The sequence below is a fragment of the Panthera onca genome, chromosome B3 (genome assembly GCF_046562875.1).
Source record: "Panthera onca isolate mPanOnc1 chromosome B3, mPanOnc1 haplotype 2, whole genome shotgun sequence".
Lineage (NCBI taxonomy): Eukaryota > Metazoa > Chordata > Mammalia > Carnivora > Felidae > Panthera > Panthera onca.
The window spans coordinates 36,281,444-36,425,267 of NC_138344.1; the positions used below are offsets into that span (position 1 = coordinate 36,281,444).

Below are 143,824 nucleotides of genomic sequence, written 5' to 3' on the forward strand. Positions count from 1 at the left end.
TCCGTTTCTGCAGCTTTCAACCGCCGTTGCCATTTGCTGAAAGACGAGAAAACAAAGATATTGGCAGGTTGTCATGAAATATTTCCTCCCGAAATCCAGTATACTGTATGTGATTCAAATCTGTTTATGCTCTTAAAAGATTAAAATCAATGCTTCTGTTTGTAGCATGGCTGTTTGTTCTAATCAAGTTTACCTTCACCATGAAGGGACTACACAGTCGGCTGAGAGCTTTCTCCGCTCATGAACCTTGGGTGTTTCTGCAGGTGGTTGATGATACCAAGGTTTTGGAATAGACAGGGGTGATCGGTGTGAACAAAACCGAGGTCAAGAGGGTCATCTTTTTTTTTTTTTTTTTTTTTTTACATTTTATTTATTTTTGATAGACAGTGAGAGACAGAGCACAAGTGGGTGAGGGGCAGAGAGAGAGGGAGACACAGAATATGAAGCAGGCTCCAGGCTCCAAGCTGTCAGCACAGAGCCCGACGCCGGGCTCGAACTCGTGGACTGTGAGATCGTGACCTGCGCTGAAGTCGGACGCTTAAACGACTGAGCCACCCAGGCGCCCCTAGCCTCCGACTCTTGATTTCGGCTCGGGTCACGATCTCATGGTTCTTGAGTTAGAACCCCACATTGGGCTCTGTGCTGACAGCACGGAGCCTGCTTGGGATTCTCTCTCGTCCTGTCTCTCACCCCGTCCCCCTCTCAAAATAAACAAATAAACTTAAAAAATATATATAAAAATAATGTGTGGGGGAGGGGCAATGTAGGAAAACATCAGCAAGGACACAAACCAGTCAGCAGTGGCTCTCTCTGGAGAGTAGGCTAGGAGCGCAGAGAACTCCAACTTTCTATTTTATAAATCCCTATATTGTTTGTTTGAATTTTTTTTTTTTTTTTTACAACAACCAAGCAATACATTTGTAATTTAATTTTTGCAAATCTGGCAGGATAAAGATTTGCAAATCTGGCAAGAGGCTGCTCTTGCCCCCTGGGAAGATCCGATGACCTTCATGCTCTTGCCCCCTGGGAAGATCCGATGACCTTCAGTGTCTTCATCAATGTCACCATATCCAGGGCCTTCCATGTGCCAAGCATTTTACTCTAAGTCTCACCTGATCCCCCACCATCGTGCCATAAGCTCAGTACCAGCATCCTCATTTTACAGACGGGGAACTTGCGCTCCGAGAGGGCAGATGGTTGGGCCCAAAGTTACCCAACAAGCAATGGGCAGAGGCTGGAGTCAGGCCTGGGTCTTCCAGAGGCCAAATCTTCCCCTTTACTGGAAAAATGACAGAGCCCCTGCTGCCGAGCTCATTGATGGTAGGGGAGTAGTGGCACTTCCTTGGAGAAGGAGCGTCCCCTCTTTGGCTACTGGGAACCAGCCAAGGAGGTGCCCACAATGAGTTCTCCAATTGTTACTCCTTCGAGCTAACGTCACGTGAGTGCCCACTGCCTGCCTAGCTCTGCTATGAACGCTTAACATCTGTTAACAGATCTGTCGCGACAACCCCATTTTGTAGAGGAGAACAGCGAGGCACAAAAAAGCTCCCCCAAAGAGAGAGAATCTGATAAGCCGCTCACTGCTGGCTTTGTACAAGCTGCTGAGCAGCTCAGCGCCTTGCTCGCAATTACTCCCAACGCAGCAGGAACAACACGATACAAATTCCTCGGTGATCAAACAGGATCGATTGGAAAACGTGGGCCAGATGGCAGTGGAAGTAAGTAGATTCGCCACCATTAAGCGAGATAGTGGGTGCTGTGGTGCCAAGGAGAGTGCCTGGCACAGTGAGTGTCCTCCTGGACAAACAATTGTTCGGTCTCAGACCACAAGCAAGGGGCCAGGTGCCTAGGATGGGCAGTAGGCGGGGACCACACTGATCCTTGAGTTGCAGGATGTAGGCATATATCCAGAGGTGAAACAGGGATTTAGAGCCAAATACACCGTCCGATCTGGAATCGATTTAGGAATTCCAATCCAGAGCTGAGAATTCAGATGTAGTGATGGGGGTGAAGCCTGGGGTGTCTCCTCGGTCACTGGGCAGAGCTGCAGGAGGGGTCTCTGCAGTGGGTAGGACTTGGGGATGAGCGAGTTAACAGGCTTGATTTCACAGTACGTGCCCAACGCAGGGCATCCTTCCATCCTGAAGGATGTCGCCTTCCATCCTGAAGCCAAGGAGTGTTATTAGTGCACTGGTGAGATTTGGGGGTGCCTTAGAATTCCATATTTCCAGCCAACGTTAAAGCCCTCTGAGCTGGTCAGAGTTCATCGGGGTATTGGGCCCAACAGGTGATTTCACGGAAGCGGCATTGTTCAAAGCTGTGCACAAAAGTGGGTTAGGAAGAAACAGACAAAACTCTCCAAGACAGAATGGGGACCAACAGGGATGGGTGCAAAGGCATGCAGAGAGGTTCAAAATATCATGGCACAAGATGGCTGGAGAGGCCGGGCTGGACAGCACTTTACATGAAGGCTTGAAGTTACTTGGCCACAAATTCCATAGGAACTTAAAACAGAAAAGGACACAGCTGCGAGGAAAGCTATTGCAAACGAAGCTGCATTCCTAGAAGTGTAGTGTGGAGGGGAAGGGAGGGGAGGGGTGGGGAAGTCCCTCCCCCAATTCCTCAGGACTGGCCAGACCTCACTGGGGTTTGGGGTCTGGCGGGTGAACGACAATGGCAGCAGTTGTAAACCCGCAGCCCAGGGGCTGGATCCAGCCCGTAGGCACATTTTGTTTGGCTTACACGATGCTGTAAAAAACGAAACCCATAAAAAGGGATCTGATAAAAATCAAAAAATTTCAAATAGAAACCCAGATTTCCAGCAGCGTTGGAAAGCTTCGGAGATCTGGCAGCCTCCCTCAGAGACGACTCCAGGCTGGATCCGAACAGCAACGGCTTCCTTCAGACCAAGCATTTGCTTGCCCGTTTGCACAGTGCCCACCACACACGGTCGTCTCTGACGGTGAGCCTGAGGGATGGTTGCCTTTTATCACTGAATTTGCAGAGAAAAACTTCTTTGTATCCCTGTCTCTATGAAAAGCGGGTCAATGGCGGAGTGAGGCGGCCGCGAGATTTTACTGGAGTTGGCCTGCTCTTTTTGCGTCCGTGACTAGCCCGGCATCTGCAGAAGCCTGAAATCATGGTCTGACAACAGTCCACACAGAGGAAGAGGCACAGCATCTTGGAAGGGTCACACTGTAGATAATCAGCCTGGCGAAGAATAAGGCTCAGAGAACACACAATTGTGGAGAGCGGATATTGGAAGGACAGTCATAGGTAGAGGGATTGGCCTGTGTGCTGCTTTGGTGGGCAGACCAGATGATACAGACGTTAAAACCACGTTTCCTTGGGGCGCCTGGATGTCTCAGTCGGTTAAGCATCTGAGTCTTGATTTCGGCTCAGGTCATAACCTCACCGTCGTGAGATCGAGCCCTGCCTTGGGCTCTGTACTGACAGTGTGGAGCTTGCTTGGGATTCTCTCTCTCCCTCTGCCCCTCCACCACTTGTGCTCTCTTTCTCTCTCTCTCAAAATAAATAAATATTAAAAAAATAAAATAAAATCATGCTGACTTTTAGAGATACGGTAAAAGTAAAATTAAAGAGAATAAACGATTTTCTAGAACATTAGGCATGTAGCAAACCCTCAATAAATGTTAGCTATTATTATTTGCAACTGGGTGAAAGGTTGGATAATTTATTTCTACGAGCGTGGCCAAATCCTAGCTCTGTGATTTTATGTCTCATTCATCTCCATTTCCTCCCTCCAAGAAGTTGCTAAAAAGAAAGAAAATGAGTTAATTTCAATCTCATTTTCTTTTATCGCTCCTCTCCCACCTCCCATCAAGACACTTCTAACTTCTGAAACGGCCACAGGCTAACTCTGTGAACTACAGGCTTTATCTTTAGCTCCTTCTATGGCCTCTTCCTTTGTGCCAAATACCCTGGAAGTCAGCGAAGGTTTGCAGAAGGTACGCTCATTTGAAAATGTTTGCTCATCTCTTTTGCTTCAGATTTCAAGTTGATTGCCCGGAGACCTTTTCTCAGTAGTGATGATACCAATGGGCTGAATCAAGTTCAAGATCAATCGGCTTCTTATGAAATGAATATGGAAGCAGCAGACAGACGAACATGAAATGTCGAGCCTTTAAACTGAGACAAGAGACTTCTTCCTCTGAGCGCGGGGTAAGTATGTGCTGGGTGTAGGCAATGCGGGGCCTGCGGTTTTATGGCTAAATCTGGCAGGGAAGGAAAAAATTGTGAGAAGAAACACAAATTTCTTTTCCTAGCAGAAGCTGGCTGTGGCAGACACAGCAAAATATAAACCCATTCCTCCTTCGTCCTTACTAGTTAAAACCCCAGGTTGGGTCAGGATGTGAATGTGCCCAGTCACACTTCCCTACTCCCCGGGGCAGATTGTCCTTATCGGGGACACAAAGGTTGACTTTTGTTACAGGAGTTGATAAACCTCCTACGAGTCACTGTTTATCAGATGTTCTGTTACCTCCAGCCAATCGGGGTCTCTGCAATACTCAGATCCTCAACTGGGTGTCCAACAATTCAGTTCTGACACGGTCTACCCAGAGTTAGCATCAGACCCCACAGGTTAAAGACTCAGCCTCAAAAACCTGCCCCCTACTTCCGATGCCAGTCATGAGTCCTGGGCCGTCCATACTGCTAATCAACCAGCTATATACATTGGGGGCGGCACTGTCCCCTCGTCAGTTTTGCTAATTTGCTAGAACCGCTCACAGAATTTTACTTGTGTTTACTGGTTTATTATAAAAGCTCTAGAACTCAGGAACAGCCGAATGGAAGAGGTGCCCAGGGCAAGGTCTGGGGGGTGCCTATGGAGCTACCAAACTCTCTCAGCACTTCTAGGAGTTTACCAACCCGGAAGCACCTGCAACGGTTCAGGGGCTTTTTGATTGAAATCACTGGCCATTCATGATGGAACTCAATCTCCAGCCCCTCTCCCCTACCTGGAGGTGAGATGGGGCTCAAAGTTCCACTCCTCTAATCAAGCCTTGGTCTTCCTGGTTCCGGCCTGAAGCTAGCTGGGGTGGGGAGCAGTCACGAGTCACTGCATTAGCAAATAAAAGACGATATCATTCAAGAGATTCCAAGGGTTTTAGGAGCTCCTGGGCTAGGAACCAGAGACAAAGACCAAGTGAATTCTATCGGATTCATAGGCCAGCTACTTACTAGGTGTTTCCCTTCACTGTCTAACACAGTACTCCAAAACTTAGTGACTTAAAACAACCACCTTTTAAAAATGTTTATTTTTGAGAGAGAAACAGAGGGAGACACAGAATCCAAAGCAGGCTCCAGGCTCTGAGCTGTCAGCACAGAGCCTAACATGGGGCTTGAACCCACGAACTGCGAGATCATGACCTGAGCTGAAGTCAGACGCTTAACCTACTGAGCCACCCAGACGTTCCCTAACAACCACCATTTTATTTTTTCTTGTGAAATAATGAGGCTCCGCTGGATGATCCTTCTGCTGGTTTCTCTAGGGGTCTCATGTGGTTGTGCTTGGCTGGCATCTTGGCAGTCACAGGTGAAAACCGGGGGCTCCTTTCTCTATGGTCTTTCCACATGTCTTTTTACATGGCAGCTGGATCCCAAGGATAACATTCCAATCTACAAGGACTTGTCAAGCCTTTGCTTGCATTATGCTTGTTAATGACCTACTAGCCAAACCCAGAGTCGCTGTGCGACCAGGTTAATAGTCTACCACACCAGGAACGTTGTGGAAAGAATATATTCTTTACATAGAGGATAGGACGACATTAACCCCCGGGTCCCTTCTAGATAGTAGATTCCTTCTTCTCACAGTGTCTTCCACGATTCCATCCTTCTTTCCTTTCTTCCTCTTTTCTTCTTACAACTAACCCTCACCCCCCAAAAAGGCAAAAAATGTGCCACGTTTCCACAAAAGCAGCTCAGTGACTTAGAATCTAGGGATTAGGACCTGAACTCTTTAGGGTTATAAACTGATAGGCTACAGACATGTTTTTTTTTTAATTGTTTAACTGAATTTTTTTTATTAAGTATTTTTTAATGTTTATTCATTCCTGAGAGAGAGAGAGCGCACAAGGGGGGGTGGGCAGAGACAGAGAGAAGGAGACACAGAATCCGAAGCAGGCTCCGGGTTCTGAGCTGTCAGCATAGAGCCCCACGAGAGGCTCAAACTCACGAACCATGAGATTGTGACCTGAGCCGAAGTCAGAAACCTAACCGGCTGAGCCACCCAGGTGCCCCACCTACAGACACGTTTCGATTGGAGCTCATTTTTTTTCAAGTAGGGAAATTTCAAACAAACAAACACAAACAGACTCAAAGACTGCGAACACACCAGTGGTTGGCGGGTGGGGGGCAACACAGGTGAGGGGGATTAAGATGTACAGCCTTCCGGTTAGAAAAGAAACTTGTCCCGGGGACGAAAAGGACAGCATAGGGAACACAGACAATAATGTAATAACATCATATGGTGACAGATGGTAAGTACACTTACTGTGGTGAGCATTCTGTAACGTATCCAAGTGTTGAATCGCTAGGTATTAAACTTGAAACTAATATACTATTGTTTGTCAACTCTACTTCGATTTTTTAAAAAACTGGGAACTTTCGCGTGGGAATTCAGATTCGCAGCTTCCCTTGGAAATGGGAAAGAGCAAGGAGTTTCTGGCCTCCCCTTCCTCCATGGCAACAACCGGCAAGGGCTGTTGGGGCTTCCCTTTTCAGGAGGGCCACGGCTCCCCAGCCCACCAGGCTCCCCACAACGGATTCCAATTCGACTTACCTGCCTCACTCCTTCCTTTTATGTGGCAGGCCTCCGAAAGTTTTTGAGTCGCAACCCCTGCTTGAAACTAATTCTGAATTTTCTCTCTTTCACCATACCTCCTCCCCCCGCCCCCACAATCTATCTCCTCCCTGTAAAATGTGCTCATTGTTATTTTCCACTCACTCACTCACCGTAATTCCGTTATTGTGCTGGGCCCGAAGTCTTGCCCCGCTTGAGGACAGCTCAACAAAAACAACGCCTGGCCTTTTTGTTTAAGCAGTGCCCCAAATCCCACCTCCCCTTAAAAGCCCTTGCTTGACTTAATAATGGTAGTGGATTCATCTGGATTCAACCACGTTTGCATTCAGGACCCAGGATCCAACGCCTTCGTAATGTCTCCGGGCAGAGCCCGATTACAAAACCCTCCAGAAGTTGGTTGCTTAACTGAGCCACCCAGGTGCCCCTCTGCTGCCTTTTTTAGATTTTCCAGAGTCCCTCGTGGCAGCAGGTTAGCGAGTCCCAAAGTGGCTCAGCATCGGTACCACCTGAGGACTGGTTCCCGGCTCGCCCCCATCCCCACGTGAATCAGCCGGTCTGGGCTGGAGCCTGGAAGTGTGCACCTCTAACAAGCTCCCCAGGGGACGCTAGTGATCGCTTACGTGATCACTTGTAGAAAGTACCTGCTAATGGGCTCATCTCTTTCTACCCACCACTAAGCACGGGGTTGGGAGGGCAATCTGGCACTCCAGTTCTTAGAAAACCACTTTCGAATGCCACTGGTTTTGGAGGGGTACTGAGTGCTGTGGGGCTTCTGCGAGTCATACACAGAACCACTTCTGCGGGCAAACTGCAGCTCTCCGGCCCAAATGCCCTCGCTGCCAAACTGTTTGGTAGGCCTGCCCTTTGGGGTTTTTTTGTAATGGCATTTGACCCATAATATGCTTTCTGCCTGGCCACAGGGGATTGTTTGCAGACCTTCTGGAGGGTTAATAAATAAATGATGGGCTTCTTTCTGGCCGCGGGAAACCGTCTCAAGGTCAATGCTATTGCAGAGCAGGGCTTTACAGAGCTTGCTGAGATTAAAAAATCATCGGCTCCCACTAACCACATCCCCTCTTTTCTGAAACTTTGAAGCTTTGCTGCTGCAAAAAGAAGCACAATTAAGCCTCGATAAAATTTTAATAGCGGGAATTATGCACTCTGCAACCAGCCTACAATTAGCCGTTGCTATGCTACGGGCAGAACCTAATCACGATAATGAGGCAAACAAAGGGAGGGAATTAATCAGGGCTATAAGGTTAGAGCACAGCCGGTTCCATCTCGGGAGCACTGATTTCTGAAACACAGCAGTGGGGCCCCTGGGAAATCTCGGTCCTCCGCAAGGTTAGATTAGCTGGTGTGGGGTGTGTGTGTGTGTAATCTTCTGAGTAAGGAAGGCACCGAGAGTGCAATATCATTCCTACACCACCACGAGGATGCATTCATTTTAAAACATGACGATGCCCCTACTCTGTGCAGGAAACCATGCTAGGTTCCGCGGAAGAGATATTGCTACGCAACACACGAGCCCGGCCCTCTAGGACTTTGCTACTCCAAGTGTGCCCCTTGGACCAGCAGCATGGGCACCCCTGGGGGCTTATTGGAAATGCAGAATCTCGGGTCTCACCCAGACCTCCTGAATCACAGTTGGATTTTAGCAAGATCCCCGGGTGACCTGGGTGCACACCAGAGAGGAGACACTCTGCTCTAGAATTCTGCCAGGTTCTGTGTGAGGCATTCGACATGTATGGCTATCTCATTTAATCTTTGCCATAACCCTACGAGCTTCCCCCCCATTATGCTTGTGAAGAAGCTGAGGCTCGGGAAAGTTAAGAAACTTGCCCAAGGTCACCGAACTAGCAGCAGGAGATAGTCACATTGTAATTCCGGGGTCTCCTGATGGCAAAGCCCGGGGCCTCACCCTCTGGTCCGAAGTGCCTCCTATCACGGATGGACGCAGGGTGAATAAAAATAATCACAGTTCAGATCTGGGTTTGACAGAGGGTCAAGAGTGAGTCCAAAAGGGAAGATGGTTTTAAGAGATCATAAAGGGGGTAGTAGTCCCTTTTGGTTGGGGTGAGCAAGGATGGAGGAAGTAGCCTGTGAGCTGGGATTTGAATGATACGTGGGAATGACACAGACATAAGGGTGGGCAGGGTGTTGCAAGCAGCATGGTCTAAGCAAAGCACAGTGACTAGAAGGCATGGAGAGTGTCCGTGGGGCTAATGAGCAGAACACTTGGGTGTGATCCAGGTGTGAGGTAGGGCGGGCTTATGGTAGGCCTTGAATGTCAAGATAACTCCATTAGGAGGTGATGAGGATCCATGGTTGGTGTCTGAGCTGGGGGGGTGTCACGGTCAGGCCAAGCCCTGGAAAGAGCTCTCCTGGATATTATAAACGGCATAGAGAGGAAGACCAGAGGGCAGACTGAGAGCACAAGCCACCGTGGGTGGGGTCCTTGGGGTCTGAACTGGGGGTGTCAGTGAGATAGGAAAAGAAGGGGTGCCAAGAGATCCTACGTGGAGTGGGGGGACAGGGCACTGGGACGAGTCAGAGCCTCTGACTCCAGACTCCGCCCCTGGTGACTGGGAGGGCACCGAGTCAGAGGGAAAGATGATTTCGGGAGAAAAATGGCATTGCGATCCGAGATGTATTGTGGCGGATGTGATTCGCAACCTCCCATCCGTGACATCAATGCTCATCCAACAGATGTTTACTGGGAGGGACAGCAAAGTGAATGAGGCGTAGAAGCGAACCAGTGACAGTTTACAGTAACGAGCACCACGTGACCCGAGCTCAGTGCTTTACAGGCATCGCCCTACTGGCCCCTCCACAGCCTCCCAAAGTCCCTCAGAACCCAGGATGTATATTCTAATCACCTAGGGAGCCTTAACAAAAACACCAGGACCCAGTGCCCACGCCCTAAAAGATGTATGCACAGTCACTGAGTTGAGGGAGGGTCCTGGGCCAAGGTGGTGAGAGCATCAGCTGAGTCTCAGTGAAACCTCCAATTCTGTCCATGTTCTTCAGCCAAAGAGCACCAGGAGCACATCCGTAGTTAAGCAAGTGAATGCACTTGGCTTTGATGGGCGACTTGGACGGGGGGGGGGGGGGGGGGGGGGGTGCATCTCAGGAAGTGGGGGTTGCTCTAGATTGGATGGGGGGGCAATGACAGCAAGTGGGGCAACGCTATGAATATCTCAATAGAGCTCCTCTAGGGGGAGGGGAGACTGGAATGAAGACAAAGTTGAAATCGTCAAGAGGTAGTCACTCGTCATGGCCAAGAGGGTGACTGACTGCTGGGTGGCAGAGTGATCTTGTTTTGTCTGTGCTTAAACAAAATGATGACGTGGCCTTGCTTCGTCTCATTTCATCTTGGTCTCAGTGCAAACTTGTCCGAGGTTGGCGTTCTGTGAAACCGTGTTGATCTAATAGGAGCTTAGCCTGGCTTGGCTCCGCGTGTCAGGCTGGCTTCCGAATGTCAGGTCGCCACTGTTTTCTCTCCCCGGACCAAACCCTCCCATCCATCCTCCTTCCCAGCCAGCGGCAAAGGAAAGAAGAGGGGAAGTTAAGAGTGAGGAAGGTGTGCGGCTCAGGAAGTGAAAAGAAGAGGCAGAGAAGGAAACGGTGCTGGTGGGCGCGGGGACAGTAACCCGTTGAACGAGTTCCGCTGCCCAGCTCCAAACCCAGCCGCACCTCAGCTGAACACGGGTGGCTGGGCCGGAAAGGGCCCCGACTGAGCATCAGCACGAGGCGAAGCCATTCGTTAATGTTTCACTGCCCTGCAGCCCAGCCCTCGCGTGTCAGCGGTGACCTTGCAGCCCACCAACCCCCCCCCCCCCCCCCCCCCCCCACAAAGCAAGCACTCTTTCCCGCCATCTGTTTGGCATCGAGCGGCTGGTGATGCTCAGCTTGGTGTGAAGGGGGACCTGCTCACGGAAGGGGAGGCGAGCAGGCGGCTCCGAGAGGATCCAGGGAGCCAGGCCCGCAGCCCTGTGCGGGAGGGGGCGGGGAGAGGGGCGTGTGCGCATGCGTGTGTTCTCTCCGGCTTAGGGAAGTCTTGGCCAGACTAGGCCCGTTGACGCACAAGGTGTGTGGGCTGAGGGCTCTCCCCGAATCTGGAGTCCGGCCCCCTGAGCAGGTGTCTGCAGCCTCCTTGTCCCTACTCCAATGTACCTAGAGCAGGAGGAGAAGGCACCGGAGCCCTCTGATGCTCCTACTGGCTCAGGGGCTGCCATCTGGGAGGCCTGTGTCATTCCTCCACTTTGGGGCTGGCTCTGGGGAACTCTGATGATTCAAGGGCTGTGGAGGCCACAGGGTCCAGGTGGCCCCAAACCTGCCACGTCTGTTATGTCTTTTGTGCCTTGGCTCAGGCTTTCCCTCTTCCTGGAAAGCTGGCGCCAACCGGGCCCCAGCTACCCTTAGGACTGAGTGTAAATGCCTGCTTCCTCCTCCAGAGTCAATTATCCCCTCCTCCGTGCTCCCAGAGGGAGGCCATTGCCCCTGCTTCTACGGAGAAACTCCTTGCGTTGTGTTTGTTGTTATGTGTTCCTCACTTGAGTGTCTCTCCTACCTACAGGGAACGGGCTTATTTATCACTTGGTCCCCAGCCCCTGGAACTTGGCCAGACTCACAGCGGACATTTGGTAACTGTTTGGGGGAGGCGAGGAGAGAGAACTCGACCGCCATTCTCAACTCCCAGCAGAGTCCTGGGGGGGGGGGGGGCGGTGAGGGAACTGTAGAAGTCAGCCCTGGTTGCTGTTGAAGGCAGGCAGCGGGCTTCCCATCTGGGCCAAGCCACAGCCGGTCACCCCTGCTCCCTTCTCTTCCCATCTCACTGGGGCTTTTACAGAGTCGAGAGTAGATAAGGCAGACGTGGGAGAGTTCCAAACTCAGGAAGAATCTAGGCCACAGGAAGCAGCAGGTGTTCTGCTGTTAGTTCAGGAGAGCCTCAAAGGAAGGGGTGACTGGCAGGTGGCTCCCCTGTTAATACAATTTTAATCCACAACTTGGCTCTCCAGAGCCAACTCCTCAGCAAAGCCCCAGAGACAAACAGAACCAAACCATAAACCTAAAGCAAGATTCTCAGGGCAATAAGATGGGGGGACGTGGGGGCTAGGAAACATTACTCACCCCCTGGGCTCCCTCGGGGGGAAGCAGAGTTAGATTCAGTGCTCGCCTGGGGTGGCCGCATCCCTGGGCAGGTGCAGTATGAGGCCGTGTCTCCCGGCCCCTGTCAGGGCCTCTGCAGGGGGACCTGCGCTCTGTGATGTTTAGGTGGAGCTGGTCTCCTCTTTGCAAACAAATGGTGCGTCCCTCCAATTATGCACTTCAGCACCCGAGCCTTTGAGCCTTTGGTGGGGACGCTAAGTGAAAGTGACAATCAGCACACGCATAATGATTCACAGCATTTGTAATGGGTGAGACACATCAAGAGACTAGGGAGAGGCAGGGAAGGTAGGAGGGATTTCTGTTCTCAGCCGGAGATGAGCGTGGTGGTCGGCACCTCAGTACTCAGCAGCCTGTCAAGTCCTACCTCAGGCCGTGTCAGGAACCACAGAGGCTCCTTTCAGAAGTTCTGGGATCCAGCCAGGGGCAGGGAGGAGGTGGGAGAGAGTGGGAATAGCATTTGAAATGTCTGCCGCAGCCCATCCCCATGGCGCACAGGGGCAAGATCTTGGCAGCCGTGATCTCAAAGAGGAGAGGGAAGAGCTGGATGTCAGACAGGCCAGGGTTCAAATCCCGGCTCTACCCCAGCTAGGTCTGTGATCTTAGACAAAGCATTTGAATTCCCCAAGCTTCTGTTCCATCATCTGTAACAGAGCTCATGTCCCTCCTCTGAAGCTGTTGGGATTTGGATTAAAAGAAAGGAGGAGTGCCTGGGTGCCTGTGACTTCGGCTCAGGTCATGATCTCATGGTTCATGCGTTTGAGCCCCGCGGCAGGCTCTGTGCTGACAGTTCGGAGCCTGGAGCCTGCTTCAGATCCTGTGGCTCCCTCTCTCTCTGCCCCTCCCCCCCACATGCTCTATGTCTCTCAAAAATGAATAAATGTTTGGAAAAAAAAGTGAAAAATAATTTAAAAAGAAAGAAAGGAGATGGCCTGGGCCACCTGGGTGGCCCAGTGGGTTAAGCGTCCAACTCTTGACTTTGGCTCAGGTCATGATCGCGCCGTTCGTGAGATCGATCCCCGGGTCTGGGGCCTGCTTGGGATTCTCTCTCTCTCCCTTTCTCGCTGCCCCTCCCCCGCTCTCAAAATAATTAAATAAATATTTTAAAAAAGAAAAAGAAAGAAAGAACATGGCCCATAGGGAAGGAGGGAGCACAGCTTGGCCTACTGGAGCTGCCCAAGGAAGTTCCCTTCCCTCCACCCCCCTTCTTCATAGGCTAGGAGCATGCCCCACCCCCACCCCCCATGCCCTCCCTCCCCATACACTAGACAGCCTAGTTTCTCACAGCATGAATTACCTAGGAATTCTCTTGCATCTAGACACTCTGTGAGTGTGTGCTTGGCAGAGAGGAAGCGGCTGGTTTGAGGCGCTGGTTGGTGGGTTCCAAATATTGGCTGTCCTCTGTGTAAAGCAGAACTTCTAATTTGCCCTAAAGAATGGCCATCCAACTGCCCGGAGGGCCTCAAGCTGGAGCAGGCTGGGAGTAGATAAGAGTCTCTCCTTTCCCATCACAATTTTATCGACTGTAATCGCCTCTCTGTCCAGACTTCCAGCCTCCAAGTTTTCAGCTTCAAGTGATTCATCTCAAAGGCCACCCCCATGGGCCCCTCATCTGCTGTTTAATTGGAGAAGGGGGTGCTGGAGGCCCCAGAGCCTTAATTGCATTTGTTAATGGGTAGGTGCAATTATCCCTGCCACACTCCTGCACACTGCCAGGCAGACAGAAGATGATTAAGGGGATCTTTAAAACTCCAGCTCCCTACAGCCCTCTCCGCTAATTGAGCAGTGGAGGAAGCGATCTTGAGCTCCCCCACTCCTTTCTTTAAATTAACTCCTGGCTCCCAAGTCCTCCTCAGAGCAGTGCATTGGCCACATGGCTCAGAGCATTCTGTTCCAACCCCATCTGTCACCCGTCACTTAGGCACAGGGCCCAGCCAGATCATCAGTGGGTCCATCCATCACCCATGGACTGGGAGTAGCAGACTGGGGCTGGGGGGTACCTTTACGGCCCCCAGAGGGTGATATCATCCAAGCTGATTTAACTGAGAGGTGACCTGAGAGTGGCCCGCTGTCCCCTGCCTTGGACCACCTGTGCTCAATCTGGACTGCCACAAGTGTCTAGTGACCGGTCCACCGTGCCCTGATTTAGTGTATTCTCCACCTGGCAGCCAGAACAGAGTGATCAGCTTGCATCATAAACAGGGTCAAGCACTCATGCGAAAAATGCCTTAACAGCTTCCCACCTTTCCCGCAATGCAATCCAAGCACCATGGCTGACGAGGCCCCCGGGGGCCTGGTGCCTGGCTCGCTCTCCATTCTCAACCTGTATCCTCTGGCCCTTGGCTACTAAACTCTAGCCACACTGGTCTCGTCATTCCATTTCCCAAACACACTGAGTTCCTTCCAGCCTCAGGGCCTTCGCACATGCTCTTTACACTTCTGGGAAGAATTGCCTTCACACCTCTCGTGGTCAGCCCCTTCCTATCCTTTAGCTCTCCCTTTAAATAGATGTTGCTGAAGAGAGGACTTCTGTCCTATGACTGCCATATCTTGATTTCCCGCTTCCTTATTCCTTTTTTTAAAAATACTTGTTTCCTTCAAAGCATATATTACAACTTTCAGTATTTTCATTCTGTTCTTTTGCTATCTATTTTCGCTGTGGTTTGGGTCTCACTAGACTATAGCTCCATGAGGTCAGGACCTTCCTTTAGTTCACTATTGTATCCCACACGCCTATCGGAGTGCTTGGTACTTCCTCACTCATTGAACAAACATTTATTGAGCACCTACTATGTGCCAGGCACTCCCTCAGGCATGAGGGATACAGCAGTGAACAAACAGGAGAGAATCCCTGCCCTCCTGGAGCTTATATTCTAGAAAGGACAGGAGAGGCAGGCCATAAACAATGACTATAATAAGTAAATTATATAGAATATTAGAAGGTGACCGGACTTTTTCTGTCAACCAAGGCTGATGCTAGACAGTTGTCCACGATCCTGGGAATTAAATATTGGGTAAGAAGCTAACGAGAAAAGGAATGTGTGTGTGTTGGGGTGCTGAAGGATGATCAGTTAACAGGGTGGACATAGGTGCATTTTGTTCCCATGAAAGCAGACAGGTTAGCTTACACCTTCTTTCTTCTGGGTGCCCGTCTCCTCACTGCTGCTGGCCCTAGCTTTTCTCAGAAGCGCCCCCTCTGTGCATCTTCTATCCCCTTCTTCATTCCCCGTAGGAAGTCTCCCACCCTGCGTGCCCATCACCACGGGATGGTCAGGGGAACTTGGGCTTTGGCCTGCCTGGCATTCGTTCCCCTTTCTTCTGGAAGCCGCATCTCGAGTTTAATTTGGAGACCACTCCCGACCCCATGAGATACAGGTTTGGTAGGACTGTCGATCACAGCGTCTGCCCTCTCCCGGCCAACAGGTGGCACTGGCCCCAGGCCTGAACCCGAGTCCCACGTGGAGAGACAGGAAGATTTCAAAACAGTTTATTCATTCCGACGAAATGACTGTCCATTCGTTCCTGCCCCACCCCGGGTCCTCAAAGCCACCCTGTTCCTGTCCTTATCAGTCATGTGTCTCACTTGTTTCTTTCTGGAGCTGCACCACCGTCCTTCCGTCCACGCCTCCTTGTTCACCGTGTGGGGGCTAGTCAGTTTCAGTTGTTGGCGGCCAGAGCCCCTGACCCCCTGTTGACCGCCTCTGGCTGCATCAGTGCAAACGGATGTGACTGCAGATCAGTGCTCTTGTTGGCTGGTGGGCGAACTGGGGCTAGAAGCCGATGCCTTTGGGCCTCGGTTTCCTTGCCAGTAAAATGATAGTAACAGCGCGTTCCTCGCTGGACTGGAGGTGTTTGCCTGTGAAAAGTGCCCGACAGCCCTCTCCCCTCGTCTTCGCCCCTACCTCTCACACAAGTCCAGGAGGAGGAGGAGGAGTGAAGTGGTGGAGGCGGCAGGTCCCCACAGAGGTTGCTATGGGAACCCCAGCCACATGTGCAGCATCCTGGAGTGGGGCGGGGGGGGGGGGGGGGCGGGGGCGCGCAGCTGCTGGGGGGCTGGCGGCAATGACGCTGCGCTTTGGGGCAAAAAGGCCCAGCTGTTCCCGTCCCCCCAGGTCCCAACTTGGCTCGGTTCACGGGACTCGGAACAGAGCAGCTGTTGAGCTTGGGGAGAAGGGAGGGGGACCGGACTCTCCGTGGCTCTCGCCTTCCAGTCTCGGGGGAGGCTGGGAGGGAGAAGGCGCGGTGCTCAGCTCAGAATCCTCGGACGGCAAACAAGCCTTCAGAGAGCCGTGTAGTCGATCAATCCCACAGCGAACCATCAGTGAGTCAGTCCTGGAAGCCCGGCACTAAACTGAGTAGGCAGTGAGGGGGACGAGAATCAGAAAACAGTGGTGGGAAGACCTCAGTGGAAATAAAAATAGACGCTGGCAACAGTAAGCTTGGCTATTATTGATGGAGTTCCCACCATGCGTTAGCCACTCAGCCCAGCTCTTTACATGCATCCCGGTGACAGCCCCCACCAGTAACTGCAGCAAGATGCCCCTTCACCCGCGCGGAGGCGGAGCTCAGAGAAGTCACGTGCATGCCCGAGGATCACCTAGCCGGGCGAGATCACCTCGTGTGAGGTGAGCATCATACAGGCCAATTCATTCCCTGGCCCGCACCCACAGTACGTTTTGGGCTTCGTATCAGCCATGCTGGGAGCTCCGCGGGAGAGGCTGGTGTGCACACCGGTGACAGCGACACCAGTGAGGGCCAACCAAACGCCTGTGAAAGCGGTGGGGCAGGACGGCGGCCGTGCCTTGAATATCGGGGTGAAGCGGAGAGATGCGGGGCCTCGAGGGATGGCCGAGTGGTAGCTTAGCAAAGGAACCACGACGGAAGGGAAGCCGGGAGGAGGGAGCTTCCCGCGGCACGCTTGGTATGGTCGCAAGTGTGGTGCAGGGCGGCTTCCTGCAGGAGTCCCTCGGCTGGAGCGCCAAGTGCGTGGGGCTCCGTGCCAGCTCATGCCACGAGCTGAAGCCAGATCGCAAAGGGCCTTTTCTGGGAGGCCAGAGGATTTGAACTGCATCTAGGGGGAAAGGGGAGGCGGCAGACGGGTTTTAAGCAGGGAAGTGATGGGATCAGATCTGCCCGATACCCACACAGCCCCTGCTCTTGTGTCTAGGGCCAGAAGAGAGGTGGGGACCCTGTGGCTGTCGTCCAGGGGTCCAAGTGGGGGGTAAAGGGAGCCAGGGCCATGGGAGGTGGGGAAGAGGGACGGTTAGGTGAGACATTCGGAGAGGGAATCAGTAGACCCTCGGGGGCAAGACGCTTGAGGACAAGATTACGTTCTTTGCCAGGAACCTCTAGGCGTGTGTCTGTGTGTCTGCGTGACGGTGTGCGTCTGTTTACGTGCGTGTCACGTGTATGCGTGCATGTGCGTACGTGCACGTGACGCTGCTCTCTGGACGCACGCTGGGGCTCGCACGCACCTACCTGTGTCCGGGAGCTTCCGGATGCTCTCAGGCACATCTGTACGCACGACCGTATCTGTGTGTCTGTCTCATGGTCTGTGTGTCCACCTGCTGCTCCCAGTCCAAGGGCGAAGCCCCCGCCCCTCACGCTCTGGGCTCAGTGGAGCACTCACTCCGTGGAGCACTCCGTGTGCCACGCACCTCCAGCGACTTAAGCTGTAGACGCTCCCACTGCTAAGGCGAGATGCACCTTCTGTCCCTGTTTGATGCTGCAACGTGAACCCCGAGGCAGTTCTTCAAAGGGAGCACTGGGGGTGGAAAGAAAGGAGGCACACGTCAGGATTAAAACTGCGAACTGACCGTGCCCCTGCTCAGCCCTGGCCCAGGGACCTTCCTCCACAGACTGGCAGTGATTTGCAACTGCATTTCCCCCAGGCCAGGATGAGGGGCTTCTGGGGACGAGTGATGGGCAGGGCTTGGGGAGGGGAGAGAGCTGCCCCCCCCCCCCAACCCAGGAAGTCCCTTCACCAGCCGCCAGCAGCGAGCCAGCCGGCAGGTGGAATGGGCTGCCCATAGGGGCTGAACAGAGGAGCCCTCCTTCCTTCCTTCCTTCCTGTCCTCCTCTTTAGCTCGCTCCCTTCCTCTCTTCTCTCTTTCCTTCTCCCTGCCCTCCTCTTCCTTTCCCTCCCTCCCTTCCCTGCTCTCCTTCCCTATCCACCATTTCCGGAGGACTTGGAGGTTTCACACCGACTCCCATGTGTGTATTGACTCTGATGCTTAGTGATGGTGTGATGGCACGATGGCGGGCAGGTGCTCCCCTCTCACCTCGCAGGGTCGTTAGAATTATGTGCATTCAGGCTCCAGTGCACAGCACAGTGCCAGGCTCCCCGGAGGAACTCAAATGGCAGCCATCCATTTGTGCAGTGGATCAATAAGGCATCTCCCCATCAAATTGGCTTTACCAGTCAGAGACATGGTCTGACAAACAAATAGTGCAATGAGAGTTTTACAAAAGGTGGGGGGCTAGGGTGCTCGGAGGAGGCTCGGAAGAGGGAGGGCCACCCTTCCTAGGAAAGGTATAGGATCAGGGAGAGCTTCCTGGAAGAGGTGCCTCCTGAGTCTTAAAGGCTGGCCGGATTTCACCGAGTGAGTCCGAGGTGAGGGCATCCAGATGAGGGGAGGATTTTGCGGAGGTGTGGGAAGGAAACTACAAAAGCACCATGGTGCATCCGGGCCTCTGGTTCCGTGTGGGGAGATGGCCGCGGGCTGCAATGCGAGGCAGGTCTGTGAGTGAGGCGTGCCCAGGGGAGAGTTTAACCAGATGACCAGTGCTGGGCTGAGGGGTCTGAGAAAAACCTTTCCAGGCCGAAAGATCTTTTCCACTCAGGTGGCAGGCTGCCTTTGGTGGCCGCCCACATGCCTCTTCGGGGGGGCTTGCTGGAAGCGGTCAGCTCCTGCAGGATGGCCCTAGCTGCAGAGGGGGCTGTATGCCAGCTCCCCCCGCTTTCCCCCGCCGCAGCCCACATTCAGAGAATGACCGGTGCCAGAAGGTAAGGATCTGGCCGTTGTGGCCCAAGTCAAGACAACTCTGAGGGGCTGATCTAGCTCCAGGACTTCCCTGAGAGGTCAGCTGAGGCTGTCAGTGGGTCCCTACTGCACTGTGACCTCTGCCTCTGCCTCTGCCTCCCCTGCCTTCCCTCCCTCCCACCGCTGCAGATCCCAGGGGCTCCCTAACCAGTGGTCCTCTGTTAACACCACTCGCGTCCATCTGAGTCTGTGGCTGAGCCTTCAGCCTGAACGTTGCCCTTGCAACCTTCTTTCCCACCCCGCCTCTTTGTCTAGTAACCTTCCTTTTTGTTGAAGTGCCACATGCATGCAGAAAGGTGCAAAGCTCTTTGGATTATGGACAACTCAAATCCTTGCAAAGTGAACGCAGCCCGTCACCGTTGCCCAGATCAGGAAGCAGAGTTTTAGCACCCTCGCCCGAATCTCTTCGTGCCTGTCTCCGTCCCGAAGGTAACCACCGTCCTGACTTCTAACACCATCGGTAGATTTAAGGTTTGCTGGTCTGTGGCCCTTAAACTGATGTGGTCACCTGGTGTGCACACTCAGGTGTCTTCTTTTACTCAGTGTTACGTTTGTGCGATTCATGGTGTTGCAGGTGGCCAAAGTTCATTCATGCTCGCTGCCGCACACATTTCCTGTGTCTAAATTACCATATTGTCTTCATTTATTCGCCGCCCAGAGTGGTTTGGGGCCTTTCCAGTTCGCGACTATTACAAATAGCTCTACTGCGAACACGACTGTACAGGACTTTCGGTGTTTTAGAAACTAGTTTCTGTTACGTGTATACCCAGGCTCAGGGTTTTGGGGGTTGGTCTGAGTATGTCCCTCTTTGGTGATATTTCTGAACTGTTTTCCAAAGGGGCTATGCCACCTTACTCTTTCACCTGTAGCTCATGAGGGCTCCAGTTACCCCGCACCCTCACCAAAACTTGACATGACCTTCCGTGGTGGTATAATTCTGATTTCAGTTTCCGTGATGGCCAACGAAGCCGAGCATCTTTTCATGGGTATTGGCTATCTGGACACCCTCCTGTGTGAAGCCGCTGCTCTAAGCCTTTTGCGTTATATATTCACTGGTTTTTTTTTTTTTTTCCTTATTGATTTGTAGGAGTTCTTTATATATTCTGTATACAAGTCCTCTGTCAGATCCCTATGCTCCTTTTTTGAAATTCAAATATCCCCAAGAGAGGGGTGGGGGGATGGGGCGGTGGGAAGGAGGAGGCTGAGGCAGCGATGAGGCCCAGCATCACCAATACCTGAATGGTACCAAACTTCTTTCTTCCCTCTCTGAGCCTGGGAAGCCCTTCTAGAAAGGAGGCGTCCTCGGTGAGGCTGCATTTTCCTTCCTCCTACCGGTCTTCTTCCAGCTGGGAGAAGCTGGGATATAAAAGAGGAGTCCCAGAAGAGCCAGCAGCAAAGACCTGGAATTTTCACAGTCAGGGAGAGGAGCCGAGGGAAGAGTTTGACCTCCCCCCTCCTTCTGGGCCTGCACTGGTGGTGAGCATCTACTGTCAAGAGGACAGGGGAAGGACAGCAGGAGCACCCGGGCTCAGGATGCCTGGCAGTGGCTTCTTCCAGAGAGACAGTGACTGAGTCTAGGGGACACTGGAGCCCAAGGGGATTAGAGAAGGAGAAGGAAAGACTGGGGGACCAGAATGTCTTGAGGGGAGATGTGACCCCCCCCCCCCAATGTACAGGATTCTATCCTCTTCATCCCCAGATCCCTGGCCCCTTAGCAACAGGGGCCCCTCTCAGAAAGTAAGGGGCCTATGGGGCTTTCTGAGAGGAAGTCCAGTGAGGGGAGGACCTGGAGGTGCTCATTAGTGTGGGTTGAATGAATGAAGCTCAAAATGGCACGTAAATGACAATGGCACCGTTTCTTGAGCGCCTGCCCTTCGCCAGGCACATTTACTTACTAGCAGCTCCTGTCCTACAAAGAAGCACCTCCATTTTGCAGATGAGAATAAATAATTTGCCCATGGTCACAAGGCTGTAATTCGTCCTCAGCTCTGCCGGACTCTGAAGTCTGTGTGCTTCCCGCGAAGCTGCACAGCTTCTGATTAGGGGCCCCCCTATCTAGTCGTCCCCCCCCCCCTCAAATACACACTGCAGAGAGCAGTTTACCGAGGTGTTCCCAGCAGGCAGCACGCTTCTCCCTGCCAGGTGTGGGAATACGAAGCCGGTAGGCGGGGCTCCAGGAAAAGAGGAGGGGATAAAGGGGAAATCAAGGGCTCTCTCTCAGGCTGTATGTTACCTGCTCTCCTGCCTCCCTCCCTCCCTCCTTTCTCTCTCTCTTCCCTCTCTCTCTCCCTTCCAGAACACTAACTGAGCCCTCCTGTGTGCTAGGCCTGTGCTAGGGCCAAAGTGAAGAAAAGAGGCACAAAACCTTGCCCTCGTGCAGCCTATTTATGGTCAACTGGCGAACACGGAGACGGTCATTCATCAAATGACTATGCAATCGCAACCGGAGGTGGGAGGGGAGGGGCTCACGTGTGCTTCCTTGGCTCCTTCTGCAGCAGATGTGCCCCCAGCATGGGAGGGGGCCCAGTGTCTGTGAGTTCTGTTCCCAGAGGCCTCTGTGCTGCAGGGGGAGCCAGCCATAGGCTGCTGTTGCCAAGCACCCCGAAGACATCCCTCCCCTTCCTGGCTTTTGTTTTGTGAAAACACGTTTTCAGGGGAATTATGCTGCATTGTCTGAGGGACGCGGGGCTTGGAGGGAGTGGGGGTGGGGGAAACAGCTGGAGGAGAGAATTGGGAGTGTCTCCCAACCAGAAAAGGGTCAGGCTTGGGAGGTGGGGAGGGTGCGCTGGGGGAGTGGTCAGCCCCATCACACAGGCTTCCAACACTGTCAAAGATGCAAACAATCCCTCATACGCACAGATGCCTGGCAGGGACACCATGGAGCTTCTAGTCTTCGGGGTCTAGAAAATTTGGACATAGCTATTACCTGTGGCATCCACAGCGGAACGGAGACTGGAGTACCTAGCCTCAACAGTGCATGTTCCGTAAGGCCCCGGAGACCCTTGCTCGAGTTGAGGGGGATTCTCAATGTCAGCTGAGGTGGAGTTTCCCACCCTCGTGGCCACCTCCTCCGTTCCTCACCTAGATGTCCCCAATTCATGTTCAAACTCCTGGCGTCTGAACTATCATATTTTTGTCTAACTGCGGTGGTTGACTTCCAGCCGGGATCCGTATCTGCTTTCCAGCTGGGGCACTGACCGGGGCGACACGGGGGGAGGAGCAGGGATGGCACTATTCATGGGGGATCTGTAAGGATTAAATGAGACAATTCACGTGCAGCGCTTAGTGCAGCGCCTGGCGCACGAAAGTGCCCGATAAACATTAGCTATTGTTATTAATTACCTCTCCAGGCAGGGTGGGAAGTGGAACAGAGGCGCGGAGGGGCATGGCGCGCCCAGATAGTTGGATCGCCAACGGCTGGTGCAGCACGGGGCTCAGGGGATGGTATCGGACGCAGGAGAGTGACCCAGGATCTAGAGCACGTATGGGATCACATGCACCATGGCCAGCGGGTTTGCGATTTCTCCCTGCAGGCCATGGGAAGTACTAGCGTTTTATCAGCAGGAACGTGCGTTTCAGGGAGCCCACTCCGCTGCAGTGTGGAAGATGGATCTGAGTGGAGAGAGACTCGGGGCGTGTTGTTACCTGCCGCTGACCCTGCTTTATGAGGACGGCGCTTCGGCATCTGAACAGGCAACATAAGGAGAAAGGGAGTCTAACCTATTTTCCAGCACCATCTCATTTCTAAGTGAGTAAGCAACTTTAGGATGTTAACTGTACAGTCAGGGAAGTGATACAGCAGGAGAGGAAACAACAACAACAACAACAACAACAACAACAACAAAAACCCGTAAAGAGATTGCAAGTGTGGCTCTGCAGGTGACAACGATCCAGGGACACAGAAGTGTCAAACTTTCCGAAATCCTGACACTTTTCCTCCCATCGTATGTTCTACCCACTGACCCGAGGAGACCTCCCCTTCAGCTTGTGCATTAATTAGGACTCTGGGTTGCAAGCAGCAAAGCAAACAAAACCTTTGCTCAAATGGGGTTGGGCAGTAAAGGGAAGTCACTGACTTGCATAACTAAAAAGCCTAGAGGTAGCTGGCTTCAGGTCAAGCTTGATCTAGTGGCTCAAACAGTGTCATCGGAGAAGTGGCTGCTCTCTGTCCTGCTATCTGCAATTTAGACTTCCTCCTCAGGCCTTAGACAATCTCCAGCCACCCCAGGCTTCCTCCTCACAATTATGAATGGCTGCACTGGTGCCTGATTCACATCCTTACTTTACTCTTTCCAAGGCCAGATGGGTGCTGTATGTGTGTGGGGTCTCTCTTCTGGGAGAAGTATTCCTCTAAGAACAGCCACCCTTTCCTCCCCTCACTCAGTCCATGTCTCCTTGCTTTCCATTGGCCTTGAGAGCTTATACGGCCCTCCCTAAACCAAGCCGTGTGGTAGGGGCTGGGAGACACAATTGCCCAAGGACGGACCTCAAAACACTCAAAACACATGAAAGAATGACAGGAGAGGAAGGGTGATTTCCTGAAGGAAACTGCCCTCAGAAGTAGCATATGGACACAGGCCACCATGACATTGGTTCTCCCTATGTCCTTAGCTTCTGTGACCACTCCTCCTAGAAACTGGGGATCCTTCTCGTTTCCCATCCTTGAGGTATGAGGGTCCTCACAGTGCTGTCTTAGGCCTTCTCTCTCCCTCTTCCACGTCCCCTCCCCACCCAGTTGTTGGCTCCTGAATCCACACCGCCCGTCCAGGTCTCACCCTGTGCCATGAGACCACGAGTCCAGCTGCCTGCTGGACCCGCTGGGGCCTGAAACCCAACATCCCTAAAACCTGACTCATTCTCACCCCCACCCCCCAAACCACCCGCTCCAAAACTGCTCTGAAACCCGGTCAGCCTTGACCCTTCCTCCCCCAGATATAACCAAGCCCCAACTATAAATCTCTGGGGAATCCATCTACCTCTTTCCAGCCCCACTGCCCAGCTCATGTTAGGTGCTCGGGAAGCACGGGGTGACCGATGGCTTCTGATTCAGCCAAGGCCACACCCCCTATTCTGCACAACCACCTCAGCGCTCCCGCAGCCGCCAGAATGGCCTTGCCACGAGGGCAGGGTCTGTATTGTTGTAACTGCTGCCTGAGCAGAGCCCGGGACGGTGCCTGGTGCTTCAAGATCTCCCCAGAACTGCGTGGATTGAACACACGGACGAATGGATGAGAGAGAAAAGAAAAAGGGACTGCCTCCTGGGGAAAAGAGTCAGCATCTGTGAGGCCCTGTGAGGCGGCCAGGAGGGCAGAGGACTCGGAAGGTCCTCTGGGTCTCCAGATCCTGGGATCCCCTCAGGCTCGGTGCGGTGAGGCCCGATGACCATGGGAGCAGTTAAAAGCTGAATCGCCCCGTTTCTTGTTTGAACTCATCAGAAAACGAGCATCTCGAGGCCAGGGGCTCTGGGAACAAAGCGTGCTTGTTCTTCCCCCGCCCGGGTCACGGTCACGGGTGCCGGGCATGTGGGTTAATGACACCTAGGATTTCAGCTCCTGTGGTGACATGAAAACGTGTATCGAGGAGAAGGCAAAATGGGCCTGCTGGGCTGTAAAAAGCTCACCAACTTTATTAACCTCCTGTGACTTGGCAGAGACGGTAAGCTGGTGGCAAACACACGGATGTGGAAACAGACGTGTGGCTCCGCGACTTTGGTCTTCTCTATGAGGTCTCTGTACTTTTCTAGACAAAGACTCGCGCTTACCTCTCTCCTGCTGAACAGGGGCCTCCTTCTGCCCTCGGCAGGCTCGGAACAAAAGGGAAAGGAAGGAGAAGACTCTTGTTTTGTCGTGTTCCTGCCTGGGCCAGTTTCCACGGACACCTCCCGAGCATGATCTTATTTAAACCTCACGGTAACCTTGAAAACAAACATCTTCACCTTCCTCCTTTTTATAGAGGAAGAGACAAAGGCTCAGAGAAGGCCCCCGATTGTCAGAGGCTGAGGGGTTGGCGAGTGTCAATACTGCGCCCTGCGTGCAAATCTGTTTTTCCTATAGACCTCGTCACCAGGCTGATTACACGGCCATGGTTAGATTTTAGGGTCTCTGTAACCTGCATCACACATGTCAGAAGCACAGGGGACGGGTTGGGGGTGGAGGGTTCAAACTGCCTTTGGCTCTGGCTCCCGAGGAGAAGCCTGAGCAGTAAACTTTACAGAACAGTCCAGGTTTCACGTTTGCAAGAAAATAATACATGCGTACCATGATAGATTCTCTGCCTGATTTCTCCATATGAGGCTCGCCTTGTATTATGATGCTTAAAACTTTTTCTTTTGCTTTTTTAAATTTTTTTTATTTTTTATTTTTAAAAAAAAATTTTTTTTACGTTTATTTATTTTTGAGACAGAGAGAGACAGAGCATGAATGGGGGAGGGGCAGAGAGAGAGGGAGACACAGAATCCGAAGCAGGCTCCAGGCTCCGAGCCATCAGCCCAGAGCCCGACGCGGGGCTCGAACTCACGGACCGTGAGATCGTGACCTGAGCTGAAGTCGGACGCCCAACCGACTGAGCCACCCAGGCGCCCCTTTTGCTTTTTTTTAAATATTTATTTATTTATTTTGAGAGACAGAAAGTGAGCAAGAGAGAGCAGGAGAGGGTCAGAGAGAGGGAGACAGAGAATCCCAAGCAGGCTCCACACCATCAGAGCAGAGCCCAACGTGGGGCTCGATCCCACAAACCACGAGATCACAACCTGAACTGAAACCAAGAGTTGGATACTTAACCAACTGAGCCACGCAGGCTCCCCTCTTTTTCTTTTTAATACGGAGAGATTCCAAGAAGAAAACCCAAAGTGAGCCATTAAGCTCCCTGGTCAGGTTAGACTTTGTGGACACTAAACTTATTGTGGTATCATTTCACAGAATACACATGTATCAGATCATCATGTTGTACGCCTAAAACTTATATAATGTTACCTGTCAATTATATCTCCATAAAACGGGGGGCGGAAAACCTAAGTATAAATTCGGGAAATTCAAACAGCAGGAACATTTTTAAAGTTAAGTACTATTACCTTCTCTCTCTCTCCCCCAAAGGCAATCTTTGCCAACATTTTCTTGTGATTCCTTCAGCCAAAGGGAACACATACGCGTAGGACTGTATTTTGTCTGTGACAGGAGTAGGGTCACATGATACCCCTGAGACGTTCTTTCTTTACCTTGTTCTTTTTCACTCCGTACCACATCTGAGAGAATCTTCCCACTTTAGCACCAGACCATCCACCTTCCTTTTCCTAAGCACATGGTGTTCATTTTCTTTGCTCGTTTGAAAAACCCGGTTTGGGGTCTTTTTCCCCATCAAACTCTTAGAACTTACAGGAGTCAGTTTTCGGTCAACTTTATGTGTTACAAATACATTGTCTTCATTTTTCACTGTATAATCTCAAACACATGTTCACATTTCTTGTTCCTAGAGGTGGCTCAAATGATTGCTTCATAAGGACCAGGAGGAGGGCAGGAAGGGGCTGTATTTGTTTTCTACTGCTGCCATAAGAAATTACTACAAATCTGGTGGCTTAAAACCAGTCGAATTTACCGTCTGAGGTTGGCAGTCTGAAGTGGGTCGCGGGGCTACGTTCCTCCTGGAGGCTCTGGGGGAGAACCTATCTCTTTGCCTCTTCCAGCTTCTAGGCCCCCCCCCCCTTGATTTCTGGCCCCTCCCCCCAAGCCAGCATCATAGAGTCCTCTCCTCCCTGGCTGTTTCTATCCTTACATCCTTCCTCTCTATTTGAGCCTCCTGATTCCTCTTAGAAGGATCCCTGTGATTACACTGGGCCCATCCAGATAACGCAGGATAATCTCCCCATCTCAAAATCTTTAATCACGGTGGCAAAGACCCCTTTGCCATGTAAATTGTGACTATGTCCAGGGATAAGGACATGGACATCTTTTGGCGGGCGGAGGAGGGGTGGGAAGGAGGGTTGGTAGTATTGCTCCAAAGCATAGCCACCCCTCCTCCATCTCTGGCACTCTAGAACTTTCTACATGCAGTGTGACCTAAGCCTCAGTGCAGACCTCTTCTTCCAACCCCATCTAAAAGGGGAAGCCTGGGGCACCTGGGTGGCTCAGTAGGTTAAGGGTCTGACTTCGGCTCAGGTCATGATCTCACGGTTTGTGAGTTCGAACCCCGCATCGGGCTCTGTGCTGACAGCTCAGAGACTGGAGCCTGCTTCAGATTCTGTGTCTCCTTCTCTCTCTCTGCCCTCCCCCACTTGTGCTCTGTCTCTGTCTCTCAAAAATAAATAAATAAGTGTAAAAAAAGGGGGGTACCCTTATTCTTCAAGGGCTGGCACATCACCGTGTTTGTTTCTTTCTCACCCCAACAAACCCCCCTCCCATCTGGCACAGGGACAACTTCTGGAAATCAAGCTCTTGTGCTAAGAAATTAACTCTCCCAGCTGGACCTTACTCCCTGACCAGGCTCTAAGCTCCTGGAAGTTTCAGCTTTTGTTGGTTTGTACCCAATATGCCTATTGTGGTACCACCTGCTGTCAGAGAGAAAAGAAAGGAGGGGGGCTGGAAGAAAGGGAGCCGGTTGCTTCTCTGCAGCCCAGGGGGCCTCCCTCTCTCTTCCCTCCTGCTCACCTGGGGCTCAGCTTGACCTCTCTCCCCATGGGTGCCTGGGTTTTCTAAGGGCCACCTCGGAGCAGAGACCTTGCAGGAGGATCTTGCCCTATTTTCCATCTAGCTATCGGTGCCCTGGTTTCTGTTCTGCACAATGCTGGGGCCACCACAGGAGCAACAGGGACACTTGGTATGAAGCTGAGCGTCTTTCGGGGTTCTGCTGGGGGTGGAAGGGTGAGGAGGGCAAGGGGTGGTTTCTGGCGTAGGGAAGGAGTTCAGATATTGTGTCTTGTTCAGGTACTTCGTCTCAGAGGCGGTGGGGGGGGGGGGGTGGACTGGATGGCCCCTCGGGGTTGCTACCAGTCCCACGTATCCACAACTGCCACACCCCCACCCCGGCAAATCTGCCTCTTTCTCTGAAACCTCCAGATTTGAGACCTCCCTGGGCAAGTGGCCATGGAATTTTTGTGCCTCCTGATTATAAAAATAGCACATGCCTCTTATTATTAAAAAGTTGACAGTCTCAGAAAAACATAAAGAAGCAGGAAGCTATGATACCCCCAATCCAGGTATCCGGGAGGAACCACGGTTGACCTCTTAGCCTATGTCCTTCTAGTCTTTCTACGCATATATATTTGTAACTCCTGTGAGAGGCTTCTTTCTGGGGTCTTCTGGGGAGGGGGCATCTGGAGATTCACTTAGGACCTTCAGGTATCCCCAGTAGGGGGTTGCTGGCCATGTTGCTTTGGCCCATGCCACCAGGGAGAAGGTTGAGCAACCTTTCTCGGCAGCGGTCCTGGGACCTTAAGGAACATTTCAGTTCCGTACTGGATGACAGCAGAATACCGTCTCCAAGTCTTACAGAATGGGAGTCCTATTTGGAGGGGGTGGGAAGGTGGTGTAGGTATCTCATGATATTCCGCCCCCACCCCACCCCCCCACCCCCCGCCAGCCCAGGAGCCCTCCTGCTTGGATGTCTTTCTCCTCTCCTCTCTTTCCTGTTGCCCCTCTGACGCCGCACCTCTTCCTGCTCAGAAATCCAGCTCATCCCCTTCTGGAACAACCTCTCCCTGAAACAAACCAGAGACTCTTAAATCCACTCCTGTACCTCCCACGCTCCCAGCTCCTGGCTCTGAATGACCACGGCTCGTCTCCACTGCTGCCACAGCTGCTCCTGTCTGGAAGACAAGAGGGCCTCTGCAGGGGGGTGCAGGGGATGAGGGAGGAGCCCTGTTCTCTGAAGTGCAGGGACAGAGGGGGGCAGGTGGAGGGTCCTTCCTCCAAATCATAGCTGCTTCACCCAACAATGTACCTATAATACAACATGTCTCACGAGCTCAAGACTAATTCTTCCAGGAACAAAAATACCCACAACCGTACAAATAATATTTGACACACATAAGAAATTAATATTCTTCCTATTACTATACTCGTAACGCTATTTCCTGTGAGCAAACTGCCTGACCTTATTAGCTCGAGAGAACATTTACCTCCTCTCTGTCAAGGTTAGATGACAAGATATCCTTCATTAACTTGACAAAAAAGCATATTGCTTTAATTGCTAGGAAAGGAAATTGGGGTGGGTGTGGGGTGGGGGGGATGGGTGGGGCGAAAAGTCGCTCTTTCAGTCTATCACACACATATTTTTAACATACTTGAAAATACACAATTTTGTATCTTGCTTTTTTTCACCATGTGATAAACACTGTCCCCCCATTTTAAAAAAAAAATTCACCAAACACCCTGTCTTACATAAGCACCATTTAAAACCATTGTGTAACATCCCATCGTAGAACAGAGCCTGGGCTTTTTAGGGGCAGAAAGTCAACATCCCAGGATCATTCTTGCTAAAGTAAATCCTTAAGAGCCCTAATAACTAGCTTGGGAATTGCTGGAGACTTTCCAGAGAAATCACTAATAGGGAACAGCTTACATTAAGTTGGAAAGGCTGTTCTAGGATATCAGAGCTGTGTGCAAGACAGCTTGAGGCCAGCCCTGCTGTAACCCGAGTGAGCTGGGTCAAGAATCACATCCTAGGAGGGGCCAAGATAAAAGTATTAAAACAACAACAACAAAACCAAACAGACACAAAAGGTACTCAACCTGGGTGACTGTGGCAGCAGCCATCAACCGTCCCCCAGGAGTAGAATCAGTGACATTTCATCTTGGACACAGGCAGACAGCTGTATTCCTGGATGGGAATGAACAGGCGTAGGAGCAGGAGATTCCTAATTTCAAGCTCTGACCATCTCTGAGACTAGGTAGCCCTCAGTTCTCAACGCTGACTGAACGTTGGGGGGGCGGGGGTGGGAAGAAAAAAAACAAAACACAAACCCAAAGGAAATGCCCAGGACTTAATCACAGTCTGATTAAAAATAAAAATCAGATCCGCCCCCGGAGAATCCTAGGGAAAGCCAAAGCTCTCTGTTCAGTTTGTGCGGCTTAGATACCCTAGAACGCCTTTCTGAAGGCAGGGGGGTGGACTGTATGACCTCCAGTATGTGTCACATCCACCCCCACCAAGACTTGGCAGCAAATCCTGGGATGTCAGGAGTATTTTTTGCCCATTTTTTTTTTTTTTTTAATTTTGCAAACCTATTTTCAAGTCTCGTCATCCGGGAGACTTGGTTAATAGGACAGAAATTTGGGGGTATGACAAGGAACTCTGACTGCCTTAGGTCTTCCCAGATGGGTCTAGCAGTCCCAAGTTTCATCCAGATATCTGCAGGGGACCTTCCAGGGAAGTGATGGGCTGCTCACTGCCCCATTAGGATTCCTCTATGGTCTTCCCAGAGGGCCCAGCCTGACCAGATGTGGCCTGGAACTGGGGGGGAAGCCGCGGAAGAGGAAGCTAGCTTCCTGCTACATCACAAGCGGCTTCTGGTAGCCAGCCCTGAAATGGTCCCCCACACCCACTCAAACATGCCGTCAGCCAGTGAAAGTCATCCACACTGCCTCCAAAGTCTGTCTTGGATCCACTTCTCTTCCTCTCCAACACCAGCTCCCCAATGTCGAGATGATCTCCTCACTGGTCCACCCACCTCTAATCTTTCTGCCGTGGGTCTATTCCCCACGTGCCACAGCCAACGTGATCGTTGAACTTCTGTTTCCAAGATGGTGTAAAGGTAACAGTGCCCCCTTCTGTTACTGGAAATAATCCAAAACCAAAAAGGAACTGAAAGCAAAGCACTAACTCCGTTTTTAGTAAAAGTAGAACCTAAGACACAAAACAGGCGGAAGAGTGACCCCCCCCAAACGATGGATCTTCAGCAGAGGCGCTCGTAGGAGGAAGCGGAGAGAGCACACCAAACCGCCAGCTTGCAAAGAAGGTAAGGGGCGCACCTGGACGAGCAACGCAGAGAGCCCTCGTTTGCAACAGCTGGAAGCAGGTGCACGTGCTGGTGACATGGGTTCTGCTGGACCGGGACTAACCATACTCGTAGGAAGTGGTTTGTCTCTGTGGCAACAGGGGAGGAGTGACTTTGCATGCTGGGAAGAGCCTCGCCATTGGTGAAAAGAATTCAAGGCTAAGTGCCCTTATATTGCCCCCGGGTCATAAGGAAAATTTAGCCCACCTGGAAGACAACCTTGTCCACTGTCATAGAGGAGGCGCAATGGGAAAGGAGAAAAAAAAATCACCTGCTTCAGTGACAAGTAATCTATACAAAACAATGACAAGAAAAAAAGGAGGGGTGGGGGGAGAAACAAACAGCAGGCAAAGAAGATACACCCAAAAATGTTGCCACAGAGCAGATGAAAACTCTAACCGGAAAATGAAGAGAACGTAGGGAAGCGATCGCCTCCGTGAAGAAAAGTACAGACCTTAGAGATCCCGGAAGAGGTCATGAAACAGTAGGAGGAAATGGATCCCGAGCCGGAGTGCTCAGAAAAAAAGACAGCCATCCAAACTTCATTCTTAAAATAAAGTCTAAAATCGGAAGGAGTAAAGGGGACCATAAATCCTGTTAAAAACTCAGTGAAAAATAGCCAGAGGAGTACAAATTACAGAAATGGATCGGCTGGGAGACAGTAGGTATGAAGGACAAAAAAAGAGCTGTTTGTATGTGCGTGAACTACTTCTGAAAGAGCACACAAGAAATTGATCGGATGGTTTGCCTCTAGGGAGGGGAGGGGTGGGAGGAGGGCAGGGATGGAAGGCAGAATTTCCACTTTTCTGCCTTTTAAGAATGTTGACTTGCATGAACATAGTAGCTCTTCAAGAAATATTCTCATCCGGCAAATCCCAAAAGCCCCCAGCACACATAACGCATGCACATTTACCAACCTGATCGTGTTATTTACTCCGCTCCCTGAAAACCTCTGAATGGCTCTCCTTGCCGTTAGGATAAAGAGTGTACATCCATCTCCAGATGGCTTAGCCGTAGGGCGACCATAGAATTTATTGCGCAACAGGGCAGTGTTGAGGTGGGACAGGGGTCGGTGCTACATGTGTAACCTGAGACTAAAGTCGCCTACCTACGCGGGTGGTCACGACCTGACCCTTGCGGCCCTCTCCAGCCTCCCCGCTCAGCCCCCAGCTCTCTGTGCCCAGCCACACTCCAGAACCCTCCACGGGGCTAGCCCTTTGGATCTGAATGTACCTCTCACCACTTCGCGTATTTTACTAATTCTAAAATGCACGTTTCCCTCTCTACATTTGTACGTCTGAAATTAGAACAGGTCTTACAATCCACAGCGTGTCCTAGTTTTATCCGAAGCAAGCTTGTTGGTGGGCCCTAAATGAATGGCACATCCTACAACAGAAGGCACATGTTATCACTCTGAACTGTAACTGTCTCGTCCCACGGCTAACAGTAGTTACATGGTAAATAAATTCCACAAGGAAGCAGAAATTTTCAGGAAAAAAAAAATCGGGCGGGGTTAGGGGATTTTCTCTTGAAAACTTCTGAAAGTTTTTTTTTTTTTTTTTTTTCCTGAATATGACTGGTTTTCTCTAGGTCTTTCAGGTCTCCAAATAACCCAAACTTGATTATAGAATGAAATCAAGTTCCATACCAAATACATCTTTATGTTTCTAACAGCAGGACTTTTGATCTATAAAGGAAAGTGAAATAAAGGTGAAAAATATATATATATTTCTATTGCAGCATCTCTACCTCATCCTTGACTTGGGTCACAAGGTACAATTGACAAAGTGCAAAAGAACATGTTCACTCATTCAAGAAACGTCCACGGAGCGTCCATGGAGCCCCCGTGATGATCTGTCTGCCCTTGGCTCCGTACTGAAAACACCCCAACAAATAAGACCAAGTCTCCTCCCTGCAGAGCTTACAATCTAGTGATGGGTATGAAACAGGAACATACGCACAAGTAAAAATATGACATGTCAGAAGTGGTGGTTATAATGATGATAATACACTCACTGGAGATCTCCAGGGGAGAGACTTGGCGAAATTACTTGAAAGAATGTTTCAGTTGATTCTTGTGATCACTGGCTGCCTGGGCTGTATTAGAGGTTTTGAACTTAGGCTGCGAGTTCATGATAGAATCACATGACACGCTTTCATGTGCACGACACCTGGGTCCCTCCCCTAAAGATTGTGATTTAATCCATCTGGGGGAGCCCTGAGCTTCTGTATTTATTTAAAAGCTCACCAGGTAATGCTAGTGAACTGCCGGGGGTTGAGAATGGAGGGCTGTTGCAGTCTCAGGGATGTTTGGAGATCGGAATTAGGAGCTCGCTCCTCCCAGGCTATCCACTCCTGCCCAGGAGTCACGATTAGGCTCTTACACCCACCTGCCCGCCCGTGTCCAAGGCTAAATGTCTTCAGATCTACACCCAGGGACAGACTGATGGCCAGCTGGCGTACTGTGCCTTCGCATCTGCTTTTATACTTTTGCTTCGGCTCCTCCTTGGCTATGCTTCCTGTACAAAGCCAAGTCTGGGAGGTGACCCCTACCATAACATTTCAGTCAGGCCCTAATGCCTTCTGTGCACAGCTGTGACTGCCTGGAGGACAGTCCAGTCCCCGAGCACAGGTTGCTTTCCGTCAGCAATTTCTTTGCAAAGTCCCCGGTGTAGAATTTCCATTAGTGACTCCATTTTGAAATCCCATCAAGTCTACCAGGTGCTATGCCAAGAACCCAATATGTAAACACCCTAACAACTCCCTCTTAAAAAAAAAAAAGAAAACAAAATGTTTTGCTTTTCAGATCAAAATTTCCAAAATTATTCTATCCCTACACCTGGCCTCTGAGGGGGATTGAAGAGGGAAAAGATTGGGGTCCCAGGACATCCAGGTGAGAGGAGCCTAGCTATTCTCTTTTCTTATGACTCGCCTCTGAAATCACTCCCACCCTGACATGAACTTGCAGGAAAGCTCCCCAACTGGCCTTGGCTGGAGCTGGGTGACATCTGTGAGCCTCAGTTACTCCATCTGTTGGTATTATTGAAAGAATCAGGGGTGGGGCGCCTGGGTGGCTTGGTCGGTTAAGCGTCCGACTTCGGCTCAGGTCATGATCTCGCGGTCCGTGAGTTCGAGACCCGCATCGGGCTCTGTGCCGACAGCTCAGAGCCTGGAGCCTGTTTCAGATTCTGTGTCTCCCTCTCTCTCTCTGCCCCTCCCCTGTTCATGCTCTGTCTCTCTCTGTCTCAAAAATAAATAAACGTTAAAAAAAAAAAAGAAAGATAGAATCAGGGGTGTGGGGGCGTCTGCGTGGCTCAGTTGGTTGAGCGTCTGACTTCTGCTCGGGTCATGATCTTACGGTTCGTGAGTTTGAGCCCCATATCAGGCTCACTGCTGTCAGCCCGGAGTCTGCTTCAGATTCTCTGTCCCCCCCTCTTTCTCTGCACCTCCTTTGCTTGTGCTCCCTCTCTCACTCTCTCTCTCTCTCAAAAATAAATAAAATGTTAAAAAAAAAACAAACAGAATGAGGAGTGCCGGGACCGAAGCAGCAAGTACCAAACCTTGCACATAGTAGGCAGTTCTGGTTGTTATTACCTCCCTCTGCCTTCCAGTGTTTTTCTTCTAGAGAACTGATTGTGTCCGGACTGTTTTATGTCATTGCTCAATGAGCTGGAAACGGCAGCCGTGCTGATTAGAATGCTGGTTTGCAGGGAACAAACAGTAGTGTTGACATTTGCAGAAAGCTTTCTTGCTAAACTTTAAACACTTTGCAGATCTAATCCTGCTGGCATTGCCTGTTAGTGATATTTCTATGGCTATGATGGACGCGCCGAGTTCAATCAGACACCCGGGGAAAGGGCAGGATAATTGGTTTCCTTTAGGGTTCCAGCAAAGGTAGGTGGATACCAAGTTCATTTTAGCATGAAGGAGGCTAACTTGTATTGAGCGTTACCTGTCTGGCACATAGGAGGAGCTCAATAAATGTTGACAAGCTGAATAATGTGAAGGAATGATTAATTAATTGCATAGGCCAGAACGGACTCTGCATTTTTATTGGGTACTATCTGTTCTATATGCACAAAAGGCTAATTTCAAATATTGATGTATTTATTTGAGCACAAAATGGCCACCTTCTCGCCGTGTTCTCATATGGCCTTTCCTTGGTACGCGTAAAAGAAAAAAGCCGTCTGGTGTCTCTTCTTTATTTTCCATGTTTTGCTTATAGATTTATTTTGAGAGAGAGTGAGTGAGCAGGGGAGGGACAGAGATAGGGAGAGAGAAAATCCCAAGCAGGCTCCACACTCAGCACAGAGCCCGATGCGGGGCTCGATCCCACCACCATGCGATCCTGACCTGAGCTGAAATCAAGAGTTGGATGCTTAACTGACTGAGCCACCCAGGTGCCCCTGGTGTCTCTTCTTATAAGGACACTAGTCCTATTAGATCAGAGGCCACCCTATGGCCTCACTTAATGTTAATTAACTTCTTAATTCCGATTATAGCCACATGGTTAGGGCTCCAAAACATGAATTGGTGGGGGGTCAGGGGGAGGGGACACTAACGTGAAGACCCCAACATTACCCTACAGTGCAGTAAGTCCTGTGATGGAGAAAGCTCTGATTGTGAGCTCCTTAAGGCTAACTGGAGCTTTGGAAGGGTTTACGCAGGGGAGGGAGTAGCAAACCATAGCCCAGCCTTCTCTTCGTTTCATCTCAGGTGCCCAGGGAAGTTGGTTCAGTAAGGCTGCTGAGATGGGGGTCCAGCCTGCAGGGAGGAAGGCGGAGGAGGAACCCCGTACTTGGCGTGTCTGACATCCACAGATGCCTCAGGTCTGCAGTCCCCTGTCCGACGCCAGGTCCAGAGCCCCCTCCGTGTCCCCTTCTCTTGCAGAGGCCTAAGCAGGGTGGGGACAAGCACGGCGGCCAAGAGGCCAGATCCCAGAGCCGGAGGCCAGCTCCCTCCCTTGCACCTTGTAGGGTTGCAAACCGGCTCAAGCCTCTCTGTGTCCCCTCCTCCAGTCTCTGGTTTGTGCCCAAGGAAGGGCCCAACTGAGTCTTCCCCAGACCTTTATGCAGAATCTTCGTGGACTTCCTGAGCCTGGGAACTCTGGGGCAGCCGCTGTCCCCGCAGGGCAAGCAGTGCAGCACGCCCAGGGGACTGAGAACGCCCCACACCCCTTTCCACCTTCTCCCCTAATGTCGCTCAGCCACTCTGCGTGGCCTGCACCCTGCCCTTTGGGTGTAGGCACCCTACCCCACCCCTGCACCCCCTCCGTACCTCAAACCCCACAAGGGGAGCACGGGGTCCAGGGACAAGGAGGGATGAAATCAGGTAATTACCATCCTCCTTCTCCTCAACAGACCACCCTGAGCACCACTGCGGGACGGCGCCCAGCAAGGGCAAGGCCACAGAGAGGCTTCCTTCCTGTTTTCAGGTCAGGTGCCTGTAGTGAAGACTCAGTGAGTTGTGAAATGCCTCTCCCTCTCCTCCGCTTCCTTCCATGTCCTGTCTGCCTGCCTCTTTCTCTTTTCATGATTTTCCTTGTTCCATCACACAGGGGATACACAACCGCATTTTCAGGTAAGACGTTGAGACCATACATGATTGAGATTACAAAGCAAAGTGTCAGCATCCTGCCGTGCCTCCACCTCCCCCACAATCCCCCTTTCCTCCTCCCAGGTGGAATCACTGCCAGAGTTTGGTATGCACATCTTATCCCCGTAGCTGGGGGAAGTTCCTGAATTTACACATATGTGAATACACACGTCTGCCCAGTATATACAAGTACGGCCTTCTTATCTATATGCCTACGTGTACATGTAGGTACGTATAACTTTTGCGATGTTTTGATATAATCGAGGCCATACCATAAGTGTTCTGCAACTTGCTATTTGCGTGTGATGTGTTTGGGGGAACCGTCAATCACAGAACACACAGGTCTACACCGGAGCCCTGTCTCGTCCTAACAGCTGCACGTTCCAACCTGCAGATTTCTGCAGGTTTTTTAACCTCTCATTATGGACAGTTCTGGGGTTTCAAAGGTTTGTTTTGGTATCACAAACGAGGAAGTGACGACTATTATGATCAGTTATCTGTCGCTGCCTAGCACATCACCCCAAAACTTGGTGGCTTAAAACCATAATACGTATTTATTATCACTCACGGTTTTTGCCAGGCATTGATCTGGGAGCCGCGCGGTCAGGTGGCGTCTGCCTCCGCATTTTTCACGAGGCTGCAGTCACTGGGTTGTGGGGGGCGGGGGCCGGAGGGTCCCCTCGCTCACAGGGCTGGCAAGTGGGTCTCAGTTGATGGCGGCGAGCCTTCGTTTCTCCCCATGTGGGCCTCTCCACTGGGCACTCTCACAACATGGTGGCTGGTTTCCCCCAGAAGGAGTTATTCAAGAGCGAGCAAAGCAGACGCAGCAATGCCTGTTAAACCTAAGTTCAAAGGTCACACGTGGTCAGTAGGAGGTGTTTTTCCATTCCAGTGGGGGCTGGGGGAGGGGGGGGGGAGCTGGCTGGGGACAGGCAGTCCGGAGGAAGCTAGACTGCCTTCCATTGGAGGGGACTGGACCACATCAGCCAGGGAGCCGGCGGACTCTCAGCGACCTCTCGACCGCGCCTGCGCCGTCTGGACCCGTCCAGGGTCATAGGTGCCCCTGATTGAGGCCGCCCCGCCCCCGCCGACAGATCTCATCATCAACGGTTTAAGCGGGGCAGACGGGGGATAATTTCAAACGCAGGTGCCAGAATCTCTTCGGTCATGACGGAGGAAGCCACAGTGAACACGTGGACGTGAACTCCAACAGTTATTTGTCTGCTAAAGAGAGAAACATCAGGATAGGTGACTCAGCTCCTCAGCAACAAAGCAGCCCCTCGGGAGAAACACGACTCGCAACAAGAGATTCCTACTCTGGGCATGTTCCATGGAGTGGAAGAAAAAAACTTTCTTGTTCTCCAAAGACACAGTTCATCGGATACTGATAAAAGGTTTGGGAGAACTCGAATTGGACTCCAAAGAAGAGAGGTATGGCGTAAGCTCTGTGCACAAGACGGACAGAGGGTCCAACAGAACTGTAGGAAGTCGCTCTCTGACACAGAGGTTGCGGGAAACTGTGGGCCTGTGTTTTCCCATGAGGACTTACAGCAAGCGGCCAAAACCCCTCTTCTAATAAAGGAAAAATACACCTTTCTGAATTAGTGCTTGAGAAATGCCCTTTTCCTGCTAACTCAGATTTAGCCCCCAAACGGCACTTATTACATGGCACATAGCCCCTGTGAGCCTACACTCAACGTTTTTTGATACATTTGATAGATCCTCGGTTTCTACGAAAGATGAAGGAGATCAGCTTTGAAAAAGAAAGCAGTGGGGCGCCTGGGTGGCTCAGTTGGTTAAGCATCCGACTTCGGCTCAGGTCATGATCTCATGGTTCATGAGTTCGAGCCCTGCGTCGGGCTCTGTGCTGAATGCTCAGAGCCTGGAGCCTGCTTCCGATTCTGTGTCTCCCTCTCTCTCTGCCCCCCTCCCTCCCCCACTCACACTCTGTCTCTCTCTCTCTCAATAAATAAACAAAAAAGAAAAAGAAAGCAGCAAAGTATTGAAGAGGGGGTTGACCCCCCCTCCCAACGCACACATGTACATTTGAAGTGGACCACACAGGTTGATCCGTTTTAAGGTGGGACCGACGTTAACCTGGAATGACTGAACTAAGTGGGGACAATCCTGCAATTCCATAAGCTGATGTGACTCAGCAGGGGATACTACCACCCTGTGTCTGAGGTCAAGGAGGCAGAAGCAACAGCAGGTGTCTGGAGACAGCCTATGCTCACAGGTTAGCAGACAGGGAGCTTGGAAAGTCCATACACAGATTGATTACATCCCCCGCTTCGTGCCTGATTTGCTTCAGATTACAGGGAATCCCTGTTGCTGGGGAGTGATGGACCGTTACGAAGCTAAGCCTCCTTGAAGGGAAACCTGAAGGCACATTCTCGCTCAGGGACTCTGAGCAAAAGGTCTCCCTCTTCTCCATGAGCTCCCGGCGCTACAACAGATCCCTGTGTGCCCCGACTGCACAGTGGAACCACAACGTTGGTTCTGACGCCCACGACCATGTGTGTTTCACTCCTCCGCTGTCACAGGACTTTCGGAACATTATAAAGGTCCCAGTGCTGGCATGGTTTCTTTTTTTGAACCATCGCTTACTATCTCACCAAGCAGGACTTTCCCTTTTAGCCTGCAGTATATCTGCCATGCCGTAATCTGCAGACGCACTAATATGATGGAATTGATGGGCTCCCTTTACCATCAGCGTTGCAGGACTTTTTTTGAAAGAGTATCGTTATAGGCAAAAAGGTAGAGTTCGCTGGTTAGAATGAGAACCAGTGAAGGCAAAGGAAACTCTCCTGCCCTCAAAGGGCGTTAACTAAATCTGCTTTTATGTGCATCAAACAATACACCTATAGCAAGTACTGTATGCATCAGTGTTAGGTTTTTTCAGTACAGGATGTAGGCTTAGTATCCATCAGAGGCAATCTGCTGTTACTTACTCAGATAAACGTGGTGCCTATGGAGACATCAGAGGACAGGGCTACAGGTGTTCAGGAAGGCTACAAACACATTTTGTCCATTGAGCTAACCGTTTGGTTTTTGCAAACTGTAGTAATTGAGTGAGGCAACTCCGGGGCATTTGCCGTGAAGAATTCTATTTATTACTAAAGAACAAATTATTAATATTGGATGAGTGTTTCAACAGTGTGACTAATGTTTAAAATCGTTATTTTTTTTTCCAGACTTTTTCTGTGAGCTTCCAAAAGTAATGATGTTTGTAGTGACTATAAATCAAGCTTTGGAAGTCCAAAAAATAAAGACGGCCTTCCTTTGAGGAAAAAAAAATGCAGTTTTCTGGCCACAAGGTATTGGTATAGTTTATAGTCAGTCCCCTGTCTATTCTGCAAAAGGTACTGTTAAGTAAACCGGGTTTTCTAAGTAGTTGTTCTAAATTTTCAGGCTTCTAAACTTGGCAATAGAATTTTATTTAAAGGCCCTAGGTATTAACTTTTTAAAAAAATGAGTGCTTTAACTTAAAACACACTGGGGAAAGCTGCAATGTAGTCCTGTGTGTGATTTTTTAAATTTCTTAATATTTTTATTTTATTTTTGAGAGAGAGAGATGGAGGGTGAGCTCGGGGTGGGGGGGCAGAGAGACAGGGAGACACAGAATCCAAAGCAGGGTCCAGGGTCCAAGCTGTCAGCACAGAGCCTGATGCGGGGCTCGAACCCATGAACAGTGAGATCATGGCCTAAGCCGAAGTCAGATGCTTAACGGACTGAGCCACCCAGGAGCCCCTGGTTTTTTAGGTTAAAACATGTAGTCTAACCATTGATTAAAGTTGCATCTTTTCCTGGGCCCATGATGAGTTTGTGAACCATGAAGAAAATGAGACTAGAAGATGCCCGACCAGGTCAGATCAACAATAACTACAGTGGTTGCTGATGTGATTATTGTTAAACTGTAATGAACAATTTGGATTTATCTCTTTGTTGTAAACTCTTATAGCTGAATTGCTTAAGTACAATTTATAGAATTTCAGTGCAGTTAATTTCTAACGGAAAATCTGAAACTTACATTGTAGATTTAAAAGGTACTGTACAGGGGCACCCGGGTGGCTCAGTCAGTTGAGCGTCTGACTTTGGTTCAGGTCATGATCTCATGGCTCGTGGGTTCAAGCCCCACATCGGGCTCTGTGCTGACAGCTCGGAGCCTGGAGCCTGTTTCAGATTCTGTGTCTCCCTCTCTCTCTGCCCCTCCCCTGCTCAAGCCCTGTCTCTTTCTCTTTCTCAAAACTAAACATTAAAAAAAATTTTTTAAAGGTACTGTGCAACCATTATATTTGTAAATTATTTAGCACATTTTTGTCACCTAGAATAGCGTGCCATACTACTCGAGGGGGCTATCTTGCAAGTAATACCAAGTTCCAGGGTTTGCTTCTTAGTATTGAACTACATTTACAGTTCTGTCCTAGACATGTCGCACCAGTCGAATCCATTCGTGTGTCTTTTTGTTCACGTGCTCTGTACCACTGGTGAGTGCGCCTTGGTTTCCTTACCTGCTGCCACAGAAAGTTCTTTTACATCCTGATGGCTATTGCCAAGGCTACACGAAAGAAAAGCTATATTTGTATGCAACCCTAACCCTTTGATGGCTAACCTAGGTTCCTGCTTGCTGCGCCTTGTTCCATCTGTGTTCTTATGCTAATAAAGTATGTTTGGTGTTCTCCTTGTAAAACAACAACAAACGAGTCACATGTTGTCACTTCTGCCACATTCTGTTCATCAGAAACCAGTCACTAAGTCCAGCACTTTTTAAGGAAGGAGTGCAAAGGATTTGTGAACATATTTTAAAACCATCAGTTCTGCCCTGACGCACGATCTGTATGGACTTATGCGAAGGTATCCTTAGAACAGATTTCTAGAACTCAACGACTGGATCAAGTGATATATGCACTTTGAATCTTGGTAATTCCTGTTTGTGGCAGAAACCGTTCATCGTCCTCCAATAGCCATCGTCTCTCTTTCTCCATTTAGCACTGGACCTCCTGACTTTTAGCTGGCACAGCTCAAGAATGTACCTCCCAACCTCCATTGCTGCTACATGGAGATGTGCGACGAAGTCCTGCCCAGTGAGAGGTATTGTGTGAAACTTCGGGTCGTGCCCTTAAATTAAAGGAAGCTATTGGCATACTTCCTTCCCTGTGCAGATCGTGGGGTGACACGTAGAAAGAACCCATCCCTTGGGGCGCCTGGGTGGCGCAGTCGGTTAAGCGTCCGACTTCAGCCAGGTCACGATCTCGCAGTCCGTGAGTTCGAGCCCCGCGTCAGGCTCTGGGCTGATGGCTCGGAGCCTGGAGCCTGTTTCCGATTCTGTGTCTCCCTCTCTCTCTGCCCCTCCCCCGTTCATGCTCTGTCTCTCTCTGTCCCAAAAATAAATAAAAAACGTTGAAAAAAAAAATTAAAAAAAAAAAAAAAGAACCCATCCCTGGATCCCCTCATGGAGCTGCCCTTCTTCGCAGGACTTCCTACCAGCCTAGACTTTTGTATGAGAGAGAAATGGGGTTACACTGCCTGCCTGCATGTCCCATCTCTGCCACTTGTCTGTGGTGACATGTACCTGAGTGCCCGCTAAGCGCCAGGTGCAGTTTCCCTTGAGAAACTGCTGTATCCGGAGCTCACCTGTGGAGGGCCAAGAGGGACAATAAGCCAGGCTGGGCTGCAGTCCCCTCACCTGGAGAGTGGGGGCAACTCCCAGGGCCATTGCAAAGACCGAATGAAGTTACATGAGCATCGGATTGTGACCACAGCACCTGGAGGCAGCAAAGCCTTGGTACAGGCAGCTGTTATAATGAAGAAAAGCTATATAGGTGCCTGGGTGGCTCAGTCGGTTAAGCCTCCGACTCTTGATCTTGGCTCAGGTCATGATCTCACAGTTCGTGAGTTCAAGCCCCAGGTCGGGGTTCAAGCCCCACGTTGTGCTGATGGCCATGACTCAGAGCCTGGTTGGGATTCTGTCTCTCTTTTTCTCTGCCTCTCCCCCGCTTATGTGTTTTCTTTCTCTCAAAATAAATAAACAAACTTTAAAAAATAATTAAGAAAAGCTATAAAAGAAAGCCTCCAGCACCCCCCCCCCATTTCCTCTCTGTGCCCTTTTGTCCCCTCACTGGTAACTTACATAGATTTTAATACCCATCTCCCTGGGGTGGGGGGGGGGGAGGGGGAACCTGCTTTCATAAAAGATCTCATAAATTCTTTCTCACCGAGATAAGAATGACTGGTATTGTTTAATGCACTTCTCCTGCTACACGTACACTCTAGTGGGGGACATACTGTGCTTGACTAGACCACAGACGTGAAAAGTCTAACTATGAAATTTCGGGCACCAGTGAAGCTAGGTGGGGGCGCTTGGCCCACTAGGAGGGGCTTCGCTGATGCTGTCGAAATTGTAATTTTTAGGGAGCCGGCCCTGACCTCCTCTCCCCTCTCTTCTTTAATATCTTCTTCCCTCTCTTTACCTTTTTTTTTTTAAAGGTTTATTAATTTTTCCAGAAGCAGAGTGCGAGCAGGGGAGGGGCAGAGAGAGAGGGAGGGAGACACAGAATCGGAAGCAGGCTCCAGGCTCCGAGCTGGCAGCACAGAGCCCGACGCGGGGCTCGAACTCACGGACCGCGAGATCACGACCTGAGCCGAAGTCGGATGCTCAACCGACGGAGCCACCCAGGCGCCCCGCTCTTGCCTCTCTTGTCTCTTCAGCTCCCTCTGTGTCTCTTCCTTGCCTAAACGGCCATCTGAGTCTCTGATGATTCAATGTGATTACGTTTCCACAGGCAGGTGTGTGTCCTGTTTAGTCACATTAAAAATAAATCACTTAGCCCCACACAGTCAATGCATCAATCTGTTGCTCTCCTCTGCTTTCCAGGAACGGGTTGCTCAAGAAGCAAATGACTCGTGGGTCACGTGAGTGGGGAAGGCCGAGGTGGAGTGACAGCGCCCTTCTAGTTCGCCCACCAGCCTCCTGCCCGAGCAGACAGGGAATCCGTCGTGCCCGCGACTGTGCCCATCTCAGAGTGCACGCTGTGTTCTTGTGGCCCGTGACGGTGAGCTGTGGAAGAAATACAGCTTGCGGAGGTGGGGTGAGGCTCGGATTTACTGATGCTTCCTATGTGCCAGGCCCAGTACTTTCTTTTTCGTCTCTTCCCTTCTTTCTTTTTTTTTAAATTTTTTTTTAAATTTTTTTAACGTTTATTTATTTTTGAGACAGAGAGAGACAGAGCATGAATAGGGGAGGGTCAGAGAGAGAGGAAGACACAGAATCTGAAACAGGCTCCAGGCTCTGAGCAGTCAGCACAGAGCCTGACGCGGGGCTTGAACTCACGGACCGTGAGATCATGACCTGAGCGAAGTCGGACGCTTAACCGACTGAGCCACCCAGGCGCCCCTCTTCCCTTCTTTCATGGGGGAATCAGGATTCTGGTCGCGGGAGTCTGGGCACGTTGGTCTTTCAGGGCCTCGTTTCTTGAAACCAGAAACATTACATCTTTCTCTAATCATTCCTTCTGCTATGACGGAAGAGTCTGGGGGTTAGGCAGACCTAGCTCGCCACTGTGGGCACGTGGCTTAGCCTGTTTCTTCAGCTCTAAAATAGGGCCAGAAATCAGGATCGAACCAGATAATATATTTAAGGCACCTTATAAATAGGCAGCTAAAAAAGGGTGGTGTGTAATTCCTCCTTCATAACACAGGTGACATACTTCACCGTCTTAGAGGTTTGGTCATTTTTACAGGTTGGGGTGGCAGTGTTCCAGGAGGGGAGTGGGTGTGGGTGTGGGTGTGGGTGGGTGCTTCTTGATGAAAACAGTGTAGGGGAGAGAGACCAGAGTCTTTGTAGAAATCTCAGCACTTTAGAAAACCAGACCCCAGCCTCTATCAAATGCTGCCGGGGGGGGCGTATCAAAGACCATCCTCCCAAAAGTCTTGCTCGGTGTGGCCTCCTTCCACGTCCCATGTGGGCTGGTCTGTGATTTGCTCTAACCAATAAAATGTGGCAGAAGCGACGCGGAGGCAGTTCTGGGCCTAAGCCTTAAGAAGCCCTGGAAGGTCCCAATTTTGTGCTTTGGGGAGATCTGGAACCAATATGTAAGAAATTTAGTCTCTCTGGGCTGGAGAGACCATATAGAAAGAACACGTGGAGAAGGAGAAACCCTAAGAATATATGGAGAGAGGGAGAGACAGACGGACAGTGGGAGAAAGGCCCAGCCACTCCCGTGTGCCACGGAGCCCAGCCCTCCAGCCACGGCTCTGAGGCACCAGCCATGTGAGTGACCCAACCCAGATACTCTAGCCCAGTCCAGCCCCCACATGACTGCGGTCCCAGCCGACATGGTGTGCAACAGAACTGCTGAGCAGATCCCAATCACCCCACAGTCTCACGAGAGACAATAAAACGGTTGTCTTAAGCCATTAAATTCTGTGTATTATATACAGCAATAGATAAAGAAGCAGTTAGCGGGATCTTGGAGTTATCGCTATGTGACAAACCATGGACGCTCATTATGAGAGGTACACAGGCACCGCCCTTGGGAGCTTGGTTTGGGCAAGGAGGTTGCACACGGGCAAGCATGAAGATTTGAGACTGTTATTAATCCACACTCAAGGGTGTGCTTAGAAGCGGGATGCACGGACTGTTGATGATGGCGTTGGGAGGGTGAGGCAGGAATACTTCCTAGAGAAAAGGAGTTTTGAGCTGGGTTTGAAGGAAAGAGCAGATGACATGAGAAGATGTCTCAGAGAATGAAGGGTAAGGCATTGATAGCAGCATGGTGGGGAAATTAGGACCCTGGGGAGGAGGAGCTGAGAAACTTAAAGTCTGGTGTTAGCTGGGTATAAAAAGAAGGGGGCTGGGGAGCCTGGGTGGCTCAGTTGGTTAAGCGTCCCACTTCGGCTCTGGTCATGATCTCGTGGTCTGTGAGTTGGAGCCCCGAGCTGGGCTCTGTGCTGACAGCTCGGAGCCTGGAGCCAGCTTCGGATTCTGTGTGTCCCTCTCTCTCTGCCCCTCCCCTGTTCATGCTCTGTCTTTCTGTCTCTCTATCTCTCTCTCAAAAATAAATAAAAATTAAAAAAAAAAATAAGGGGGGCGGAAAGGGGATCTTGCCAAGCTAGGCCTGTGGGAGCCTCAGAAAAAGCTGGTTATTTCATGAGCTTTACTTTCTCCATCCCATTTGGTAAAAATATAACTTGTGAATGGCAGCATCCTTCGCTGCAGAATTGCACATGCTCGAGCTTGCCACTGCAGTCTCTTGGGGACTCTTCAGCACCCCCTGGAGGAGGCTCAGGGGGTGCACAGGTCTCCTCCCAGGATGGCATGTGGGGGCGGGAAGTGAAGCTGAGGGAGGGCGCTCCGCGTGTCTGAAGAGGAGGGGAAGACTTAAATCTGTGGAAGCAGCAGCCACCAGAGCGAACTGGTTGGTAATTAACAGGTTAATTAACAGGTAATTAACAGTTAATGGCTCACTTCAGGGCTAACGTGAGGCTGGAGCCAGGGCAGGAAATGACTTTAAAATCCCTTCCTTCCCCTCCGTGTTTGGTGGGGTTTTGACCTCTCCTACCTGGGAAGATCTGGGTCATGTTTGCCTCCCCGGCTCTGGGAGTCAGGGCCAGAAGGTGATGGCTAGCCCCAAGAAACGTCAACTCCTAAGAAAATGAGCGATTCTGCCCTTCCCTTGAGGAAACAGGGGCCCAAGTGCAAGTTGTAGGGAGAGGGGCACGTGGTCCCTGCTCTAGGCACGGAAGGGCTGACAGGGTCAGGGGCCAGGCGGCTTACCCCGCCACGTCTTTCCAAATTGTAGGGTGGCACCTGAACTTGTGGGTCCACCCAGCTTACTCCATTGATAAATTCAGTATTCACTGTTATTAATTTTTATAGGCATGGAGTGAATCGGTTAGGAGCCTGCTTAGCTGTGAGGAATACAGCGCCCAACGAACTGTGCCCTAAATGATAAAGACATTCCCCCAATCCACAAAGAACTACTGAGAGGTGACCCCATGCCAGGCACTGTTGTAGGAGCTGGGGAGAGAGCAGAGAAAAGCGAACTTCCTGTTCCGGAGCAAGAAGGTAGCTCCTGTGAGGGCAGGGGCTTGACTTTGCCTTGAATACCCCGGGCACCTTTCTCCTCCAGTCCCCCCTTGTATTGGCTTCTGCCTCGTGGTCAACAGGTGGCTTGGGATGTCCAGGAATCTCAGTGGAGACAGATAGCAGGAGACAGAGGTGACCAGCCATTCCTGTTCTCTCTACCAGAAGGACACAAGCTTTCCCGGAACCCCCAGCAGATTCTTACTTACCATCATCACTGGGGAGACCCTGGGGCAGCGTGCGGCTACCTCAGATTTTTCATGACTAGTTAATCTGGTTGTCATTTATCACCTGGGGTTGCCCAGAACAAAGTCGGGGTTTAGTCTGCAAAAGAAAAGGGGGAAGGAACATTGGGGTCAGGCTGTCTTGTTCCCCCCGTGGCTCTTGGGGGTCGGCAGCCACCCACAAGGTAAACACTCTGTGGTCAAATCTTAAGTAAATAGAGAAACAAGTTAAAAGTGGCATTAGATACAATCCCAGATGAAGCAAAAAGGCTTTACTCATTTACTGCTGTTTACTGAGCTCTTTGGCGAGCGCTCTTCAGGACGTGTGAAGGGGGATGAAAGGCTCCAGCCTCAGGGAATGTTCAGACCAGCTGGAGATGACAGGCACATGAAACAGCCTATGCCCCTGAGAGAATAAAAAGGCTTTGGTGGGATCTCAATGTACAGATATCGAACAGAGGTCCAGGTAAAGGCCATCATCGCATGAGGCACCCTCATGGCCCTCCCTGCCCACACCCCTCCTGGAGAACACATTCTGCTCACAGCTCTTAACGGGTAGCCCTGTGACACGCAGGCCCCTCCCCACGCCCAGCAGGCCCCTCCCCACCCCATGCAGGCCCCTCCCCATCCCACACAGGCCCCTCCCACCGCTGCCCACGGCTGTGGGGACCACACATGGGCCTTGAGTCAAAAGCAGCGGATCCTCTGGCTGGCGGCAAGGAGGCGAGCCCAGCCACTCAGATACTTTCTCTCTCTCTCTCATCTAAAGTAAGGGACACAGAGACAACAGCCCCTGTGCAAGAGGTCCTGATACCAGATGGGGCCTGAAGGGAGCAGAGAGCTGAGGCCTCTCACTCCTGACTTGGGTCCATCCTCTCTGGTTCCATCCTGACCATCAACTTCCCTTTTACTAGGGCTGGTTTGAGTGGGTTTTGTGTCTCACCTTGAATGCCATTGGTGTGGGAAGGCTTTGCCTCCACCCTTTACCCTTCACCGCTCACCCCTTCCCCCACCTCTTACCTGCTTCCCAATCTATCCCCCGCCTCCACCTTGCACCGGGTTCTCTTCCCCCCACTGGTCTCCCTGCATTGGCTCTCCTGCCTCCATTTCATTTCCACATGTGGACAGTGATCTTTCTAACATGACCCTGGCATGCCCTTGCTCTAAATCTTTGAGTGGCTCCTCACGGCTCAGCCTTGCGGACCCAGCTCCACCTCTGCGCTCCTGCTCTGCCAGCTCCCCCCCCCAACCCCTCCCCCCCCGCCGCCCTCCACCACCCCGAGATACACAGTCCCACAGGGAAACCTGTGCACGTACTTGGACCTGTATGAATGAATATCCACTTCCCTCCACCCCCGTTTCCCACTCCTCCTTCAGGACCAAGGCCTGGGTTCATCTCACCCCACCCTGACCTTGGTTCCCTCCTCTGGCCATCACAGCACTTTATGAGGACCTCCCCTGGTATCTGCTTCATTGTATTGGGACCATACTTGCTGTCCTTGTCACGTGGCACAAGGCAGGCATTCAACAAATACTTCTAGAATGAATGAATGAATGAATGAATGAATGAGTGATTTTCAAATGGTGAGCCAGCAGGCCTCAGATGATTCGACAGGGTTTTGTTGGGGGAAGAGGGCACGAGGAGGGGGTTTTCCTTCCTGGGAGATTAGCCTCAGTCTAGCCTGGGTGGACAGCCAGGTTCTTTTTTGTTTGTTTGTTTATTTATTTATTTTTGAGAGGGAGAGAGAGAGAGAGAGCACAAGTGAGGGAGGGGCAGAGAGAGGGAGAGAGGATCCCAAGCAGGCTTTGCATTGTCAGCACAGAGCCCAACGCAAGGCTCGAACTCACGAACTGTGAGATTAGGGCCCAAGCTGAAATCAAGAGTCGGACACGTAACTGACTGAGGCACCCAGGCGCCCCTTGCCAGGTTCTTTTTGAGGCCCTCTTGCCTCCTAAAGCCCACCCCATCTCCCTGCTCATCTGGGGACATGGGGACAGGCTATTTGAAACCGGCCTTCTTGTCCTCAACACTGAATTGAAACCCCCAGGAGAATTTTGCTGTGTTCGTCTTCTGGAGAAGAGGAGCACAGAGCCGAAGGGCAGAGGCTGCAAAGTGTGGCTCAGATTTGATAAACAGGCAGGAGGTTTCAGAAGCAATCAGGGGAGAAAAGAACATACATTATTCCTGGAATTCACAATGAACCGCTAATGAGCTAGAGGAGCTATGATCTGATCTTGTCCTGCCTCCTACAGCCCAGGACTGCTGGGTGTGGGACAGGACGCAGGGAGGGGCGCTGTCTGCCGCACCAGCATCCACACGGCCTGGCCAGGGCACCCTCCAGGACGGGAGGGGTGGGGCGGTAGTGTTTGCTGACCCCTGGGAGCCTGGTGGCCCTCCCTGGGATGGGAGGGTGTTTATTAGCCCTCCAAAGGTGGCGGGTCATAAAGGACCTAAAGACAAGGACTACAGGTGCTTCCTGACAGCAGTGCCGGAAGAGTGTCCTCCCTAGAACCCAACAGGGCTGGCACCCTGTCCTTGGACCCCTAGCCTCCAGAACTGCAAGAAATAAATCATGTGGTTTATAAGCCCCCAGTCCGTGCTGTTTTGTTACAGCAGCTCAAACAACCAACAGTTATTGAAATGTACTACATGCAGAGGACTGTTTTAAGCAGCTCTCACACATTACCTCATTTAATCCTTACCATTGTCCTATCTAATAGGTACCATTATTATTCTTGTGCCCATTTTACAGATGAGGAAACCGAGAGCAGAGACCTTGACCCTTCTGTCCACTGTTGAACTCCAGCACCCAGAATGGTAGGAATTCAACATACTCGTCTGTTTAACGGCACCATGATGTGCTCTAATGGGGAGCTCAGGGGCCAACAACCTCCCGGATGATGGCCCAGTGGGACCTGGGAAACGGACTGAGGCTCTGATGCCATTCAAGAGGTCTGCCCCTGCCTCCTGCCCTCTTTTTGTCCACGCTTATTTTTCAAGGCCACTTACATGCAGCACTTTCACAAAGAGGGAAATCAGATTTAGGTTTGGCTCCTGAGTAGATTATAATTACAATTTAAATCAGGGATGACCTATGCAGAAAAACCATGGCAAAGTAACAAAAATCACAAAGAGAAGCAAACAATGTACTGTAATAATTTTCTCATTCGTTCGTTCATTCATTCATTCATTCATTCATTTGTTCCCTCACTCAAGGAGCATTCAGTGGGTTCAGCCCTGGGATGCAGAGATGAGAGTGACTTAGGTCCTGCTTCCAGTGGGAGGAGGCAGTGAAGGGTAGCAAAGGCCTGGGGCCAGCAGCTGAGGAGAGTGGGCTCCAGGCCAGAGGCCTGCCCCCACATCTCTCTTCTCTCTGCTCTGAGGGGACCTTTCCCCAGAGCTGGTCCAGCCTAGAGCGCAGCCTAAAGGGTTCTGGTCTGCCGAGAAAAGCAAGTCAGTGGACCTTGTCCCAGGCCTTGGGGCTAGCTGACCCCTTTCTGTGTCCCTCTGTCCTCCCCCCTCCCTCTGTGATAGCTGGCAGAGGGCTCCAGGCTCCTGGCCTGGCTGCACACTCATGCACCTGCTCACTCATGCAGAGCCATCTACAGACAGCCCAGCCTCTTCCCCCAACTGCCCACGCAGCTCTGCGGGGTGATTGATGGGGCTGCTCTAGCTCTGGGTCCCAGAGAGCTCCTTTTGAATAATAACTTGGCAAAATTACTCTCTTTTTTTTGCTCTCCCTATTTCTGATTCATTTGTTCTTCCTAAGTCATTCATCTTTTTTGAGTCAGAGGAAGAATGAGGAAGAGGAGGAGGAGGAGTCACAGGGGCGAGGGGCCAGGAGCCCCGCCTCCTCCTGTCACCGACTGCACCGGAGACAACGGCACCTCTCCCGCTAGGATGTCTCTATTACACCTGACCTCTGCCCGTGGGAGAAAAGCCAGTGTGGGAGGTAAGGGAGGTGGGGGAGGGAGGGGCCTTTCTGGACTGCTGAAGCCCCACCTTGAAGGCAGCCGCCTGCTCTATTCACATGCAAGGTCTCCTGACACGCTTGCGGGAATGTGGGGGTTTTCTCACCCTCAAAGGGGAGCAGCAAAGAAGGTAGGAAGGAGAGATGGGGGTTCAAGTGGGTCCTGTCAGCTCACCAACACCTTCACTGGTCACCTGCCATGTGCCAAGCGCCAGAAAGACAGACAAACAGATTCTATTCCTGCCCCCAAGGGGTTCGCGGGCTAGTACACAGGTAAGCACAACACCTGCGGTACATGGTCTAGTGGAAGTAAGTCCCGTGCAAGCATATGGAGGAGACTATTTATTCTGTGACAAGAGGGACCAGCAAGGCAGTCGTCACAGATGGGCGGGTGATGAGCTCTTCTGAAGCCTCAGTCTACAGGTGGGGGAGGATGCTCCAATGGGGGGGAGGAAATAGCTTCTTTCTTTTACCAAAAAATGTGCCCTTTGCTCCTCTGCCACACAGAAACTCACTGCCTATTTCTCTTTATTTTGTTTTCTCCAGCAGGCTGCACGCACACAACTGGGATGGTTCGAGTATGGCCCCAAATGTCCGCGGGCACGATCAGGGAGCCTATTTGGGGCCATTTGCCGCGTGGCTACGGTTGGGAGGCTGGAAGTTTCCTTGAGAGTCAAGTCTCCTTCCAGCCATCTCTGCCATGCAGCTTGAGTATTTTTCCCCCTGGGAAGGATTTCCCCATAAAATAAATGTCTCGTCTGAATTAATCTTATTTTTCAAAGGAGGGAGTCGTCATATTGTAAAGACAGATCATAAAAAGATGCATCAATCTGTCAGGAAGGCTGGTTACTATGAGTATTTGTTTAGCAGAAACAGTGTGCCCCATCCCCACCCCACACATCTGGCCCGAGAGGCTGGGCTATTGCTGGGCCCAGCCCCATGCGGGCAACTTCTCCTGAGTGCCCCAGGCCTCTGCAGTCTTTGCGGACCAGCCCCAGGCCCGGAAGGGGCCTGGCTAGGGTGCCCAGGTTGGCATATTGTGGCAGCCTAACTTTTCAGAAGAGGCCTGGAGCGCCCCCCACTGGAGGGGCCAGTCCCACTGCCCAGACATGTCCCAGACACTTTCATTCGGGAGCTAATGGTCTTTGGGATCTTAACGATACTCCAGACAATCTCTCCATTTTGTTTACACTTGGAAAAAAAAAAAAAAAAAAAGATTATATAGGCCTTAACCTCAGGTCATAGATTAAAAAGTAAACCGGTTAGGGGCACTTGGGTGGCTCTGTTGGTTAAGCATCCGACTTCAGTTCAGGTCATGATCTCACAGTGAGTTCAAGCCCCGCTCTGCTGTCAGCACAGAGCCCTCTTCAGATCCTATGTCCCCCTCTCTCTGCCCCTCCTTCACTTGCGTTCTGTCTCTGTCTCTCAAAAATAAACATAGAAAAAACGTTTTTTAAAAAGTAGCACAACCACACAAGCAATTCCTGAAGAGCATGATGTAAAATTTATATACCATAATATAAAACGTACACGGATAATACATGAAATATGAAAGAGAAAAAGGCAAAAGTCCTCCTTCGCCTCCTCTACAGCTGACCACTGTGAATGTTTGCTGTGTCTCCTAACTCTTTTGACGCATTTCTACTGATGTATCCCCTGCTCCCCACGTATACACGGGGTATTTTGGGTTACATGAAGTTGTTCTTTTACTTAATATTCTTTTATAAAAAATAAAAGAATAGGGGCGCCTGGGTGGCTCAGTCGTTTAAGCGGCCGACTTCAGCTCGGGTCACGATCTCGCGGTCCGTGAGTTCGAGCCCCGCATCAGGCTCTGTGCGACGGCTCAGAGCCTGGAGCCTGTTTCAGATTCTGTGTCTCCCTCTCTCTGACCCTCCCTTGTTCATGCTCTGTGTCTCCCTGTCTCAAAAATAAATAAAACGTTAAAAAAACAAATTAAAAAAAAAAAAGAGTAAAACCTACAGACATTTATCATAGAAACTTCAAACTTTATGGAGGGTAAAAGTTTTTTTTAAAAAAGATAAAACAAAAAAAAAGATAAAAAGTAAAAAAAAAAAGATAAAAAGTAAAAAAAATCATAAAAAAAAGAAAATCCTTCCTGTTCCTCATCCCTACTCCCCAAAGCAGATACAAATACATATATATATATATATATATATATATATATATATATATACACACATATATATATATACACACATATATGTATATATTTGTGCATCTTTTAAAGAAATATATTTTATGTACACACCAGTATTTAAAAATATTCACATTCATTCTGGGGTGCCTAGGTGGCTCAGGCAGCTGAGCGTCTGACTCTTGATTTCGGCTCTGGGTCGAATCATGACCCCAGGGTCATGGGCTTAGCCCCATGTCGGGCTCAGCGCTGAGTCTGAAGCCTGCTTGAGATTCTCTCTCTCCCTCTGCCCTTCTCCCCTGCTCCAGCTCTCTCTCTCTCAAAATAATTTTTAAAAATATATTCATCCTTACTGTGTCCATTTTATAGACGAGGAAGTGACAGCTCAGAGAGGTCACAGGGCTTATCCAAGGTCACACAGCCGACTGGGACAGAGGCAAATGTGGAAACCAATGTCCTGACTGTGGTGGGCGGAGGCCCTTTCACTGCACGTCTCCAAGCTGTTTGCCCAAAGCCAGTCTCTCCTGGTGTCTCTAATCCCTCCCTAATCTTGACTTTGTGTGCAAGGCTGGTGACACCTCTCAATATTGCCCGTGTGACCGTCCCCTCCCGTGAGCGCCTGTTGGCTCTCGGTGTATTAATAGACTGCACTTGTGCCTCTCGTCCGGGTGGGCCTGTCTAATCGCTTCACAAACGCCTGCCGTCTCTGTCAGAGCTGTCCTCAGTGCAGAGTGGCCTCGTGGAGCCTGACACAGTGATTCATTCAGTGGGCTTTTGTTTCCCAGACTACAAATGACAGTTATATGCAGAGGACCCTTCTTCCCAAGGATAATTCCAGTTCAGTAAGCCCTTGGCCTTGTGGGAGCTGACATGCAGGGTAGGCCTTTTGCCCCTCCCTCTGTGCTAGATTCTGGGGCCACAGGCCTGACCTTGGGGAGCTCACAGGTTGATGGAGGAGGACAGCACACACCTATATATAATCCGCCCTTTACCGCAGTTCGCCTGTGTTCCCTCTGTTCTCTTTGTGTGTGTCTGCCTTAGCCCTCTGAGACCCAGATGTGTCTATGGAGAACAGTCAGCCAGCCATATGGACACATTCGTTTCTTGTTGATAGCAGGATGGCCCCCATCTGGACGTCCGGCAACATCCAGATGGACACGCTACCCATCGATCCCGCCACCTACAGTGATAGAAGGTGGCAGAGCCTCAGGGCCTACAGGCTCTCTCCACTTACAGATGGAAAAGTGGGAAGCCCAGAACCTGGACAGCAAGGACCAGGAAGGGAGCGCTACGTGGGGGGTGTGGCAGGGGAAGGAGGGTCTGTGCATGCATTCGAGTGTTGGGGTTAGGGGCTGGCAGCTAGGGGAACTCTGATCCTGAAACTGAATTCTCCTGACTTCACAGAACTGCCCAAGTCTGGGTCTGAAGACTGGAGCCCGAGCTTCGGGGTGGGGCGCAGCCTCCCCCGGCCTTTGATTCACTGCCACTCCGGAACCGGTCTCCTTCCCGGCAAACAAAACCTCCGCGATCTCTGATTCTGCAGCGCCCTCCAGTGGGTAACGGGAGTATGTCTGCAGAGAAAGTCTTAGGACTCCACGTGGCAGGTCATTACTGGATTTTAGAATCTATATGCAAGTTCCTTACTGGATTTTAGAATCTATATGCAAGTTCCTCCACCCGCTCCCCACCCTCTGCGTGAGAGAAAATTCTAAAAGGACAGTTGGCTGTTTGTATGGAGGAGTGGAGAAGGGAAAGTACAATGCTAAACAGACTCTGCTCTGCCAATTTTCCAAATGACTTTGGTCCATTCTTATTGCATCCCCCAGCCCCAAGTCAGGACACCCTCTTAGTTAACTTCTAACTCCTGATAGTGCCTGTTTCCCCCCAAGCCTTCGCAAGTTTGATGAAACTTGGGGGGGAAACCCTAAACCAGCAGGGGGAAATGGGTTCCAAGACTCTGCCATCTCAGTGAGATAACACAATTCCTCCAGATCCGAGTTTCTCCGTGTGAGCTGCGTGTGTACCCCAAGCGTGTTGGAAATTAAACCTGGCCACATGTGGAGGGGCCCCCAACACCAGGTCTCCCAGCTGTGCGGGCTCCCAGCCAGAGAGGGGCTCAGTGAGGCTCCCCTCCTCCCCACCTTCCCTCCCAATGCGGTTGCCTTCCTTCCCTGCAGGTGCTTGGTCCCTCCTCCTGTCCTCCTCTTCCTCTTGAGCCTCCTGCCTCCTGCTTCCGGGGTCATGCCCCTCACCTTCCGTCTGCCTCAGTCCTCACGGAGCATACTGTCCTCTCCCCCAGTGGGCCCTTCAACTCCTTCAGCCACCATCCCCTTCTCTCGTGGCTACTTTGTGAAGAGAACTTTTCCCACCCGCTTTCCTTGTCACCCACATGATGCCTCCATCGTCCTCTCCCCTCAGCTGCTGCACACCCCCTCCCCTTGCCTGTGTCCCAGCTCCCTCCCTGGATGCCCAGACCTTTATAAGGGGTGTCATCATCACGGGTGTCACCCAGCTCCTTTATCTGTTCTCCCTCGGGGTCTTCCGACCCACACGAAAGAAAAGCACTTTCCATGGGAACGTGCCGGACCCCTGGAAGGCAGCTTTGGGGAGGAGGGTTTTAGGCTGTCACGGAAGGGAGAGAACTAGAAGGGCAGGCCGCAACATGGAGGACTCCCAGGAACTGTGGGGTTCACGGGGGCTTGCTGTGCGGGGCAGGCAGAAAACAGCTCAGATCCGAGGGGGTGAGGTCAGCCCACCCTCCCTTGCCCTCAGCCCAGGGCCTCCCTTCCACAAAGTGTCTTCTAGGAGAACTTTGGCATTTGCTGTTTCTGCCAGGTACTCTGGCCACACAGTGACAGAAGGGGCCACGAGAAGATGCCGAGATAAAGAGACGGGCAGGGAGGGAAGACACGTGTCCTGAGTACAGACGGCACGGATGGTGATGTCTCCTCTTACTCTCACAGCAACCGTGACCGGGAGCGCCATTTTTCAGATGAAGAATCTGACTCAGAGGGGTTCCCAGGGCTACACCATTGGGCCATGTCTGAACTGAGCTTCTGGGAGCCACCTGCCCAGTGTCCAGGCACACAGCCTTGCCATGTCCCCCCCCCCCCCCCCCAGACTGTCACCTTCCTATTTCTCTAATGACTCCATGCATGGAGAGAAGGGAGAAACTGACATGTGGAGCAAGGGAGGGACACGGAGGGACACGCGCAGGGGAGAGGTAGAGAGAGGCAGGGAGAGAAAGGCGGGGGACGGCAAAGGGACACAGATGGGGAGACAGTGACCTAGAGAGAAGTGGAAATAAGCTGCTTATCTCTTCCTAAGGGAATGAATGGATTTGTAATAAAATATGCCTTCCAGGTCTCATCCCCAGAACTTCGCAATCAGAATTTCTGGGAGTGGGGCCCAGGAGTCTGCGTGGAAAGAAAGCTCCTCTGAGCAGCAAAGCGTGCTTTGAAGTGCATCCGAAAGACAAGATGCATCGATGGGTGGAGACAGAACGGGGCAGACGGATAATATGCAGTAAAGCAAATACAGCGGCATGTTAACGGAGGAATCCAGCAAGTGGGTAACCCCGTTCACTGTACGATCCGTTTAGCTGTGTGTATGTTTGAAAATTTTCATAAGAAAATGTTGGGATAGAATCCTGAATGACTGTGCTGATTAGGCAGGTCTGGGACCACTGTTGTAGGGGAAGGCTTCCTCCGAGGACTTTGGGAGGAGCAGTCGCCTGGCAAGCGCCCTCTGCACCCCGCTCCGCGGCGCCTTGGGTCTGATCAGTTTCTCAGCAATCCCAGAATGCACAGCGGCCCCCGCGCAGGCCACTGCCCTGTCCCCTGGGTCCTGAAGGAAGTCCATCTGCCCCTGGGCCCTCCTGTGCCGGGTGTGGAGCAGGACTAGGCAGGCCCTCTGAGGCTGGCCCCTGCGGGGCACAGAAGCAATGTGATCAAATCGGCTGGCGGGGTGGGTTTGGCAGAGGTGAGGCTAGAAGTTCTCTTGGAAGAATCTGAAGCTGAAGTGCTCACAATGGCCCTTGAGCACCTTGGCCAGAGCTGGGGAGCCACAGAAGAAGACCTGCACCTTGCCCTTCTTCTCAGCAGCCACTTTCTGGAACACCTGGAGCCCACACGGGGTTAGGAGAGAGGGAGGGGGAGTAGGCCTGTGGACCTGCTCAGGTACCCACCCACCTGGAGCTGACAACATAATCGGGGGGGGGGGGGGGGGGGATGGCCTTCTGTCCCCACGAGGAAATCCAAGGCACAGCCACGTGGCTTCAGAGCAGAGTCCAACGTGCAGCCATTAATTTGGGGGCCATTGGCTCACCCCCCAGCCTGACCCAGACCCCAGGAAGGGGCTGGGCCGGAACGACCCAGTTCTTCCACTCCCAGAGCGTGCCTGTGGGGAGACTGCAGGGCTGGAGGGCAACCCCAGAGCACGCTGAACCCCGACTGCTCAGACCTCACACTAGTCCTCCCCTGGTCACATGCCTCCATTGACATGTCTCTTTCTTAAAGTCCAGCTTTTCCCCCAGTGAGGACCCTTCCCCACCCCACATTCTGCTTAAGGAGGCCACTGCTGAAAGTCCTCTTTGGTGGCCAAGCATCGGCAGCGTCCTGCTCCCTCACTGGGGACAATTGTCTCCAGTACTTTGAAAAGCAGTCCCTTCTGGCACCTCATGCAAACTCTGCACCTGATTGGGAAGTACTCAGCAGGAAAAATGATCTGAAAACCAATCTGAGAAATCAAATAGAAAGACTGTAAATTTGTGTGCCTTTGGGTCTCAGTCTTTTCTATTTGTACCAGAAACAATAAGAAGACATGGTGCTACTTCCCCAAGACCCTTGTCTTCTCAGGCCTTCTGAGCCTCCCTTCATAGGGAGTTAGGGCTGGGGGAGGCCTAGGAGGTCATATAGGCTAACGTCTCTGAACAGATGGGGTAAGTGAGGCCAATAATACGACAAGGTAAGCTAGTGATGGCACCAGAACGTAGGTCCCCTGCCTCCCTTTCTGGCTCTGGGATCCCGGTTGGACTCTGAATGCTGGCCTCATGCTTGGTCCCTAGCTTCCCGGCCCTAATCTCCCAGCCACTGTCTTAGGCTCTCAGCCCTACTGGGCCCTGCAGGTTGTGGGGCCCTCGCTGGCCTTTACCTTCCTCCAGTCAGGCCGCCCAGGCTGGGTGCGTGTCTGGAGGCCCGTGATGGAGTCCTTCTTCTCCTTCTTGGCCAGGAGGTCGAGGGCCATCTGCAGGCCAATGGCCTTCATGTCATTCTTGCCCAGTGCAGAGGTCATGTACATATGCAGCTCCAGGAAGGGGCCTGTGTGGCGGGGGGAGAAGGTGGCACTGAGGAGCTCGCGCCCGTGATGAGGACAGGGTAGGACGCCAGCCCCTAGTCCTGGGGCTTGGATAGAGACCAAGAGTGCTCTGAACTCACACCTTCAGCCCACTGCGCTCGCCCATGACCTCCAAGGGACCAGCGCTTTAGAAAGGAAAGGTGGTCCACTGCTAGAGTGGAGCCTACTCTGTGCATGGCATACACGAGTGACTGTCCATCCACTCTCTGATGTGCGCCCCACAGCCACCCCAGGAATAGACGGGGAAATAAATCCCAGGACAGCACAGCACAGCAGTCCTTGGGCTCTGAGCTCATGCCCTTTCCTGCCTCATGGTGCCTGCTCAGTCTGCTTGGGGACACAGGCCAGGCACACCTGGAAATGTAACTGAGAACAAAAGGTCAAGGGTTATATGAGTGGCAAATGCTATTGGTCTACAGGAAATGGATGGGGCAGACTGAGCCACTTCCTGAGAGGGTTGGGCGGGGAGGGGGGGTGCTGGGATAGGTCTTGAGAGAGGACCAAGATTCCAAGGTGGGGGGAGGGGATGAATAGAGGGCATCCTAAGAAGGGGGACCAGGTGAGCCAAGGATGAGAGGCCCGAACAGATGTGGTGTTTGTGGGGCATGATGTGACTGCCTGCCTGGAACACAGGATCCTTGAATGGGAGCAAACGCGAGATGGGACTGGACACCCACTGAGACCAGAACGTGAAGAGGCTTGAATTCCCAGCCAGCAAAAGGGGGAAGGGAGTGGGTGTTGGAGCAGGGCATGATGGGATGAGAACAGCACCCCAGAAAGGGGAGCCAGAGGACAGGAGGGACAGGGCAGAGTTTGGCCTGGACCTGCCTGGACACTGGTGGGTGCACACAGCTCAGTGCCTGCAACAGGACAGGTTTGCTGAGACACCGATCCCTTGAGCTCTCAGGGCAACTGGAGCTCCTTGGTGGGCACCTCTGGGCTCAAGCACCTTCCTCCATTTCCCCCGACATGGCGTACAAATGTTCTCATTTCCCAAGAGTGCCACGATGGGGAAAAGGCTGGCGAATGATGCCTTCCACCTGTGCGTTAGTCCAAGCTAATGACAGGCCCCGATTTAGGACGCTGGGTCCACAAGCTGATGATCACTTCATCCTTCTCTCCCAAGACTAAAGGATTCACGCCATGCCAGCTGGCTCTCTACTGTCTTGCGAGATATACCATTAGCCTGCTTTTCCTTTGGCTCAAGGTCTCGGTCACTGTTAAAATGCAAATGGCCCTAGGAGAGATTCCACATTTTATTTCACATATCACTCCAGTTGAGTAGGGCTGGGTGGTGTGGGAGGGAAGAAGATGTACCGTAGGGGACGCTCATCTGAGACAGCCCCGACCCTTCTTCCCCCCTCCCTGAGACTCCCCATCCCCCTGTGAGGGGTAAGGGGGAGCGACACCACAGTGGGAGGGAGAAGAAGGGGCTCTGGAGAATGACCTGACATGGTTTTCATCCTCTCCAAACAGTCGTGTGGGAGACAGTCCGTTTCTGGGACACTCTCTTAAGGAAAGACGTGAACTATGTGCACATACATATTAATTGCAGCTTTATGTATATATATATACATATACATATACATATACATATACATATACATATACATATGTATATGTATATGTATATGTATATGTATATGTATATGTATATGTATATGTATATAGTGGAGCATCAGGAATAAATATAGTGTCTAGTAGCCGAAGCATGGCAAACCGTTAACTGGATCATTCATTATACAGCCATTAAATACTGCTACAGTTAGCGGTGACGCTGAGGCTTTTCTTTCCAGGAGGTAACTTTACTCGTGCCGGCACAGCTCACTTGGGTTTGCACCTGAGCCCCGAACGCCACGTGGCGTGGTTTTTTATGTACTTGCCACTTCTTTGTCTCCCGTATCTGGTAACGTACAAACGCGCAGTCTGATTAAGTGGTCTCAGGTTACAAGGTCATGAGGGATGTCACGTATGCACATAGCCAGCTTGGCCCGAGTTTCCCTTTTTTATCCTCCCAGCAGCCCTATGGGGTAGGCGCTAGTTGTATCCATGTTTTTTTGTTTTGTTTGTTTTTCACATGAGAAACGTAAGCAAGGCAATACCATGGTCAGGTTTCTACAGCGATTACAGGATAGAATAAAAATTAAACCCAAACAGAATGTCCGAAGCCGAAGCTACAGAAACTGAACACGATGAACCACAAATTCTAGGACTCAAACCTTGGTAAATAATTAAAGACGAAATCAGAAGTCGCGGGCTTCAGCTGCCGTTAATGAGAAGCCTTGGAAGAAATGTGAGGTAATAAAGTTGTTGACTCAAGGGGCTTCGAGAACGCAAAGCACCAGGTTGGCTGTTACCCTTTGTTTATACAGATTACGAAGAAGCAAACGGCAAATATTTATATACCGGTAACCAGGAAACTTAAATGAAATCTAAACTTTCCCCCTAGCTCATCATCATAAAAGTGAGTTTCTAATGAATTAATATACATAAAAGCATTTAGAGCAAAGTCGAGGCTCTATAAATATTTGCTATAATTGTTATTTACAAGAAAGAGCAAAGAGCTTTACTGTAACATTCTAAAGTTTGCCGATTCCATGGCAAACACTGTTGACTTGTGCTTTATGGCTTTGAATATTTGTTGTAGTAAGCGTCGTCTGTTTAAACATTTCTTATAGAAAACTGCATCTGAGTACTTGAACTTATAAACTGTTTTTCATAGGAATTTGAATTCGCTCATGGCAGCTTTAGGATAATTAAACAGCCAAATAAAATCTGACCTCAACCAGTGTAAGAAAAACCCGCCAGTTCTCTAAAGTTAGAAACATATCTAAAGGTATTCCTCCTCATGTTAGCTATTCCACAAGGAAACGAAACCAAACGATTCTAACAGATTAACTTTAAAACGCAGCGCAACTTCCGTAAAGATGTTCCGTAAAGACTATGATGGAACCCAGAGAAGCATGTTATTGTATAGGCTAAGCGCTGGCTTAGCACAACACATAGGCAGCAACACTTAGGGGTTGGTGGACGGAGACCGCAGGGCTGGAGGGGGACATTCGAAACATTCATTTTTGACGAAAGTGTAAAAGAAGGGACCAGACAGTAAAATAATTCATACACGTTAAGGTGTTCAGACCATTCTCCACACTTTTTGATTACCACCTCGTCAGGAAAAAGAGTGAGCATTCACCCTCAATCAACGCCTATGCTTATTTACCTGTGCATCTCTACCAGCAGATTATGTACATTAAAAATTTATGTTGGATGGGGTGCCTGGGTGGCTCAGTCGGTTAAGCTTCTGACCGGCTCAGGTCATGATCTCACCGTTCATCAGTTTGAGCCCCATGTCAGGCTTTGCACTGACAGCGCGGAGCCTGCTTGGGACTCTCTTTCTCTCCCTCTCTCTCTGCCCCTACCCCGTTCATGCTCTCTCTTTCTCAAAATAAACAAACAAATATACATCTTTAAAAAATGTAAGAAAATATATCAGGGGGTCCTTTTTAAATTTCTCTAAATATATTTTTTTAATGTTTATTTTTGAGAGAGACAGACAGACAGAACGCGAGTGGGGGAGGGGCAGGGAGAGGGAGACACAGAATCTGAAGCAGGCTCCAGGCTCTGAGCTTGAACCCCCGAACCATGAGATCATGACCTGAGCCAAAGTCGGACGCTTAAGGACTGAGCCACCCAGGTGCCCCAGGAGGTCCTTTTTTTAAAGACCGTGTGCATAGCCTGATGGGATTATGAATACATTTTTCTCCTCTTTTTTTGGTTTCACAAATGTTACATTTTAGTCGGGGGGGGGGGGGAAGTCATCCTCTTTCTCCCACATTTTGCATAGAAATGGAATTATCTAGACACCCTCTTAAATAGACCCTGAGCCTGAACCGCCACCCTGCTGCCACGCTCCTCAGCCCCGTCCTTCTCCTACCCTCTCGTGTCTCCTCGGCCTGGTCCAGCTCCAGTTTGGTCAGCAGGCTCACAAACCACTCGAAAGACCGCTGGTCTCGATTGATCCAGATGAAGTCCACCTAGGGGGAGGGGCCCTTCTGCTCAGAGCTGGTGCTGCCTTGCTCACAGCACGCTCACACCTGCGGTCCCCACCGCGGGATGACCACCTGGGGGTCAGCAGGGCACACATTATCACCCCCATTTAATGGAGGGGGAAACTGAGGCTTGCAGAGGTAGGAACCTTGCCCAGGTCACAGGGCAGCGTGGGATCAGGACCCAGGTTCCTGACTGCCGGCTCGGGGTTTTCTGTAATGATCTATTTGTTTATAGCAAGCAGGGTTCTGAAATAGGAAGCTTAGGAAGAAGCCAAGAGAACATTAGTTAATTATTTTTTAGAAACTCTTTTCAGTGGTCTATAGAAAATAACGAATTTTCAAAAGGCAAACGTTTTCATTTTTAAAACCACCACCAGGCAATGGTAAACACATCATGGGTATAACTGGATCCCAGGTGCCTGACTTTCGGGCTCCCAGGTCTTTAGTGGGATTCCATCTTCAGGGCCCGCAATGCCTCTCAGAAGTGACAGGGGAAGGCCTGGACGCTCAGGAGGCACCATAGGGACCAGTGGATCCAAGCAGGGGAGAGAGCCATGTGTCCCTTCCCCTCATCTGCAGCAGAGAGCCCACTGTGGTTCAGGGAGGTTTCCGGGAGACAGGGCCCAGAGGCCTGCCTGGAGGAGGTGGCGCTCACCTTGTGGAGCTTCATGTCCTCATCCTGGACGTTGTCCATCCAGGAGTGCTGGCAGCTGGGGCAGATGTGCTTCCTCTTCTGGTGCCTGGGGGGAGGTGATGAGGGATTTTGAATTTGGGGTGAGTATAAGACTTCTCAGGACCCCAAAGAACAGTGCAGGGGGCAGGGGAAAAGGGTGGGGTGGCAGGGCCCACCCTGTGAGGAAGCGGAGGGATGAGAGCCAAAAGAGAGAGGGAGGGGGAGCAGGGGAGGAAAGAGAAAAAAGGGTGAAAGGAGAGGAGGGAAGAGCAAGGGGGAGGGAAGAGAGGAGAGAGGAGAGTGTCTCTGGACTCTGTCCCGGGATGCAGCCCACCCGCCCACCTGTACATGATGCTCTGCAGGATGGAAGCGAAGGGGGTGATGCCGATGCCTGCTCCGATGAGCACCGCATGCTCAGAGGCAAAGATCCTGCGGGTGGGGGTTCCGTAAGGGCCGTCGATATAGCACTGTGAACAAACAGGAGGGCATTCGAGGGGAGGGCTGGAGGCATGGGGGAGAGCTGAACCCCAAGGCTTCAGCATCTCCCTCTTATATGCAGGCAGTCACCTCCTGGGCTGGAGCCCAGATCTAAGTGGCTCCCACTGCAGTGCCTGGAGCCCAAATCTGGGAGAGCCCTGGAATATTAGAAGGCAGAACTGGTGAGAGTGGGACCCAGCCAGCATCCCCGTGTGCACCTGCAAGGGGACGGGTTCGATCCCCTTCTCTGGATACCGGGAAGTCAGGCCCTGGGGACTTGAGGGACTGGGGTACCCAGGGCCACGGCAAGCCCTCCCTGCAGGCAGAGGCTTCATATTCTCTGGTTGCGGCAGGGATTCTCGGTCATGTCCACCTGCTGGAGCCTCCTACCTTGATGTTGCAAAACAGATGGTTCTCAGAGGACATCTCGGAGACCTGCGATGAGCAGAGAGTTGTGGGTCTCTGGGAGTGGAGGGGTCAGGCAATCCTCAGAGGCATCCTGGCCTCTGCCAGTCTGAGCACCTTCACAAAAGGGGAATTGCTTTTTCTGTCCCAAGCATGGCAGGGAGCATGGAGTGTGCCGGTAAACCGGCTCTTCAGGAAAAGAAAACAACAACACGCTCCTGACTCCGTCTGGAGATTTCTGGCAGAAACACTGCCATCACGGCGGCCACCATAATGACTGTGTCTAAGAACCGGCTCTCAAAGCTCCTGAAAATCTAACAGTTGGCTCTTGTGATCCAATACAAATCAGCTCCAGGGGGTGACTGGAGAACACCCCCTCCCTCCCCCTATCTCCAGCCACTACTATACCTTTCACGTCCCCAAACACACCCCCTGGCCTTGACCATTCTTTTCCCTCAGCTGAGAACAACACCCTTTCCTCTTCCCCAGCTGGCAAATTCCTATGCATCTTCCAGAGTCCAGCTCATCTAAAGTAGCTGCTCCTTCTTGAAGTTCTGCCCGGCTTCGCCAGGCAGAAAAGCCAGTGGCTGGCCTGGCTCATGGCTCCACTCTGCCCTTGGGACCCTGTCCTGGGCTTGCTGATGGGAGCCACTGAGGGCAAGGAGGAGGCCTCTTCTGTCTGCTCTGCCTGATTCCTCCAGGCCTGAGCGCATGAGAGACCAGATTTGGGAGGTCGGCGCACTTCCTCCCACAAGGTGAAGGAAATAGAACCCCTACCCCCCCCACCCCAAAACAGGCTATAGGGCCTGTGATAGTTTTCTGTCTGCTGCTGGAGGGCAGCGTTAGGAGTGACCTTCACAATTACCCAGAGCAATCCCTCACTTGACAGAAAAGGAGCCCAGTCTAAGAGTGGGAACAAGCTCAGGGGAGAGCCTGGGTCTCCTGCTGACCGTCCAGTGCCCGTCACACTACAGCCTGCTGCTTCTTTGTCCGGGGGCCACTGAATGCTGTGTCCCCCACGGTGTCAGACTTGAACTACTTGTGTAGGAGGTACCCTGGACGAGAGCGACTCTCCTTTCCGTGGTCTTTAAACCTTCCAATTGCAAGGAGAAAGCCCACATCGCGGTTAGTAATCTTTAACGTGCTACGCTTACCAAGCCCACCTCTTTCTTTTTCTGGTACTAAAGCAAGAAAGAGAAAGAGCATGAGAGAGAGAGAGAGAGAGAGAGAAGGAGAAGGAGCAGCAGACTGTGGCTTCAGGCTCAGAGCGTCAGCAGGCAGGAACATCTGGCCAGAATTGATTAAGATTGGCTTTTATTGATTTTACTTTTTTTTTTCCTAAATTTTTTTTTCCTTAATGTTTTTGTTTTTTTGAGAGAGACACAGAGTGTGAGTGGGGAAGGGGCAGAGAGAGGGAGACACAGAATTCGAAGCAGGCTCCAGGCTTCCAGCAGAGCCCGATGTGGGGCTCAAACCCACGAACTGTGAGATCATACCTGAGATGAAGTCGGACGCTCAACCGACTGAGCCACCCAGGCGCTCCTTGATTTTACTTTGAGAGTTACCTTCTGATTATGGCACACGAAACTAGTTTACCATTCAAGATAGCAATCTACAGCGTCCTTTTATTTATTTTTTTTTTAATTTTTTTTTTAACGTTTATTTATTTTTGAGACAGAGAGAGGACAGAGCATGAACGGGGGAGGGTCAGAGAGAGGGAGACACAGAATCGGAAGCAGGCTCCAGGCTCCGAGCTGTCAGCACAGAGCCCGACGCGGGGCTCGAACTCACGGACCGCAAGATCATGACCTGAGCCGAAGTCGGCCGCTTAACCGACTGAGCCACCCAGGCGCCCCTACAGCGTCCTTTTAAACGCAAGTAAGTTTATAGGGACACGTGCGTGGCTCAGTCGGTTAAGCGTCCTACTTCAGCTCAGGTCATGATCTCGCCACTTGTGGGTGCGAGCCCCGCGTCGGGCTCTATGCTGATAGCTCAGAGCCTGGAGCCTGCTTCCGATTCTGTGTCTCCCTCTCTCTGCCCCTCCCCTGATCACACTCAGTCTCTCTCTCCCTCAAAACTAAATAAACATTACAAAAAAAATTTTTTTTTTAATACAAGTAAGTTTAAAGTCATGTTGGGGTGTGAGGAGAGAGACCAGGTAGGAAATATTCCCAGTGAGGAGCGAACACGGCAGAAGTTAGGAAGGCAGTGTGTACATGCCTGGCTGCAGGAGCACCACATCATATGCACAGCTTCGTGCATGTGGCTGCCCTTAAGGACTTCTCTCTCCTGAGTCCCATGGATCCACCACCCCTGGGGACACAAAGGCCGGCTCTCCCGCCTCCAGCCCCAGCTTCCTGAGCCTTACCAGACCCCACTCAGACGTGGTTCTCCGCTGTGCCTGAGCCGATTCCTCTGTCCCTGTGGGCACCGGGCCTGGGTCCCCATGCTGTGGAGTCCCCCTGGGCCTGTAGGATGTCAGCTCCACGGTCACATCCTTGCTGGAGGCCATAGCTCCCTGCACCGCGGCTCCGGACCGGACGGGCTGGCACTGAAAACTCTGTTTGGGTTCGAAGTGGAAATGGCTTTATTATTTAAATCATGAAACTAGGGTGCCTGGGTGGCTCAGGTGGTTGAGCATCCAGCTCTTGATTTCGGCTCAGGTCATGATCTCGTGGGTTCGTGAGTTCGAGCCCCACGTCAGGCTCTGTGCTGACAGTGTGGAGCCTGCTTGGGATTCTCTTGCCCTCTCTCTCTGCCCCTCCCCTGCTCAAGCTCTTTCTCTCTCTCAAAATAAATAAACATTTAAAAAAATTTAAATCATGAAATCAATACATGTTAGTTTTTAAAGAGTCACATGTTACAGAACTATAAAGATTAAGGTGAAAAAGTACCCTGAATAAAGTGGAATCACTTCTCTAAACACTTTTTTCTATGTCCTTCCAGACTTTTACTCTCTCTCTCTCTTTTACATAAATGAAACATATTGCTTTGTAACCTGCCTTTTCCACTCACTACATCTTGACTAGCTTTCCATGCTAATGCATATACATTTACATAATCTTTTTTAAGGAACTTACTATTCCGTGATAAGGGTGATCAGTAATTTATTTAGCTACATCCCTAGTGTTGGACAATTTTGATCATCCCCATTTTCTCATTAGTGTTAATTAACAACCACCATATAGAAGATAACATCTTTCCCATCTCTATCCCTTTACCCTGATTTATTTTTCTTCCTGGCACGTATTATCACCTGACACATTATGTCTGTATTTTGTTTGTTTATTGTTTACCTCTCCCTCTGGAAGGGAAGCAGGCACTGCATCACTGTTGCTTACGGATTTATCTCCAGCATCTAGAATAGTGCTTGGAAAACAGTAGGTGCTGTGCTCAATAAATATTTGCTAAATGAATGAAGGAACAAGGTGATTAATGTACTTCCTGTGCAGCTACCCAATTAGCTTTTTAGGACAAATCCCTACAAATGGAATGGCTGGGCCTGTGGGTACACATATTTAAAATGTTGACGCATGTGGCCAGACTGCCTGCCAGAAAGATTATGCCAATCTATTCTATGGCGGTGGTACCTTAAGGTCCTAAAGAAACACAGTCTTTAACGTATCTACCCACAGATTCCTGGTGTGCGTGACTCTCCTGGTGTTCAAAGCCAGCTTCCTCCTTCAGGAAGGTTCCCCTGATTAAGAACAGAGAACATTCTGCTTGTTTCTACTGACCCCTTCATCTCCCAAAGCTTTGCTCTGGGCATCTTTCTAGAGGGGTTCGTGATCTGGCCTGGCAGGATTCCGCCTGGTTTTTCTCCCCTCGGAGTTTAAATTCCACAGGGGCACAACAGGGCTGAGCCAGGCCCGGGGCTGCTTTTCCTTTGACCTTCAGCAGGGGCTTCCCCACATTAACATGTCTCCCAACTGAGCCGTACAGCCTACTAGGTGTGGGTTCGGGCGCCTTAGCCTCCTTTGTCCGTTCTCACTGTCGTCTCGCTGCCCTCCTCCAAAACCTCCCCGAGTCAGTATTCGTTCCAGACACTGGCAACTTGTCAGCTTCGTGGGTTCATCAGGGCTCAAAAGATAACAGCGCTGCCGCTGATGCTGCTGACGCTGATGGTGAATGGTCCACGTGGACCGTGCGGTCCCGTCAGCTCAGGGCTTTCCCTGCATTCATTCCATCATTGGCCCTTAAAAAGCATCACGTGAGAAAGGGAGGCCAAGGATGGGAACCACCTGCAGTTAGTCCATTGATGACTAAGCTAAAGCTCGAGTAAGCGAAGGGACATACAAGGCCGTACAGTCACAAGGTGCTGGAGCAGGGACGTGGAGGCGGGGTTTTCCGATCTCAATCTCCCCTCTCTTTCCATTGTCCACCTGGCTTCTAACGGAGGACTTGGGGCTCGGGAGGTCCTGGGGCGGTTGGGCTGTTGGATCACACTGTCCACAGTTGCCTCGCCCCCTGTGCTGCCGTCCAGCCAGTGTATACAGCCGTTGCTCAATGATTGATGTTCACCATTGAGAACATCAGCAACTCGGTCCCCACTGGGTTTGACTCCACAGTGGACCCTTCCTCCCCTGAAGCAACCTACCTGGGGCTTCTTCTGGCTCCTTCTCATCCTCAAACTCCTTGACAGCCGTTTGGAGTCCACAGGGTCTGATGTCTTGAAGGACTCATACAGCCTGTTTGTCCACTGCCCTTGGGACCGGACGTGTAGCCAGATGGTGTCTGAGCAAGAGACAGGGCAGGGGGAGAGGGGGTCAGCGCCGGCCTCCAGCAGGGAGCAGGCCCGTCTCACCTGAGGGACTGGGGCTGGGCATCTACTGCTCAAGCTCCAGACTGAATGTCCTTCCGAGGGCCCAAACTAGCAGTCCCAGCCCTGGGACTTGGAAATCTCATCTCTCTGGTGCAGATATTGTAGTCTTCCTCCATGAAGTCAACTTAAGCCGTCTGCTTTGCCAAGACCAGGGTCAGAGTGGCCCTGAGCACGCTAGAAGCTCCTGCCTCCTTGATCAGGCCAGGGTCTCACCAAGGTGGCGACCACTCCCTCCCACATTCAACCAGGTGCTTGTCAACGGCTCTGCACACAGTAGGTGTTCAGTCTGTGGCATGAACAATGGCTTTCATTGTGCCTAGTACCTGGGATGTAGCTTCTCTGCTGAGGGGTGACCGGCAGAAAGGTGGTGTGGGTGGCCACCCCTCTGCTGAAGGGTACCAGAGAGAATCCACAACATTTGAACAAGGAGCCCCCCACCCCGAGAGATCTCCTGCTCAGGCATTCTTACCCTTTAAACAATTTCTTTAAACCATGGGGGCGCCTGGGTGGCTCAGTGGGTTAAGCGTCCGATTTGATTTCAGCTCAGGTCATGATCTCACTGTTCATGAGTTTGAGCCCCACATCGGGCTCTGTGCTGACCCTGCAGAGACTGCTTGGGATTCTCTCTCTCTCTCCCTCTCTCTCTTGCTTGCACTTTCTCTGTCTCTCTCAAAATAAAGAAATAAACTTAAAAAACATTTTAAACCATGGACTCTCTTGGCAGTCCTGTGAATACAACAGAGAGACTCCTTCTCAGAGCAGGGTTTTTTAAATACACAAAGTCACACACATGGAAATCACAAATGAAACAGCATGTATTTGTTTGCAAAAAAACCAAAACACAAAAAACAAGCACCCCCCCCCCCCCACAATGTGTGATTGAAGAATACGTCTGCTTCTTTGCCAACACAGGAAACTATGAGGTCCCGCCAGAATTGCGTGGCCACTGAAACCTGAAGTCGTTGATGAGCATAAAGGACACCCCGAGGTGCCGGCAACCATGACAATGTGATCTCAAAGAATCTTGTGATTTTTATTTTGAAAGACTCACAGGTATTGTTAATGCTTCAGTGGCTGGCTGTGGGCATTCACAATCGAAGAAGATGCTAAGGTTCAGTTAATTCTCCAAGGCTTCCTCTCCCTTGACCCTACAAGTGCCAGGGGGGCTGGGCTGTGCCTTGTTTACACAACACACTCTGAGGCGCCCCACACAGTGAGTGCATGTTGGGGGGGGGCCTCCCTAAACGCTGGGAGAATGCAATCAGTTACTACTGCCGACCTGAGTCCACTCCTGATTTCTGTGAGCCAGCTCTGTAAACCAACTCGGAGTATGTACCAGCCCTCATACGGACTCACTCAGCCCACCACAGGAGGCTCAGGGCCTGAGAGACAGGCAGGTTCCAAGCAAACGCCCTGAAGAAACCCCATTAGAGAATCGGCCAAGTCAATGGCACATCCATCTAGTGTATGTGGTCATTTTAATCAAAACTGGTATCACTATACTGGAATACTATGCAGCCATGCAAAGGGAAGTTCTTATTTATTTTTTTTGTATTTTTAAAAATGGTTATTTATTTATTAGAAAATTTTTTTAACGTTTATTCATTTTTGAGAGAGAGAGAAACACAGCACAAGCCAGGGAGAGGTAGAGAGAGAGGGAGACACAGAATCCGAAGCAGGCTCCAGGCTCAGAGCTGTCAGCCCAGAGCCCGAGGCAGGGCTTGAACTCATGAACCGTGAGATCATGACCTGAGCTGAAACCGGACACTCAACCGACTGGCCCACCCAGGCGCCCCTTGGAAAGTTTTTTTTTTTTTTTTTTTTTAAAGAACTGACATGCAAAGACTTTTATGACATACTGCTCACAGAGAAAAGGCGGGCTGCAAAACAGTGTGAAGAATGTGACCCCGTGTAGGCAAAACCATCTCCACATCTATAGAACCACGTGGGTATATAAAGACAGATCTGGAAGACTGTTCACCAGAAGACTGACAAGGGCTTTCTCTGGATGGCATTGTTTGAGGGATTTTAATTTTCTTCTGTGCATATTCCTATACGGTTTGAATTTTCTGAGAGCAGATCTCTTTTGGAGAAACAGAACAGGAAAGAAAAATAGGAAGAAAAGAACCTTCCCCCTCCTGCCTCCGCCCCCACCTTTGCCCCGTTGTACGTCCAAGCCACCACTCAGGTGACTCCGGGGCAGGTGGTACGTAGCCTCACATGAGGAACCCTTGCCTTGGGTCTGAACTGTGGGGGCTGGGCCACGGGTCCTGTTGGGCCGGCGCTGGGAGGCATCCTAAATGGAACTAAAGTTTTTAATAGGGATGGGTCAGAGGAAACAGGCAACCAGGACCCTTCATCCCTCATGAAGCCGAGCAAGGGTCAGGCAAGGCATTCGCTGCCAGAATTACCACTTAAGGTGGAAAGGCCGATCTCTGGCCTAGGAAGAGGGCACAGGTCTGGGTGCCGGCTCAACAACAGTCCAGGACCAGAAGGACGGCACGTACATGGGTGGAGGCCAGAGGTCCACTGGGTGAAGGGAGGGTCAGCTGAGCAGTTCCACGGGTGTGCTGGTGACCCAGAGAGAGATGGGAGTGGTCCAGGGATGGGGAAGAAGGATTGGAGGGATTCTGCTGCCTCGGGGCTCCACAGAGATGGGGGAAGCCTGGCTTCCCGCCACAGCGCCCTTGAGAACTCCCTGGCTCCTCTGAGTTCACTCCTCCTCTGCCTCAGACCCCTGCGGGCTCCCAAGTGCTGGCACCAACCGTCCTCATTCAGAGTCCCCCTCGGCCAGAGTCCCCCTCGGCCCCACCCAGGCTCTAGCCAGCTTTGCCAGCCACCTTGTCTGCCTTTCACCTCTTCTCTGACCCTCTCTCCTGCCTCCCCGCCCTGTCCTTCCCTTCTTCCCTCCCCGCCCCACCCCCGATGTAGCGCCGACTACATTAAATTGTCCTGTGTTCCCAGCTTTCCATGCTGTTCCTTACGTCTTTTGCTCTGTCTCCTCCCTCATCTCCTTCTCTGTCTAGTAAGCTTCCTGGAGCTTTTGGAGGTCGACTTTGTGGCCCTGGCCTTGCTCACGTCTGGGTTCCCAGTTCCCAGCCCATGCTTGGCACCAGGCAGAACTCGGTAAATGCCTGCCGAGCGAGCAGCGGGGCTGGCGTACCTTTCTGCTCCGGCGCGCTGCTGATGGTGAACGGGTGCCACTCGTAACGCGCAATGGTGGGGACGTTCAGATACAGGTAGTCGCCCGGCCTATAGTGGAACAGAGGGGGCCGCTTGATGAGCAGATGGGTGACCTGGGAAGAGAGGAAGATTGGGGTCATCCGAGCAGGCCCAGGGGCCTCCGGGCGAGAGGGCAGAGGCTAGGTCATCCTCCTCCGTCACACACCAGGCCAGCCCTGGACGTGAGACCCTCCGGCCTGTGAGTGGGGCTTGGCCTGCAGCACCTCTGCCAGCCAGGCGGTAGGTGATGATCAGAGAAAGGGACAGTAGGGTTTGATCCTGGTTTGATCCCACTTCTTATGGGGTGAACACTGCTGGCAGTGGCCTTTCTCGGTGAAGCCCCCTGACTGCTGTAGCCCGTTTCTTGCAACTGCTGTAGTATTTGGCTGGCATCCAACCACTAATGGGCATCTCCCCCAGGAGAACAATATCCCCCTGGACAACAGCTTCTGTTTATTGGGCACCCACAGCGTGCCAGAGCCGTGCGAGGCACTTAAAAGTGTCATCTCTGGTCCTCACGGCAGTTCTCTGAGACGGATGCCATTCTTTCTCCGCTTTACAGATGAGACGCGAAGGCTCAGAATGGTTAAGGAGTTTGCTCAAGGCCACCAGCTAGGAAACCACGGGATCCGCAGCTAATCACGGTGGAGGCTGTCCAGAGCTGAGCCACCCAGAACTGCCTTCCCTTTCTCCATAAATGGCCCGGTCACTCAGACACCCAGGAGATGTCCTAGGCTCCTTCCTCTCCCCACCCCCAAATGCAGCCAGTTACCTCTTGAGTCTTTCTGTGATATGCCACCCCTTTCTCATCCCACAGCCACTGCCCCTGTTTAGGGTCAAGGCCCTCATGAGCTCTCGTCTGCATATTGTGCAACAGCCCCCAAATGGTCCTCACTGGACTGTCTTCCACAGAGCCACTGCAGAAATCTAGCTGGAAAATAAACTGGCTTACTACCCCCACCCCCCTCCCCCTGATCAGGCGTTCCACCAGGCCCTGCCTACCCCTCTCCCTGGCACCTTGGCTGTAGCTGTGCTAAATTACCCATGGTCCCCAAGGACAGCACCCCCACCACAACCCGGTGCCTTTGCTCAGCCTGTTCCTTCTCCCAGGAGTACCCTTCCTTATCTTGTCTACGCAACAAACTCCTGCTCATCTCTCAAAACCCCAATGGGGCATCTCCTTCTGCATTCTGAAGCTTTCTCTGACCTCTCAAAGATAGTTTCCTACCTCCTGACACTCTGCTCTCACCCATACAGCCCTGCACTGTAACTAAAGGGCAAAGCAGGACAGTGCCCAAGCCGTCTCTGTGACCTGGCACAGGGCCTGGCAGTTTGCAGGCTCTTAAGACTGATCTTTCATGGTATCCTGCCTACCTGTCATGCCGCTTCCTAAAATGTCCCTCCTGAAGGCTAGACCAGATCCCACACTTTGCTTGTCTCCTCTGCTGTGCAGGGGCCATAGCTACGCTATTCCCTGCTTCCTTGCAGGTCTAGCAGGGTACCCGGCTGCTGCGCCCTACCATCCGCAACGCCCCTAGGCACCTCAGGCCCCCTTCACACCTTGGAGGGAAGGAGATTGACTTCCACGATGCACAGGGCTGCCATGCGGGACACCGCTAGCCCGATGGCCTTCTCCAGGAAGAACAAGATGCCAGGGACCAGCAGCCACTTCCAGAAGCTGGGCCCATGCACAATGAGCAGGATCCACATGGGGAGGTAGGACAGATGAGTCCAATAGAACACCTGCGAGGGTGAGGAGGGAGGGGGCAGTAAGCTTCCAGAGCTCAAGTCCTGGGGGTGGAACAGGGAAGCCCCCAGAGCCTTGGTCATGCACTGCTCTCCTGGGGACAGGGGCTGGGGCTGGGAAGCTTTGGGGCTTATTTATTCTGGGCCCTTGGCCCAAGGATTGTATAAGGGTTCCTGGAGCTCACACCAAACATCCGAAACCTCTGCCTGGGGATGTTCTGGGCAGAGTAGAGTGCCCCCAAAGGGCTCATGAGCATCACGGTTCCCATCACATCGACCCTTTCTCAGGGGGATGTGAAGACAGCCATTTCCTGAGCATGGAGAAGAAAAGAGCAGAGCACCGAGCTGGAATGCCTGCTCTACTACTGGCTGTGGGAGCGTGGGCTAGGAAATTACTTGTCTGAGCATCGGATTCCTTGTGGGTCAAGCGAAGATGCGGATTCCGACTTCAAAAGATTGCTGCTGGTGCTCTCTCTCTCTGTCTACCTGACGTGGTTTGGTTTTGGGCTCCAAACCAAATCTGTGACCTCCTGCGCAGAACTAACGCTCCTCCGTTGGAGCATCGACGTGCCAGGTGTATACTTAGCGGCTTCACATATAGTATCCCATTTAATTCCTAACATAAATTCATAGGTAGAGAATTATAGGGCCATTTTATAGATGGGGAAGCTGAGTGAGCCTGTGTCCCTTCCCCTTCCTAGCTCAATCCCATTAGGGCAGGGGGCATGCCAGCCAACAGGCAGAATCTTCCAGAGCAAAACATTTTTCGCTTTGCAGACATGAACTGCAGCCCAGGGGAAGAACCCAAGTCGCGGGCACATAACATGCGGAGCAGCCTGGGCACTTCCTGGGCTCTGGAGTAAGTGAGAGGGGACACGGCATGAAACGAAGTTGGGAGGCCAGCCTGGGAGAGCAAAGGGGCAAGGGCCTGGCACCTCAAAGCGGCCGCTCCTTCGGATGCAGGAGCTGGAGCAGGCAAACATAAGGAGCAGAAACAGCAGCAGCGCCACTCCGGTCGGGGAGGCGGAGCCACGGACCCAGCCAATGCCGGGCCTCGTGGTGAGAAGCAGTTCCCAAAACCGGAAGGGGCTGGCCCCGGACTGAGCTTGGAGCGCTGGAGACAAGCACAAGACAAGCTGTTCCCTCTCCACCTTTCCCTTGGGGTCCCCTCCCTTCCCCATCAGGCACCCACCCAGGCAGAGACCCCTTCTCCACCCACCGGGCATGCAGGGCACACAGGGCTGATAATGAGTGGTTTGTGGGAGGCCCACCGGGCTCCCGGCCCCCAGGCGACTCACCGAAGTTCGCAACGTGGGCCACGGTGTGCACAAGGGAGAGCCCAACTACCACCCAGCCCATGAGCTGGTGGAACTGGATGTTCTGGTCCAGCGGCAGGACCTGAGCCAGCCACGTGGCCCGCAGCCAAGTGAGGCAGCGTCTGAGCATCAGCACCTGGCCGGGCAAAGTGGCAGAGAGCCTCAGCTGGCTCTCTCTCTCTCTCTCTCTCTCTCTCTCTCTCGGCCCCGTTCTCTTTTCCCCGGCAGCCACCTCCCATCCTCTTTCTGAGCTGTGTTTCCTGCACCGGCCGCTTCCCCATCTCCCCTGTCCCCAAGCCTTCACTGCCCCCCTAGGTCCACAGCTGGGGTGTCCAAAGCAGCGTCTCCAGAGGTGGGGCAGGAACAGAAAATGTTGCAGAATGACTGCTGGTATTACTTTGATCTAAACACAGGAGGAGTACATAAGCTTTTTGGTAATATTTGATATCTGTGTTGACATGGTGCCCTCATTTAGTCTTTACGTCAGACAGGCACATGTTATGTCTAGTTCTCAAGGTGTCCTGGAGGAGAAAGACTGGCTTTTCCAAGGGGCTTTTGACAAGGGCTCCCTCCTTGCTCATTTGCTTTCAATGTACGTGTGCCCAGATATGTGGACTTGTAGATTACATTGTCTGATTCTAACAAAGCTAAAGTACCTCTCACAGAAAGGACAAGTAGCTTAAAAAGATTCCCTGCAGAGAAAGTGCTGATTGAAAGCAATGTTAATAATGCAAGAGCAAGTGACCAAGAAGATAAGTCATGGGTCTCCAACTCCCACACATAGCCAGTTCTGAGGATAAAAATAAAACCCACGGGGCACCTGGGTGGCTCAGTCGGTTGAGCATCCCACTCTTGATTTCACCTCAGGTCATGAGCTCAACTGTTCAGTTGGTGGGTTCGAGTGCCGAGTCGGGCTCTGCACTGGCAGCATGGAGCCTGCTGGGGATTCTCTCTCTTCCTCTCTTTCTGCCCCTCCCCTGCTCACACTCTCTCTCTCTCAAAATAAACATTAAAAAAAAAAACCCACATAAGAAGCTGATATTATCAAGAAGAGTATTTGAACTAAAGCTATACGTCCCTGATCATTAAGGATAACTCTTGCCACATAGTGTGCCGGAAGTCTAATAGCTAATGATAATAGGGCATGCACATAATTACAAGTAAATGAGGATGAATTGAGTTATTGGAAGGGATTTTTGTTTTAATTGTAGGAGCAGAATCGAAACCACTTGGAGACCTCACTCCCTGGCCCAGAGTATCATATTCTGACTCATTAGCCTGGCATTCAAGGGCTCTTACAGCGTGCTCTCTGCTTGGAGCCCTGCACAAGAGCCAGCCCCACCTCCTCCAGGGTCCACCATAAGGCTGTTGTGAACATCAAACGGAAAGTGCTTAGCCTGGTGACTGTACAGAGTAAGTAAGTGCACAAAAATGCCAGCTGTGTTGGGCACCTGGGTGGCTCAGCCGGTTTGTGAGTTTGCCCCCCGCCCCCTCCCTTAGCGTGTCAGTCTCTGGGCTGACAGCTCAGAGCCTAGAGCCTGCTTCGGATTCTGCGTCTCCATCTCTCTCTGTCCCCTACCCCGCTCACGCTCTCTCTCTCTCCCTCTCGAGAACAAACTTAAAAAAAAATTTTTTTTTTAAATAAAAAACGCCAGCTGTGCTTTACGTGCTGCGTGACTATGGACAAGCCACTGCCCCTCTCTGGGCCTCATGTCCACCGCGTATTGCCCAGCTGACGTCTGAGGTGCCATCCTGCCCTGAGGCACCCCAGGTGTCCACCTGTCGGTCTATGAGGAACCTACATCATCAGTCCTCCCGCCCGCTTCCCTGCCCTGGGACGGCGGAGTGTTACCACGATGAAGCTGCAGTCAAAGTTGAGGCACTGGCCGCAGCCCTTGGCCACCATGACGCTGGCGCCCAGGGCCCGGTGCGCGCAGGCCGCCAGAGTGAAGAGCAGCACGTGGAGGCCCGCGTAGGCGGCCAGGCAGAGCAGGTGGCTGCGGTGGTTGTGCCAGTAGGCGGAGGTCAGAGGGCGAGGACGGCGACTGCGCGGCCGGGCGGCAGGGGGCGTCAGCCAGTGGGCGGCGCTGTGGGAAAGGGGCTCGGCTCAGGGGGACTCGGCCAGGCGGGCTGCGGCGGGCACCACCGAAGTCGGAACCTAGAGACTCCCCCCCCCCACCCCCCGACCCTTGTAACCGACCAAGTCTCTGGAGCCTCGTGGCAAGTGGGTCGGCTTCCCTTGACACCAGGAAACAGAGAGGTCAAGCGACTTGCTCACAGTCACACAGTCAGGTGAAGCCGAGATGGAACTCCCATCTGTCCGATGCCGCATCCACCATGGCTATTTTCAATACCTCCCTTACTTGCCAATTGGGGGTGGGGGAAGGCAATCGAAAAGGATGGAAGAATCTGAGACGTGTTGTGGTGAATAACCCACAAGTAAGTTAATACACGAAAAGAATGAATTACAAAACCGGCACTTTTCAGACCTCAGAGTCAAACTTGGTGTGTTGTTACACCACGTCTATTTTATTTCCTCCGCAGCCCTTACCAATTTAGTACTTCCCTAGTTTATGCATTTGTTTATTGGTATCAATTACATATAAATTAACGGTGCCTGCTCCATCAAGCTGAATAAATGACTGCCTTTGCTAATTATTTGTGTGACCCCAGGTAAGTTACTTCAGGTGAGGTAACTAACTTCCTTTGGGGCGTTGCTATAAAATGCACTGGTATATTTGTATAAATGCCCAGCCCACAGTAGGTGCTTAATACTGTGAGGTTGATTCTGAAAAGACACTGTAGAAAACGGGGGCAAGACCATAGCTGCCCCGCAGTACAAGACCTTTGTCCCCTATGAAAAAGAGGGCAAAGGCCGGACTTGGAGGGGCTAGGCAGAATGCAGCTGGGCGGGATTGGGCGAGGGTGGGGCGGGCTGGGACTAGGCAGGGTGCGGAGTGGTGGGGCTGGGCAGGGTGCGGCGAGGTGGGACTGGAGCATGGTGGGGCTGGGACTGGGCTGGGAAGGACCGGCCTGGGGCGGGGCGGGGGCGGGGACGGGCAGGACGGGAGAGGGCCACGGGTGGGGCGGGCCTAGGCAGGCTGGGCTGGATTGGGGTGGAGCGGGGCTGGGCGGGGCTGGAGCTGGTCACCGGTGGGACGGGCCTGGGCGGGGTAGGGCGTGGTGGGGCTGGGCCTGGGCGGGGCTGGAGCGCGTCACCGGTAGGACGGGTCTGGGCGGGGTCGGGCGTGGCGGGGCGGGGCCGGAGCGGGGCTAGGGAGCGGCTGGAGTGGGGTTGGGCGGGACTGGGCGGGGCCAGAGCGGGCTACGGGTGGAGCTGGCCTAGGCAGGGTAGGGCGTGGCGTGGCTGAAGGGGGGGAGGGGTCACCGGTGGGACGGGCCTGGGCGGGGCTAGAGCAGGGCTGGGCGGGGCTAGAGCGGGCCACCGGTGGGGCGGGCCTAGGCAGGGTAGGGCGTGGCGGGGCGGGCCACTGATGGGGCGGGCCTAGGTAGGGTAGGGCGTGGGGGGCGGGGCTGGGGTGGGCCGGGGGCGGGGCTGGGGTGGGCCTAGGGCGGGGCTGGAGCAGGATTGAACCGGGCTGGCCGGGCTGGGGGCGGAGCTGAGGGATCCCCGGGGCCTCGGGCCTCTCTGCACACCTGAAGGGTAACCCCTACGGGGGCAGTGCCCACGCTGGAGACAGGGCCGCACCTGATGGTCAGGTTTTCCATGACCCCGGGGAAGCGCTGCAGCTCGTTCCGGAGCTCGTCGAAGGTGATGGCGCCGTTGTTGTCCTTGTCGGCCGACTCGAAGAGCGCCAGCGTCAGCTGGTCCAGCTTCTCGTCTGGCAGCGAGATGGCGCTCTCGCGCATGCACGATTGCAGCACGGTGCGCAGCTCATCCGCGTCGATGGAGCCGCTGCCTGTCCCAAGTGGGGATGAAGACGAGTGGGGGCCTGCCCGGGACCCCACTCTGTACCCGCAGACTCCCCTTCCCATACACAGCCATTGCATCGAGTGGCGAACGTTCCCTAATCGTCCACCTCCAGTTTTCTGCGAACCAACTCCCTTTCGGGGTATAGACCAGGCAATCAAAAAATACAGTTATCACCCTCCTCTCAGAAACCTTCTATGGCTCCCTACTGCCCAGTTCAGGACAAATAAACTCCTCTTAGCCTCAGTGCATGTCTTTCTCGAGAATCTGCAGCCTCCTAAGTACTGAGCTTCCAAGACCATCTGCACAGAAGATGCACTTGCTTGCTTAATTTGTAAGGATTACTCTGCTTAGAGTATTAATTATCCGGAAGCAAATTGTACGTGGGGTGGTGGTGAGGGAAAGTTCCCTATTGCTCTCTCACTTGAAGCAGACCTTCCTCTTCCATGTTGTCCTGAGAGGCCACAGCTGGGCACTCAAGTCCAGCCACATGACTTTACATGAATATGGGTGACTGAGAGTGTGATGGGAAAAAGAAGCCAAATCTCTCCGCCGCGATGAGAATTAGAGGCATATTTTTTTCTGTGTGTATTTCCATTCTTCATGAGCAGCGGGGCCTGTGATTAATGAGTTCTTGGCCTGTTGGGATGTAGACACACTTGAGGTAGCTTTGGATTTCTGCCCCTTGCTAACTGCTGGTGGGCTGTAAGTCCTTCGGAGTAGTGAAACTTACTTTGCTCATCTATAAAATGGGGATCATAATTCCTCCCTTTCAGAACTGGTTCAAGGATGATAGATCATTATATAGCACTTACTGCAGTATCTGGAAAAAAGTAGTTGCATATAAATGGAAAGTCTTTACTGGTATTGTGATCGTCAGGAAGACCCAAAGCCAAAGTCTCAAATCACATGCCAGGGCAGAGTCTAAAGTACCCCTCTCCAGTCACACTCCTGTCCTCGGCTTTCCTGGTCAAGAGCCACCATGCAACAGGTTTCTAACCGCATCTGGAGCTCCAGTCCCTCCCCTGTCCCCTTCACACCCTGTCATCCATCCAACTTTATTCTCTCCTTGGCTAATTTCAAATCTAGGGTCCTCCTTAATAATTATTCTCAGACACACGTTCTTCTTCCTTGTCCCGCTGTCCTTCTATTCCAATGACCTAAAAATATCCCATCTCTGAGGGAATCTAGCCACCTGCTCTCTCCCTTCCTGCACCAGGGCAGCTAATAGGACACTCCCGAAGAAAAGCACCCAAGAGGGCAGGAAGCTTTATCCCCAGCCAGAGCAAGGCCTTCAACTTGCCCTGCAACCCTCTCCTGCTTCTCTAGTGTGGTCACTCTCCTGCTGTCTGCAAGGACCACTTCTCACCTCCATGGCCATCCAGTCCCTCGCTGGATCTCAGAGAAAGCAGAAGCCACCGGAAGGGAATGCCCTCTAGTTCCTGCCATAAAACTGCAAATCTCCTTTCACCTGCCCTGCCCTGCCTTCCTCCCCACCACTGCCTGCTAGGAGAACGTGAGTGTGCCACTCCTCCCGTCACAAACCGACCTCTCCATCTGAGGTCATCAGTAAACCTCAGGAGCGAGCAAAGCTTGATGCTCAGAAAGCAGTCAGTGAGGACTGTCCCATGGAGACTGGGTGGGGTCTGAGGAAGATGTTCAGGAAGTGGGTATGGCCAACTGCCCACGTACTAGGGGAAGGGGGTCGATTTGGGGAATGGGTTCCAGGAATGAGGTCTGGCTAGATTGAGTCAGGTGCAGCGGGGAGCTAGAGAAATCCCAAAGGCCAGAGGGCCCTGCCCAGCAGCAGGCCCGCACCTAGGTTGAGCTTTTCAGGATGCAAATCCAGCCCAGCGACTTCCCTGCTCAACACTCTTCAATGACTCCAACTGAGTACTGAGTACTGAGACTCCAACCCTTGGCCACCGAGGCCCGCACAGTCTGGCCTCCCCAACCATCCCAGTCTCACTGGGTGCCTCTTTCTCACTGCAGTATCCCTTCCTCTGATGATTCCAGGCCTTCAGAGATGCTTGCTGCCACGGAGTTGCCAAAGGTTTAAGTGTATTTTTTTTTTCAAGTTTATTTATTTATTTTCGAGAGAGACAGAGAAGACAAGCAGGGGAGGGGCAGAGAGAGAGAGAGAAAGAGAGAGAGAGAGAGAGAGAGAGAGAATCCCAAGCAGGCGCCTCAGAGTTGCCAAAGATTTAAAAGCAGGATGTTCATGGGGGCAGCTCAGTCGGTTGAGCATCTGACGCTTGATTTTGGCTCAGGTCATGATCTCACAGTTTAAGTTTGAGTCCCTCATCTGTCTCTGTGCTGACAGCATGGAGCCTGCTCGGGATTCTCTCTCTTCCCCTCTCTCTCTGCCCCTTCCCTGCTGGTGTTCTCTCTCTCTCTCTCTCTCAAAAATAAATAAATAAATAAATATTTTTTAAAAAAAGTGGCGGGAAGGGGGAGACAAATTGTCCATTTTGGTAATGGGGTTTGAGTAAACAGTAACACATTGTGGCTGACACCTATAAAGGGTGTATCCTGTGCTGGGCACTGTTCTGAGTTTACACAAGTTAACTAATTTAATCCTATCAACCTCATGAGTATATACTGTTATTATAACCATTATTCTCATGTCATAGGTAAAAAAAACCCTGAAGCACACAGAAGTTAAGTATCTTGCCCAAGGCTCACCATAATAATTATTATTTTTTTAATGTTTATTTATGTTTGAGAGAGAGAGATCAGCGCGAGCAGGGGAGGGGCAGAGAGAGGGGGACAGAGGACTTGAAGCAGGCTCCGTGCCGACAGTAGAGAACCCGTTGTGGCGTCTGAACCCACGAACCGTGAGATCATGACCTGAGCCGAGGTCGAATGCTTAACCGACTGAGCCACCCAGGCACCCCCACCATGATTATTAATAAGTGATGGAGCTGATTTCTGAACTCAGGCAGCCTGACCTCCGAGTCAGAGATCTTAACTCCTAGACTCTGCGGCATGGGACCCAGGATCAATATATACATACAGTGGAATATGATGTGGCCACAGGAAGTAATGCTGTAACCACACTAAGTTACCACTTAGTAGCCAGGGTGGCTACAATTAGAAAAACAACAACAACAACAACAACAACAACAACAACAACAGAAAGTAACGAGTGTGGGCAAGATGTGAACAAACTGGAGCCCTCGTGCATGGCTGGTGGGAACGTCATGCGTTACAACCTCTGTGGAAGACTACGGCATTCCTCAAAAGACTAAAAATAGAACTACCATTTCATCCAGCAATTCTACTTCTGGGTCGATGCCCAAAAGGATGGAAAGCAGGGTCTCTGAAGACCTACACCCGTATTCATAAGAGCATCATTCGCAATAGTCGAGAGGTGGAAGAAACCCAAGGGTCCGCTGATGGATGTATAAACAAAACATGGGTCTATCCACACAATGCAATATTGTCCAGCCTTAAAAAAGAATTAAGTCCCGTCACATAGTACAACATGGGTGAACCTTGAAGACATTATGCCTAGTGACATAAGCCAGTCACAGAAGGACAAGTATTCTATGATTCCACTCATATGAAATACCCTAGAATAGTCAAGTTCTTACATACAGAAAGTAAAAGTGGTTTGCCGGGAGCTGGGGAGGGAGGAATAGAAGCTCGTGAGTGTTTAATGGGTATAGAGTTTGGGATGATGAAAAAGGTGTGAAGATGGGTGGCGGTAATGATCGTTCAACAAGGTGAATGCACTTAATGCTGTTGACCTGACATTTAAAAAATGGTGAAAGTGGGGGCTCCTGGGTGGCTCAGTCAGTTAAGCGTCAGACTTGGGCTCAGGTCATGATCTCACAGATCGTGGGTTCGAGCCCCGCGTTTGGGCTCTGTGCTGACAGCTGGGAGCCTGGAGCCTGCTTTGGATTCTGTGTCTCTCTCTCTGCCCCTCCCCCCTTGCACTCTGTCTCTCTCTCTCTCTCAAAAATAAATAAAAACATTTTTAAAATGGTGAAAGTGGTAAATTTAATGTTATGTATATTCTGCTACAGTAAAAATGATGTTACAAAGCAATACAAATGTTTATATTGTTTAGTAAGAAAAGGCAGTATGCATAGTATAATCCCATTTTTTAATTTAAAAATGTGTGTGTGTGTGTGTGTGTGTGTGTGTGTGTGTGAGTGTGAGTGTGAGTGTGTGACAGAGATCAACTAGAAAGCAGTAGAGAAAAATGTTATGGGTGATTTTTGCTTTCTTCTTAAAACCATTCTGTATCATCTAAAATGTTCACAGTGGACTTAACGTTCTTATTATAATATGGAAAAAGCAATGAAGCAATTTCTTTTTTCAAACATAGAAAAGAACAAAAGAAAGTTCTGGATTCTGGTGAGTTGAATCAAAGGCATTTGTCTCCTGGGCTAGAATGACCCCTTCTCGCCACCTTCCACAAAAGGGAGGCAGAGATCAGACAGAGAGACGGGTCGGGGTCACGCCGAGGGAGACAGCCATCAGCCTGGCCTGGAGAAAACAATCCTGTTCTGCCCCAGAGACGCTGAGATGGGTCGATTCCTTTTGTCCCCTCCCACTGAGGCCACCCCCGCCCCCAAGAGCCCTTACCGTCAACGTCGTACACCTGGAAGAGGAATTTGAGTTTGTCCATGGGGTTGCCGTGGATGAGCAGGGTCAGCGCCTCCAGCAGCTCCTGGAGCGTGATGGTGCCACTTCCATCGGAGTCAAACAGGGCGAAGAATCTCTCGGCAAAGAAGGACTGTGGCCAGAGAAGGAGGGGAAAAGGCACAGTGTAGACTCAGGGCCTGCGCTTTGAAGTCGCGCGGTGTGCGTGCGCGCATGCGCCGTGGGGTGGTGGGATTCCGGCAGGACTCCGTCCGGTGCGTGGGGTGTGATCGCAGGATGTGATCTGTCCGCTTGGCCACACTAGGGGGCGGTGTCCATGGCCCATCCTGCCTGCCTAGAGCAAGTTCGGACTCCCGGTGGAAGAACTATTCAGATCCCTGCAGGGAGGATGGACTTGTGTCTGGGCCTCAGGCCCTCTGCCGGCACGGCAGCCTGGTCATTTGTACGGACTGTCTCCTACCTGCCATCGCCCCCATCAGCCTTGCAGTTCAGACCCCTCAACCTGCAAAAAGGGTCAGACAGAGGTCCCCTGCAGGCTCCTCCCAGGTCCTGTCTCATCCCCTTGGGGTGAACACGAGGGATGAGTGAACCAGGACGGTCTTGGAGGATGGTGCTTGAACACCTGTGTCTCGCCTGTACTAACTATTTAAGCTGCCGGTAGCCTGCACTTCAGGCTTGTTCTTAAGCGCCAATTCACTCACTCTATTCATTCATTCATTCATTCATTCATTCGGCAGCCATTTTCCCGCACAGCTCCTGCCTGCCGGGCCTGGTGATAGACACTCAACACAGAAATTAAGACACGCTGGGTCAGAGCCCCAGATATACCAAGCGCAGACGCTCCCCTCGGGGCGGGGGGAGGGGTTCGTAGGGTTCAGGTCTCACCTAAGGGGACCGTGAGGAGTTTACAAGCGCCGAGTGGGGGCCAGAGTCGGCTGTAGACAGTCAGCCCTGCCTTGGCTCTCCTCTTTCTTCCCTAGATCACTGGGTAAGACCTTAATCAGCCTCCACCATCTTGAATGGTCTTTATCTTAAGGTATTTTGCAGCCTCCTGTTGACAGTGTAATGTTCTGCCAGGCAGGTCTTTTTTTTTCCTTCCCCATGTTCACTATATAGAAGGAGGCATGGCATTTAGAGCTCTTAGCAGCATCCCTGCTACCAGCAAGTGAGGGGCCCTCTGATCCAAACGGGGACATGTAGATGGTCCCTGGCCCGCCCCTATCAAGGACACAGGCCACCACCAGATGCCAGCCCACAAAACAGGTGGAGAGAGGTTGACATTTGCCGGCTCACTCCCCCTGTCTCTCTGTGGATGTCTCCCCAGTCTGCCCGGCATGCAGGCTGTTCCAGGGATGTGCAGAGACCCTATCAAATGGGAGAGGAACGGGGACAGTGTGGGAGTCTCACGGATACAAACCATTGAAAAACATTATTTCTTGGAAGGAGGCTTACGTACACGATAGCATCAACCCGGCCCGTGAGGCTGGTGGAAAATATGAGGCCAAAAATATTTCTTAAGATTTGGCAAGCTGCTGATACCCAACTTCACATGATGTTTTGAAGACCCCAGGAGGCCATGGCTACCAAAGGGACGGACGGGCATCGATAGCAGAGACAGAAACGTCCTCCGATCCTGCTTAGAGGTGGGGCCTAGAGCCCCGAGGACGCCCGGGGAGCGATCTTTCCCTCCTTGTGACGTACTGTGTCCCTGAGAGCCGGATGGCTCTTCCCTTATGAACGCGGGGCCCTACTTCTGGAGCGGACACTTGCCTCTTTCACATTCAAGGCTGTTTTGAATTCTTGCAGGTTGATCTCCCGGTCTTCTCCCGCAATGGTCTCAAACTGGTGTGTCACCCACTGAAGCCACTTGGCGTCCTCCTCGGCACTCATGGTGCTTGAGACAAAGGAGACAGGTTTATGGGCTTGGGGTGGCCAAGGGCTCCGGGTGGTTCCAGGCCCTGTGCCTTCTTCCAACGAGGGCCTCGGGCCTTCCATGGGCTGGATCAGTCTCCCCAGGACTGCTGAGCCCCTGTCTCTCCCTTCCATCTGGCATCAGCCAGCCTGGGCTCGTGTCTCCTTAGGTTTCGGAATGACAGGGTCCCAGTGAGATGGAGTCCAGATTGTGGGCATAAGGTCAGAGAGTGGCACACTCTGGGAATGCCATTAACATGGTGACAATCCTCCCCCACCTCACATTTGCACAGCTCTTTAGTGTTTTCCAAATACCTCCCACCCACCACTTCATTTGGTCTCTGTCACCCTCTGGTGGGTCACGACATTTTATAAGGAGGAAATAGATTCCGAGCAGTTGAGTACTTTGGCAAAATTTATTCAGCCAGAGAGAGAGAGGGAGAGAGAGAGAGAGAGAGAGAGAGAGGGAAAGTGAGTGCTCAAATCCAAGGCTGGCATGTTTTCCATCATGCCCCAGAGCCCCCACCCTTTGCTTGAATATTTCTAGTACACGCCATGCCAGGACTCAGGCCTCGGGTCTTGACTCTCTGGGTCCAGGGCATATTCTATGATGTTCCAAGGGTATCAGTGGGCAGACACCCTCCCAGATGAGCTAGCTATACAATGACCTGAACAGAGGTTAGTGATAAATGAGGACACCACTTTCTGTGGCATCAGAATCCGACAAACCAGAATTGAGACTGTGACTGACGATATATAACATCCTGTTGCTATCAACTTCCCTCTGAGAGAATGGCTTTGTCTGTATCCCATGAGTTCAATATAACCTTAAATGATTTAGCTACAATTGATCCTCATTATTTGCAGATTCCGTATTTGTGAATTCACCTATCTGTTACACTTTACCTGTGACCCCTAAATCAATGCTTGTGGCATTTTTGCAGACATTGTGGACTTGAGCAGAACAGTGATAAACTTGAGCTGCCCAATGTACACGTTCCCAGCTGGGGTTGAACAAAGTGATGCTCTGCCTTCTTGTTTCTTGTTTCAGCTCTCATATTATGAACAAGTGTCCTTCTCATGATCTACTGAGTGCTGCAAGGGTTGAATTTTTGTGCTTTTTGTTGGTGATCTTGCTTTGTGTGTGTGTGTGTGTGTGTGTGTGTGTGTGTGTGTGTGTGTTTTGAGAGAGAGAGGTCTCAAGTGAGCAAGGGCAGAGAGAGAGAGAGAGACAGAGACAGACAGAGAGAGAGAAGTGGGGCTCACCCAACGTGGGGATTGTGTTCACCAGAAGCAGCGTTCATGCTCACCTGAAGCGTGGGCTCAAGTTCACCCGATGCCAGACTTGAACTCACAAACCGTGAGATCATGACCTGAGCCGAAGTCAGATGCTTAACTCGCTAAGCCACCCAGATGCCCCATTTTTTTCATTCTTAAAAAAAATTGGGGGGACTCGTGGGTGGCTCAGTCGGTTGAGCATCCGACTTTAGCTCAGGTCATGATCTCCCAGTTTGTGAGTTCAAGCCCCGTGTCAGGCTCTGTGCTGACCACTCAGAGCCTGGAGCCTGCTTTGGATTCTGTGTCTCATTCTCTCTCTGCCCCTCACCCACTTGTGCTCTATCTCTCAAAAATAAATAAATGTAGAAAAAAATTAAAAAAACATTTTTTTTCGGATGCCTGGGTGGCTCAGCCGATTAAGTGTCTGACTTTGGCTCAAGTAATGATCTCAAGGTTCATGGGTTCGAGCCCTGCATCGGGCTCTGGGCTGACAGCTCAGAGCCTGGAACCTGCTTCAGATTCTGTGTCTCCCTCTGTCTCTCTGCGCCTCCCCTATTCGTGCTCTCCCTCTCTCTCAAAAATAAATAAATAAAAATTGAAAATAATAATAATAAAAAAAATTTTTAGGGGCGCCTGGACGGCTCAGTCAGTTAAGTGTCTGACTTCGGCTCAGGTTATGATCTCACGGTTTGTGGGTTCGAGCCCAGAGTGGGGCTCTGTGCTGACAGCTTGGAGCCTGAAGCCTGCTTCAGATTCTGTGTCTCCCTTTCTCTGTCTCTGCCCCTACTCTGCTTGTGCATGCATGCGCACTCTCTCTCTCAAAAATAAATGAACATAAAAAAATTCTTAATTTTTTTTTTCTTACAGGGGACACACAATGTTACATTAGTTTTCAGGTGTATAATGTATCTCTACATGCTATGCTGTGCTCACAGCCAGTGTTAACTACCATCTGTCACCATGTAACATGATTACAATGTCATTGAATACATTCCCTGTGTTGCACCAGGGATTTTGCTCTTTAAAATGGCCCCAAGAGTGATGCTGAAATGCTGGCTAGCACTCCTCAGCACAAAAAGGCTGTGATATGCCTTATGGAAAAAATATGTGTATTAGGTAAGCTTTGTTCAGACATGAGTTTTAGCACTGTGGACTGTGAGTTCTACGTTAACAAATCAACAACTTATATTCTTTTATTTATTTTATTTTTTTTACATTTTATTTATTTTTGAGGGAGAGTGAGCACAAGTGGGGGAGGGGCAGAGTGAAAGGAAGACACAGAATCTGAAGTAGGCTTCCGGCTCTGAGCTGTCAGCACTGAGCTGGACGTGGGGCTCAAACTCACAAACCATGAGATCATGACCTGAGCCGAAGTTGGATGCTTAACTGACTGAGCCACTCAGGCGCCCCTCAACAACTTACATTCTTTTTTTTTTTTTTAATTTTTTTTAATGTTTATTTATTTCTGAGACAGAGAGAGACAGAGCATGAGTGAGGGAGGGGCAGAGAGAGAGGGAGACACAGAATCAGAAGCAGGCTCCAGGCTCTGAGCTGTCAGCACAGTGCCCGACGCGGGGCTTGAACTCACAAACCAGGAGATCACGACCTGAGCTGAAGTCAGTCTCTCAACCAACTGAGCCACCCAGGCACCCCAACAACTTACATTCTTAAAGGAGGCTTTAACCACAAGCACACATAAAACAGGGTTATATATTGAGGGGTGCCTGGCTGGCTCAGTTGGTAGAGTGTATGACTTTTTTTTTCTAAGTTTTATTTATTTATTTTTTGAGAGAGAGAGAGAGAGAGCAGGGGAGGGGCAGAGAGAGAGGGGGGCAGAGGATCTGAAGCAGACTCCAGGCTCTGAGCTGTCAGCACAGAGCCTGACATGGGGCTTGAACCCACGAATCATGTCCCATGTGGGGCTTGAACTCACGAACCATGAGATCATGACCTGAGCCAAAGTCAGACACTTAACCGACTGAGCTACCCAGGCACCCTGGAGTGTGTGACTCTTGATCTGGGGGTCATGAGTATGAGCTCCACATTGGGTGTAGAGATTATAAATGAGTAAACTTAAAAAAAAAAAAAACAAACCCAAGGCTATACATTGATTTTTTGACAAAAACGTTGCACCCAGATGTTAGCAAGGACTTAACCCTGTATTTTCCCTAGGAGCAATGGCTCAGAATTCCCTAATTCATTGTTTTCAATGACTTTATAGGACACAACTGCCATGAATAATGAGAATCAACTGTATTTATATATTAAATTTAAAAATAAACAAGCTAACTTTCACTTAAGGAACTGGGAAAAAAAATACACACACACAATAAATAGAAGGATTGACTATTAAGTAGAAAGTCTGAAATTCAGGAACTAGAAAACTGAATAAAGTCAAAATAATAAATTTATTTTGATTCGGGCAATGATTTCACAGATGTATCCATATGCTAAAAGCTCATCAAACTGTTCGCTTTAACTATGCAGTTTGTTTTTTGTCAATTATGCTTCAACTCAGTGAAAAAAGAAGTTGGGTCTTGGAAAAGTCTGAATAGAAAAACATGATTAAAGAAAAAAAAGTGAAAGAAGTACATTAATATTGAGAAAGGCAATAAAAATGGAGGCGCTACAGAAATGGAAGAGTATTGTGTGTAGATTTTTGGTGAACTCAGGGAAATGAATCGATTTCAAGAAGAAGTAACAACCTGAACAGACCAAAAATCATTTAAGAAAGGAGAAAGGCAGTGAAATGTTAACCCTTTACAATAATATCAGGCCCAGCTTGTTGTTACAGCTGAGTCCTATCCAATCTTCAAAGAATAAGTCCAATGCCAAATCATCTCAGACGGTAAAAAATAATGGTAAGACTCCCAATTTACTTTACAAAGCCAGCCTTACCCAATCCCGATGAAGATAGCATACAAAAAAGCAAGCAAGCAAGCAAGCAAGATAGATGGATAGAAAATTCTAGACGAATGTAACTTGTAGAGATGCAAAACTCCAACTAAAATACAACCAAGCTAAACCCTGGGGTTTACTTAAAAAATAATAGGGGCGCCTGGGTGGCTCAGTCTGTTGAGCGTCCAACTTCAGCTCAGGTCATGACCTCACAGTTCGTAGGTTCGAGCCCCATTTCGGGCTCTGTACTGACGGCTCAGAGCCTGGAGCCTGATTCAGTTTCTATATCTTCCTCTCTCTCTCTGCCCCTCCCCTTCTCACACTCCTCTGTCAATCTCTCTCAAAAAAAAAAAATAAATAAACATTAAAAAAAAATTAAAAAAAAGAATCCACCTTTATCACGAAGGACTTTTCCCAGAAATACAAGGATAGTTCACTGTTAAGTAAGCTATGAAGTGCCCTCTGCTGGCCAGTAGTGCAGTATGGGAGGAGTAGTGATTCCCAAACTGTGATACATGCCTGTCAGAAGCAGGGAGGGCTTTGCTAAGATGCCCATTCTGACTCACCAACTTCGGCGCAGAGGGGCTGGGAATCTGCACGTGTAACCAAGCACCCTGGAAGTTTGCGACCCACAGTGAGTGGTCTAGGCTCACACCTGGAGAACTGCTGCCCTGAAGGTTAAAGCCCCACTTACTTCACCTCTCGGGACCTAGAGGAAGGCATTCCACAAAGCAGAGAGAATTCTGGAAAACAGGCTGCATTGCATGCAGGTGCTAACCCAGGGAGGGTGGGGATGGGTTTCTGATGTTCACCACCCCCTTCTCAGAAATATGAGTGTTTCGGGCCTGCAGAATGAGAAGAAATTCTGGGAGGCTGGTGGAGAAGAGGCTGGAACAGCTGGCAGGAAGGAAGGAGGGAGGGCATGGGGGAGAAAAGAAGGAGACAGAAGTCCTCGACAACGAGTGAGGAATCCAGATTTCACAGCTCCAGGGGAACAGTATGCTCACCAGAGGCCAGAATTTTCCTCAGGAGACCAGGATTCTGGGTCCGGGCTTGCTTGGCCCTAACTGAATAATAACTGGCCCCATGCACTCTAGTTTCCTCATCTGTAAAATGTGACAAGCATTCTTCCAACAAGAGCTGCCGCGGGGATCACACGAGGTGCCATTTGGGAAAGTGCAACTGGCAAACACTGTACAAATGCCAGATATCGTCATTAGTCTGACGATGTCGATGCCTGATTTTACAGATGTGAAAACAGGCCCAGAGAGGTCTGGTGACTTGCCCAAGATTGCACAGCTTGCTAGTGACAAGGCAAGACCAGGCTCGGGTCTCCTCACTTCTGTCCCGGGCAGATGGTCATCCTTTGTAGTTCACCCCATCTCCAAAGGCAAAAGAACCCTTGCCTTTCCCTTGTCAGTGGCATGGAAAGCTAGACAAATGAGCCACTTACCCTCTGCAGCTTTCAAGGTCTGGTTGGGCTGGGTCTCCCGGTGTGCTCATCCTTTCTCCTGTTTTCTGGACCACAGGTCCCAGAGAGGCTGTGGTCTGTACGGCAGCCTGCGTCGAGGAACCCACAGTTCACTTCTCTCCAGCTCCTCCTCTTCCTGAGTCTTCTAAAGCCCTGCTCACACCCACAGCCCCTCGGTCACCCACGTGCTGGCCACTGGCCAACTTGCTCCTGAGGAATTCCAACAAGGAGCCTATTGTGAGGGTAGGGCAAGGATTTATCTGGAAAGATGTTGGCTGTCTTCCATCTGGCCCGATATCTTGCATTTCCCCTCCCTCAAGGAGATCAGTAGGTAGGATATCTAGAAATGCACCATGCAATAATAATAATAATAATAATAATAATAATAATAATAGATCACCAATAAGTCAGAGTAGGCTCTGCTCAGCACCTAATGAGCCAACTGAGACTTCATTGATCCCAATAGCATTGATTACCAACAGAAATGTTGAAGTACTCACTCTGAGCCATGCAGTGTGCTAAAGGACTGTATACACAGCGTTCAGGTAAATATATAACACAGTCCTGTCTGGTGGGCATTATCATCATTAAGCCAGTGAAGAGGAAAGTGGGGCTCTGAGATGTGAAATAACATGTCCAGATGGCGTGGCAGGCAGGCATTCAACCATGGTAGGCTAACTCCGGAGACTGTGTTTTTTATTTTAATGTTTATTTATTTTTGAGGGAGGGGAGGGGGAAAGGGGCAGAGAGACGGAGACACAGAATCCGAACCAGGCTCCAGGCTCTGAGCGGTCAGCACAGAGCCCAATACAGGGCTCCAACTCTCGAGCCGTGAGATCGTGGACCTGAGCCGAGGTCGGAAGCTGAACCTTCTGAGCCCCCCAGGCGCCCGTGGAGACTGTATTTAACTACCCAGGGAGCAAAGCTCAGTCCCAAAGTACTGAGTAAAAACATATTGAAACAGTCCTGTGAAGAGGTTGCCAGTTCAAGGGACCTGGGGAGGGAGGGAGGTCTGTGAGCTCTATTTGCTAAAAACCTAAGAGAGATTATACAAACACAAAGCCATGCTGCAACTAAAATTTGAAGTGCTTTTTACTTTTTGTCCTGCCTGGCAAGAGATCAGCTGAGGCTGAACATCTGTGGCAGATTAGGACCCCCGACTGGTGATTTTAGAGGTCTCTGGTTAATTTCCAAAATGAGGGCAATAATAATTGTTGAGTTTATTTATTGTGAGAGACAGAGAGCAGGAGAGGGGCAGAGAGAGAAAGGGGAGGGAGAATCCCCATCAGGCTCCGCGTTGGCAGTGGCCGCTCGGCTAGAACTCACGAACCAGGAGATCATGAGGGGGAAATCAAGAGGCGGACACTTAACCAACTGAGCCACCTAGGTGCCCCAGGGAACGTGTAGTTTACGTTAAATCTCCTTACAGCTTGCAGCCCATTGATACACACCTGAAACATATAGAACGTGACCTTCCTCCAAGAACTCATGGCTGCCTTAGTGCCTTAATATTTATGTTTGATATTATTAAAGACTAAAAGTAACTTTAGTTACTTAACAGCAGCTAGCTTCTCAAGATCCTGAAAGCCCTGCTTCCAAATTCCTTAGAGACTTATGCTCTCTCTAACCTACCCCCCCCCCCCAATTAAAAAGTATATAATCAGTCACTCCTCACAATTCCAGCACGGCTCCTTCTGCCCACGGGTCCTGTCCCTGTGCCATAATAAAATCACCTTTTTGCAGCAAAAACATCTCAAGAATTCTTTCTTAGCCATTCTTTCATGAACCCCAAACTCCCAAATTTCATAATTTCATCGCCATGATCTTGGTTTAGGCTTCATGTGCTTTCCTTCGACTCAGGATCAGAAAGACCTTCAAGGTCGTAGAGCTTAACCAACCTTTTTTTAGCTTAAGTCTCTCTTCTGTCCTTCCCCAACCACACTTGGTGGTCGCCAGCCCTGACTTTGCACACCCCCAGTCACAGGGGGATCACTTGCTTGGGAAGTAGCAAATGGGGGGCTATTTTGAGCATTCAAATAGTGTTCCTCTGTTCTAGAGTGAAGAGAGAAATAGAAACTTCCATTAAGTGACTTTAGAAACTATGTGTAGGAAATGGAAAATTCTTTCGAAGAAATAGGCAAAGCAGTTAGTATGAATTATGCTTTCAGGTGGTAACCAGTTAAGGAAGAAAAGGAGGACTAAGAAGAGGTGAGACAGAGCTGCCCCTGTCCTGGCGTCACTGTGATTACCCGTGTATGATTCTCTGTCTACTCTCACTGCACTGTGAGCTCCTAAAGGCAAGGACTCTGGTTCATTAATTTTGAATTTGTTTAATGTTTTTTTATTTGTGAGACAAAGACAGAGCATGAACAGGGGAGGGACCAAGAGAGAAGGAGACACAGAATCCAAAGCAGGCTCTGGGCTCTGAGCTGTCAGCACGGAGCCTGACACGGGGCTCGAACCCACAAACCGTGAGATCATGACCTGAGCTGAAGTCAGATGCTTAACCGACTGGGTCACCCAGGCGCCCCTTTGGCTCATTAATTTTGAATCCCAGGAAACTAGCACAGTGCCCAACACATGGTGGGCACTGCATGTGTATTTGTGGAATGAATAAACCTGCCTCAATTTGACAAGTATTTATGAAATACCATGTGCCATGCACCGTCTGGGTCTACAGAGATGAGTAAAAGAATCCAGCACAGTAAAGGCAGATACAGAAGTGCCAAGAAGAGAGTATCAGGAGGACTCCCCAGTGGAAGTGACTGACCTGAGATGGGTTTTAGAGTATGAATAGGAGTTTGCCAGCTGGAGAACAAAAAGGACATTCCGAGCGGCTGGAAGATCGAACACAGAGGCACGAAGATGGAAATGCATACTGTGTTCAGGAAGCTAGGAGCAGTGCAGGTATAACTAAACAGCGACATGGGGAAGGACGAGCCTGAAAACAGACCCAGAGCCAGGAGCAGGAGTCAGATCATGAAGGGTCTTGTGCGAGGCAAGCTAAAGAGCTAGGACCCTACCCTGGGATGTGGGGTGCCAGTAAAAAATATAACGCAATGGAGCAACGTGATCCGATACTTGCCAACGTTCTGACACATAAAAGTCGAATTTCTATCCTAGTATCTGGGCAAAATGCAGATTTTTAAAGGGATGATAATAAACATTGTGAAATGTATTTTTAAACATGCCTTCCTTTTCACAAACATTTGGGGAGGATAGACTTTTTTCCCTGGTTACGTTTTTGCATGATCACAAAAATGATAAACATTAATTATAGAAAAAAAATACATAAAAGCGCGCGCACACACACAGATTTAAAAAAAAAATCACTGTAAACCCACCCACCCAGGTGAAGTCTCTGCTACAGTGAAGGGTTCCTTTCTAGTCACATTCAGAAGATAGCCCAACATGGGATTCAGAGTGGAATAGTTTCTGAGGAACCCATTTGTAGGAGCTGGTTTGCCTTTTGAAAGGTGAAATGGAATGGGATGGCTTAGGACATGGGGTTTTACCCCATGGGGTGTTACAATGGAGTTGGGAGGCCATTAAGGAGGTGGGCCTGCACACTTCACCGGGTAGACCGTGAACTTCTGAACCGGGCCAAACCACAAATATTCTAAGGATCCAGCCTGAACACCTGCAACTTGCTACACAAAGAGACTTTGCTTCGCGATAGCCCTAGCAACCAATTAGATTCAGCCAACACTGGTTTTCTGCCACCAACAGAAATTCTTTGTAAACAATTTATACAAGCATTCCCTTTTGTCTTTAAAATCCCTTGACTTGTGTTCCCTGGGAGGGCAACCTTTGGGTCACTGCCTACCTCTGTTTCCCTGAATTGCAATTCTGAGAGCACAAATATATGCTTTTGTTTTATTTTATTATTTATTTTAGCGAGTTGGCTCAAATATTTTGTTTGGCATTTTATTTTAGCGCAGCCTCTTTTCTGAGCCGACAACCTTGTGGGAAAGGCTTGGGTGGCACCTGGGAAGAGGAGGAGGAAAGCATGGGTCTGTTCTACCCTTGACCTCTGGTCTGAGCTCTCGGAAAGCAGAGATGCTCTTCCTGCTTTTGCAGGGAATGCAGGTGGCCCCGGTACGGTGTGGGCTCAGGGAGTCTTGAAGTTTCAGAGGACATCAGTGGCCGAGCAGTGGAGGAGATGTCCTCAAATGGCTGGCTGGTGGTGGACAGCTCCGGGAGCACCAGGGTGGCAGGGATTTGAGCAGGCTGGCTTGTGAGCACCAGCGACAGCAAAGGCCCATGGGAGAAACCCCTGGGGCAAGTTGGAAGCGGAGTAGGGAGGCCAAGATCCACAGTGAGAAAAAGGTGGGCATGAAAGCTAATGTGACTTCCTTCACACAAGCAAGCTGGGGTCAGAAAAGTAAGAAGATACAACTTGGGGCTTCTGGTTAAGGTGGCCCGAAGTCTGCCCCTTGAGGACCCCTCATCTATACCACACACAAAGCAATGACTGATAAAATACTTTAAAAAATGTAAAAGACCAGCTGCTCTCAAAAATAGGATAAATATCTCTGTCGGCCAGAGATGAAACAGAAACACACAATGGCTGTAAAATGGACTCTCTCGTCTCGCTCGCCTCTGGGAGCAGAGGCTTCTAAGAGCTCTGCTCCTGGGGTAGGATGCGAGTCTCCCGACTGATGGATCAGGGCTGAAAACAGCTGTGAACAACCATTGCCGGGGATTCACTTATTTTGTACTTGGGAGAAAAAGAGGAGTTGACATTGTCTCCTCACCCAGACCTGGACAGGCCAATGCCTGTTTGGTGACTGCACTCCCAGTGCCCTCAGATCTCCATGGATGGGAGCCCTGGGCCACCAAGGTAAAACCAGTATTGAATTGGGGAGGAGGGGTAGGCAGAAAGCTGGATGGAAGCAACAGTGAAACGTCTAGAGGAAGACTGAGCATGAACACACACACACACACACACACACACACACACACACACATACACACCCCATTCAAGATGAGCCAACAAGCTAGGATTCCAAAAGTCCCCAAAAGAATGGATGCTAAGAAGACAGCCAATCAAACCAATAACAGGGAGAATTCATTCTGTAAGTTGTGAAAATCATAGACTTTAAGCCTATGTAGATTCCTTGAAAAGAGAAAAGAAAGAAAAACACCCATTAGAAAAAAGAAATAAAGAAATAAAAAATGGACAGAAGGGAAACCAGTTTCAGCCGGTGTGAAGAAAACCCAGCTAGACATAGGGAGAATGACATGGGTATTACAATTCAATAAATAGGATAACGTTTTTAAACTAGACCTAGTTGAAGGGGGAATATACAATCCCTAAGATAGCATGGAATCATTCATTTGTCATACTTCTGTAGCTTTTTTTCACTTACCAACATATTCTAAGCATTTCTCATTATTGGCAGATATGAAAGTGTCCAAATGTTGTAAGCTAGTGTTCAATGTCTAGACATTTGATTTTTCCATATATATTCCATTACTGTAAACAAGTTTCTGAGAAATCTTGTGATTAATCTTTGCCCAAGTTTTCAATGGTTTCTCTCCATTCCCCAAAAAGGGATTGCTGAGGGTAAAAGGAATAAACTTTACAAAGCCTTTTGATAAAGCCAAAGAGCCAAATTTCTTCCCCCAAACCTTGGGCCAGTTTTCTCTCCCACCTATGTTTTATTTTTTTTATTATTAAAAAAAAAATTTTTAATGTTTATTTATTTTTGAGAGAGAGACAGACTGTGGGTGGGGGAGGGGCAGGAGAGAGGGGGCAGAGAGAGAGGGAGACACAGAATCGGAAGCAGTTTCCAGGCTCTGAGCTGTCAGCACGGCTCGAGCTTACTGACCTCAAGATCATGACCTGAACCGAAGTCGGATGCTTAGTTGACTGAGCCACCCAGACACCCCTCCCACCCATGTTTTAAGAGAATGCCTACTTCACCAAATACTTGTGAATAATAGGGATTATTCTTTAAAATACTCGTCAACCACTGGGGCGCTTGGGTGGCTCAGTCGGTTAAGCGTCTGACTTTGGCTCAGGTCATGATCTCAGGGTTCATGAGTTTGAGCCCCGTGTGGGGCTCTGTGTTGACAGCTCAGAGCCTGGAGTCAGTTTCAGATTCTGTGTCTCTGTCTCTTTCTGCCCCTCCTCCACTCATGCTCTGTCTGTTTCTGTCTCTCAAAAATAAATAAACTTAAAAATAAAATAAAATACTTGTCAATCAGGCAAAAAAATGATACCTTACAGGTTTTGTTTGCCTTTGTCTGATTAGTGAAGAAGTGAAACATCATCATGGAAGGAAAAGTTGTAAAATGCTCTTTTTCTTTTTTCTCAGATGAATTGGCACATATTTTACCATAGAAGGGACATGAGCTTCTTTTTTATAGTCATGTTCCCAACTGGTGGATTTTTTTTGTTTTTTTTTGGGTTTTTTGGGGAATAAAGTACCTTTTTTTCCCTACTTTTTTTTTTTTTTTTTTAAGGCATGACATGTTTTCATTCTATCCCTATGGCAGATGGCTGATTTTTGGGCCTGATTTTGAGTCTCGAGTCTGTAGCCCATAGATACTTCCCTGCTTGCTGGAGGATGGAGACACTGCTACGGCATTTCCTCTGCCAGGGAGAGTCAGGGAAGGCCGCTGAGATGTGGACAGAGGGCAGGGGAGACCGTAGGTCACTGGCCTGTGCTCCTCTGGGTGGCTAGTCTGCCACCTGTGTCCTGGAGCCCGAATCCCCTTACCCCCTCGAGGTCTCCGGCTATTGCCCAATTTCTCCTTAATAGCAAAACTTCCTGAACGAGTTGCTTACACTCAGTCTCTACTTCCTCATTTCCTTTTTTTTTTTTTGGAGAGGGTGGGAACCCACTCCAATCAGACTTCCATCCCAAAAGAAGCCTTTCTTAATGAGATTACCAATAAGCTGTCCATGGCTATGCCCAGGGGTTATTCTCAGTCCTTAGCAGCCTTCAGTGAAGGTGAGGGCGCCCTTTCCTTTTTGAACCTCGCTCTTCATTTGACTTCCAGGATCTCGTCCTCTCCTGGTGTCCTTTCTAACTCACTGTCTCCTTCTCGGCCTCCTGCCTTATTGGTACATACTGTCCTTTCATCTGACTTTGAAAGTTGGGCTCAGTCCTCAGACCTCTTTTCTTTTCTCTATAGGTTAGCTTCCTGCTAAGTGCATCTAGCTGTAAGTGCCTGCTCCGTGTCTCCACTTAGATGTCAACGTGCATCTCAGACCGAACGCCTCCCAAATTGGACTCGCGGTGTCCTTAACTCTGAGTCACCTGGCGTGAATGATCTCAGTGAATGATCCCCTCTCCATTCTACCTAGCTTTTCTGACGATAAACAATGGAGTATTCATCTACTCTTTTCTTCCACACACCTGACATCCAACCCACAAGCAAATTGCTTCTACATTGGAAATAGATCCAGAATTTGACTGCCTCTCTGCGGCCATCACCCCAGCCAAAGCCACCATCACCGCTCACCCGGACTCTGACAGCCTCATTCACCTCCCTGTTCCACCCCTGTTTTCTACTCAGCCGCCCTGGAGATTCTGTTCAAATGTAAGTTAGATGAAATCACTCCCTTGTTTAAAGTCTTCGCGTGGTTTCTCGTCCTGCAAGGCCCCCCCGTAGTCCCTCCATGACATGGCCTCATGACCTGGTGCCCTCGTCTTGGGCTCTCCCCCTCACTCACTCAACTCCAGCTACACTGGCCTCCTCAGTATTTCTTTCTTTTTTTGTAATGTTTATTTATTTATTTTGAGAGATTTTGATGAGGGGGGGTGGAGAGAATCCCAAGCAGGCTCCATGTTCAGCACAGAGCCTGATACAAGGTTCTATTTCACAAACCTGAGATCATAACCTGAGCTGAAATCAAGAGTCAGGTACTTACCTGACTGAGCCACCCAGACACCCCCACAGTATTTCTTGATCATACCAGGCACACTTCTGCCCCAGGGCCTTTGCACTGACTATTCCCTCTACCTGGAACACTCTTCTCCCAGACATCTACCTGGCTAACTGCCTCACATCCTTCAAGCTTTTGCTTCCCTCACACCTTCTCAGTGGAAGTCTACCCAGAACACCCTATTTTAAAATTGGGTGTCACCTTACCCCAAACTGCTAATTCTCATCGCTCTGCTCTCTTCTTTCCACAGCATGTGTTATTTTCTAACATACTATACAAAAATATACTTCCTTATGTTTGTTTTTTGTCTGCCTTCCCCCCAACTAGAATGTAAGCTCCAGGAGGGTGAGGACTTATCTGTTTTATTAGCAAATGAATCTAGAGACTAGCACAGTACCTGGGCTGTGAGTACCCCGTAGAGGAATCTCCCCACTCCAGCCGACCGTTCCCAATGCCCCACTCTGGTTCTAAGGAGGGTCAGCAGGAACTGAGGGCCACCCAGCTCCAGGCATTAGTAAGGAGAAGTGGTCCCTCCACCCAGCCTGCTAACTCTCTGCATGGCCTGGAAGAGCCACCTCCTCTCCAGGACTCGGTCTCTCATCTGCCCATTGGAGACTTTGTTTTTTCCTGTGCTCCCTAAATCAGGACATAGTGTAAGAGTGGGTACGGAAATGTGTACTTTAAAGCCCAAACAAGTTGACCTCATTATGCAACTCACATCTGGGAGAAAGGCTCACAAGGCTCTGTTTACAGACCATTTGCTGAGGATAATTCTCCTCCTGGAAGCCTGTCCCCCAGATTGCCACCCCTGGGGTCAAAAAAAATATATGCAGAAGTTCATTTCCTGCTGCTGTAAGTAGGGGTCATTCCATTGTGGCGTGAAATATATATGGTGTATCCTTCCCAACTCCTCCCCTTGATCTTTCCATGGAAAAACAGGGCAGTTAAGGTCACCTAACACCATTCCAGAAAGTTCTGTTATGATTTTGACTGATATATACAATTTCAGAGGGTATTTCAGAGGGTATGATTTCACCAGCTTTTCTTAGTTCCTTTGTAGGACCTGGAAGGCTGGGACAGGTCTTCCTTCTCTTTATCCCCTGCAGGGCTCGGCCCGCAGGAGCAGCTCCACCAGGGGTTGCTGATTTGGTCCCTGTCGGTCTGTTGGGCCCCTGACTTGCTGTCCCGCAGTTTGAGGAAAACGTGGAAAGAGCAAATACTGCCCCTGGACCAGCAGCTTTTGCAGGGACCCCCGGGATTGTGGGGGGCATTAGCATTAGCAGTCCACGTCTCAGACTGCAACATGCTTGTGCAAACACTTCTCAGGAAGTCCCAATAAGACCCCAGTGGCATAGACACTCTGAGCCTCTGTTTGTCAGACAGACAAACTAAGGGGCAGAGCCCGGACCAGGATGCTCTGAGCCCCGCCAGTCCTGCCCGGGCTTCCTTCCCTCTTGGCAGAGATGTATCCTCGGCTGGGTGCTGAGTGTGCCTTGCTCGCTTGCAACGCGGAGCCCTTACAGGAACTGCCTCTCCTCTGGGCCAGCCCCTGGGAGCTCTCTGCCCCGCAAACTGCAAACCAGGCTCATCTGTCAAGGCCCGGCCCAACTTTGGCCTCCTGGAGACCCTGACTGCTGTCCCTAGCCTTGAGTGTCCTGTGTTCCTGCAGCCCTTACTGGCTGCACCACAAACTTGGCCTGAACACGTGCTGTCTTGCAACATCTCATACCATTGCTTTGTATGGTAATTTAGTCCTTGGGTCATAATTTCCCTTTGTGTGTGTGTGTGTGTGTGTACCTCTTCTCTTCCCCACTAGCCCATCAGCTCTAGAGAGGCGGAAACCATCTCCATTCATTGTTTATTTCATTCATCCATTCCTTCAAGAGATAAACTGGTGATCAAGGGAGACACGGTTCCTGTCCTCACAGAGCTTTTATTCCCTATTTATTCCTTATATCCCCACACAACTCAATATAATCCAGCTATATAACCAGCAGGCAAGAGTTCATGGGGACAGCCTCTAGCCGGCGAGTTCCAGCACCATGTGTCCCTTTGGTCTGGTCAAAGCCAAGCAGGAAGGACCACAGAGACAGGGTCTGTGTGGGGCACCTTCTAGGTGACAACCCCAGAAAGGAATTCCTTCTGGGTCCTGCTCCGGGGATACTTTGGGGGCCCACCCATAAAAGGGTCAAAGCCCTCAGGCCCTGAAGAGGCCTTAAGGCTCACCAAGGGGACATTTCTTGGCATAGAGGGGGAAACCGAGGCACCTAGAGGTCTGTAGTCGCTCTCCTAGCCCAGTGCTCTTCTCCGAGGATCCCACTGAGGTAGGATTTCCTGCTGAAGAGAAGGACTGTTTTGCTGCCTGGCAGTTGAGAGCAATTCTGGTGCACAGGAGTGTGTGGGTGGAAAGAGACCCCGCCGAAGGCTGAGCTCTCGGTAGTGGGGCTCTGTCCGCTCTGCCCACCGTTCTCCGTGCTTGGGAGGATTAGATCAAACGCCTGGCCCAGAACAGACACTCAATTCGTTTTCACTCATTCAGAAGACCATTTTGATTATTTTCAACCAAGTTTCTGAAAAAGAACCCTAGTTGGTCTTCTTGAAGCAGAAAGAGCTGAGTGCACGTGACCTCAACTGCCGCCCCAGGGGTCTCGGTCCTGATGCTCCAGCTCACCCTACCACCCACAAAATGGGCGCTTTGGGTCCACCCCTTGATGTCTGAGGCCAACATGCTCCTTTCCCTATTCCTTGTTTTCTCTGCCTGTTAAAAAGGGGCTGTTCAGCCCTGCCGCCGTGAGGTTGTCAGACTCTGCTGAGATGCCACCACGGATACACTTCTCTGCAGGTGGCACTGGATCATGCTGGCTCCTGTCCCCCGTTGCTTCTCCTCCTGGAGGAGTCTGTTCTCTAGAGAGAGTGGGGCAGGGTTCCAAGGCTGGGTGAGGGCCTCTTCTCCTTGGCCACCCCCACCACCCCCTCCCAACTGCCTTCAGAAACACACGCGGCCAGAGCCAACAGCTGCTGCCCCCACTGTTCAGCTCAGGTGACAAGTGTGAGGCACACTCCCATCGGTAAAAGAAGGCAATGGGCGGGCAGGGGTTTTTGTGGGGACCCCTTCCCCCTCCTTCCTCCTTGCTTTATGAGCTTGGAGAAGTCTAGAGACTTACAGAAATTATGTCTGCATACAGCCTTGGAGATGACGTATTCCAGTGACTTCCAAACACTTAACATTAATTTTTAGCTCCTTGGGTCATGTTTTAACTGACCTCAGTAAAAAAAAAAAAAAAAAATGCATACAGATTTTTTTCTATGAAAGATCTAGTACAACCTTTCCTTTCTAGAAGGGGAAGGTGAGGTCCAGCCCTAGGAGTGGGTGTGGTTTCCTAGAGGTAACTCGGGAGTTGATGTGGCTGGGACTAGATCCCTGGTCCCCTAACACAGCATTCTTTCCAGTAGCCTTAACACTGAGGAGGTGCCTGCAAAACTGAGGCTCGTCTCAGCATTGAGAAGGAGGAGGGAGACAGGATGGGGTACTTGCAGTTTACATGAGAAAAGAATCTTCAGCTAATCCAGGAACTCTGCAGATGTGTATCTTAAATTTTTTTTTTTTTCAACGTTTTTTATTTATTTTTGGGACAGAGAGAGACAGAGCATGAACGGGGGAGGGGCAGAGAGAGAGGGAGACACAGAATCGGAAACAGGCTCCAGGCTCCGAGCCATCGGCCCAGAGCCCGACGCGGGGCTCGAACTCACGGACTGCGAGATCGTGACCTGGCTGAAGTCGGATGCTTAACCGACTGCGCCACCCAGGCGCCCCTGCAGATGTGTATCTTAATCCGGTTCCCTAAGAATTGGTTCTTGGAATAAGGCTAGCAGCTGTAAACTCAGACTTTTTATCGGAAGAAGTAAAAATATTATTCTTGCCTTTTGTCATTAAGAGGTTTTGTTAAGAGCCACCAGGCTTTGGGAAGGCCAGAGGAAGGAAGCGTGGGCTCAGATGTTAGACTTTGGAGAATGCCTATCCCTGGTTCCCACCGTGAGTTGTGGCCTGAGATCTTCACCAAAGCTGACTTGCCTTGACTTCCCCTCTGCCCCCCGCTTCCCCCCTGCCTCATTTCTCTACCTTGCCTTGTCCTTCCTTTTGTCCCTTCTCTTGTGTTCCTTTAACCCTTTAATTTGCACCCAGAGGAACCACAGCATGAATGGCAAGGCCTTACTCTAAGGCAATGGCCCAGCCTGTGCCCAGAATGCTGGTTCCACAAGAGAAGCGATGGAGCATCTGGTGATTCGGAGTATATTGGCATATTACAGGCTCCGGGTTGACCAAACATGTCCTAGCCAATGACAAGAGGGCATTGCCTCTCTCCAGACTCAGAGTTCACCTGAACCTGCTCCTTAAATCCTGGAGATGTGGAAGGGCTGGGGTCGTGGCAGCATAGGATAGTTCGGGAAGGCTCTAGATAGAGTCAGGCCATTGGTTTAAGTACCAAACATATGATACCTCTCCTCCTCATTTCTTTACCTGGTAAACTTTTTTTTTTTTTTTTAATGTTTGTTTACTTTTGAGAGAGAGACAGAGACAGAGCATGAGTCGGGAGGGGCAGGGAGAGGGAGACAAAGAATCGGAAGCAGGCTCTAGGCTCTGAGCTGTCAGCACAGAGCCCGATGCGGGGCTCGAACCCACGAACTGCGAGATCGGGACCTGAGCCGAAGTCGGACGCTTCACCAACTAAGCCACCCAGGTTCCCGTAAAGGTGCTTTTATACGAGAAACACTTGTCTTCAGAGAAGGTACACCGTGCAGCACAGAGCACAGAATACAGAGTCCTAAAATAACACTGCTGACTCACTCACACACTAGTGTTACTAGAGGCATCTTTTGAACACTTGGGACCCAGATTGGTGTGAGGATGCTGCTGTCCCAGTGGGGAGGGGGTGTCCAAGCCCCCTGCACACGGGCCAGGCCTATATGTTGTGTCACCAGGAGCAATGGCTGCCATGGAAACTAGAGGCTACAGACCCCCTTTTCAGACTGCTAAATCCTGAGGGGGAGCTTTTGCAAACCCCGGGGAGAGGAGAAAGCAAGGATGTGACAATACGGAACTTCTGTTCAACCTTGCTTAAGGAGGGTCCAAATGGGATTTAACTTCCTTTTAACAAAAGCCAGGGATGAAGGAAAAAATAAATAAATAAACGAGGCATGCATGCATGCACATAGTGAAAACTGGAACAGCACAAGAGAGTAGACAAGGGAAAAGGAGCCCCCCTCCCTCCTCAGCCCCTGGTCTCAGTTTCCAGGGGTGAGAGCATTCGTGGTGTTATGTTTGTGGACTTGCACACAGTGGATGATCACAGAGCCACCTGCACGCACCACCTCGTTCTTTTTGGTGGCTGCAAGCATCCCATTTCCAGTCCCGTTTCAATGGCCTTCCTTGATTTAGACACTCTCAGGAATGTTACATTAGCTGCACCTGGAATGATTTCATTTCTACATTTATCTAGGCATTTCTGTCGACATATATTTATGCCTAATATTCCACATATTGCCAGGATTTGTAATCTGCATCTCCCTCCCTCCTAGGCTGACCCCCCCAAAGGCAAGGTCTGGAAGGGAAAGCAGTGGCCAAGGGTTAGGAATGGAAGGTAGGGCACAACGACGAAAGGGAGGCACAGGGAGCTCCTTTGTGGCGACTGAACAGCTCTGTACCTGGATCGTGGTGATGAGCACACAAATCTATACATGTGACAACAATACACAGAAGTACGCACACACACATACACACAAAGCTCTGTGGGGTTGTACCAATATCAACTTCTTGGTTTTAATATTACATGGTAGTTTTACTTATGTTTTTACTATTGGGGGAAACTGGGTGAAGGGTACCTGGGACCTTTCTGTGCCGTATTGGCCACTCCCTGGGGATCTAGAATTATTTCAAAAAAAAGTGAACATGACAACAAGGTTGGAGTCTCCTGCATCCAAGTATTCCATTCCTGGCTCTGGTGCAAACCCTGGCACAGAGATGTGCTCAGTAAATATAAGTGGAAGAAGCAAGGGGTGTCTCATTTCTAGGCCTCAGTGTCCCCGTCTGGGAAATGAGGCCATGGACTGAATGATCTCCAGTGGCCACACATCCCACACGTTTCCAGTCCCCACATTCCATTCTGTTTGGTCAGCACGTGCTCCTGCCTGTGGAACCAGTCACCCAACTCTCCTCCTAGCTTCTGATCTCCCGTACCGTCACCCCCTCCCTCTCACTTGCCGGCCCCATAGGCTGATACCCACTAAGTTTCCCAGCAGAACATAATAGTAGTGTGATGAACTCACCAGCCAAATTAAAATGGAAGATGTAGCACTTCTTGAAAAATGATCTTTCTTAAAGTCTCTGATGTGAAGAGCAAAAGAAATTTGCCAGCTATGTCTTAGGGTGGCCTGGTTTGCTCGATGGACTGAAAGTATACAACCAAGTGAAAGAATAATGTAATAGTGAAGACAGGGTTCCAAGCTCCAACCTTCCTTCAAATGAGGCTGCCACAGTCTCTGTAGACCAAGCCTCGGGCTTGCTAGGATTTGAGGAGATACTGGCTTATAGTGGATAGTGTTGCTGCTCCACACAGACCCCTTTTCATCATTTCTGTACCCCTGTTCACATTCCACAGGTGGCACCCTCACCTCTTCTGAGAAAACGGCTGAGGCCAAGAATGCTGGGTTTGGCCTGGGAGCCAAAATCTTCCTCCTCTCCCACTGGGTGATGGGCAGGGCAGCATGAGAGCCCAGCTCCCTGGCCCCAGCTTGGGACATGTGAGTGTCACTTATACTCTGGACTCTCCCTGTGGGATTGGGTGGCACTCAAGAGATAGGTGAGGCCTTTTGTCTGAGGCTGCACTGGCTTGGATTTCCCCTTCCCTGTTCTGCTTCCCAATCAATCCCCTTACAAGTGTTCCCTGGGAGCTTATTAAATGATTTGCTTACAAATTCACATCTCAGTACCCGCTTCTGGGGAATTCATTTGAGCTATGGTGTCCTCAAACAAGTTCTAGCCATTGAGATTTGTCTCAATGCCACTCCTAAAGGGTGGGTGTCATCATGGAGGGTCCCCCTCTCAGACTGAGGCTTGGTGAGTTCCTCCAAGGGTGCAATCAGGCAAGATGGTTAGAAAAGGAGTTGAGAGAAAATTAACAAGGGAACAGGAGCTTTGAATAACACACTGAATCAGATGGACTCAACAGATAAATTCAGAACATTCCATTCTAATACAACAGAATACATATTCTTTTCAAGTGTACATGGATCATTCTCCAGAATAGATCACATATTAGGCCACAAAACAGGCCTCAACAAATTCAGAAGATTGAAGTACACCATGCACCTTTTCTGACCACAACGCTATGAAACTAGAAGTCAACCACAAGAAGAAATCTGGAAAGACAAAATACATAGAGGTTAAATAACATACTACTATTAAACAATGAATGGGTCAACCAGGAACTCCAAGAAGAATTTTAAAAGTACATGTAAACAAAGGAAAATGAAAACACAATGGTCCAAAACCATTGGGATGCTGCAAAAGCAGTCATGAGAAGGAAGTATATAGCAATACAGGTCCTCCTCAAGAAGTAAGAAAACTCTCAAAAAAAAAAAAAAAAAAAACACCTAAAATTATACCTAAAGGAGATAAAAAAAAGAGGAAAAAATGAAGCCTAAAACCAGCAGAAGGAAGGAAATAATATAGATTATACCAGGAATAAATGACATAGAAACTAAAAACAACAACAACAAACAAAAAACAAACAAAACAAAAGAAAAACCACAAAATAGTAGAACAGATGGATGGAACTAGGAGCTGGTTCTTTGAAAAAATTAATAAGATTGATAACCTCCTAGCCAGACTCTTCAAAATGAAGAAAGGACCCAAATAAACAAAATCATTAATGAGAGAGAAGAATTAACAACTAACACCACAGAAATACAATTATAAGAGAATATAAGAAAAATTATATGCCAATAAACTGGACAACCCAGAAGAAATGAATAGGTTCCTAGAAATAGATACATTACCAAAGCTGAGGAGGAAGAAATAGAAAATTTGAACAGGCTGATAACCAACAAGGAAATTGAATGAGTAATCAAAATCTGCCAACAAACAAAAGTCCACGGCTGGATGGCTTCACAGGTAAATTCTATCAAACATTTAAAGTAGAGTTAATACCTATTCTCCTCAAACTAAATAGAAAAGGAAGGAAAATTTCCAAAGTTATTGTTATTGGAGCCAGCATTACCCTGATATCAAAACCAGGTAAAGACACAACACAAAAAAGGCCATGTTCTGATGAACACGAATGCAGAAATCCTACACAAAATACTGCCAAACCAAATCCAACAATACATTAAAAGAATAATTTACCACGATCAAGTGGGACTTATTGCTTGGTTCAATATTCACAAATCAATCAATGTGATACACCACATTATACACCACATTAATAAAAGAGAGGATAAGAAGCATATGATCCTCTCAGTAGATGCAGAAAAAGCATTTAACAAAGTACAACATGTATTCATGATAAAAACGCTCAACAAAGTAGGAATAGAGGGGACATAACTCAATATAATAAAGGCCATATATGGAAAACATACAGATGATATCATCATCAATGGGGGAAAAACTGAGATGTTTCCCTCTACTGTCGGGAAGAAGACAGGGATGTCCACTCTCATCATTGTTATTGAACATAGTACTGGAAGTCTGAGCCTCAGCAATCAGACCAGAAAAGAAATAAAAGGCATCCTAATTAGCAAGGAAGAAGTCAAACTTTCCTTATTCACAGATGACATGATACTATATATAGAAAACCCAAAGGATTCCACCAAAAAATTGCTAGAGCTGATACACAAATTCAGTAAAGTCACAGGATATAAAATCAACATATAGAAATCTGTTGCATTTATATACACCAATAATGAAGCAGTAGAAAGTGAAATTCAGGAATCAATCCCATTTACAATTGCACCAAAGCCAATAAGATACCTAGGAATAGATCTGCCCCAAGAGGTAAAAGACCTGTACTCTGAAAACTATAAAACACTAATGAAAGAAATTAAAAATGACACAAAGAAATGAAAAGATATTCCATGCTCAAGGATTGCAAGAACAATATTGTTAAAATGTCCATACTACCCAAAGCAACCTACACATTCAATGCAATCCCTATCAAAATACCAGCAGCATTTTTCACACAGCTAAACAAACAATCCTAAAATTTTTATGAAACCACAAAAGATCCAGAATAGCCAAAGCAATGTTGAAAAAGAAAAGTACACCTACAGGCATCACAATTTCAGACTTCAACTTATATTTCAAAGTTATAGTGATTAAAACAGTTTGGTACCGACACAAAAATAGACACATACATCAATAAAACAGAATAATAGGAAGCCCAGAAAGAAACCTACAATTATATGGTTAATTAATCTTCAACAAAGAAATAAAGACTATCCAAAGGGAAAAAGACCATCTCTTCAACAAAATGGTGTCGGGAAAACTGAACAGCCACATGCAAAAGAATGAAACTACACCATTCTTTTTCACCATACACAAAAATAAACTTGAAATGGATTAAAGACCTAAATATTAGAGCTGAAAAGAGAAAAATCTTTAAAGAAAGCACAGGCAATGATTTCTCTGACATTGGTCATAGCAACTTTTTTCTAGATATGTCTCCTGACGCAAGAGAAACAAAAGCAAAAATAAACTAAACAAAAATACTAATTCAAAGGAATACCTGCATCCCAATGTTTATAAAGGCATTATAAACAATAGTCAAACTATGGAAAGAGCCCAAGTGTCCACTGACTGATGAATGGATAAAGAAGATGTGGTAGATGCAGACAATGGAATATTACTCAGCCATAAAAAGGAATGAAACTTTGCCATTTGCAACGATTATGGGTGGAGCTAGAGAATATTATACTAAGTGAAATAAGACAGAGAAAGACAAATACCACATGATTTCACTCAGATGTGGAATTTAAGAAACAAAACAAAGGCGCCTGGGTGGCTTAAGTCGGTTAAGCATCCGACTTTGGCTCAAGTCATGATCTCGAGGTTCATGAATTCGAGCCCCCTGTTGGGCTCTGGGCGGACAGCTCAGAGCCTGAAGCCTACTTCAGATTCTATGTCTCCCTCTCTGTTTGCCCCTCCCCTGCTCTCTCTCTCTCCCCCTCTCTCAAAAATAAACATTAAATTAAAATTTAATTTAATTTTTAAAAATTTTTAAAAAGAAACAAAGCAAATAATCATAGGGGAGGGAGAGAGAGAGGCAAACCAAGAAACAGACTCTTAACCATAGAGAACAAACAGTTACCAGAGGGGAGGTTTTAGGGGGAGGGGTGAAATAGGTGATGGGGATCAAGGCGTGCATTTGTTGGGATGGGCACTGGCTGATGTATGGAAATGCTGAATCGCTATATTGTACACCTGAAACTAATATCACAGTGTATGTTAACCAACTGGAATTTAAATAAAATCTTTAGAAAAAGAAAAAGAAAAGGAGCTGAGAGCAGGGACTGGCTGCAGAGGGAAGGGGGAAAGGTGGCTGTAGCAAAAACGAACATCACGTAACTTGCTGTTGATAACTGCAGCCTAGCGAGAGGCCCAGGAAGAAAAGTTGCAGTCTGCCTCTGGGCCAGTGCAGCCGGTACCAAACACGAAGCTGGGCTATCTTTGCCCTCCACTCTCCCTTATATTCTCCACTTCCCTCCCTGTAGGCCCCCAGCTCCAGGCACAAACTCTCCAGACTGTATTATTTAAATAGCACTACTGAGGTATGATTACACGCAATAAACCACAACTATTTCAGGTGTGCAATTTGAGGTTTTGGCACATGCATATAACCCATAACACCATATCACAGTGAACAGCAAGTATACTCATCGTCCCCCAAAGTGACTTGCGATCCTCAATCAGTGTCAGAAGGACATAGCAACATGGAGGTGGAAACAGCGAGAATCCAGGGACAAGGGTGCCAAGTGGTGTCCGGATCACACTGTTCCTGAAGGTGACTTGGCTGTGTTTCTGTCTACCAGCTTCCTTTAGGTGTGTGAACACTCTGACCCTGGCTTTTCAACTTCTCCATCAATCTGTGAACACCCTGATAGCCTAATCAAGTACTGCGGAAGTTACTTATAACATAAAACCTCAACTGACAGATGAAGGGTGGGGAATGGTTGGACATAGGTCCCTGGACAGAGATTTCTAGGCGGGGGTTGACCCAGGGACCTTCAAATCCATGGGTTTCTCTCCTTAAACCTCATGAGCCAATCTCTGCTAACTTCCCAATTTTCTTCGGCAGCCTCCTCACCTCTCAGCCTATGTAGAATTGAAGAGGGTTAGGGCCTTGCTCTGGATTAGGCTTTGTCTTAAGGAAATGTGGCTGGTTTATCTTTCTTTTTTTTTTTTTTTTTTAATTTTTTTTTTTAACGTTTATTTATTTTTGAGACAGAGAGAGACAGAGCATGAACGGGGGAGGGACAGAGAGAGGGAGACACAGAATCCGAAACAGGCTCCAGGCTCCGAGCTGTCAGCACAGAGCCCGACGCGGGACTCGAACTCACAGACCGTGAGATCATGACCTGAGCCGAAGTCGGCCACTTAACCGACTGAGCCACCCAGGCGCCCCTATCTTTCTTTCAGATCACTAAAGCTTTCTCCGTATCAGCAATAAGGTCGTTTTGCTTTCTTATCACTCATGTGTTCACTGGAGTGGTGCTTTTAATTTCCTTCAAGAGCTTTTCCTTTGCATTCGCAACTTGGCTAACTGTTTGGCACGAGAGGCCAAGCTTCTGGCTTATCTCTGCCTTCAACATGTCTTCCTTACTAGCTTAGTCCCTTCTAACTTCTGATTTAAAATGAGAGATGTGTGACTCTTGGTTTCACTTGAACACGTAGAGGCCATTGCAGGTCATTAATTGGCCCAATTGTGATATTGCTGTGTCCCAAGAAACAGGGAGACCGGAGAGGGAGAGACACAGAGAAATGGCCGGTCTGAGGAGCAGCAGAGACACATGAGATATGTATCAATTAAGTTTGCCATCTCATATGGGTGTGGTTTGTGGAGCCTCAACAATTACAACGGTAACCTCAAAGATCTCTGATCACAGGTCACCATAGGAGATATAACAATAAGAAGGAAAAAGTTCCAAGTATTGCAAGGATTACCAAAATGTGACACAGAGACACAAAGTGAGTGAATGCCACTGGGAAAATGGTGCCCCTACGCTTGCTCGATGCAGAGTTGTCACAAACCTTTAATGTGTGTAAAAAAAAAAAAAAAAAAGAAGAAGAAGAAGCAATATTTGCAAAGCATAATAAAGTGGAGTGCAATCAAGTGAAGTGTACCTGTACCTGCAGATTCCCAGAAACAGGAGGCATGCCACGCCTCTCAGGGCCACATGGGTAAGCACCAGCACCAGTGGGGAGGTGGAGGGAAGAGGGGAAGCGGTGGGCAGGAGACTTGTGGTCATTTCCATGGGAAGGATGGGTGAGGCAGGGTAGGCAGGCTCAGGATTGGCTAGTTTGAATACTTTCAGCAGGCTCTGGGACATAGGGGCTGTCTGTCCCTAGTTGTCTGGCACCTGGCCCTGAGGTGAGTAGTTTCCCAAAGTGCAAGAGGAGGGGGTTGGGGGGGGGGGCTCCAGAGTGGCTGGTTTGCACTGAAAAGTGCTCTCACACTACGGCCACACCACCTGAATGTGCCCAATCCGTCTGAAAGGTACACTCATATATGTGAGTTATTTGCTGTCTCTAGCAATTAGCTCACCTGGGGAGGGGCAGTTCCTTTAGGGGCAGCAAGGCCCCAGATGTCAAAGATTAAATTTAGAAAATAAGGAGACGTAGAAGCACCCCGGTGGCTCAGTCGGTTAAACGTCGGACTTCAGCTCAGGTCATGATCTCACGGTTCGTGAGTTCGAGCCCCATGTCAGGCTCTGTGCTGACAGCTCAGAGCCTGGAGCCCAGTTCAGATTCTGTGTCTCCCTGCCCGCCCCTCACCCGCTCACGCTCTGTCGCTCTCTCCTTTAAAAATAAACAAACATTAAGAAAAAAAGGAAAAGAAGAAGGCATGGGTAATGCACTGATGCATGCCTAATACGTTTTTATCACACTGCTAGGCCATGTGCCACAGGCCTGTAGACATTATCTTGTGCCTTTCCAAACAGCCCTGAGACATCAAGCAATTTATCCAGGCCACAGATCGGTAAGGGACACAGCCAGGACCGGAAACCGTTTGACCCCAGAGCTCCATGCTATGTTGCGTGCAGGTCCTTGAGTGAGCCCCCTTCCCCTGGTGGGCGCCCAGAGGGCCCCTTTGGTCGGCACAGAAGAGTGGCTTTGTCATTGGCTTTCTGTCAGGCCTCACCGTTGAAGGAGGCTTTAACTTTCATCTGAACTGGCCTCCAGCCTGCACACACGAACCACACCGATGCTTCAGTCCACCCCTTCAGTGGGAGATGCAGTGGGAGATGTACCCCCCAGTCATAAAAGGGTGACATCAAGACATCTATGAGACTGGGGAGGCTATCAGGACAGAAAGCCATCACCCAAGAGTCTCAGTGCCCCTTTGTGCATCTGGAAGCCCAGGAGAGGGCTGCGGTTTGAAACAGAGGAGCGGCGAAGGTCACGGAGGTGAGGATATGTAGGGGGGGAGGAGGGAGGGGCCGTAGGCGCATTGAGTGGTGGCGGGTCTGCGCCGAGGGAACAGATGGATTAAATCATCCAGGATGCATTTCCAGATCCTTTCCCCACTGTATCCACCTGAGGAAAAGGTCTGTTTCGGGAGCGCCTGCAGGGCCTAGTTGGTTAAACATCTGACTCTCGGTCATGATCTCACAGTTCATGAGTTCGAGCCCTGTATTCGGCTCTGCCCCTCCCCTGCTCATTCTCTGTCTCTCAAAACTAAATAAATAAACTTAAAAAAAAAAAACCTCACTTTTACAAAAGAAAACACAAGGTCTGTTTTGTACCTTCTTCTGGACCTCCTACACGGGCGTCATTGGGCAACAGCAAACTGACCTGATAATGGGCTATATCATTATTTACTAGGGTTTCTTTTGTCTTGGTGGGGCCTTGCCACTATAGCTAAAACCGACATGGCACTTCTTCCATTCTCCCTGTGTATGAGTCTCCCTCCCCCACGTGCTCCGGTGGGATGCTGAGGGCCAGCATGGGCTTGCCTGGGCCCGTCTCTTGTCACCACTTACCTGGATAGGGACAGAGCACTTGGGCTCGGGCAAAACCCCTGCTCACACTTGCATCTGTTGAGCAAATTCAATGGAGGAGACTTGGTGCTACACAGGAACTGAAACGACCCCCCTTCTGGCCTCTTGAGCTGTCCCAGACTAGAGCGATCGGGGCTTTTTCAGTTTAGCACTAAAAGTCCTGTGTCCTGCAAAACCCCTGGCTCCAGGCACACCGGGACAGTTTGTCTCCCTGCTTGGACACTGTTGGTTCCTGCCCCTCAAGCTCTTTCCCAGAGCAGACCTGCTGGAGACCTTTCCAAGGTGTTCCAGGCACAAGCCCTGCCATAGCTCCCTGACTGTTAGCTTTTGGCTCCAGTAGCAGGTTCAATCCTTCGGCAGTTTGGATTAGATCCTACCAACCAAGATCATGCTGATAGAATGCCGTGAGGTCAGGAAGGAAGTCAAATTGAAAGAGGTTGTTTCGAAGGGTGTGATTTTGACTTGAGACAAGAAATATGACAGGATGCCCCGGGAGGTGGGAAACTGCATGCTTTTAATAAAGGAAGACAGATAATAGACTCCCACCCTCAGATGGCAGCTAAGATTAGCAGACAGCTTGTGTGTTCAGGCAGGGGTCCCCGCCCAGGACTGCCAAAGAAGACTTATCAGCAGATAGGGACACTGCTAGAATGAGAGCACCAGAAAGACTCCAGTAGAAAGGTTAAAAGCGGGGTGCCAGTTGGTTAAGTGGCCGACTTCGGCTCAGGTCATGATCTGTCAGTTTGTGAGTTCGAGCCCCGCATCTGGCTCTGTGCTGACAGCTCGGAGCCTAGAGCCTGCTTCGGATTCTGCGTCTGCCTTGCTCTCTGCCCCTCCCCTGCTCGCACTCTGTCTCTGTCTCTCATAAAATGAATAAACATTTAAAAAAATTAAAAAGAAAGCAAAAGAGAAGTTAAAACCGCAGCTAAGGTTTTGCAAGCAAGAGGACAAGGATAAGGGAGGTGGGTCTGGAAGGGAGTCAGGAGCAAGCGAGGAAGGCCCAGCCTGGCTTGAGCTGAGGCGAACAGAGGAGAAGGAACAGAGAACACGGAGAAGGCAAAGCCCTGAGTCCTGGGAGAGGAGGTCCCCACGGGGCTGGGGGGCGACTCACGAGTCATTTACTGAGAACCAAACCTAACCCAGGCCTTGCCCAGGTACAGAGCGTTACACTCTTTCAAGGCTCAGATCAGCGGCTCAAGCCATGGCCTGCACGGCCTATGTGGATACGTGCAAGGCTGCCAGGCCGTCATGGTGGAGCACGGCGTATCTTATCACTGGTGTTGTTTGGAATTGCTCATGCATGATGATAACGAAAAGCGGACCACCTTTTACTTCTAAGGTCACAGGTATTACTATCTAAGGTCACACCTCCTATTAGGAGCTCTCTCACACAGCACGCTCTGTCCCCGGGTTCTGGTAAGTCTCCTTCTCCTCCCCATTCTGGGCTGAGGGAAATAATGGTGTCCCCGCTGTCACTTGCCCTGGGACGCTGCACTCTTCTTTGTGGTATCCCTGCCCGTACCTCTGTAAAAGTTTCTTTACTAACTCTCCCAAAATCACGTAATTTGAGAGGGCCATCTGATTCCCTGAGTGGTATGGAATGTGGCCCCCAGAAAGCCCCTCAGAATGGGATTCCAGGGTGAGAGTGCACACATATTTGTGCAGCACAAGGATATATACTCCTTGCTTGGGAGAAGGGGTGAAGCAGACAATCCACAGAGTATAGTGGTATCATAAATGCTCAAATTATCACCTGAGTGCTGTGGTGGAAATCAGAAGTGCTCTCAGGCTACCTTCTCTGGGCCCATCTCTGATTTCAGCCTCAGATACCTCCCTTGTTCTCACCACCCTTTTGCCTCAGGCATTTCCCCTGCGCCAGAAGAACGTGCTCAGCCTGCGTGGAAGGAACACCCAGCTTGGACCTGTCGGAGAGCTGCCCTCCACACTTGGGAGACAGCCGTAAGAGTTAAAAGATGGCCACACTTCCTCTGGGGGGACACGCCTGAGGTATATGCGTCATGATTTGTTAGAGAGTCCCCAGAGTGATTAAACCCCGGTTGCTCGCAGAAACACCAGCTCAAAAATACTCTTTGCATTTGCTGTCTTTCTCTTCAAACGCCTTTATCCCTGCTCTCTTGGATCATCTGGCAAATAAACTTCCTGTGTCCACATCTTTGTCCTAAACTCTGCTATCTGGGAGGAGCCAAAGGAACGTAATGGGTGCCAGGAATGGCCCGAGAAAGGAGTCCCCTTGGGATGAGATTCTGGAACTGGGCCATTAAGTCAGATGGCAGCACACGTCTCATTGCTGGTAGTAAGTGGGGCAGTTGCGCCCCCTGGTATGTTGAAGCTTCAGAACTACTAAGAGTATCCCGTGCGGTGAGTTGGCAGGTGGTTAAAAGAGGGAGGGGAAGTACACGCAAAAGCTCTACACTCGGTGTGAGGCCATCACAGAGGGCCAAGACTAAGGTGAAGCAAGTAAGATGTCTGGGCACAGCATCCAAGGAGGTGCATGTTCTCAGGGCTGTGCAAGTGCGGGGTTGGCATTTGAGAGTGTTTCCTTGAAATCTGCACTGTAGGCGCCTCCACTTGGTCACCCTCATCCTGGCCTGGCATCCTGGCTCCTGGTTAGAGTGGGGATTTAGGACCCCAGGTGGTCAATTGGTTCTTTGCTCATATTTGTTTCACACTGCTTCCAAAGGCTCCATACACCACCCTCTGGTCATTTCACTGTCCCTGAGTATATTGAGGCAGAGTTTCTTAGCAGCAACTAGTCCTTACGTTGTCTTCCTGACCTGTAGCATTTGGGTCATTATATAGGAAGGGCAAGCGAAAGCTCCTAATTTAGTGCCCCCCCTCCCCCAACAACCAAGATGGCAAATCAGTAGAAATAATGAATCCTTATGCATTTGCTGAGTGTCACTCTCAAAAATTTAAAGGATGCTGGGTGGTAATCCCCATCGCATCCCCCATTCAATTCACTTTTATGGCCCCTGCAAAAACCAGACAGACTGTGGCATCACGTGATGTACAACCAAAAATTAAGCCAAGTGGTAGCTCTAATTACAGCTGCTGGGCCAGGTGTTACAGGTTTGCTACAACAGACCTGATACTTAGTATGTGACTAATGTTTTGGCAGATGCAGTATTTTCAATCTCCATCAATAAAGAAGAGCAAATGAGGATAATATTTACATGAAAAAGGCAGATGTACACATTCATTGTCTTGACCCAGAGCTATATTAAACACTCTTGTTCTCTGTCATGAGACAGTCCTCAGGGATTTTGATAATTTTATCATTTCACAGAATATCGTGCTGGTCCACTGTATTGATAAAACATCATGTTAATCCGTTTCAGTAAACAAGAAGTAGGAAGTTCTAGGGAAATGTGCCAGAGGGTAGGAGGTGAACCCTACCAAAATTTGGAAGCCTGTCATATCAGTGAATAATCTGGCCATGCCAGTTCATCCTTTCATAATATCAATTTTTCGTACCTCTTTCCCCCGTATCTTTAAGAAAGAGACACAGCACGGGATGGGTCTCTGGATTTTGGAGACAATGTATACTTCATTTGGTATTGCTTCCATTCATTTATTGGGTAACTCAGCAGGTTATCAATTTTGAGTGAGGCCCAGAATAAGAGAGGGCTCTGTTGGCTCTAGGATGTGAACAGCACTGACATTTGGGCCATACGACCCAGCCTATCCAAGGCACTAGAGATAAACAGAGTAGATAAATACACAATGAGGAGTCTCTGGCAAGCCCTGATAGGAAACCTATGATTCTGACCTATAGGGTTTGGAGCAAAGCCAGGCCTTCTGCAGAAAAACAAAACAAACCAAAATAAACAAAAAAACTCTTTCTGCTTGGAAAAGAGGTCCTGAGGTGAATCTTAGTGGAGACTGAGCACATAACCATAGCATATCAAGTGACCGTGAAACACCCGTCATAAGGTGTTTATCATCATATCTACCACCTCAAAAGATGGATAGATATAGCGGTAATCCATTGTCTCGCGGAAATGGCATAATCAGGATTGGGCTCACGTGGGCGTGGAAGGCACAGATAATTCACATGAACAGGAGACCCAAACATCCAAGATTCCCGCAGCAACAATACATGAACAGGAGACCCAAACATTCAAGATGCCCGCAGCAACACCTCACCTTGAACCTTGGGGAGGGGTTCCCTACAATCAGATAAAGGAAGGAGAAATAACTCGGATCTGATTCACAGATGGGTTAGCTTGGTATGTTGGTATAAAGCAGGAAGGACTGCCTGTTGCAGCACATCCCCCGTTAGGAGTGTACCCAAAGAAAGTGTAGGTGGTGGGGAATCCTCTCAGTGAGTACAGCTTTGAGAACACAAGAGTTTGGGGAGGGAGAAATGACTTAAAGATATATGGGGGTGTCTGCATAGTGACAAATGGCCTGAACAGAGAAAGAATGGAGATTAGCGGCTCTGGGAAAGAGACAGGTAGATGTTCCATATGGGTGGGCATGAGTGTGTAGAACTTTGACTCTCAATCAATGCCTACCTGAGAGTATCTCTTCAGAGGAGCACTGCGAAACCCAGTGAAAACGATGATTCATCAAGTGCAGGTAAGCTAGTCTCTGTCTTTGGCTACCTCGGTGCTTGCAAAATGATCCCATGAATGGAACAGCCATAGTGGAAGGAGTAAGGCCATATGTTGGCCCAACAGCATAACCTCCTTTTCACTAAGGCTGATCTAGTTACTGCTACTGCTGACTGCCTGACTGTACAATGACATAGACTGAACCTGAGCAGTCAATGTGGTACCATCTCTTGAAAAGAACAAGCAGCTAACTACATCGAACCCCTTCATCATGGAGGGGGAAGTTATTTATCCTTCCTCTTCTTTATATATGGGGATTTTCTTTTCTGCCCACAGCACTTATGCCAAAACTGCCATCTGAGGGCTTACAGAATGCCTGCTCATGGGGTCCCGTGTTACATTGCCTTGGACTAAGGTACCCATTTTATGGTGAAGGAAGTATGACAATGGGCACATGACCAGAGAACCCCATTGGCCCTAACATATCCCTAGAAGCAACTGAGTTTATTGACTTCAGTGCACTCACCCAAGATTCAGGACTTAATATGATGGCTTAAGCCCTGGAGGGGGTGTGGGGGGTAGCATTAATAGTCTGCTAGATTATCTAAATGAGGCCTGACCTCAACAGTGGCCAGTACTGTCTTTAGACCTACTCTTCTTCCAGGCCCTTACCCATAGACAGGGCCACCATACTCCAGAGTGGATTCCAAGGAGTCTTAGAAAATTCTAAATCTTAACCTTCTATATATATTTTTTGAGGTAGGAGGACAAATTTAACTTTTCAAAACTTGATTTATAAATGTTTTTGTATTTTAAATATTTAGACAATTGAACAACACTGCAAGCAAACTAGACCTAGCAGACATATTGGACATTGTACCCAACAACAAGAAAATACAGTCTTCTCAAGGGTACATAAAACATAAATCATATGTTAGGCTACAAGAAAGTCTCAATAAATTTTTAAAAATTGAAATGGTTCAAAATATTCTCTCCAGACACAACGGAAAAAAGTAGAAATCAATAACAGAACAAAAACTAGAAAAGTAAGAAATATGTGGAAATTAAACACTACTCTCTAAAACAACCATGGGTCAAATCAAAAATCACAAAGGAAATTAGAAAATACTTAGAGGTGAGTGAAAATGAAACACAAGATCTCGAAACTATTGGGTGCAGTAAAAGGGAAATTTATAGCAGTGAATTTCAGAGTGCTCAGAGGGAAATTTATAGCAGTAAATGCCTACATTAAAAAGAAAACGGGAATTATCTTGGGATGCCTGGGTGGCTCAGTCAGTTAAGCATCTGGGTCTTGATTTTGATTCAGGTCGTGATCTCATGGTTTGTGGGAATCAGCTCCCACGTTGAGCTCCACACTGAGTGTGGAACCTGATTGGGATTCTCTCTCCCTTTCTTTCTGCCCCTCCCCTGTTCATGCATGCATGTGCTCTCTCTCACTCTCTCTTTCAAAATAAATAAATAAAACTAAAACTAAATATATATATATATATATATCTTAATAAATATATAAATATAAATATATCTTAAATATAAATATATTTATAATATATTTATATTAAATATAAATATATCTATAATATATTTATATTAAATATAAATATATCTTAAATATATCTTAAATAAATATATAAATATATAAAAATATATATAAATATATATATTATATACATAAATATAAATAAATAAATAAATAAATAAAATATATCTTAAATATATCTTAAATAAGCCACTTCACTCCTTAAGGAGCTAGAAAAAGAAGAGCACATTAACCTGAAACCTAGCAGAAGGAAGGAAATAATAAATATCAGAGTGGAGATAAATAAAATAGAGAATAGGAAAACAAAAGAGAGAATCAATCAAAACTAAATTGTTTTTTTGAAAAGATCAATAAAATTGACAATCTTTAGCTAGAATAACAAAAAAAGAGAATGAGGAGTTTCTTAAAATAACTAAAATCAGAAATGAAAATGAGAACATTACTACCTACTTTGCAGAAATAAAAAGGATTACGAAAGAATACTATGAACTGTTATATGCTAACAAATTAGACCTAGATGACATGGACCAGTTTCTAAAACACAGATACCAAAACTGGCTCAAGAAGAAATAGAAAATCTCAGGGCACCTGGGTGGCTCAGTCAGTTAAGCGATAGGCTCTTGATTTTGGTTCAGATCATGTTCTCATGGTTTGTGAGATCAGCCCCGCATTGGGTTCTGCACTGAAAGCACAGAGCCTGCTTGGGATTCTCTCTCTCCCTCTCTTTCTCTCTGTCAAAATAAATAAATAAACATTTAAAAAAAAAAGAAAATCAAGGGGGGAGACAAGATGGCAGAATAGCATGGGAGTTTTTTGTGTGTCTCGTGTCCATGAAATACAGCCAGACCAACACTAAACCATCCTGCACACCTAGAAAACTGATGTGAGGATTAACACAACAATCTGCACAATCTGAACCACAGAATTCAGCAGGTACATGGTGCAGAGAGGTGAACTTGGGGAGCAAGAAGCTGCGGTGGGCAGGGAGCTGCTTTTGCGGACAGAGAGAGGACAGAAACAGGACGGAGATGGGGGGGGGGGGTGGAGAATATGGGAAAAGCACCCCTCCCCAAAAGCAGCTGGAGAGAAAGTGGAAAATTGGAAACAGCCATAGGGACTAAACTAAAATGGGAGAAAGGAGAAAAGAGACGGTTTAAATTCCATTAAGACTGTAAACAAGGGGAGCGCAAAGTCTGCAACTCCGCAGCTCCATACCTGGCAGTGCTCTGGTGGGAAGGGCAAATTCCCAGGAGCAGAGTGGGGTCCAGGAGGTTCTTGGGCCACACGGGGAGAAGAGGTTCCACTGCTGGAAGGACATTTGGTAGAGACTGTTGAGGCCCTCTGGTCCCAGCAGACCCCAGAGAACGGCCACATTCGCTGGTGCTGGAACAAGGTCATTAAGGGTGAAGCCTGGTGCCAGATGTGTGTGGTGATTTTCCATAATCCCTGAAATGCTACTGCTACACTATCTTACAAACTTTTTCTGGGGCGGGCTGGCACCTGGCCACAGTCTCGGGGCACCGGCAGCAGCAGAGTCCAGCAATCGTTCCTGGGGGCAGCTGGCAGCTGGCATTCGGCCATTGCTTGGTGAGACCCTCCCACAGAGGGGCGGGATGGGTCAAAGCCGCAGTCCTTCAGAAGTAAGGGGTCGGGAAAACCAGCCGTATCAGAGACAAAACTCACCAGGGAGGTGCTGCCTGGGGCTTGGTCACGGATAGTGAAAAAGCAGGGAGTGGATGAAAGCTGAAGATAGGACAGGTGCACGATTGCTGATCAGGGAGAACAGAGTTCCGATACTAGAGACTGGGTAGCTGGGTGATGCCATTTTCACCGCTCACGCGCATGCCCATCCCGGTAAGCTAAGCAGCGCCATCTAGTGGAGAACGGAGCCGTTACACTTAAGCCCCGCCCAGCTGGGCCAATCTTGCTCTTCAAGAACACAAGTCTCACCGCCTGCTTAGTTTATGGACTATAAAGTACTTCATAGTCTGACTTCTAGGGGAAAGTGAAGTAATTTCAGTCGTATTTCAATCTGTTAGCAGATCCATTAAATTTTCTTTTTTGTTTTTTTTCTCTTTTTCACTTCTTTTTTCTTGAATACAGAAAGAAAAAATTCAGTTTTATTTTCAATTTTTATTAAAAATATTTTTATTAAAAATTTTTTTAGAGCAGAATGGATTCTCTGGAGCCAAGCATAGTCAAGAGGCCCACAGAAGAGGGTAGGAAGGGCGGCAAGGCGGTGCACGCTACACGGACTGGCAGGAGGGAGCCGGGGCAGAGGGGCAGCCCGCCGTCAAAGCAGAGCCCCTGAGTCTGGCTTGCAAAAGTGGAGGGGCCGGACAGAGTATGTTCGAACAGCAAGTGGGACTTAACATCTGGAAGGTTATTAAGTTAACAGCTCTGCTAGGAGAACGGGCGGGTTGGAGGACAAAGGGAGGGAGAGTTGTTGAGCCCCGGACGACAGAGCTCAGCTTGGCGGGGAACAAAGGTGCTCGCCAGCGCCATCTCCCTCGCCCATCCCCCAGCCAAAATCCCAAAGGGAACCAGTTCCTGCCAGGGAACTTGCTTGCACAGCGCAAACACCCAACACTGTGCTTCTGCAGATCGGTCCCTCTGGCGGTGGGTCTGACTCCCTCCCGGTGCCGTAGGGCCCCTCCCGAAGTGGATCACTGAAGGAAAAGTGAACTGAGCCTGCCCCTCCCGCCCCTGTGCACCTTGCCGATCCACCCCAGCTAATACACCAGATCCCCAGCACCACAAGCCTGGCAGTGTGCAAGTAGCCCAGACGGGCCACGCCACACCACAGTGAATCCCGCCCCTAGGAGAGGGGAAGAGAAGGTACACACCAGTCTGACTGTGGCCCCAATGGTGGGCTGGGGGCAGACATCAGGTCTGACTGCGGCCCCGCCCACCAACGCAAGTTATTCAAGACAGCACAGTGGAAGTACCCTGCAGTTCCACACCACTCCAGGAACTATCCAAAATGATGACACGGAAGAATTCCCCTCAAAAGAATCTCCAGGAAATAGCGACAGCTACCAAACTGATCAAAAACGATTTAAACAATATAACAGAAAGTGAACTTAGAATAATAGTCATAAAATTAATCGCTGGGCTTGAAAACAGTATAGAGGACAGCAGAGAATCTATTGCTACAGAGATCAAGGGACTAAGGAACAGCCAGGAGGAGCTAAAAATGCTATTAATGAGCTGCAAAATAAAATGGAGGTGACCACAGCTCAGATTGAAGAGGCAGAGGAGAGAACAGGTAAACTAGAAGATAAAATTATGGAAAAAGAAGAAGCTGAGAAAAAAAGAGAGAAAAAAATCCAGGAGTATGAGGGGAAAATTAGAGAACTAAGTGATGCACTAAAGAGAAATAATCTACGCATAATTGGTATTCCAGAGAAGGAAGAAAGAGGGAAAGGTGCTGAAGGTGTACTTGAAGAAATAATAGCTGAGAACTTCCCTGATCTGGGGAAGGAAAAAGGCATTGAAATCCAAGAGGCATAGAGAACTCCCTTCAGACGTAACTTGAATCGATCTTCTGCATGACATATCATAGTGAAACTGGCAAAATACACGGATAAAGAGAAAATTCTGAAAGCAGCTAGGGATAAACATGCTCTAACATATAAAGGGAGACCGATAAGACTCGTGACGGATCTCTCTACTGAAACTTGACAGGCCAGAAAGGAATGGCAAGAAATCTTCAATGTGATGAACAGAAAAATATGCAGCCGAGAATCCTTTATCCAGAAAATCTGTCATTTAGAATAGAAGGAGAGATAACGGTCTTCCCAAACAAATAAAAACTGAAGGAATTCTTCACCATTAAAGCAGCCCTACAAGAGATCCTAAGGGGGGATCCTGTGAGACAAAGTACCAGGGACATGGCTACAAGCATGAAACCTACAGACATCACAATGACTCTAAACCCATATCTTTCTATAATAACACTGAACGTAAATGGACTAAATGTGCCTACCAAAAGACATAGGGTATCAGAATGGATAAAAAACAAGACCCATCTATTTGCTGTCTACAAGAGACTCATTTTAGACCTGAGGACACCTTCAGATTGAAAGTGAGGGGATGAAGAACTATCTATCATGCTACTGGAAGTCAAAAGAAAGCTGGAGTAGCCATACTTATATCAGACAAACTAGACTTTAAATTAAAGGCTGTAACAAGACATGAAGAAGGGCATTATATAATAATTACAGGGTCTATCCATCAGGAAGAGCTAACAATTATAAATGTCTATGCGCCGAATACGGGAACCCCCAAATATATAAAACAATTACTCACAAACATAAGCAACCTTATTGATAAGAATGTGGTAATTGCAGGGGACTTTAATACTCCACTTACAACAATGGATAGATCATCTAGACACACGGTCAATAAATAAACAAGGGCCCTGAATGATACATTGGACCGGGTGGACTTGACAGATATATCTAGAACTCTGCATCCCAAAGCAACAGAATATACTTTCTTCTCGAGTGCACATGGAACATTCTCCAAGATAGATCACATACTGGGTCACAAAACAGCCCTTCATAAGTATACAAGAATTGAGATCATACCATGAATACTTTCAGACGACAATGCTATGAAGCTTGAAATCAACCACAGGAAAAAGTCTGGAAAACCTCCAAAAACGTGGAGGTTAAAGAACACCCTACTGCAGAATGTATGGGTCAACCAGGCAATTAGAGAAGAAATTAAAAAATATATGGAAACAAACGAAAATGAAAATACAACAATCCAAACGCTTTGGGATGCAGCAAAGGCAGTCCTGAGAGGAAAATACATTGCAATCCAGGCCTATCTCAAGAAACAAGAAAAATCCCAACTACAAAATCTAACAGCACACTTAAAGGAAATAGAAGCAGAACAGCAAAGACACCCCAAACCCAGCAGAAGAAGAGAAATAATAAAGATCAGAGCAGAAATAAACAATATAGACTCTAAAAAAACTGTAGAGCAGATCAATGAAACCAAGAGTTGGTTTTTTGAAAAAATAAACAAAATTGATAAACCTCTAGCCAGGCTTCTCAAAAAGAAAAGGGAGATGACCCAAATAGATAAAATCATGAATGAAAATAGAATTATTACAACCAATCCCTCAGAAATACAAGCAATTATCAGGGAATACTATGAAAAATTATATGCCAACAAACTGGACAACCTGGAAGAAATGGACAAATTCCTAAACACCCACACACTTCTAAAACTCAGTCAGGAGGAAATAGAAAGCTTAAACGGACCCATAACCAGCGAAGAAATTGAATCAGTTATCAAAAATCTCCCAAACAAATAAGAGTCCAGGACCAGATGGCTTCCCAGGGGAGTTCTACCAGATGTTTAAAGCAGAGATAATACCTATCCTTCTCAAGCTATTCCAAAAAATAGAAAGGGAAGGAAAACTTCCAGACTCATTCTATGAAGCTAGAATTACTTTGATTCCTAAACCAGACAGAGACCCAGCAAAAAAAAAAGAGAACTACAGGCCAATATCCCTGATGAATATGGATGCAAAAATTCTCAATAAGATACTAACAAATCGAATTCATCAGCATATAAAAAGAATTATACACCATGATCAAGTGGGATTCATTCCTGGGATGCAGGGCTGATTCAACATTTGCAAATCAATCAACGTGATACATCATATTAATAAAAAAAAAGATAAGAACCATATGATCCTGTCAATCAATGCAGAAAAAGCATTTGACAAAATTCAGCATCCTTTCTTAATAAAACCCTCGAGAAAGTCAGGATAGAAGGAACATACTTAAACATCATAAAAGCCATTTATGAAAAGCCCACAGCTAACATCATCCTCAATGGGGAAAAACTGAGAGCTTTTTCTCTGAGATCAGGAACACGACAGGGATGTCCATTCTCACCGCTGTTGTTTAACATAGTGTTGGAAGTTCTAGCATCAGCAATCAGACAACAAAAGGAAATCAAAGGCATCAAAATTGGCAAAGATAAAGTTAAACTTTCACTTTTTGCAGATGACATGATATTATACATGGAAAATCCGACAGACTCCACCAAAAGTCTGCTAGAACTGATACATGAATTCAGCAAAGTCACAGGATACAAAATCAATGTACAGAAATCAGTTGCATTCTTATACACTAATAATGAAGCAATAGAAAGACAAATAAAGAAACTGATCCCATTCACAATTGCACAAAGAAGCATAAAATACCTAGCAATAAATCTAACTAAAGATGTAAAAGATCTGTATGCTGAAAACTATAGAAAGCTTATGAAGGAAATTGAAAAAGATATAAAGAAATGGAAAAACATTCCGTGCTCATGGGTTGGAAGAATAAATACTGTCAAAATGTCAATACTACCCAAAGCTATCTACACATTCAATGCAATCCCAATCAAAATTGCACCAGCATTCTTCTCAAAGCTAGAACAAGCAATCCAAAAATTCATATGGAACCACAAAAGGCCCCGAATAGCCAAAGTAATTTTGAAGAAGAAGACCAATGCAGGAGGCATCACAATCCCAGACTTTAGCCTCTACTACAAAGCTGTAATCATCAAGACAGCATGGTACTGGCACAAAAACAGACACATAGACCAATGGAATAGAATAGAAACCCCAGAACTAGACCCACAAAAGTATGGCCAACTAATCTTTGACAAAGCAGGAAAGAACATCCAATGGAAAAAAAGACACTCTAACAAATGGTGCTGGGAGAACTGGACAGCAACATGCAGAAGGTTGAAACTAGACCACTTTCTCACACCATTCACAAAAATAAACTCAAAACGGATAAAGGACCTGAATGTGAGACAAGAAACCATCAAAACTCTGGAGGAGAAAGCAGGAAAAGACCTCTCTGACCTCAGCTGTAGCAATTTCTTACTTGACACATCCCCAAAGGCAAGGGAATTAAAAGCAAAAATGAACTATTGGGACCTCATGAAGATAAAAAGCTTCTGCACTGCAAAGGAAACAATCAACAAAACTAAAAGGCAACAAATGGAATGGGAAAAGATATCTGCAAATGACATATCAGACAAAGGGCTAGTATCCAAAATCTATAAAGAGCTCACCAAACTCCACACCTGAAAAACAAATAATCCAGTGAAGAAATGGGCAGAAAACATGAATAGACACTTCTCTAAAGAAGACATCCAGATGGCCAACATGCACATGAAAAGATGCTCAACATTGCTCCTCATCAGGGAAATACAAATCAAAACCACACTCAGATATCACCTCGCGCCAGTCAGAGTGGCCAAAATGAACAAATCAGGAGACTATAGATGCTGGCGAGGATGTGGAGAAACGGGAACCCTCTTGCACTGTTGGTGGGAATGCAAACTGGTGCAGCTGCTCTGGAAAACAGTGTGGAGGTTCCTCAAAAAATTAAAAATAGACCTACCCTATGACCCAGCAATAGCACTGCTAGGAATTTACCCAAGGGATACAGGAGTACTGATATATAGGGACACTTGTACCCCAATGCTTATAGCAGCACTCTCAACAATAGCCAAATTATGGAAAGAGCCTAAATGTCCATCAACTGATGAATGGATAAAGAAATTGTGCTTTATATACACAATGGAGTACTATGTGGCAATGAGAAAGAATGAAATATGGCCTTTTGTAGCAATGTGGATGGAACTGGAGAGTGTTATGCTAAGTGAAATAAGCCATACAGAGAAAGACAGATACCATATGTTTTCACTCTTATGTGGATCCTGAGAAACTTAACAGAAACCCACGGGGGAGGGGAAGGAAAAAAAAAAAAAGAGGTTAGGGTGGGAGAGAGCCAAAGCATAAGAGACTCTTAAAAACTGAGACAAACTGAGGGTTGATGGGGGGGTGGGAGGGAGGGGAGGGTGGGTGATGGGTATTGAAAAGGGCATCTTTTGGGATGAGCACTGGGTGTTGTATGGAAACCAATTTGACAATAAATTTCATATATTAAAATAAATAAATAAATAAATAAATAAATAAATAAATAAATAAACATTAAAACAAAAAAAAAATAAAACAAAAGAATTGAAATCAGGATGTTGAAGGATATCTGCCCTCTTGTGTTCACTGTAGCATTGTCCACAATAGCTAAGATATGAAAGCAACCTAAAGGTCCATCAATGGATGAATGGATAAAGAAAATATGGTATATACATACCATGGAATATTATTTAGCCTTAAAAATGAAGGAAATCCTGCCATATGCTGCAACATGGATGGATCTGGAGGATAATATGCGAAGTAAAATAAACCTTGTTGTTATAGAAGGACAAACACTGCATGATTCCATTTGTATGAGGTGTATAAATAGTCAAACTTATAGAAATAGAGAAGAGAATGGCGGCTTCCAGGATCTGGGGTAGGGGAGACAAGGAATTACTGTTCAATGAGTAAAAAGTTTCAGTTATGTAAGATGAATAAGTTTTAGAGATCTTCTGTACAACATTGTGCCTATAGTTAACAACTTAACATTTTGTTGAGAGGCCAGATCTCATCTTAAGTGTTCTTACAACAACAACAACAAAAGTCATCACAACAACAACAACATCTCATAACGATAGCACCCTATAGGGGTTGAAAGATAAAAGAAAGAATGGGACACAGTATCCAAGAATGGGACAGTATTTGCAACTTGTATTACTGAAAAAAGTTTAAATTTGGAATAAAGAAACAAGTAAATTTTTTTAAAAATTTTACAATTTTTTACTTTTGGGTAAATCTTTTCAAATTCTATTTTACTTCTATCATTTTATTTTCGTCTACTTCAGTACTGTATTCACTTTTTCAAATTTTCAAATGATTTCCTTTTTTTCTTTTTCTTTTTTCTCTTTTGCATTTCTTTTTCTTGAATACAGAAAGAAAAAAATCATTTTTATTTTCAGTTTTTATTAAAAATATTTTTCTTTAATTTTTTACTATATTTTTTACTTTTATGTAAGTTTTTTTCAAATTCTATTTTATGTCCATCGTCTTATTTTAGTCTACTACAGTGTATTCACTTTTCAAATTTTCAAACGATTCCCTTTTTTTCTTTTTTCTTTTTCATTTCTTTTCTTTTTCTTGAATACAGAAAGAGAAAAAAAATCATTTTTATTTTTAATTTTTATTAAAAATATTTTTCTTTAATTTTTTCTACTATATTCTTTAGTTTTGTGTAAATTTTTTTCAAATTCTATTTTACTTCCATCATTTCATATTAGTCTACTTCAGTGTATTCATTTTTTTCAAATTCTAAAATGATTTCTTCCTCCTCCCCCCTTTTTTCTCTAATCTATCAAACCACTTTCAACACCCAGACCAAAACACACCTAGGATCGAGCATCATTTATTCAATTTTTTGTGTGTGTTTTAGTTTTTTAGTTTTACTTTTTTTAATTTTAATTTTTTCTACCCCATTAATTCCTTTTCTCCCTTCAAAATGGTGAAACCAAGGAATTCACCCCAAAAGAAAGAGCACGAAGAAACGACAGCCAGAGATTTAACCAACACAGATAGAAGCAAGATGTCTGAATCAGGATTTAGAATCACGATAATAAGAATACTAGCTGCAGTTGAAAATAGACTACAATCCCTTTCTGTAGAGATAAAAGAAGTAAAAACTAGTCAGGATGAAATAAAAAATATTGTAACTGAGGTGCAATCGTGGATGGATGCCACAGCGGCAAGGACGGATAAGGCAGAACAGAGAATCAGTGATATAGAGGACAAACTTATGGAGAATAATGAAGTAGAAAAAAAAGAGGGAGATTAAGGCAAAAGGGCACGATTTAAGAATTAGAGAAATCAGTGACTCATTAAAAAGGAACAACATCAGAATCATGGGGGTCCCAGGAGAGGAAGAGAGAGAAATAGGGGTAGAAGGGTTATGTGAGCAAATCATAGCAGAAAACTTTCCTAACCTGGGGAAAGACACAGACATCAAAATCCAGGAAGCACAGAGGACCCCCATTAGGTTCAACAAAAACCAACCCTCAACAAGGCACATCATAGTCAAATTCACAAAATACTCAGGCAAGGAGGGAATCATGAAAGCAGCAAGGGGAAAAAGTCCCTAATCTACAAGGGAAAACAGATCAGGTTTGCAGCAGACTTATCCACAGAAACTTGGCAGGCCAGAAAGGAGTGGCAGGATATAGTCAATGTGCTGAATCAGAAAAACATGCAGCCAAGAATTCTTTATCCAGCAAGGCTGTCATTCAAAACAGGAGAGATAAAAAGTTTCCCAGACAAACAAAAAGTAAAGGAGTTTGTGACCACTAAACCAGCCCTGCAAGAAATTTTAAGGGGGACTCTCTGAGGGGAGAAAAGATGAAAATAAATAAATAAATAAATAAATAAATAAATAGGCAAATAAATACCAAAAGCAACAAGATTAAAAAGGACCAGAGAGGGGCGCCTGGGTGGCTCGGTCGGTTAAGCGTCCGACTTCGCTCAGGTCATGATCTCGCGGTCCGTGAGTTCGAGCCCCGCGTCGGGCTCTGTGCTGACCGCTCAGAGCCTGGAGCCTGTTTCAGATTCTGTGTCTCCCTCTGTCTCTGCCCCTCCCCTGTTCATGCTCTGTCTCTCTCTGTCTCAAAAATAAATAAATGTTAAAAAAATAAAAAAATTAAAAAAAAAAAAAAAAAAAAGGACCAGAGAACACCACCAGACACTCCAACTCTACAAGCATCATAATGGCAATAAATTCATATCTTTCAGTACTGACTCTAAATGTCAACGGACTCAATACTCCAATCAAAAGACATAGGGTAACAGAATGGATAAGAAAACAAGACCCATCTATATGCTGTTTACAAGAGACCCACTTTAGACCTAAAGACACCTTCAGATTGAAAGTAAGGGGATGGAGAACCATCTACTATGCTAATGGTCAACAAAAGAAAGCCAGAGTAGCCATACTTATATCAGACAATCTAGACTTTAAAATAAAGACCATATCAAGAGATGCAGAAGGGCATTATATCATAATCAAGGGATCTATCCACCAAGAAGACCTAACAATTGTACACATTTATGCACCAAATGTGAAAGCACCCAAATATATAAATCAATTAATCACAATCATCAAGAAACTCATCAATACTAATACCATAATAGTAGGAAACTTCAACACCCCACTCACAGCAATGGACAGATCATCTAATCAAAAAATCAACAAGGAAACAATGGCTTGAATGACACACTGGACCAGATGGACTTAACAGATATATTCAGAACATTTCATCCTAAAGCAGCAGAATATACATTCTTCTCCAGTGCACATGGAACGTTCTCCAGAATAGACCATATACTAGGACACAAATCAGCCCTCAGCAAGTACAAAAAGATCGAGATCATGCTGTGCATCTTTTCAGACCACAACGCTATGAAACTTGAAGTCAACCACAAGAAAAAATTTGGAAAGGTAACAAATATTTGGAGACTGAAGAACATCCTACCAAAGAATGAATGGGCTAACTAAGAAGTTAAAGGGGAAATTAAAAAGTATATGGAAGCCAATGAAAATGATAACACCACAACCCAAAACCTCTGGGATGCAGCAAAGGCGGGCATAAAAGGAAAGTATATAGCAATCCTGGCCCTCCTAAAGAAGGAAGAAAGATCTCAGATACACAACCTAACCTTACATCTTAAAGAGCTGGAAAAGAACAGCAAATAAAACCCAAGATCAGCAGAAGACAGGAAATAATAAAGATTAGAGCAGAAATTAATGCCATCAAAACCAAAACAAACAAACAAACGAACAAACCCACAGTAGAACAGATCAATGAAACCAGAAGCTGGTTCTTTGAAAGAATTAACAAAATTGATAAACCACTAGCCAGTTTGACCAAAAAGAAAAAGTAAAGGACACAAATAAATAAAATCAAGAATGAAAGAGGAGAGATCACAACCAATACAGAAGAAATAAAAACAATAATAAGAGAATATTATGAGCAATTATATGCCAATAAAATGGGCAACCTGGAAGAAATGGACAAATTCCTAGAAACATATACACTACCAAAACTGAGACAGGAAGAAATAGAAAATTTGAACAGACACATAACCAGTAAGGAAACCAAATTAGTAATCAAAAATCTCCCAAAAAACAAGAGCCCAGGGCCAGATGGCTTTCCAGGGGAATTCTACCAAACATTTAAGGAAGAATTAACACCTATTCTCTTGAAGCTGTTCCAAAAACTAGAAATGGAAGGAAAGCTTCCAAACTTTTTCTATGAAGTCAGCATTACCCTGATTCCAAAACCAGACAGAGACCCCACTAAAAAGGAGAACTATAGACCAATTTCCCTGATGGACATGGATGCAAAAATCCTCAACAAGATATTAGCCAACCGGATCCAATAATACATTAAAAAAATTACTCACCATGACTAAGTGGGATTTATACCTAGGATGCAGGGCTGGTTCAATATCCGCAAAACAATTAACGTGATTCATCACATTAATAAAAGAAAGGACAAGAACCATATGATCCTCTCAATAGATGCAGAGAAAGCATTTGACAAAATACAGCATCCTTTCTTGATAAAAATCCTCAAGAAAGTAGGGATAGAAAGAGCATATCTTGAGATCATAAAAGCCATATATGAATGACCCAACGCTAATATCATCCTCAATGGGGAAAAACTGAGAGCTTTCCCCCTAAGGGGGACAAGACAGGGATGTCCACTCTCACCATGTTATTCAACACAGTATTGGAAGTCTTAGCCTCTGCAATCAGACAACACAAAGAAATAAAAGGCATCCAAATCGGCCAGGAGGAGGTCAAACCTTCACTCTTCGCAGATGACATGATACTCTATATGGAAAACCCAAAAGATTCCATGAAAAAAACTTCTAGAACTGATTCATGAATTCAGCAAAGTTGCAGAATATAAAATCAATACACAGAAATTGGTTGCATTCCTATACACCAAGAATGAAGCAACAGAAAGAGAAATCAAGGAATCGATCTCATTTACAATTGCACCAAAACCCATAAAATACCTAGGAATAAATCTAACCAAAGAGGTGAAAAATCTATACACTGAAACTATAGAAAGCTGATGAAAGAAATTGAAGAAGACACAAAAAAATGGAAAAAGATTCCATGTTCCTGGATAGGAAGAACAAATATTGTTAAAATGTCGATACTACCCAAAGCAATCTACATATTCAATGCAATCCTTATCAAAGTAACACCAGCATTCTTCACAGAGCTAGAACAAATAATCCTAAAATATGTATGGAACCAGAAAAGACCCCGAATAGCCAAAGCAATCTTGAAAAAGAAAACCAAAGTAGGAGGCATCACAATTCCGGACTTCAAGCTCTACTACAAGGCTGTGATCATCAAGACAGTATGGTAATGGCACAAGAACAGACACTCAGATCAATGGAAAAGAATACAGAACCCAGAAATGGACCCACAAACATATGGCCAACTAATCTTTGACAAAGCAGGAGAGAATATCCAATGGAATAAAGACAGTCTCTTCAGCAAGTGGTGCTGGGAAAACCGGACAGCGACATGCAGAAAAATGAACCTGGACCACTTTCTTACACCATACACAAAAATAAACTCAAAATGGATGAAAGACCTAAATGTAAAACAGGAAGCCATCAAAATCCTCGAGGAGAAAGCAGGCAAAAACCTCTTTGATCTTGGCCGTAGCAACTTCTTACTCAACATGTCTCTGGAGGCAAGGGAAACAAAAGCAAAAATGAACTATTGGGACCTCATGAAAACAAAAAGCTTCTGCACAGCAAGGGAAACAATCAGCAAAACTAAAGGGCAATCAACAGAATGGGAGAAGATATTTGCAAATGACATCAGATAAAGGGTTAGTTTCCAAAATCGACAAAGAACTTATCAAACTCAACACCCAAAAAACAAATAATCCAGTGAAGAAATGGGCAAAAGACATGAGTAGACACATCTCCAAAGAAGACATCCAGATGGCCAACCAACACATGAAAAAATGCTCAACTTCACTCATCATCAGGGAAATACCACAGTGAGATACCACCTCACACCTGTCAGAATGGCTGACATTAACAACTCAGGCAACAACAGATGTTGGCGAGGATGCGGAGAAACAGGATCTCTTTTGCACTGTTGGTGGGAATGCAAGCTGGTGCAGCCACTCTGGAAAACAGTATGGAGGTACCTCAAAAAACTAAAAATAGAACTACCCTAAGACCCAGCAATTGCACTACTAGGTATTTATCCAAGGAATACAGGTGTGCTGTTTCAAAGGGATACGTGCACCCCCATGTTTATAGCAGCACTATCCACAATAGCCAAAGTATGGAAAGAGCCCAAATGTCTATCGATGGATGAATGGATAAAGAAGATGTGGTATATATATACAATGGAGTATTACTCAGCAATCAAAAAGAATGAAATCTTGTCATTTGCAACTAGGTGGATGGAACTGGAGGGTATTATGCTAAGTGAAATTAGTCAGTCAGACAAAGACAAAAATCATATGACTTCACTCCTATGAGGACTTTAAGAGACAAAACAGATGAACATAAGGGAAGGGAAACAAAAATAATATAAAAACAGGGAGGGGGACAAAACAAAAGAGACTCATAAATATGGAGAACAAACTGAGGGTTACTGGAGGGGTTGTGGGAGGGGGGATGGGCTAAATGGGTAAGGGGCACTAAGAAATCTACTCCTGAAATCATTGTTGCACTATATGCTAACTAATCTGGATGTAAATTATAAAAAAAAAATTAAAATTAAAAAAATCAAAAAAGTAAAAAAAAGTAAACTCACAAACAATAAAAAAAGAAAAATAAAATCAATCAGTGTAATATATCACATTAATAGAATAAAGGAAAAAAAACAATGCAATCATCTCAATTGACATGGCAAAAGCATTTGACAAAAATTCAACACCATTTTATGATAAAAAAAGAAAACACTGAGAAAACTGGAAATAGAAGGGAACTTTCTCAACATGATAAAGGGCATTCATAAAAAACCCACAATTAGCATCACACTCAGTGGTGAAAGACTGAAAGCTTTCTCTGTAACATCAGGAACTATATAAAGATGCTCACTTTCACTGTTGCTACTCAATATTGTATTGGATGTTCTAGCCAGAGCAATTAGGCAAGAAAATAAAAATAAATGCATTCACAAGGAAAAGAAGAAGTAAACCTTCCATCTCTATTTGCGAACACATGTTTCTATATATAGAAATCCCAAATAATTCACAAGAAAAGCTACTAGAACTAATACACAAATTCAGGAAAGTTGGAAAGTACAAGATCAACACACACAAAAAAAATCAGTTGTGCTTCTATAGACCAGCAAAGCTGAAAATAATTCTATTTACAATAGCATCAAAAGGATAAAATACCTCGGAATAAATTTAACCAAGGAGGTGAAAGGTTCATACACAGAAAAATATAAAATATTGCTGACAGGCATTAAAGAAGAGCTAAATTTTTAAGAAATTCCTACGTTCATGATATATTGCTATTTTAATATAGTGACACTATCTAAAGAGACCTACAGGTTAAATGCAATCCCTATCATCATTCAAACAGCAGTTTCTGTTTTTCTGTTTTTGTTTTTGTTTTTGCAGGAATGGAAAAGCCAATTCTTAAATTCATATGGAATTACAAGGAACCTTGAATAGGCACAACAATCATGAAAAAGAAAAACAAATTTGGGGGACTCATACTTCCCAATTTCAAAACTTACTACAAAGTACAGTAACCAAACCAGTGTGGTAATAGCACAGAAATAAACATATAGACCAATGGAATAGAATTGAGAGTCCAAAAATAAACTCATTTATCTATTGTCAGTTGTTTTTCAACACTGAATTTGTGCAAGCCAATTCAATGGGAAAAAAATAGCCTCTTCAAAAATGGTGCTGGATATTCACATGCAAAAGAATAAAATTGGACTCCTATTCCATACTATATACAAAAATTAACTCAAAATGGATCAATGACCTAAATATAAGAGTTAATACTATAAAACACTTAATAAAATATACACGATCATACATATCTTGAAAAGCAAGGACTAAAGAAAGAATTTTCAAATGAACGAAGAAAAAGAGCTAACACTATAAACTCTTAAAAGAAAACATAGAGTAAATCTTGATGGCTTTGGATTAGGCAATGGATTTTTATTTATTTTTATTTTTTATTTTTTATTTTTTTATGAATATAATTTTATTGTCCAATTGGCTTACATACAAAACCCAGTGCTCATCCCAACAAGTTAGGCAATGGATTTTTTAAAAGGACAGCAAAAGCACAAGCAACAAAAGAAAAAAAAATAGACACATTGGAGTACATCAAAATTAAAACCTTTTGTGCATTGAAGGCCACTATCAAGAAAGCAAAAAGAAGGGCACCTGGGTGGCTCAGTCGGTTAAGCATCTGACTCTGGCTCAGGTCATGATCTCACGGCTTGTGAGTTCGAGCCCCACATCAGGCTCTGTGCTGTCAGCTCAGAGCCTGGAGCCTGCTTCAGGTTCTGTGTCTCCCTCTCTCTCTACCCCTCCCCAATTCATACTCTGTCTCTGTCTCTCAAAAATGAATAAATGTTAGAAATTTTTTTTAAAAAAGCAAAAAGATAACTCATAGAAGAAAATATTTGCAAACCATACATCTGCTAAGGAATGGTATAGCATTCAGAATATATAAAGAACTCTTACAACTCAAAGCAAAACAAATAAACAAACAAACAAAAAACAGCTCAATCAAAAAATAGGCAAAGGACTTGAACAGTCCTATCTCCAAAGACGATATATAAATGGCCAATATGCCCAAAAAGAGATGCTCAACAGGGGTGCCTAGGTGGCTCAGTCAGTTCAGCATCTGCTTCTTGATTTTAGCTCAGGTCATGATTCCAGGGTTGTGAGATCAAGCCCCACATCAAGCTCTGCATTGAGCATGGAGACTGCTTGGGATTCTCTCTCTCTCTGCCCCTCCCCTGCTTGTGTGCTATCTCTCTCACTCGAAATAAACAAACTTAAAAAAAACAAGTTTCTTTTAATACTTTGCTTAGAGAAAGTCATTTGAATAACATTTCTGTCTTTATATTAAAATATCTGATTAATAAAATTTAAATTATTTTGTCATACTGATGTGTATTTTGGAACATTTACTTTTATAAGCAGTTTTAAGAGTGAAGTTCGTAACAATAAATGCCTACTTTAAGAAATAAGAATGATTCCATATAAACAATGTAAATTTTTGCCTCAAGGAACGAGAAAAAGAACAAACAAATCCCAAAGATAGTAGGAAAGAAATAACAGATATTAAAGTGGAAATAAATGAAACAAAGACTAGAAAGACAATAGAAAAGATCAACAAAATTAACATCAGATTATTTGAAAAGCTATACCTCAACATAATAAAGGTCATATATGACAAGCCCACAGGTAACATCATACTAAATAGTGAAAAGTTTTGTACCTAAGATCAAGAACGATACAGGGCTGCCCACTCTCACCACTTTTATTCAGTATAGTGTTAGAAGTCCTAGCCAGAGCAATCAGGCAAGAAAAACTAAACTGAACTAAACTAAACTAAACTAAGCTAAATGGCATCCAAATCAGAGAAGAAGTGAAAGTATATCTGTTTGCAGATGATATGATCTTCTATATAGAAAACCCTAAAGATTCTACCCTAAAAAACTGTTAGAACTAATAAATGAATTCAGTAAAGTTGTAGGATACAAAATTAATATACAAAAACCTGTTGTATTTCTATACATTAATAACCATTAGAAAGAGAAATTAAAACAATCCGATTTACCATAGCAACAAAAAGAATACAATACTAAGGATAAATGTAAACCAAGGAGGTGAGACATCTGTAATCTGAAAACTACAAAAAACTGATGGAAGAAATTAAAGAAGACACAAATAAAAAATAATTCCATGCTGGTAGATTATAAAAACTAATATTGTTAAAATGTCCATACCCCCAGAGAAATATACAGATTTAATGCAGTCCCTATCAAAATTCCAAGAAATAGGAAAAACAATTCTAAAATTCATATGGAACCACAAAGACTTGAATGACCAAAGCAATCTTGACCAAGAGGAGCAAAGCTGGAGGCATCACACTTCCTGATTTCAGACTACATTGCAAAGCTATAGTCATCAAAAAACAGTATTGTACTGGCATAAAAACATACACATACGTCAGTGGAACAGAAGAGGGAACCCAGGAATAATCCATTCATATACAGTCAATTAATTTTCAATACAGATGCCAAAAAACAGTGTCTTCAATAAATGGTGTTGGGAAAACTGAGCATTCACATGCAAAAGATTGGAATTTGAGCCTTATTTTTCACCATACATAAAAATCAACTCAAAATGATTAAAGATCTGAATGTGAGACCTGAAACTGTAAAACTCCTGGGAGAAAACAAAGAAGTAAGTTCCTTAACATCTTGGCAATGATTTTTGATTTGACAAATAAAAAGTAAAGGCAACAAGAGCAAAATAAACAATTGGGACTACATCAAACTAAAAACCTTCCGCACTGCAAAGGAAACCATCAAAAAAATTAAAGGCAATCCATAAAGTGAGAGAAAATATTTACAAACCACGTGTCTGATAAGTGGTTAATATCCAAAGTATATGAGGAAGTCATATAACTCAATAGCAAAAACAAATAACCTGATTTAAAAATGGGCAACTGGAGTCGCCCTGGGAGGCTCAGTCGATTAAGGAGCCAACTTCAGCTCAGGTCATGATCTCGCAGTTCGTCAGTTCAAGCCCCACATCGGGCTCTGTGCTGACAGTTCAGAGTCTGGAGCCTGCTTCAGATCCTGTGTCTCCCTCTCTCTCTGCCCCTCCCCCACTTGTGTTCTGTCTCTGACTCTCAAAAATAAATAAACATTGAAAAACAAAAGGGCAACAGATCTGAACAGACATTTTTCCAAAGAAGACATACAAATGACCAATAGGTATATGAAAAGATGCTCAACACCACTAATCATCAGGGAAATGCAAATCAAAACCACAGTGAAATATCACTTCACACCTGTTGGATATCTATTAACAAGAAGAAAAGAGAAAAATACTGGTAAGAATATGGAGAAATGGGAACCCCTACACACTATTGGTAAATATAAACTGATACAGCCATTATTAAAAAAAAAAAGTATGGGGTACCTGGGTGGCTCAGTCAGTTAAGCATTTGACTGCAGCTCAGGTCATGATCTCATGGTTCATGAGTTCAAGCCTCGTATCCAGCTCTGAGCTGTCAGCACAGCTTCAGATTCTATGTCTCTCTCTCTCTCTCTCTTCCCCTCCCCTGCTCATGCTTATGCTCTGTCTCTGTCTCAAAAATAGATAATAAACATTAAAAAAAACTTTAAGTAAGGAGGTTCCTCAAGAAATTAAAAATAGAACTACCGTATGATTCAACAATCCCACTCCTGGTTATATATCCAAAGGAAATGAAATCATGATCTTGAAGGGTTTTCTGTACTTCCACATTCATTGCATTGTTCACTATAGCCAAAATATGAAACAACCTAAGTGTCTGTTAGTGGATAAATAAATAAAGAGTGTGTGTGTGTGTGTGTGTGTGTGTGTGTGTGTGTGTGTGTGTTGGAATATTATTCAGCCTTAAAAAAGGAAACTGGGGCACCTGGGTGGCTCAGTCAGTGAGCATCTGACTCTTGATTTTGGCTCAGGTCATGATCCCAGGATTGTGGGATCAAGCCCTGTATTGGGCTCCACGCTGAGCATGAAGCCTGCTTAAGATTCTCTCTTTCTCTCTCCCTCCCCCCCCTCTCTCTCTCCCTCCCTCCCTTTGCCCCCTCCCCGCTCATGCCCCACCCCCAAAAAAGAAGGGAACCCTGGCATTTATGACAACATGAATGAATCTTGAGGGCATTATGCTAATTGAATAAACTCGACAGGGAATCACATAAATACCACCTGGTATCTTTTCCATGTGTTAGCTAAAAGGAAAAGACAAAATCATAGAAAAAGAGAGTACAATGGTGATTGCCAGAAGATAGGGGACGGAGGAAATGGGGAGAGCTTGTTAAAAAGGTACAAACTTTCCATTATAAGATGAATAAGGTCTGAGGATCTAATGTATAGAATGCTGACTCTATTTGGTAATACTGTATTGTATAATTGAAATTTGTTAAGAAAGTAGATCTTGAGTGTTCTCACCAAAACAAAACACAGTAACTATGTGAGGTGATGGATGTGTTAATTAACTTGTGGGAATCCTTTCACAATGTATAATATATCAAATTATCACATTGTATACTTCAAATATATTACCATTTTATTTTTCAGTTATACCTTAATAAAGCCTTATAATAAACACCTTATTATAAATAAATACCTTATTTCTTAAATAAGAAATATGACAAAAAATAAGCATAAAATAATTTATAGAAAACAAACTTCCATTTTGTAAAAGAAATGCTAGCAAATTCTTATAGGCAATATTAGCAAAGTCACTAGTGTATTTTTTTCTACAGAATACCCTTCATTGTTTTTATATCATATTTGAATCAGAAATGATCATTTTTCTTCATAGTGTCTATTACAAAGCAAAATGCAAAGTACAGCCCAATAGTTGTCTACTAAATGCTGTTCTTTAAAAAACAATACACTGAGGAGGGCACCTGTTGGGATGAGCACTGGGTGTTGTATGGAAACCAATTTGACAATAAATTTCATATTAAAAAAATAAAAAAATAAAAAACAATAAATATATGTTGTGTTAATTTAATGAAACTTATATATGCTAATTTGTGACCTTATTCTTTGAGAATTAAGACATAATGTAGATTTTTGTCTATCAAACCTCTGACTATGTATTAAAGCTTTCCTAATTGCACATAAAGGCAAACAGGATTGAGCAGTCTGGCAGGAACAAATACTCGACTGAATTCACAAAGATGTGGTAGGCAGTGAAGGTCAGATACAACTATCTACACGGAATATGTAGTCTATCGGGCAGAACACATGGATGAGAATATAGAACACTGATGTGCTCTCAGTGGTTAACACAGTGCGACTGGGTGCCCTAGAAAGGAGCAGGTGTTTATGGTATAGTGGTTTTCAAACTTTAGCATGCATCAGAATCATTTGGAGGGCTCATTACAACATAGATTTCTAAACTCCATTCCCAGAACCACCGAATTAGAAACTCTGTGTGTGTGGCCCAATAATGTGCATTTCCAACAAGTTCCTAGGCAATGTTCATGCTGCTGGTTTGAGGAGCACAGTCTGACAACCAGTGACGTAGAGGAAAAGAACACTCATGAAGGCAGCAAGCATCAGGTAAGCCTATTAGTGCCAACCCAGTGGGCTGGGATCTGGCAAAATTCTAGCCCCTGAACAGGAATTAGTCTAGAGCAGTACGAAAGGAATGATAGATTACTAAAGTTGGGATTCAGGTACAAGGTTCTGGTTATTAAACCTGGGGTGTGAGGTGGCGAGGAAGTCTCAGGAATAAAGAAGAAATAGGGATCTTAGAACTGGTTCACAAGATCAAGGCCAGTGTAATAGTCAAGGTGAGTTGATGCTAAATCCAAAAGTGTTGAGTTATATTATTCCTGCTTAAAGTCAAAGCTGGTCCTAGGTTCAAGTCTCAGTCTGCAGGGAACACCAAAAGAGATTTTAGTAGAGGGACTCCTGGCTGGTTCAGTCAGTAGAGCATGCGATTCTTGATCTCAGGTCATGAGTTCAAGCCCCATGTTGGATTGAGATTAATCTAAAAAAAAAAAAAAACTTAAAATGGATTTTAGTAGGAATTAGTAACAGTTTTAAATCAAGTAGAAGTTGGTTTCAATTTAAAATAATATATTCCACCAAAACAAGAACATACAAAACAGATAAAGCAGTTTCTGACTATGCTTTAATCCAATTTAAATGTTTTCTCAAAGTAGAGTTTCAAGCACTTTGTCAGACTATAGGGGAGATGTTTGAATTTTCTCAAATCACATTGTACTACATTGGTCCTATATAATCATATTCTTTAAAGCTATAAGTAACACAAAACTACTATTCATTAACACCTCCTATGTACTAGACCCTTCACCTATACTATCCTTTTTAAACCTTCTAACTCACTCAATCTCAGCAGATATCCTCAATTTATGCATCATTTGAAAAAAGGAAGGAAGAGAAAATAAAGAGAAGAAGGAGGAGAAGGAGGGGAAGAAAGGGAAGGAGAAGAAGAGGGAGGAGGAGAAGGAGGAGGAGGAAGGAGGAGGAGGAGGGGAAGGAGAAGAAGAGGAATAAGGAGAAGGAGGAGAAGAAGGAGAAGGAGGAGGACAGGAGGGGTGGGGGAGGAGGAGGGGGAGGAAGGGAGGGAAAAGGAGGAGGGGGAGGACAAAGGGGGGAGGAAGAGGAGAACAAAAAGAAGGAGAACAAGAACAACAAGAAGAAAAAGAAACAGCAGCAGCTATAATTTGGAATTCCCTCAATTTTTGCTACCAAATCTATAAGCCTGTCTTATCTGAATCCATTCTTTCTCCACCCCACCCCACCACTGCAATAAAGCAAATGTTCATCTTTCCATCTAAAGTAAAAATGCTGTTGGTATTTTAATAGGGATTACATTGAATGTGTAGATTGCTTTGGGTAGTATGGGCATTTTAACAATATTTGTTCTTCCAATCCATGAGCATGGAATGTTCTTCCATTTCTTTGTGTCTTCTTCAGTTTCTTTCATAGGTCTTTTATAGTTTTCAGAGTACAGATCTTTCACCTCTCTGGTTAGGTTTATTCCTAAGGTATCTTATCATTTTGGTGCAATTGCAAGTGGGATTGATTCCTTAATTTCTTTTTCTGCTGCTTCATTATTGGTGTATAGAAATGCAACATATTTCTGAATGTTGATTTTGTATCCTGCGACTTTACTGAATTCGTTTATCAGTTCTAGCAGTTTTTTGGCGGAGTCTTTTGGGCTTTCTCTATATAGCATCATGTCTTTTGCTAATAGTGAAAGTTTGGCTTCTTCCTGGCTGATCTGGATGCCTTTTCTTTCTTTTTGTTGTCTGATTGCTGTGGCTAGGACTTCCGCCACTATGTTAAATAACAGTGGTGAGAGTGCACATCCCTGTCTTGTCCCTGACTGTAGAGGAAAGGGGATACATGCCCCCTGATGTTTATAGCAGTATTCTCTACAATAGCCAAACTATGGAAACAGCCCAAGTGTCCACTGACCGATGAATGGATAAAGATGTGGTGTGTGCATGTGTGCGTGTGTGCGTGTACTATATATATTATTCAGCCATAAAAAGGAATGAAATCTTGCCATTTGCAATGACATGGATGGAGCTACGGTGTATTATGGATGGAGCTAAGTGAAAGAAGTCAGTCAGAGAAAGACAAATACCACATGATTTCACTTGTATGTGGAATTTCAGAAACAAAACAAATGAGCAAAGGGAAAAGAGAGAGGAGAGAGAGAGAGGCAAACCAAGAAACAGACCCTTAACTACAGAGAAAAAACTGATGGTTACCAGAGGGGAGGTGTTTGGGGGATGGGTGAAATAGGTGATGGGGATTAAGGGGAGCACTTGTTGTGATGAGCACCAGGTGTTGTACAGAAGTTCTGAATCAGTATATTGTACACCTGAAACTAATATTACACTGTATGTTAATTAACTAGAATTTAAATAAAAACTTAAAAAAAATAAAAGTAAAAATAAAGTAAAAGTCCTCTACCAATGTTCTGGATCTTATTTGCTCCACTGACTATTCCACGGTCCCACCTGGTCTTCAACGTCTTTTCTATTGGCTCCTCTCATCAGCTTCTAGACATGGTCTAGTCTAGTCTATTTGAAAATAACAAAGAAACTAATATCTTCCTTGGGCTTTACTTTCCCCTCCAGCTATCATCTTTTTCTCTTATTCTAGTCAGTTACATATTTCAAGAGTTGTCTGTATTTTCTGTTTCCATGTTCTTATCTCAACTTATTCTTCCAATGTCTCTACCAAAACAATTTTTTAACTACTTCAGTGGATGATTTCCAATCTTTATCTTGTTTGACTTCTCACTTGCAACAGAGTTAACTCTTCCCTCTTTCTTTAAACACTTTTCCTTTGCCTTATATTTGACTACACTTTTCCTGTATGCCCCCTACTTTTCTGACTATTCTTACCCAGTTGCTTTAGGAGCTCCTTTTCCTTTTTTGTCACTTTAAGGCAGAGTTCCTTAAGCCTTAGCTCTAGGCTTTCTTTGTTTCTCTATATACTCCATGAAGAATCTCTCTATTTCAATGGCTTAGATTCTCATTTATATGCAGAGAG

General features: G+C 47.9%; 1 protein-coding gene, 1 long non-coding RNA gene and 2 pseudogenes across 4 annotated transcripts; 2 read left to right on the forward strand and 2 right to left on the reverse strand.

The window, feature by feature from the left end:
• Positions 1-24,069: 24,069 nt before the first annotated feature.
• LOC144616595 (suppressor of cytokine signaling 5-like) lies at positions 24,070-38,875 on the forward strand (annotated as a pseudogene).
• LOC132669629 (suppressor of cytokine signaling 5-like) lies at positions 38,769-39,396 on the forward strand (annotated as a pseudogene).
• A 4,613-nt stretch (positions 39,397-44,009) lies between these two features.
• NOX5 (NADPH oxidase 5) lies at positions 44,010-91,387 on the reverse strand. Of its 3 annotated transcripts, XR_013556340.2 has the most exons (18): positions 91,201-91,387; positions 85,431-85,554; positions 83,643-83,793; positions 78,825-79,035; positions 76,968-77,202; positions 75,098-75,251; positions 74,735-74,913; positions 73,614-73,796; positions 71,995-72,127; positions 68,607-68,743; positions 66,378-66,569; positions 63,995-64,039; positions 63,470-63,594; positions 63,110-63,194; positions 62,340-62,439; positions 58,202-58,368; positions 46,910-47,024; positions 44,010-46,029 (listed from the first exon to the last, which is right to left on the reverse strand). XR_013556340.2 is itself a non-coding variant. In XM_078448806.2 (17 exons), the coding sequence occupies exons 1-17, from the start codon at positions 91,248-91,250 to the stop codon at positions 46,965-46,967; spliced, it is 2,331 nt and encodes a 776-aa protein (XP_078304932.1). In that variant the 5' UTR covers positions 91,251-91,387; the 3' UTR covers positions 44,010-46,964. The 3 variants fall into 3 exon arrangements, 2 of the variants coding, with proteins under 2 accessions (XP_078304932.1, XP_078304931.1); XM_078448806.2 differs by having other exon boundaries at positions 44,010-47,024; XM_078448805.2 differs by lacking the exons at positions 44,010-46,029; positions 46,910-47,024 and adding an exon at positions 53,102-57,169.
• LOC145715557 (uncharacterized) lies at positions 86,753-90,066 on the reverse strand. Its single transcript, XR_014137796.1, has 2 exons — positions 88,500-90,066; positions 86,753-88,258 (listed from the first exon to the last, which is right to left on the reverse strand). It is a non-coding gene; the product is annotated as an uncharacterized LOC145715557 (long non-coding RNA).
• Positions 91,388-143,824: the final 52,437 nt, after the last annotated feature.

Coding starts and splice junctions, on each gene's coding strand:
- NOX5 (XM_078448805.2), bottom strand. CDS start 91,250: ATGAGCACACCGGGAGACCCAGCCCAACCAGACCTTGAAAGCTGCAGA. Junction 64,040..66,377: donor CCACGTCTGAGTGGGGTCTG/GTAAGGCTCAGG, acceptor TGCTCATCGCAG/GTCTCCGAGATGTCCTCTGA. Junction 57,170..58,201: donor GGCGGCCTGACTGGAGGAAG/GTAAAGGCCAGC, acceptor TGTGGGCTCCAG/GTGTTCCAGAAAGTGGCTGC.